The following is a 142,516-nucleotide window of genomic DNA, read 5'->3' on the forward strand; positions in this document are numbered from 1 at the left end:
GAAATGTCCTCACGAAGATGTTCGTCCAAGAAAATGGAGTGCCGCAGGGCGGTGTGCTTCGCTGCACACTTTTTCTTGTTAAGGTGAATTCCTTAGGAACTGCACTGCCTCGCTCCATTTCTTACTATATGTTGATGATGTGCACACTGCCTTTAAATCGTGTAATATGTCCATTTGTGAAATGCAAATACAACTAGCTGAAAAACTTACATAGTGGGCAGATGGGAATGGCTTGTTTCAACCCAGAAAAGAGCACGTGTGTGGTCTTCTCTAGGCAACGTGGTATTCTCCCGGATCCCGTTATTAAACTCCATGAAACACCCATGGAAGTAAAAAAGGAGCGCAAGTTCCTTAGGGTTGGGCTTGATGACTAACTTTCGTTCATTGCACACCTCAAGCGCCTTAATGTGAAATGTTTGGATGCAGTCTGGATCCTGAAAGTCCTCTAACACCGGTCATTGGGTACTGACACAAAGTGCTATTGGCCTTATTCAATAGCCTTGTGAGGTCCCCGCATCGACTACGGGTGCCTTGTTCATCAATCCGCCGCAAGGACAGCGCTAAAGATGTTAGACCCTGTCTACTTCCTTGGCCTTCGTCTGGCTACCGGCGCTGTCCGGACAAGACCTGTTTGAAGCCTGTATGTGGAAGCCAGTCAGTGGTCTCTTGAGATACAGCGGAAGTACACTGGGATGACTTATGTTCTAAAAGTGACATCGTTGACTGGACACCCCAACAGCACTCTAGGCAACCAGGCTATCAAACTTTTTGAAAATCGACCTGCCATGGCTGAGGGCACTGTGAGGTCACTGGCCACAGGCCTGGGAATATCCTTCACTGACGCTCAGAAAACCAGCTTGTTGACTTTGTCCCTCCGTGGGCTCTCTGCCCTATCTCTTGCGATTTGTCTTTTAGGGAGATTTACAAAAGAACCGCTCCAAGGAAATTAATTATGCAGCATTTTTTGCTTTTACAGAACAAGTACAGAGCATCTGAGCTCTACACAGATGCCTCCAAATCAGCTGGGGCAGTATCATGTGCTACACATGGTTCAAACTTTTCTACGCCAAAGACTATGCCTAAAGCCACATGCATATTCACTGCTAAAACACACGGCCTTGTAATGGCTGTAGAATATATCATTCAGAGCAATGTACAAAAGTCAGTGATATTCACTGATTCTCAAAGTGAAGTGCAGTTTTAGCGTCAGGAAAGTTACAAAAAACAATCCAGTCTTTAATCAATTGCTAAAACTGCTGTGCTCAGCACACAAGCAATAACTTGAAATCACAGTCTGTTGGGTCCCAGGTCACTGCGGCATAGCCGGAAGTGAGTAAGCAGACAGGAATGCTCTTCGGAGTGACCTAGATATCCAAAGCGTCCCGTACGAGGATCTTAAAGCGTACGTACGTAAGAGGCTGCGCGACCAATGGCAGGAAGATTGGAATAGGCAAATAGCAAACAAATTGCACATGGTAAAACCCAAGTTAGGTAGATCGATCCCTGAAAAACGGGACAGGATCACAGAGGTTACTCTGTGTAGACTGCGCATAGGCCATACTCGTGCTACACATGCGTACCTATTGAAAGGAACAGGACAGCCACGCTGCTCGAGGTGTGGAGGGTCGTTATTAGTCATTCACGTACTAGTGAAATGCAAACTACTTGAACCACAAAGAAAACGTCATTATCCAAAATTGAACACATTGTTGCGACCGGGCGGGGGCACCCGATCCGAGCTCCGTGGCCTCCGACATACGAGTGGTAGCGTGTATGATGCGAGCGGCCAGCCGCTGTTGCAGCCGTGAAGAAGTCCAGAAGCCGTAGGCTAACGTAACTGTTTACTTCATAGCGAGAGGTGAGCCGAAGCCAAAGAACAATGCCCCGACGGGCGAGGTTACAATACAGGACTCGAGCAGAGCGACAACATCGATTCGCTGCTCTAACAGGAATGAGTTACAACGCTTGGGCAGCTCTATTTATACCCAAAAGCGATAACGGTCAAACGCCAAAAGCGGGAACACGCCATGAACATCCCAGACACACGCACAATGGGAAAGAGCGTTAACGCTCTTTCCCATGCTCTTTCCAGTGTTTGTTAGTCGTCGGCAGCCTCCGCGCACGTTGAGTCCGAGAGAGGGGAGAGAGGAGGACTCCGTTGCGATCGACGGGGCCTCTGTGTCCTTGAAGAGCGTGGAGACGAGCCTCGCCGCCAGCCGCCGAAGTTTTGAAATGCGCCGAGAGCAAAGCGTCTGACGCGGCTTGTCGCAACTTGTTACTGACATGGTGGCGCGTGTTTTCAAAGGTGCACAGTGGCTTCGCCGCACAGCCGAGGAGTGATGCGGGGAAGTACTGCGGCGCTGGCCGATTCGTAACATGCATGATACCACAACACATGGCTGTTTTTATCAGACGAGCCATTTTCTTCTGTTAGCAGTGTTTTTGAGTACCTCTCAGATGCAGATTTTTTAAGGTATGTGTCATATCACCCGTGAGCCCAGCCACCATCGCATGCTTGAACCCGGTAGGTTATCTCCTTACTCCCGCAAGGACGGTAGCATGGGGCACGCGTAAAAATTCATGTCATTGTGACAATTGTTTTTACTTGTCCCTCTACACCCATTTTAATAATGTTGTCCTTTTATAACAGAAATTTTAAATACCTTCTATTATATTCTCTGTACTTCATATTCCCACTCGAATAATCTTCATCATAGTACTGGCGCTCTTTGGCCTTGATGCCCTTGCGCCAAGAAAGCCTAACATCACCATAACATCGGCGGGTAGTTTCGTACTTCCATGGAGCGTGCTAATGAGAATCATCGTCATTCACCGCAACATCAGCGCGCCGCGTGCACGGCTCGCTCCGTCGGCGGCACGCGGTGCGAGGTTCGCTTCCGCGAGAAGCGCTGGGAAGAATCGGCGGCCGTGCTTCGAGCATGCCTACCGGGCCCTCATTGCACTCTGACCGATTGGTGCTGGTCACTCGCGGCAGAAAACGGATCAGCGCAGCGTTGAGCAAGCAAGGCTACTGGGTCGGTGTCTCAGCCTTGACGGCCGTCGCGGTAGCTCTGCTTGGCATCCTCATTTTGCCCCAGCTGGAAGCCTTCTTCGTGCCAACTCGCCTCTACTTGAACGTCACCGACGACCTGGAAGCAGCTGAGGCACTACGTGTCAACGGCTCTATCGGCGAGCAGATGGCGGCGCTGGCTTCTAAATCGCGCCCCCTGCCGTTGCCCTACGTATGTACCACGACTGCCTGCATCAAAGAAGGTAACAGAGTCGCCAAGGCTACCTACAACGCGACAGCGCCGTGCGACGACTTCTACCGGTTTGCATGCGCCAACTGGATGGCCTTCAACCGCCCCGGCGCCAGGGATGCCAAGACGTCCGTAGATGACCGCCTGCTCTACAGCTACGCCGAGATAATGGCCCGCGTCTTGACGCAGAGACACAGCGTCGTGCCCGCAGTCAAAGTGCTCTTCGACAATTGCGTTAACCCGACAGAGGAACTGTTCGAGCACATTCGGGGCGTCTACTTCTACTTGCTGGGATTTCAGGACTGGCCCTACCTGAGAACCAGCTCCTCCCGGATCGGCGCCGACGAGGTGTCCGCCAAGATGGGCGATCTCCACCGACACCTGGGCATCGATAGCCTCTTCCACTTCTCACTCGTCGAAGAATTCGAGGGAAACTTGTCGCCGGTCATTGGCGAGGCCGGCCTCCTCATCGGGAAACTCCAGGGCCCGCTCAGGGACTACGAGTTCCTAAACGACGCCTTCCGGGCCCTGATGCAGTCCGTGGGAAAGCTTGCCGACACCGACATCGCGCAACTGGAGCTGGATCTCGCCCAGCGGAAGACCTCACACACGCACGACTGCATGCTCTTCCCCAAACACTGCGGTGCCATGAGCGTGTCCAACCTGCCCGGCAGCAAGCTGTTCTCCTGGCGCATACTCCTGGAGCGAGCTTTCGGAGACCGCATTCTCGCCCTCGCCAGCCACAAGGTCAAAGTGACCAGCTTCGAGTACCTGTCCAGTTTCGGGTACCAGGGAACATTGCCCCGCAAAGCCGACGTGCTCAACTACATCGTGTTCCGCGTCGCCATGGCGCTCTCCCCGTTCATCAAGGACGGCGAGCTGCGTCACAAACTGGCGTCCATAGCTTACGCCGACCAGCCTGAGTTCGCGAAGCACCTGCCTGCGACCCACTACTGCGTTAGGCTGCTGGATCGCATGGAGCCCTACGTTCCGATGATACTGGCGTACACCGGTTCGGTTAAGTTGCTCGGCTACGAGACACTCCGGGACTTACTGATGAAGCGTCTCAACTCCAGCTTCTACGAGTTCGTACGCAACGACAACCGATTTTTCGGCGCTTTCAAGGACAGTCTGCTAAGGAAGCTGCGTGCGCTCTCGTGGGAACCTCTCGTGCCACGCAGTTTCTTCGACAAGGTGTTCCGCAACAAATACTTCAGTAACATGTACAGCAGCAATCCGACGACGCCTCTAAACGCCTTCTTTTATTACTGGCTGAAAAACGCCATGATGCGCCGGAACTGGCTTTCGTCCGACTGGTACAGACAGTACAAGACTGGCTGGAGAGAGGGCTTCCTGAAGGCGTATCCGACCTTAGAGGCGCCGTACCGAAACCTGGAGATCCCGCTCGCCGTGTTCGACTTCGTTATGCCAAACCACGCTTCGATTCAGCTTCTGCACGTGCCCAGGGTGGCTAGTCGCGTGTATCGCAGCCTGTACCGGTTCATCTACTACTGGGCGTACACGTTTTATTTCCACACGACGGCCACGGACCCAGTGTCGGTCTTGGAGAACATTCGGGGCTGCCTGCAAGTTGACTACGCTTCCTTGAAGTCCCCTTTTTCAAACGCTACGTTAAACACGGAACGAACCTCTTTATCGGACCTATTCGACGCCCTGGCGATTCCTGCGGCGTTCGACGCGTTTCTGGCAGAAGCTGTGAAAGGTTCCAGTGCCTTCCGGCTCAGCGGAGCGCCGTCCTTCACGCACGAGCAGTTGTTCTTTCTTTATTACGCATTTGGACACTGCGAAAATAACAATCCCGACTTTCTAGATAAGTGGATGAGCCAGGGGTCACACAGTCCCGGCTGGTACAGGGTGAATGGACCACTGCGCCACTTTCCAGCATTTGCCGACGCTTTCAAATGCCCTGAGGGGAGTTTCATGAATCCCCCCAAAAAGTGTTTAAGACCTTAATTACTTAATAATTGAACGTTAGTGCGTGTTATCGGTCAATGCAAATGTTAATGAACTGATCTTTAGACCTATCCTTTTTCCGAAAAGAAAAGAATGGGAAACAATGATTTTGAGCCATAACTTGGTATTGCGTGCAGCGTATAACTCCTGTTTGAGGAAAGCTGCGGATACGAATTGTTTTTAGGGAGCCCTTACTTTTACTTCCTGTCCCATGTAGCAGGTTACATTGTCAATAACGGAATGATTTATTTCAGAATTAAAATATTGATTGACCGAGCTTCAACCAGAGCTTGTCATTTGCAGCAGGTGAATGTGATTAAGGGGATAAGATGCGCACGGACTGTAAAGTTACTGAATTGCCGCCTTTACTTGCTTTTGCAAATTTGCGGCTGTATACGACGTATTTTCCACGTTAATCTTCCCCCGGGGGTCAGAACAACAGGAGGCAGGGAAGTGAACCCCGACCGCTCCCTTAGAACATTTTTTTTACATAGAGCTGTTCATCGGAAAGTTTCCGAGATTTCTCGCCGTCGGCGTCGTATACCAGAGACTCCTCCTGCGCGATGAAGCGGCATTCGATTAAGCTCTACTTGTATCGCTTCTTATCTAAAGTAAAGTATCGTTTTGCATTTAGAAGCAGTGCCATAGCTATGCAGAATTCAGTTGAGCTAAAAACGTTACAAGTGCGCGCGTTTTATCGGCAATCTCTCATAATTTGGGGAATAATTCTTGTTTAATGATTACCTCAAGCTTCGTAGCTGGAAATGATACCTATACAATCCTGCAATTCAACATGAGAGCATCAATGGTGAGCATGCAAAACGATGGCAGCATCAACAGTACGACAAGAGTTAAGTTCTCAGCATTTCAGCCAACACGAGCGAGGTTAGGTTGACTGCGCTCAAGACGAAGCCTTACCCTGGAGCCTGCACATCATTCGCATTCGTCTCGTACACGTCTCAGTACTGTGAGCTGCAGTATTGCGTTTGGATTCGCAATATCCGTGACCTCATCCACTGCCTAATCTTGAAGGCGCGGTTGGGGGTGGGGAAGGAGGATCCGTTACACTGTTTCTCTACCAGATCTGTTGCTCTGCACTATCTACTGCAGCCCCCTTCTCCCGTCTCCCGTCCCGTCTTATCAGGTCACTCTGAATCTGGGGCGGAGTCGTATTGCTCGCCTAGACGACGGGAGCAGTCCTTTTCAAATAAAAGCTCTTTCAACAGTAACGTTTTGTTTGCCAGCAAGCCCTCTCGAGATTTTTTTTTTCTTTTATAAAGTACATTTATAAACCACCTGTGTTTCAGTCACCGATATGTCTGTTGGGTCCGCTTCGCTCCTCACGCAATATTCGAGGCAATTCTCATTAGTAGAAAATGACGACTGTGTGACATAAACCGCACCGAAAATTAAGTTCGCGCAGCTTATCGAGGAAAGGCTCAACCGAAGATTCCAACGCAGAGAAACGTCTGGTGTAACTGATGTGTAAGCAAGGTTGTTGGACTAAATCTCTTCTATAAAAATTGGCTGAAAACGTCGTCGAAAGACGATACTCTTCTGCCGCCCCTGCTACGTAAATGTCTCTCTTCTCTTTCCCGCCAACTTCTCGCGCTCTCGCCTGCCCTCTCGCTATTCCCACGATAAACGGGGTGGAGGTTTGCCCAAGTCAATTTATTTTCCCGCGTTCCACGGCTGGCGTTCTGTCTGTTGAGACCCTACGTTCCCAAGGCTCGAGCGGAAGCCCCCCCTTTTTTTTTGCGTATATTGTTTCCAATGCGTTTTATTTGTTTGCAACCGCAAAAATTGCGCCTACGTCTATTTTCAATTAGAAGAACACTGCATGTACCAATTATGTATTCACGTTTTACGTTTTGCCTCAAATATCGTTAATGTTTTATTTTTGGTGAACGATGTCGAAAAGTTTGAACTACGCTTCCATTTTCAGTTCGGAAATGTTTTGACAAGTGCTGCAGGCGCTGCTTTTGTTTAATTGTTTTTTTTTTTTAAATTGCGATAGTATGCCCTTTGGCATAAAGTCCTAAAGGTACAAGTTGGCACCCGTTTCCCGGAGGAAGCCCAGAAGACAGTGGTGGTGGGGCCCCCGCAGACATAACTGCAGATCGGGGGGGGGGGTCTCCCAGGATGCAGGACTGTGCCGCGAAGGTGTCGGGATCTCGCTGCACTCACAGAAGGGCACATCCATAACAAATATTTAGTGGCGGCGTCTTCGGCAGGAGCCGTACAGCAGGGGCAGTTCGTATCACTGATATCAGTATTGGTTGATAATAAATTTATCTTTTCAGACAGACAGACTTACATACAAACAGACAGACCAAAATTTTCGCGCCCAAGTAGCCCAAGAAAGACTGTCGTCTTTGAAATCCCATTGAAACATGTACGCAGTTACAAAAGCAAAATCAAAAAGCCCGCGTAAACCTACGTGCAGCAAAACACCATAACAAGCAGATGAAGAAGAGACAATGTGCTCGCATTAATTTATTATTTGCACTTTAATGGAAGCATAGTCTGCAGGTTGTGTATTGGGTTCAGACAATGTAGGATAAAATAAAAAATAAATTAGATTCCTCACCTGGCGTTTCATTTTACCCAGGTGGCGCCAGCTGTACGGCGATGCGGTGCGTTTGTTTGGTTCGTGCGGTGCGTAGCGTACGAGCGTAGCAGCGCTGGCGACCGCTTACGTCTCCTCATCTGGCCGCTTTTTTGTGCCGTTTGCTTTTTTCCCCTCTCAAAATGTGGGCTGCTTCAAACGCTTCCTCGTTGGCCACGGACGGGCTGTCCCCGCTGTATCAGGTACGGTTGATAAGATTTCGGAACCCTCTTAAATCTCTCGTGTGAGTTGGTTTACGGTTGCGTTCGTCCACGCTCCGCACGGAACACGCGAGCCTCGCAAAAGTGTCTACCTCTGCATTTGGCGAGCCAGGTAAGGATCGTCTTTCGCGATCGCGGTCGGCGTTGCATCCCCACTTGGAATTGCGCATGGAGCCACGGGAAACCTGATCACGCTTCACGAGCTTTCCAGTTCGCCGCGGCGTCGAGCGCGTTAGCATGTCTTCCTGTGGGCGCGGGCGATCTATCTGGCTGCTGGCACACCGCAGGGATGCTATGCACGGCGAAGCATGGGCCTGTAAGCACTTTCGGCGCCGTGTCACGCACTCTGTGTTTTGCCGTCGGCGGCACGTGGACGAGCTGTTGCTGTGAGAGAGGTCGATCGCTGTTGTAGTGGCTTTCTGTTTCTTCGGTTGATTGCGCTGCGCTTACGAGTGTCTCGTTTACGCAGCATGTCCAGAGCCGAGGGCCAACGAGAACACGCTCCTAAATTTCTGACACCACCTGCAACACCTAAAAGGGTGATCGCATATCAAGAAAAGCTCAAGCAGACCTTCAATCCCAGCTTGTTTCTACAAAATTTCAACTTCCCGATCCCGTTTCGGAGAAAACCGAAACCCAAGGTAAGTTCGTTCGGTGGTAACGTGTTCGAAAATGTTTATTGATATCGGAATTCGTAACAGAAGCTCGAAATCTATTGATATCTCTCATTCGACTTTTATTCAGTAACAGTCACCCGGTCGATCTTCAAATTCCAACTACAATTGCCTTTTGTAAACTACGGAGTCGTGTCGTTGTGTTGTAGATTTATTTCTTTGCGATCGAAATTCTGGGAAAAGTGCCAGAATAAATTTCCAGGAGATACTGTACGGGTCTGTCCTTAGTTTTATTTTGCGAGCTTGTTGTGGTTTCTATTGCAACAGTCCCGCCTGAAAGTGCCCAATGTTTTAACTACTTTTGTACTGTTCTGACTCAATGTTTTGGCTTATTCCTGGAACAGTGCATAAATCATCGATGCCATGCCTGTAAAATGCCCCTTTTCAGCCGAGTGAAGAGTCGTCGGTCTTTCCTACACCTTACAAGACACTGTACCACCCAAGAATTGCCAGGCACCAAGTGTTCCGGAGATCGGAGTTCATTGAACTTGCCAACTTTGGGGTGGTTGAAATTGACCCTGCAGAGAGTGGTGTCGGCCACGACTTTGAAGCTGTGGTGTTCAAAAACCCGACCTGGTGTGATCTGTGCGGTGACTTTGTATGGGGAGCCAGCAGCTTGCAGCAAGGACTTCAGTGTCAAAGTGAGTGTAACTTCTGCATACCAGCAGAGTACCGGTTTCGCTATTTGATTCATGGCTGAATGAAAAATCAGTGCAAGAATGGGTTGGGGCGAGTGCTATGTTTTTCCTTTTGCTGTCCACATGTTTGCGTTGCTATTTGATCCATTCTACATTGATCTTTTATCCATTCTACATTACAAGTGGATGAATTGCTTATCTTGACCATTTCTCAATTTTTTAGCCTAGTACCATACCCTTATGCAAGGAGTTTTCTTTATTACAGTCAAATCTCGATATAACGAATCACACTGGACCACCGGAAATCGTTCATTATTTTGAAATATCGTTGTCATGAAAAAATGGCAGTTACAAGCCAGTGCTCAAACCTAGGAATGAAAATGACGTACGCTAGCGGAAGATGCGTGTGCAGACAGGCAAACTCTCAAAAGGTTGCGCTCACTTCAAAGCTACTTTATTTAAAGAAATCAGTTATTTTCTTACGCGTGCAGCACGCATGTCCGATTAGGAATGCCTCTTCATATTCCACCTTGCACAATACTCGTCGAATATGTCATTGCACCGAGCAATGAAAGTGCAGAATTTGTTCATGTGCACTAAAACATCAGTGTTTCACACGATCTCATTTTCTGTGTTTGGTGAACCACAGTCATGCTCCTTCGCGTCGTCATCGTCACTAAACACGATGAATGCTCTCGCTTCTTCTTTACTGTGTCGGTAGCTGCCTTCATCTTTAGATCTTGCGCAAACTTTGCAGAAGAATCGCCCACAACAAATAAATACAGGCCCGCACACGTGATTAGCGTGAAGAACGACCGACTGGCCACCGTTACCCAACACAACAAGGGAGAAAAGAGGCAAACGTGACTAGGCCTGCAGATTAAACCTCAGCTTTGTGGTAGCGCTAGCTGTTGGCCCTTGACGTGGTGATCATGATAGCTACTGCACTAGGGGAATACACAGAGAAACGGCAATTTCTGTTTCACGCAAGAGTTGCGATGCTGTTGCTTTTAGCCGAATTCATAATACTGATGCTCCTCGACTATAATGGGGAAAATAAATTATGTGCGTTATCCTGAAATGTGCGCTATATTGAAATTTGTAGTTCTGAAATATTTTTATATTGAAAATATAGGCAATCTGGAGGGGATTCTTATTCGTAAATTTGAGAAATTCGTTAATGTGGGGTTCGTACTAACGACATTTGACTATTAGTATTTTGTGTTCTTGAAATCGGAAACACCAAATAAGGGCATAGTGCTTTATTGCGGGAAGGGCTTATAGCATGCAGAAAAAATGTTATTGAGAGCAATGGAAGAAACTGCAAAAAAGTGTCGTGCTTAGAATCGCAAAGCATTACTTAGACAGGCATAAAGATGTTGACTGCTTTTAGACAAACGACCGTACGCCACTCAGGGCTCTTGCATAGCAGTACTATCAGCTTCAAAAGGCTACATTGCCAAATATCAGATTTCTCGTTTGAAAAACTTCAAACAAACTCACATGGATTCTTGGGAAAATGAAAATTGTACGATCGAGAAGCGAAAGGCTTTGTATTTTGCTTTTATATGCTTTGCATGTATTCTGAATTCTGACAAGCCCTGTTATGGGAAGCTGTCCCACCAAAATGTTTGCATGTATTTGCATGTTTTGTTCTGGTCATCTGTTTGGCTTCGTCAAATCGGTCTTGTACATGTGCTACACGAGTGTTTGAAAGGACATTTGGGTCAAATGGCCTTCGAAAGTTCAAATTGGAAGGAGTTCCGTTGATCTACACGACAATTCTCAAAGGCAGTTGAACGTTTCTGCGTACGCCTGCCATGTTGTGGTGTCGCCACTGCTGATATGTTTAGTTCTTGACAAAAAATTAATTTTAGAGTTAAAATGGGCAAAAAGACAATTATTAGTGATCAAATTGATAACAATGTACAAGCATGCACTAAAGATGCACAAATAGCCAGTTTCTTTCTTTTTTCTTTTTTTGCACTGCCGGTGTTAAGAGTACCAAGTTATCGTGTAATCGTAGAGTGAGTGATAGAAAACAAAAACAAGTGAAAAATTACATGAACATCATGCACTTTAAACATGAAGTTTTACTCGTAAATAATTGTTATGTAATTACGGCATGCAGAAACTGCACTCGAGTGTTTGACCGTTCACGTTTCAAAGGCCTTCGAGAACCTTAAAGGTCGTTCATCATGCTCCTTTCACTCAAATGGCATTTCAACCAAAGGCCTTTCAAAAACATCGTGTAGCAGCTCAAAGGTGTCATTTGAATCAAATGACATTCAACTCAAAGGCCTTGGAAACACTCGTGTAGCACGCGTACTTCCTTGCAACTCAATGTCACATTTTCACTTGTCGCTTTTCCGACCGGAAAACTAACCAGTTTTAGTGCTGTGTAGGAAGTGTTTCGAATGAGAAGATGCGTTTTCCCTGGATCTGGATGTGTACACGTGATACGTTTTCTTTCCCCCAGACTGCAATTTTACGTGCCACTTGCGGTGCCGAAGCCTCGTTGCCTTGGATTGTAAGTGCCAGGGAGATATGGAGACCACAAGCTTAAGTGGACAGCAGAAAGAGGAGAATGTGAGTGGTCATAGCTATTCAGATCTGCAGCTTCAAATTTTGTTATTGTGACTTGAGCAATCGCTTTTGTTCACTGTGTGGCATGCACTTGACGAGAAAGCTAGTTGGGTGTACCGAACCTCGGTATCTTAGATGTAATAAGCATTACAGTTCATTCACAGTTACAGTTTAATTGATTCACATGAAATTATTAGTATATAAAGAAATGGTGGATATCTAATGAGTGCTGAAAGTAGACATTACATTAGGTTGTTAATTTTTTTAATAAAAAGTATAAATTGTCTAAAAAGTATAAAAAGTATAAAAAGTCTAATTTGGGAGTCATGGTACTAAAACACGGGGAAGCTTGTTTATACCTTGCGCTAGAACATAACACGTATTAAAAAAACACCATGACACTCGTTTGCTTTCCATTGGAGAGCTTCGTGCTTCAATGACAAGAGACTTTATAGCAAAGCTGTATACCTGTACCCCCCAATTGTTTCATCTCCGTTGACAAAAGCGCCAAGGCGCCAAGAATGCACTGCATGCTTTTCCCCTTCCCAGGTTTTATGTTAATGGAGATGGCCCAGGATTTTTATGTATCCATGTTTTGAATACATAAAAAGGGGCATTTTTATTGGTTGTTTCGTCAATATTCAGTCAACTTTTTTATTTGTGTCTTCCTTTCGGGAGCGGGGAAGGTGTACACAGTGAGTATATGTTATTTCGTAAGGTTTCTTTCGTGATTTCCAATTTTTCTATTTTTGTATCTTTTGGTTATAAAAATTCCATTTGCACAATTATATCCACTTATGTTTTTAAAAATTTCTAATGTGAAAGCTGCCAATTATTTGGGAGCATTTTGGGAGTACTAAAAATTTGCACTAAAATTCATGTATTGGAGCACTTAAAGCAGACGTAGTCATAAATCATTGTTATGCATACTTTATTCAAATGCAGGCAACAAATACGAAATGTGCGTAAGATTTCAAACGTGGTTTGAAATGTACTTTTATGCAGATCTTGGAATGGCAAGCACAAACTCGTTACCCAAAGTGATGTTACAAGCAATCGTATTACTTCTGGTGAACTCATTAAACTTTTGTGTTTGAAATGGGCATTCGAAATGGTTTTGCCACTGGTGCCACCAAGGTTTAATGAGCTGTAAAATTAGTTCCAAGCGGTTGATCAAAAAACCGATTCTCTTATTGCAGTCACCAGGGTTCATAGTACTGGAAAATATAAAGATAACAGTTGTATGACCAACACTGCTTTGTCTATTGTTCCTTCGAAAATGGATAATTATCTCTGATTATCTTGGGAGCTAATTGACTTCTTCAAAAAATAATGCCATATCTGAAATCGGTGGAAGAAAAAGCGTCAAGACTGACAAGTTTTACAGAGTTTACCGAACAATTAAAGGAAGCTGTTTTAAGAGCAGTGTCCCCCTTAACTTGCTTTAGGCATCTGAATGAGTAGAACATTTTTGTAGCCTCTAATTCTTGAGTTTTTCAAGGCTGAGAAAGCAAAACTACATACCTCTTGACATAAAGAGTGGGACGCATTCAGTATGACATGCGTTTTAAGAAGCCATATGTAATAGCTGTGATTTGTGTACCTCTTCTTTGCTTACAGGTAAAAAAAAAGACTTGAAGCACTTTTGTCAGGGCTGATCATACTCTGCTCTCTTTGATCACTTGAAGCAGAAATGATGACAGCACTGTCTGTGCTTTTTCTGACGTGCACAGGGCCGGGTATCGCCGCTCTTTCTCGAGGACCTTCCGAAGGATGAACTGTTATCACGAATTGAATCCTACAACCAACAAGAACCGGGTCTTGACATGGTTTTGGTAAGGAGTTGTACTGGCTGTCCACAAGCTACTCCTTCACGGAATCTTGCAAAAGTTTGTGCTACTAGCAGTCAAAACACACAGAAACAAGAAGAGCACACAAAAGGTTCCCACGTGTTGCTGGGGTGCATTTTCTTTTTGCCTGCTCATTTTACACAAACTGTTAATTGGTTTAGCCCTGAAAATTTGTCCTCATTGAAAGTTTTGTAGAGGGTGTTTATAAACTTAAGACCAAGCATCTCGTCTCGTGGTCATCATCTGTGGTGTCAGTAAGTACAGTAAAAGTTTGTTAATTCGAAACCGGTGGGACCGCGAAAAATTTTCGAATTATCAGATTGTCAAAATATCGAATGAACAACAATAACTCAAAATTTACCCAGCATGGTGTGCCTTTATTTGCAAAAGAAGTTTGTAATCTTTTTCTGTTTTTTTGAGCGAGTTTAAGCGGTGACAATAGCTTTTAATAGCTGCCAGATGCTCTGTGGCTCACACACCGTGTGAAATCTGCTCACAAAAGTCCACCAGCACGAACAAGGCTTCTGCGGCTTCTTTTACCATGCATTTCGGTGGTTGGAGCAGTTGGTCACAATCATCACCTTCCGATGAATTGTCATTGTCGGCACCTATCACGTCCTGAATTACTTCTTCCTGACAAAACGATGATACATGCCGAAACAAGATGCTGAAGACAGGGATAGTATCTGCGACACGACTGTGCAAAGGCAACAAAGCACACAGGCTTCGACCACTGCAGCCGCCATGAACCTTGGATAGCTTAACCCTTTATGTGGGGCGGCAGCTTGTGCCACCTAGCCTATACATCTAACCATTTTGGATGATGGCCGATGGCCATGCAGTTGGCCTATGGGGCATTTCTTTTTTTTCCCCAGCTGTACAGCAGCGTTGCTCTTGTAAGTGCTTTTTTTTTTCTTTTTTTGCTATCTTTACATTGACTGAGCAAGCTTGCAGGCTGCAATGCTAGGTCGAATTAACCGATGTGCACTAAAAGTTTGCCAAATTAACAAGAGTTCCACTCCGTGGACTCCTGTATATAATTGTAGGGACCATGTGTGTAGGTCGAATTAACCGGTTTTCTAAATTAACAGGGGTCAAATTTACGAGCTTTAACTGTAGTTGCTAACTGAGGTCTTGCTGGGGGTGCATGAAATTGTAAAAACAAATTGGCAGGTGTTTGGCTTGTTACAGTGCCTTGAATGCAAAGGTGCCTTGTGCAGCTGCAGCAGTTGTGTATTGTAATGAAAAGCCCGAAGGTGTGAAAGTAAGTTTGATCGCCTCATGCATTTTTTCGCTCTCTGATTTGTGACATCAAAGATTGTGAATGGGGAATCGGCATTCGTGTAATTTCACTGGGCCCTGTATACAGAAACCCAACTTTACTTCTGCCCCCAACACTTTTAAGCACATTAACACGTTTCGAGGGGGAAACTTATTCTTAAAGCACTGCTTTCCACAAGATTATCAGTCCAGAAAGTAAGCCCTCGTTAATTGGGGCCATGCAGACAAAACGCAAGTTTGGTTCTTTCGAAAGATTGCTTCATTAGAATTATACTGACACCACCTTCAACGTAAACTTTGCTCAAATTAGCTTTATTATTAGGGGAAAAGGGAATGGCCATGCGATTCACTAGCTCATTTCCCGCAGCAGAATCGATGATGTAATATGCACAGCTGTGCAATTGGTTCAGGCCGGCAAAAGCAAACGCAGGTTAGGCAGGGCTTATAAGCTTGCAGGACAAGATATGTTCGCTTAAATGTAATGCACATTTATGTTATAGCGGTAAGAATAGTGGGGTAAACAATGGAAGTCACGAAAGTACACATAAACATAGAAGCGCCAGTGCGTACTGCTGTTGGTACTCCGCGCACCATGCTTGTTATAGCTGCACAGCAGTGCGGCACTTTCGGGTTGGGGCCGATTGGAGTAAGCGACATTTTCTTATGTGACCCTGTTTGTCGAGCATACCCAATGTTTCACGATACGATTACTTCCAACCGTTGCAAAAACAAAAACAAACCAGGTGCAAATACAGTCAGAAACAAAGCAAGGCTGGACAGCGGTCCTGTGCAGTATGGTGGCACCATCTTGGAGGATTGACAGTAAACAAGGTATTATGAATTCCGCTGAATACTAAACAGCGCACTGACGTTTGCTTGAAGACCTGTCCTTGTTATGTCATCGCAAACATCACGAAACACAATTTGGCGGGAGAATCGATATTTTAACATAAATTGATTAATTTCTCAGTAAATAATGCATCGTTTGCTGCCAGACAACAATGGGGACACTATAAAACACCAAATCTATCGAATAAAACAAACTTGTATTTTGTCTGCGTGGGCCCTTTTAGGTAACTCCCAACCTGCCTTTAGCATTATTTCTCTCCATGAACACTGCAGACTGCAGTGGATGTTGAGTCTGTAGGGAAGTAAAATTTTTTATGTCAGAAAGCACAAAGGAACATGAAGTGACACAATGCACAACCAAAACAGCGTGAAATGGCACCATATCAGCTGCTCTGGTGCCGCTGTCAAGGTTTTCTAAAGCTATCCCTATCGTAGGTGGCTTTCAATTTTCTTTTTTTATGTGCTAAGTTAGCGACCCTACTTTGCTTTAGTCTATTCATGGATTGTTCCATCTAAAGGTGTGGTTGAGTGACTTCAAGTGTCCAGTGTTTTAAGAATTCAGAGGCCTGGTGAATAATGATGGTGAATAAACTTTATTTGAGTCGAGGTGCTGATGTTAACGCACCCGCCTGGTAGGAGGCTTCCTTAGTCCGGGATGCCTTGGACTATGCTTTCCATTTGTGCCCTTTCCATCAAACGTTGCTGTTGTGAGAGTTCAGAGCTGGTCAGCAGCTCCACTCACTGCTCATAAGTAGGGTTGGGGTTAGAGAGGCCTGGGAAAAAAAAAAAGGAAAAAGAAAGAAAAGAACTAAGCATGGTGTGAAACCCTGATGTAGGTGAAAGCAAGGCAGGCATCGCCTTCATTAAACCTTTCTGTTTTTCATACTGTTGACCTTTCTGTCGCATATGACTGCAGCAAGAAGACGGCTCTGTGCGTGGCTTTGTGCGGGTCCGCATGAACCTTATGCGCCCCATCAACGTGGTGGCGGGAACGAGGCCTCCGTCCATCTACAACATCCTCAAGGATGAGGACAGCGACCGGAAGACGCTCACCTCTTTCTACCTGCCCAGGGACACCATCAAGGCCCTGCACATTACTAGGCAAGTCCCTACCATAACATACCACACGAGGCTCCAATACCGTAGTGCTTCCTGAAGCTCCTAAAGAATGCAGGCCTTCAGTCATGTGGAACACTGGGCTGGTGAAGCCTGTAGCGTTGACGGAAAGAGCTGGGTCGACGAAGTTAAAATAGTTTTGTAATTGTATGCAGAGATACTGCTGTGCACTGCGAAATAATAAGGCAATGCATAAGTGCAAGTGTGGAATGGAGCAGCGCCCCTCCTTTTTACACAGTTTGTAATTACAGACTAATCTTTCTACTGTTATGCAAAGGTGCAAAAGTAGTTGGCAGTAGCCTTCTGGCACAAACAGCTCTGTGTTTGTGCCTTCTTTCTTTGTCTCGTGCTGTTTGCACTGTTACTAGGGGTGCAACTTAGTGCGAGAAACCTTCGCACAACATACTGCCTGTGGGCTTTTATGCCAGAAAATGGAAATGTGTACAGCCGTTCCAGTAGCCGCCGTAGGGAAGTGGGGAGAAAGTTTAGGAAGGAGTCCGTGGTGAATCTTGAGCTTGATAACTGAAGGACTCCAGTGACTCTTGATAGTCGTTTTAAGTGCAGAGCACTTTAGGGGCTCGCCTTGGCGTCGTAGCTCGCCCCAAGGCGTAGCATCGTCACGGCGTCCCACACAAGCTTCGAAAAACAAGCGGTTTATATAGTCATAACCGCTCAAAACTCGTGAACCGCTGGCACTTGTCATACGTCTCCCCGTTGTTTAGCGCAAACAAAACTGCAGGTACAATTGAGGCTAAATACATGTAATTAACCGGCAGCTCCTGGGTTAATTTAGTTAGCGATGCTCATTGGGTTGTTTTTTATGATAGTAAGCGGGAAGAAATGAAAAAAGGGGGGAAAAATGAAAAAAGGGGGAAGAAATGAAAAAAAAAAAGATAGACAAACACGAAGTTTTCGTAAAGAATTATTTGATAATTATCGCTAGGCTTTTGCCATCAAAGCATGTGGGCAGACTGGAGTGCCTTGACAAATTTTTTGGTACTATTTGTGTTATTTTATTTGTGTAACCACATTAAGACAATCTCATGTAAATGGTTTTGTTGTCTTTTTTCTTCGTTTTGTATTTTCTTTTTTTTTTATCCTTACCATTTATGCGGTAGTAGTAGTTTTCGCCGGCTTGTTATGTTTCCTACAAATTGATACTTTCTATATCTACCCCCGAACCCACTCTGGTGAATTTGTGGTTTCAAAAATAGAGCAAATGGAACAAAGGGGCAGTAGAGAGGTTCCTATTTTGGGTGTGTTTGTCGCGCTGTTCTTACCAAAGTCATCTGTGCCTGACTTTGCAGTGAATATACCGTGCGGGAGCTGATTGTGGCCCTTCTAAAAAAGTTCAAAGTAGCTGACAATCCTAGGAAATTTGCACTCTATGAGAGCTGTGTCGACGAGAATACCGGCGAAGGTGAGTTTTTTTTATACCATATTTACTCGATTCTAAGCGCCCACTTTTTTCCACGATTGTGATGCGAATCCAAACAGGCGGTTAGATTCGAAAAGCCTAAATTACCCCCTTCTCTCCCTTGCCGCCTTTTTTTTTTTCGTGGCTGTATTTCGACGAAACGGGCGCGAGGAATAATGATTCGTTTGGCAAACATTCAAAAGAAAAATAGGTACAGACACTGAACCCACCGCTTATGTCTGATACTCAGCCACCCTCACCATACCATATGAGTCCATTGTGCCACGTGGGCTGCTGCTCTCAGTATCCCCCAGCAGGTCTTCTTCTGTTCCATTTGAAGTGGCTTGTAATTTAAAACATCATAAATAACTTGGCCACAACGTCAACTCGGCCCCATTCCCACGTGGTCTGAAATCGACCACGCAATGGTTGCTTAGAAAAGGGGGTGCAAACATTTTTCCAAATATTTTTCCCGAAAGTTGGGGAAGGTGCTTAGTATTTGGGGGTGCTTACAAACGCAAAAATAGGTTCCGTCTTTTATTCCTTCTTTTATTATTCTTTTATTCCTTCTTTTGTTTTTGTTTTCTTCTACATGAACTTACAAGAGTAACGGTGTACTAGTTAATGTGAACGGGCAAATGAAGTGACTCCCTTCTTTCATTTATTAAGGTGAAAGCTTTAAGTCCCCCATCCTGAGAAAAAGCGCCGTTGTTGTTGTTGCTGTCCAGTGAAGAAAACAGCCACTGTTGAAAATTAAACTTAACATGATCCGTTGGATTTGAACCTGAGTCCGCACAGTAGCAGCTCCGTGCTGTACCAACTGTGTTGTCAGCGTAGAACAAGAGTTATCATTGTCCTTTTTCCTTTCTTTGTGGCACATGCACGCTTGGGTCATTAGCCCGGATTCGGGAGCTTTGAAAGGCAAATGTGCTCGCTTCACGAAAGTCACAAAATTATGAGTCAGAAATGTAAAAAGTTGTAGAATAGTGCGTGCTGCATCACAAGTGAATGTGATGGCACGCGAGTAGAACAGGCACACACTACGCGCACAGAACTCTGATTCTAGGGTGGCTGGCACGAGCCAGTCTGCTTGCTGATGTAATTTGTCAGAAGACAAAGAAAATGAAAGCAAAGAGAAAGATACAAATACAATGTAGCAGTGAAAAAATTGTTAATAAGTACGATCGCCACGCTTTTGCCTTCAAAGCTCGCAAGGCGACTTAAAAGGACACTGAAGGCAAGCAGCAGGTTGATTTCAAACAAAGTGACCTTCCCATGGCCACTTTAGTGTTGATTTGGTGCCGAAAGATGCCTTAATTGGTGGAAAACCGCTAATAAACCACTTTATCAAACGTGACGCAAATAGCGACTGCAGTTGCTGTTTGCATCATGATAAACTGGAAGTGAGTGAGGCAACGATGATGTATGCAAGTGCAAGTGAGGCAGCGGTGACGTATAGTGGTACAGAATGAACCAAATACAATGCTACCTCCTACCGAGCAGTTTGGTCAGTTTCAGTCAAATCAGTCGTGCTTTCCCAAAATCCCATGCCCTCCGCAGCTCTGCACCTCTTAACAAAATGTTCCTGCATGGTACCCGTGATCAGTATTGACTGTTTGTGCAAGGCTTGAACCATAGCGAAGCTGGAGGATTTCTTTCTATGTAAGCACTGAAGGAAACACTACCACGCATCGCATTAGGTTTTAAATTGTTTATTTACATGTTTCGTCATCGCTTTTCACTGTTAGTGGTAGTCATCATCATATCCATCTATATCATCATCTTCCTCATGCATGACTGGTGGGCCCAGATAGTTTTGTCTGCAGTCTTTCACATTTCTCCCAAAGTGGAACGTGTCAGCACGCGCTACAACTGGTGGCAACCATCTTCGTGAACTGGGTGTCTGTAGTGCGAAGCTGTCTTGTGCTCCCCTCTTGAGGCGTGCACGCACATGAACTGTTTTTTTGGTATGTTTTTGCGAGTGCCACGTGTGAGCCTGGACTATGACTGGCACTGCTCGTAAAACGCGTGCACACAGTCGCGGTAAACGGGGAGAATAACTATGACTGAGTTTTTTGATGGCGCTGCAGACATTACGGCCAACAACAACAGCTCCGCCGTTAACACATATTGTCCTTTTGAGGCCCCGCGAATGTTGACGTCGACTCAACCATTTGTGCATAGCTGGCACACTTCCGCGAAAAGTGGTATCACCGCCCCAAGTATGGACAAGTAGCGCCATCCAGCGGCAGCCACGAAAGGTGTTGTGCACGTCAGATGATTTAAGCACTTCCAGTGCAAGTTGCGTGGTATAGCCAGTGGCGGTGGCACCCATCTTCACATTATCGCTATTTTCTACCTTATTTTAAAAAATGCTACGTGCAAAAGTGTATAGTTTTTTTTTCTCGGTGAGCTAATCTATCGACCTAAAGCAACTTGTATTTTGACCTTAATGTCCTTTTAAGTGCCCTGAGAAGTTTTTCTCGATAAGCATGTGGTCAGCATTAAAGCTATTATTTCTAATTTGTTTATGCTTACTATTGCCGAGTTTAAAGCGATCGAGGTGGCTGCATCGGCAAGCTCATTAAAGCAGAAGTTTTCAGGATCTTATGGAGCTCCAATGAGCTGCTATATATCCTGTGTATTTGTGTTGCAGAAAGTTTGATTCTGTTCTCTTCCTTGCTGTAGTGAATCTTCGGAAGCTCCCAGACACAGACAAACCTCTTTGGCTTGCACTAGACTGGAACAGCCGTACGAGGCAATTTGTACTTCAAGAGAATGACAACAGTGATATAGAGGTGAGAGGTTCTGTGCTGCTTTTGATTTTCTGCCTCTCTCTCTATCTCTATCTATCCATCCCTGACCTTAGCTCCACCACCCTCCTGCTCCTTTGATATACAGCAAATTTATCGCAGCAGTATTAAAGGTGTACTAAATGAACTGAGTCTAATGCTGGCTCAAGAAGTCTGAAAATTTTGGAGATATTCAAATGCGAAGTGCAGTGTTTATAAAGCTACATTGTGATTGCAACATTGACATTCCAGTCGTCCCTTTTGTGAGCCGAACAAAAGAAAGCATCTAGGTATTGCAAAAATAATGAAACTAAATATTTTGTCAGCTCAGATAGTAGCAAGACAGAAAGTTTCATATACTAGTTAATTTCATCTCTGGGTTTGAGAATGTAAATTCGATCCTATTAATATTTGCTTGTCTTAGAAACAGTGTTTAAAAGTACACCAGGAGAGAAGGTGGTACACAAATGGCACAGTGTTTGTGCACAATTCTTCCCTGGGCTGTTTCATAGCGTTAACCTGTGGAAGGAGTATACCAGTGGCACAAAGCTTCATGAAGAGGAGGAGGAGGAGGACTCTGGAAGGAAAATAAGAAAAAGGCAATGCCAATCTCAAAGGCACTGCCTTCTACAGTCCAACCCCGCAATAACAAAACCGCCGGGGAAAGCCGAAAAATTCGCTTTTGCGGGAATTTTATTTCTCTGAGAATGAAACATGAACGACAGGGAAATCGGTCACAAACCGAAAATTTATTTTCTAAAGTTGGTTATATTACTTTGTGACCCTTACCTTGTAGCCAACCCCGCAGCTTAGCTCTCACAGTACAAGTTGTTCATTGCTAGTCGTTGTGTGCACCTAAGAACGGTGGTATCGCGTCAAATGCATCCAAAACATTCCACTGGTTCACCTTCTCGGCATGTTTTTCTCCCTCACCCTCGGCACCGAGTATGTCCAATCATGCAAGCGAAGCCTGCAGCTTCTTCTATTGACGAACTTTGCCAGACAGTGACACCTCGTTGCTCCAATGCTGTTTACAAATCTGTGTCAGCACCGCTTTGTTGGCGTCCAGAAATGCCACAGCTGTCACTGTTTTGTTTTGAGCATGTGCGCAACTAAAAAGTGGCGGGCGTTCTTGCTTTTAAAAATGGTTGAGTGAGCTGCAGGCGGTTCCAAACTCGTCCGTGCTATTTTTTTCCCTTTATACTCCCTTCCTTCACTTGGACCCCTGACTTGGGCAATGATGGCTGCCTTATCTTGTAGCAATAATGGCGCTACAGCCCATTATAGGGAATAACTGCTCTGCACTTCCGAGAGCTTTCACATTGAGTGGAACGGCTTTAATTTTTTTCTTGGATGTCTCGGTTACTTCTATGAAGTTTGTGCTAAACATAGTGCCATTGTTTTGAGGGCAAATCCGTCTTTAATAGACTAAACTTGTATTTTCTCTTCTTGGCCCCCTTAAAAGTCACAAAAACAGAAATACAGTAGACTATTTTGGCCACTTATACACTTTGTTTGTGTTTGCAAGAGGTGAAATTCCGTGTTCATCTATTCCCATTTATTTGCTCATTGTTTCTGTCTGTCGCTTGGGTCGGCAGTGGGAAGACTTTGCACTGCCGGAGCTGCAGAACTTCCTGAAGATCCTGGATCTCGAAGAAGAGGAGTACCTGACCCAGCTGAAGCTCAAGTATGACCTTGTGCGCTCCAAAATTCAGGAGGCGATGGACTCGTTCACGAAACGCGAACCTCAAACTCCCAGCGACGATGGGAGCCCAGCACCCAACACTGGAGCACCACCAGACCAGGCTGAGAGCACCACGTCGGGTTCTTGATCTTCAATTTTGTGGGCACCTGCACAGCGTTCTCATGCGCAGCGGGCCACTGGGCATCTACCACACTCGCACTCTTCCTAAGGCCGAAATATTTTCATCTGAACAGTTTTTGGGCCGTGGACTAGGGCCAGGGTTAATTACTTTGAAGAAATTGAGCTCAGGACCTATGTGCCGAACTTCTTTCATCTTAACAGTTTTTGGGCTGTGGACTAGGGCCGGGATTAGTCACTTTGAAGAAGTTGAGCTCAGGACCTATGTGCCGAACTCATTCGCTCCTAGTCTATGCCTTTTGCTGTGAGCACCCTACATGCTGAAATGTAAGTGCTGATAAGTGCTGTAAGTCTTTGTCAACATTTTCTAGGCCAAACCGGAAACGCGCAGGCCGCAAAAAATACAGTGTACAAGCTTACGTATTGAGCGAGGTTGAAACTTTTTATGCCGGAAAGCTAAAAAAAAAACACCTTTCTTTCTTGCTGTCATAAAATATTTTTGTCGCATTCAAAGGTAAAGCTTAGTCTTTGAATTCTCTGCGGTACAGTAGGCTTAGGATTGGCCTAGAAAATTCTGAGAAAGGGTGTACATCCAATGGAGAACCTGTTAGTGGTTTTCACTCGTGCATTTACCGCATTCACCGGCATTGAAAGTGAAAATCGGACGAAATGTCTGCGCACTTCAAACTAGCGCCACAACTTGTGCATGTGTAGCACCAACCTCAAGAACCAACCTTGCTGTGACTGTTTCATCTCTGCTTTGGTGTTGCTGATTGTTAAACTAGAGCAGAAAGGGGTAGAGCACCAACAGCTTACATACAGGCTGTGCAACACTACCGCTATTGTGATAAAGAAGACAAAATGTGCTTCGGCAGTGCCAAATTCAGCTGTGGTATGCGGAGGGTATGCGCAGTTGCCACCTTATCAAATTCATTTTGTGCCAGCTTTCCTCCCTGTCTTATTTCTTCGTAAAACGCTTGTTAAAAATCATAGCTGATATTGCTCTCCGCTTCTCCTACTATTACACAGGGTGTTATAGGTACACTTTGTTTTATAAACAACAAATCAGCTACTCAAGTATCAGAATGGATACTAAGACAAATGGAGACAAGTGGCACGAATGAGGGCATTTAAAAATCTCTGGGAGAGGCTTTTTTCCTGCAATCAGACAAGGCTAAGGATTATGATGGTGATGGTGGTGTATTATACCGATTATTGCACTGTTATGGTGTGTCATAGAAACACTTGTTTAACAGCCGCTAAAGTGTAAAAAGGAGTTGGCCTGTATTGGTAGAGTACTGCGCTGAAAATACCAGTCCGAGGAGCAGATCTTGTTTGATAATGCAGTGAATTCCAAAACCATACAAGTTGGTAGGGCCCTCTTATTTAAATTTGTCCACACTCGGGATTTGTCACGAATTAATGCTAGAAAGTAGAAAAAGAGTTACTAGAACATAGTGTTTATATGTGTTTCTTTTTAAGTGCAGTTGGATAAGAGCCTGGAATTGTAAAACAGTTGGATCTGGGATTTGTGTTATATGATGCACCTTTTCAAGAAGTCAGGCTGCGGCATGCAAATGTTAACTGAAGGGGTTTTCTCACTGCACCTCTTGGTTTGGTGTGAGTTTCTGTTTAGCACACAGCTACACTCTGTATGATTTGTGGGGGTGGATACGCAAACTACCACTACTTCTTGTTTTTGTGTTGTTAAGGTTTAACGCGCCAACGCAACGCAGGCGATAAGGCGCGCCATAGTGGAGGGCTCCGGATTAATTTTGACCGCCTGGGGATCTTTAAAGTGCGCCGAAATCTTGTACACACGGGCGTTTTTGCTTTTCGCCTTCATTAGAAAAGCGGCTGCCACAGCCGGGAATCGAAAACGCGTCCTCGTGATCAGCAACACAATGCCTTAGCCACTGAGCCACCGCGGCGGGTTCTACTTCTTGTTGCCGATGGCGAAAGTGCAACATTTGTACAGCAGGTTGTTGGCTTTATCTGCACCATGGGAACCAGTTCGTACATCCCAGTTTCTGTGGTTTCTCTTAGGTGGCCCACAAGGTGGCAGAAACTCTTTTGCGTTGTTCTGTTCTTGCCCAATGTGGTCGTGGAGCCCTAAAGGAGTGCTCCAGGAGGTCTCCATTGTTCTATTGCTTAGAAGTCTGCTCCAGCTGCAGCCTGCAATGGTTTAATGCAAGTGCAATAGTGTCAATTTGGCTTGGTGTCTATGTAAGAGTTGATAGACATTGCGGAAAGCCCACCTTCACGTTTTTTGTGCGTCTACCTCCCATGTTGCTTCATTTGAATATCAGGCCATCGTATTTTGAAGTAAAGCTGAGCTTGTGAAAGGGGGAGGACAAAGCAGATGCTCTCTTCAAGAGACTTGTGCCATAGCCTTTTGCACAAACCAGTAATCATATAGGCGACTAGTCTTTTAGATGCCACGCATCTCATTCACCCGCCTTGTCCCTGCATCCGGCGTCGACGTCGTCGGCATCCACCCCTCCCCCATTCTCCTCGCCACGCCAGCTTCGCTCTCCGCCGCTCACCCCCTGTCCTCTCCGATAGCGAACACTCTCTCGCAAGGGGCATTGGATTGGATTCAATTGGATTCGATTGGCTTGGATTTGGATTGGATTGGATTAAAGTGGATTGTGTGGGATTGCGTTGTGTCATAGCCGCGGCAGACGCACTGGCGCCGGCGCGTCCCCTCACCGTTATGCGCGCTATAAAACGCGGTGCCTGCGCCGCTCCATCGTTCCAGCGCCGTTCCTCCGCTGTCCAACGCTGCAACGTGAACCCCCTATGCGCCGCATCTACACAGGGGTTCCCGCGAGGGGAGGTGGGAGTTTTGTTCTTCTAATGAGATCATTGTTTGCGCCAGTCTGTAAACGCGAGTCCAGAACATCGATCAAGAGGACTATTCCCCTTCACATTTGTTTGGTGGAAAAACCGTGCACAACAGTAGTAAGCTCTGAACTGAAGTTTATGCTAGTGCTGTTGCTAGGCTATTGCAGCGCTCTTGCAATTTCAAGTACTCCAGGACTGCCCCAAAGTGAAACAATTTATTTTAGAGGTGAAGCACCTTAGGGGCTCAGGCTGTCGGCGTCTCCTGTCGTCGGCGTCTCATGTCATCACGTTAAATGAAGTTGTCAAATGATGGTCAAATAACAAGTGTATAATGGAAAAAAACCAGTTCAAAATAAACTAACATGATTTAAACTAATTTAAAATCGAGGAATGATCAGGGTTTAATTGCATTAATAACAGAAACTTGTTAAATTTTGTCTTGAAATTGGTTTCAAATGCCAGGTTTTCTCCTGTAAAGCATATTTTGTAGCATGTTGCGGTGTGTGACACGAAGACCAGTTACGGCCAGTCTGTCTTTAATTTAATTGCTTAAATCTGGTTCAACGCAAGAGAGGGCGCCACTACCTCAGCAAGCGTGCGATTGCTCTTCCCACCGGCGCTTCTCCGGTGCCCAATCAGCGCACTCCGTGTGTCAAGAGGGAGACCTACAATCTTTGAATACACTTCTACACTGCATGCTTCGCTCCTCCTCAGGTTCCACGTTAGTGGAGGTGGCCAGGGATTATTTTGCTCTGTGGCAAGGCTTAGCCAGCAGTTTCAATGGCCAAGTGGTAAATGCTGCAATCGTAACAAACTTGCATTCAGTTTTGTGTCGCTTGTTGCACGAAGTGTAGGCTTTGTTGCTTGACTAAGCTCATTTGACACAGGTGGTTTGCACCATTCATGCTCTGTTCAACTTTTTGCCATGTGCATCTCCCCTGTGATTTTCCTGTAGGGCGTTGTGTGAGTGGCTGGTTAGCACTGTTTAAGAACACATGTTTGCCTAGGTTACTGGCAATAACAGTGCCCCTTATCCTGCTCCTGCATGCCTTTTAGAAAAACACAAAGCTTCAGTGCCAGCCCAAGCTTGTCATTGTCGACTGCCAGTGTGGGTGGCCGAATGCACAAAGCTGTGTTATGGGGCAAACAGACCTACATGCCTTCTGGGGAATAACATTGCAGTTGTTTTAGAGCCTAGTGCACTGTAATGGGAGCTTAGCGCATCAGTCACTGCACAGCAGCTTACTCAAAAAAGCACTAAAGTATAAAAATAAGCTGGCTCATATTGGTAGATTACAGTGCTGTGAATACATTGTGATGCTCGCAGCGGCAGCAGTCTAGTAACAGAGAAAATTCTAAAAGCTGCAAAATGGGTATTGTCACCTTATATATATTCTCGCACTATGATTTGTTACATTACGAATCACGAACGGTAAAACAAAGTTGGCAGAGATCATTTAAGTGTAGTTATGATAGCGACGTGGGGACTTGTAAATGTAAAATAACTGCAACTTCCACAGGCAGTAAGCCATGTTTCATTTTCAAGTTTCTTTCTTGGAGGAAAGGTGGTAAAATTTCTAATGCATGCATCGACGTTGCGAAATAATCTACGGGTAACAGGTAAGAGGAATGAGATTTATTTATTAATTTATTGCTAAACAAGGTGCAACCTCTACGAAATATGAACGCACTGCAAAAGGTGTCCCTTTAGATGGCAGGCAAGCATGGTGCATCGAAGATGCATCAACACACAGGGTGGGTGTTTCATGCACTAAAGGAAAAACTGGAATAATTTCTATGGTGTTCTTTGGTGCAGTTATTCACCGGAGAATTTTTAACATGGGGCTGAGGAATAGTTGAACAAGCTGGTTGTATGCTACACTGCGGCCCCCAGTGTCAGGGCTGGGCCTGCAATATCAAGTGCCACATAGCATGGCACCAAAGCATGGGCGGAAGTAAGTTTCAACTTGGTATAGGTCAGCCGCTGTGAGTAAGGCTTACCGAGCATGTGCAATATTGCTTGACCTGCAGAAGTTTTGCGCACTGTTGGCTGCACTTGCACTTCATTATAGCAAAACATTGTTGGCCAACAACTGCATTTCCTTTCCACCTCACTGGCATTTACTTGCACTACTTTCTGTGTCCTTATATTTTAATTTCTTTCATGCATAAGTGCTCTGCATTGAATCCTAGTAATTTACCCCCATATGACATCCGAAATGAATCGTTGTCCTGCATTGTGTTCTTGGTCCGCATTTTACACGAACTGCGCAGTGAACTAGTAGCTCTGGATCTGCACTCTAAGCTTAGTGGCTTCCCAGGTTTCTGTGATGGCATTTGTCCATTCTAGTCAAAATGCTGTATCCCATATTTTCTGTCTTATAACCCTGGTTATTTGTCACTGGCATCTCCTGAAGTCATTTCATCCCTTGTGTGAAAATTTTGTCCAATTATGTTGTTGTTGTTTTTGTTGAAGGGGTTGGGCAGCGTGTATTTTGTGCCTGCACTGTTTAGCATGCTATTTGCGGCATGGTAGGTTTGTATTTTAATGCGGCCACATAGCAGACATGCGACGTTGTGCAGTTGCTCTTACCGGGTGATCTGTTTAGATGAGAAATGTGGCTTGCCTTATACTTGTGGTTCTGGGTAGTATATGTTTATTTTCTGGGTTTGAGGTGCATTTGTGAAGTGGTTTGATTTTTTTTTTCTTCTTTATAAAACATGTACAAATCGTGGTGATAGAGGGGGTCAGAATATTTAGAATTTCAAGTTCGTCGTCTTTTAATATGTGGAAAATATAAGTTAAAGACATTATATGCCTTTCTTTTTTGAAGGGTTGAATTGTTTGTTATATAGTGACGTAAGCAATAAACAATCTCTATGCACTTGTCCCTTGTTTTGTTATAACCAATTAGCATGTTTAGTGAAAATGTTTTACTGAAAACTTGCGCACGTGGTGGTCATTACAATTTTTATTGAACATTATGTGCTTCCTTTAGAAGCTGCAAGTTTTTGGGCTACATGCAAAAGCTTAGTAAAGCACCATAATTTGCAAAATTATTTAGAACTAATTATCAAACTGTGGGCAAAACTTGCTCCCAATGAGGTACTCTCTTCTACATCGTATGGGAACGCTCCCACACACCACACATCCCTCCCAGTCCTTGATTTGATTGATTTATTGTAGGGTTTAATGTGCCGCCGCAGTGCAGGCGATGAGGCGCGCGGTGTGGAGGGCTCTGGATTAGTTTTGACCACCTGGGGATCTTTAACGTGCGCCGAAATCTCGAACACACGGGCGTTTTTGCTTTTAGCCTCCTTCAGAAAAGCGGTCGCTGCGGCCAGGAATCGAACCCGCGTCGTCGTGCTCAGCAGCACAACGCCTTAGCCACTGAGCCACCGCGGCGGCTCCCTCCCAGTCCTCACCCCTCCCATTCACAGTGGGTGACTGAGCTGTCCACCTCTGAACCCTGCTCTTAGCTTTACCTGGTGAGATAGTCCCGCACGGCCCCAGCAACAGCCAGGGACTAAGGACACCCCCACTGCCTACTGGTCCGTCTCTGGACGCAGAGTCGTATTGGGCTTCAACAAAAGTTCCATGCTTTGATACCTCTGTAATTAGTATGCTCGAATTACTCCTGGAGGCCTCAGTACATGTCGTTACACATGTTTCTGGGTCTAAAGTCGCAACAGATTCACTAGGTCCGCCGTTGTGTAGCTATAGTGCTAAAAAACAGCCGTGGAGTAGGCGATCCATGTTCGACTTGCATTCCATTGGCCTTGGGTTTGAATCCCAGACCCAAATTCACCCAGTTTTCTTTAGGCTGTCAGCCATTTTCAGTCTTGCTGACACCAGATTTTGGGAATTTAATGCTGTCGCAATAAAATTTTCAGGGGCCACCCAGGCAATGAGACAGTCAATGAGACCTGGCGCAACAGCTTTCTAATCAGTGTAAAGTAAGGCATTTGGTGCCACAACTGGAATTTCTTAGATACTGAGGGGGATTGGCCAAATGAGGCAAGCAACCACTCCATCCACTCTTTTTCTTAAGAAAAAAAGAAAGGACGAACAAATGATAAGGAGTTGTGTAAACACATGTATAAAAGCCGTGGCTTAATTAAAAACCACGTTTCTTTTCCTCTTTTCTTTTTGTTCGTTTTCTTTTCTAACATTGCAGCCGCTGGGTGATGACGTCAAATCTACTCAGGCAAGTATTTTGGCAAATTTCGCGTAGTACAACTTTCACTGTTTAGTAATGAAACTATTCCGTCGTGTCAGCAATGACCATGTAACCATAGAAATTCTCAATATGCGTAACAGATCAGCGAATGTTAGCGGACTACTAGCGCCGCGTGGAGGTCCTTTGGCTATGAAAAAAGAAGTGTTAGTATGACGTCATACTCGCGTTGCGTCGTTCGCTTGCCCGACAGAGACGTGGCAACGAACGATTTCTGTTAAATCTACCCGCGATTGCCTTACTAATCCCACTGTTAATCGTGTGACGCGCTAACGGTCAGCGGGGACTGAGTATCAGCCATGGGACTTACGTTATCGTCTCTGTTCTCACGCCTTTTCGGAAAAAAGCAGGTCCGGATTCTGATGGGTGAGTATCGCCGGCGCACTAAGCCTAAAAGTTCAATGTTTACTTCGAGCTGCTGCTCTCCAGGAACAGTTTTTTTCAGCGCACGAGCTCTTGAGGTACTAATTGATGACGAGTCGAAGTTGGGAAAAGGCTAAACGTGGGCAAAACATGTTTTTAGGACAATGAACACTGGCACTAGCTTGCGTGTGAACCTTCGGATTGGATGAGGCTACGGGAGGAAGTCTAAACCATCCATTCATTTTACAGCGGCACACGGATTCAAGTAAATGTCTGTCGTGATTGATCTGGTAACGTGCGTGCGGTTCTTTTTGCGTCCTTGTGTTCGCAGTTGGTCTTGATGCTGCGGGGAAGACTACTATCTTGTACAAGCTCAAGCTCGGTGAAATAGTGACCACCATCCCTACCATTGGCTTCAACGTTGAAACTGTGGAGTACAAGAACATATGCTTCACCGTCTGGGATGTCGGTGGCCAAGACAAAATTCGTCCGCTGTGGAGACACTACTTTCAGAACACACAAGTGAGTTGCAATCGTTCTAGTGATTCATTTCGTCATTACGACTTCTTACTACGTTTGCTAATAAGAAACTGTCTGCTGTCGCTACTTCTGTCGGCTAATAGACTGTGCATGTTGGTGACTTTACGTGGTTGAGTAGCATCTAGCCGAGTGGGTGTGTCTAACCCGTGAAATGCGTTTGAGCCATCGGCAACACCGAAATACTGCTGAGGGCGATCTAGAGAAAGTAAACAAACTGAACTTCGTTTCCGTGGCCGTTATAGCTTTCAGTTCTGGCATGTATTGAATAAATTGTGTGCTTCGATTCCTGTTACCGTTGAAAACTTGGACAATTTGGGTGCAAAGAAAATTTACGTTCCATTAAAGGGCAAATAGATTTTTTTGTCTCTCAAAAGTATGCTAGGGCTGAGATTGATTAACCAGTCAAGTCATTCCTCGTGGCTACATACACCTCTTTGCTGGCCTCTAGTAACTGCTTGCTGTCATGTCAAGGGATGAAGTACTATAAGATTCACGCTTGGAGGGAACATGGGTGTGCGTGGCTGCAGCTACTACCGGAGCATCCTAACAGCGTCATGTGGAAATATTTCGCATGCATGCGCTTTGCAGAAGCCGGAAGAGTATACACTCATTGTGCATACGCATCATCTGGGCGGCCACATGTCGTCTGCTACTTGCATGCTCCTGACGCTGAAGAAGCAGTCAACCTTTCTATTGGTAGCGAGCCGGGACAAATATTGTGCTTTTTTTTTCTCTGCTTGAATTTTGCACGGCCCATGCCAGCGCTTAAAACAAAACGAGGCATTTATCCTACTTTTTATTCACAGCACTTATTGACATCGTCAGGCCAAAACATATTGCTATTGAGCAAGTGAGAAGACCATAAGTGATGATCCATTGCTATCAGTATCATGCTCTCAAGAAACTGAACTGCAGTAGGTAGCCACAACTTTAAACCAGGTTGCTCAAGTTACGGCCACAGCTATGCTACTGCGACGTGTCCCGCAGATCATGGTGGCTTGGGCTGCAGAGCGGTGATGCACGTCATAGGAATAACGCGCAGCCGCCCGAATGACGTGATGCGCACAATGAGTGATACTGTCCGGTGCGATGTTTCCGTGCGGTGCTGATGGATGCTCCAGTAGTAGCTGCAGCCATGCACGCTTGTTTCCTTCAAGTGTGAACCCCCTAGAACATTTGGCCGAATATGAAGTGCGATCATGCGAGTGCATGGCTTCGGTATTGGCTGAACCACCTGATGTTGTCTGAAATTTAGAGCATGAAGAGAAAGGTTGCATAACCTAATCGAGTTTTTACTGCGTCTTGGAGCATAAAAAAATTCCCTCGCACTTCCTCGAGGGGGAGAGTGTGTAAGTGCGAATGCACGGTTGTTTATTGCGCGATTACGGTGGATATCGTGATCTTGGAGTGGAGAGGAGGCGCCCAACACCCGCAGTCACTGAGCGGAGAGAGGAGGAGGAGAGTAGCGCCCTCACGCGGCGGAATGCGGAGCGCCCGCTACGCGAGCGAGAGCTCTCCCGCCCGAAGTGGAGAGGAGGCGCCCAACACCCGCAGTCACTGAGCGGAGAGAGGAGGAGGAGAGGAGCGCGCGCCCATCTCCCCCCGTTGCTAGGGAAGACGAGGAGCGCGCGCACCCGCAGCTGTTGCTATGCGGACAACGGCGGTGGACGATTCAGGCTGGCTTAAGAAGTGCATTCGCACTTAATAAAAATGATGCAATAAACACACTTGCAGTGACACAATGCTACCACATGTGCAGGCATTTTCAGCTGGAGCTGCGTGTAGGAAGGTCCCGAGCAGGTTATTCACCGGTAGTTGATTATCGCAGTCCGCTAATATCAGGCACTTAAAATAGAGGAGCATGCATGCTTTTTATGAATTTCAGTTGGTGCACGTGGCTTACCTTAAGAAATCTTGCATGTAACAGGAGTTATTTTCCAGTGGCCGATTGTTATCACAGTGTTAGCTGATATCAGGAGTTTGAAATAAGAGCACCCGTGCTTTGTACACGTTTATTGCTTTTGCAGCATTTCACTTGATGCATGGGAGTTCCACTACAAACTCTTGCTCTTAACAGGGCACTTAAAGGGACACTGAAGTGAATTTGTCAAGCTCCCGTTTTTGCTTGCACTGCGTAGACTGGCTCAAATTAGCCCACTTTTCATCGTTTATCCGGTTGACAAATCGGTAATTATTTTACAAAGCGCGAAAGAAGAAAAACTACCATGCGCGGTTTGCGGCGGCCGCACCAACTAAGGCTGTGACGTTGAGAGGAGGGGCGCCGTGATTGGACGATGCCCAAGGTTAGCAATCACACAAGTTTCGGTTTCGGTTTCGGTTCTGTAAAACATAACCAATGGCTTTGTTGGATGGGCATTCTCAATATCTCAGTAATCATCGTACCGCGCTTCTGCCATGTTGTCGGCTGTAAAATGCACAAGATAAGCCTCCCAGGACGGCTTGTAGTCGTAGCATTCACTAGCCGAGACCTACGCAGTGCATGAACGCCCTCCGCGTACCCGCAGACGCCCAAATGTCATGCGCTTTTCCCCCATATTTGGAGCTTGCCTCCCTCATGCCTGTATCGTAAAAAGCGTGTTCGCACCAGGCCAAGGGTCTGTTCATTCTGGCCTGTGCCCACTGCCTGCAAGCAGTCGGTGCTTATGGCAACAGCACGCCAACGAGAACTCGCTAGCGCGCCAGTGCCAGCCTGCGCGCGTTTTGTGAACTAGTTCGTGTAGCCATGAACGTTGCGGCCCCAAAAAAGGTGAACTCAATATAGAAAACATCGGCGGAAAACAAAAAAGTTAGCTTACAAAAAAAAAAAAAAAAAGCACGTACCCGCGGGGATTCGAACTCCTGACTCGCAAAAACTTTGCGGTGATTTCCTAACGCCCCAGACAGCTAGGCTACGGAGCGAGACGCGAATGTCTTGCTAATATAGGGTATATATTGTACAACCGGTTTACACTTTTATTTAGTTTTGGCATTTCAAGCCGCTTAGGTGACTATTTGTTGTACTGCGATCGTGCAGTAAGCGTCGCCCGAGTTTCCACAGTAGCTCACGTCTAGCAATTGCATTTCGTAGACGGAAAAGCGTTCGCAGATGCGTTCGCAGATGCGTAGTCGTGCTGCTGACCGCTGTGCTTGTTCGCCCAGCGCAAAAATGTGCTTCCCGCGCCCAAGTTTTACGCTGTACGGTAAAAATATCAGTTGATTTTATTTGCTTAGTACCTATATTGACTTCGCTGACTCTTCTCCCGCCTTCAAGAGGCCTTATATTTTCCTACTGGCGTACCAGTCAGCGAAGCGCCGCATGTGCAGCGCTTGTGTGAAGCGACCTTGACTTGGAGCTAGATACAGTGTACAAACAAACCAAGTAAAGAAAGGCACATTCTTCCATTCACAAACGTGTCCTGGCTTCGTTTCAACTAAGCGAACGAATTGCGACCAAGCAATTTTTTTTTAACCTCCTTGATTGCGACGACCCGCCGGCGGCCGGCGGACGAAACGCTGGGCCGACTGACTCTGTCGGCCGGGGAGCCGTGCAGTAGCGCAGCCGTGGCGCAGCCAATTGCCAGCTCATCCCCTCCTGACGTCACACGAAAACGCCACAGAAAATGGGCGAGCGTAAAGAGAGGAGGACAGCGTTTTCGAATTAGTTTTTCTACCAAATAAAATCGCGTAAACGCGCCTAGAGTGGTCGAAACATGGCCTGGGGACTCCGGACTACAATTTGCGCTAGTAATCCCGCAATGTTTACATATCACTTCAGTGTCCCTTTAAAGGGACATTGAAGGCAACTAGCAAATTGGGCTCATGAAAGTTCAGCTGCCCCGTAGCCCTCACAGCGTTTATTCGGCAGCGAAAGATGCTTTAATTGCCGTGGAATGACCAATTGAGAAACGCATTTCATCCTTTGCACCATTTCATGGAATTTTTCACAAACGGGGGCCGGAAGCGAGTGAGACAGCGGTGTGGTCCAGCAGGAAAACTAAAACCTACCAAGTGAATCATCGCGGCCGCAAGAGCCACTAGTTGCACTCTCAGCGCATACGACAAAACAACTTGCCTGCCCTACACGTCCGCTGGCTGCCGCTCTGTGTGTGTCAACCTTGGTGCCGCATGGGACGTGGGATGGGGGTTAAACAATGTCAAAATGCCGCACGGCCTTTTACTTTACCTACAAAACACCTAGCGGACAAGAGAATGTCAGGAGCCCCGATAGTGTAATTTTAGTCTCTTCAATGCACTTGGCTTGGTAAGTGGCGTCGTCGGTTAGTTCCACTTGTAACTGCTCCTAATGCCTAGTGTGAAAACGAGCCTGGGTGCTCCGGTGTACGAGCACCTGAATAGCAGTATGTGAGCATTTGTGTGCTGTGCTATTACTATGCAGGCGTGTGTGTGCACTTTCATCCGAAAACTTGAAATAGACATTCAAACTTACGGCTCGACAGATGGGCTTGTGTAGCACAGCCGTACAGTAGCCGACTGACCTTTTGGACCCGGTTGGGAGCAAAAAATAGTCCGAATAAAAGAGCAGTCCGAAAAATCCGTGAGCCTTTCCCTGGCCCTGCAGCTTTCACTTCTGGCATGTACTGAATAAATTGTATGCTTTGATTCCTGTTCCCTTTGAGAACTTGCACAATTTGCGTAAAAAGAAATTTAAAGGGCAAATCAATTTTTTTGTCTCGCAAAGGTGTGAAAGTAGGAAAGTCCGGATTTTGTGGGGTCCGAAGAAACGGTTAGCTACTGTATATTGTATAGGTGGAGGTAACAGGTATGTGACTATGCCTAACCTGCAATAACCGTCGCAACCGCCACTGTCGCCACAGCTTGGCAGCTTGTGAATGCCGACTTGAATTGTACCTGTACATTTCTAATTGTTCATGACTTAAGACAGTTAACGCGCAGAAAAAGATTTTGTGTTTCTTTGAAAGCTTGTGTGCATGCTTCTCATTCTATTGTTCCTCTCGTGACTCTTGGCACATCCGCTCAGTCGCCGTTTGTCATCTCAGCAAGGTGACTGATAGGTACATTTTTTTTATTACTTATGAGATTATTAGATGCAGAGTACCTTAGGACTGCACAATGTCCGTCTGCGTCCGTGCGCATGGTGTTTACAATGGCAAAAAATCACACAGGTACTGGCAGGATTCGAGCCTGTGTCTGGTAGTCCAGACAGAGTTAGTGTCAGCTGTCTTATCCATTGGGCTACGACTTTGAGTTAGTACCCGAGAGTCAAACGGCTTACTCCCTCGCCTGTAACGGTGCGGAGTACCTTAGGGCCTCCCAATGTCCGTCCGTGTCCGTCCGTCCGCACACCACCATCCAGCAAAAATCAAGCGAAATTCGATTTGAGCCGTGAGTTGCAGTTTCATTTAGGGAATAATCGAGGTGCAACTCCCGGCTCAAATCGAATGACGGCCAGGGCGCAAATCGGATGCCACTCGGGGGCACAACTTGGGTGTCATTTCGAGTCCTTGTACTCCGCACCGTCGCCATCATCCACGGAGTGTAGATGCTGCCATTTTTGAAAGGTTCTGCCCCAGAAATTGGTGTATGCACTTTATGGGGATGCCAGCCTACCTATTTAAACCAACTTCAGTTTTGTTTTCAGCGTCCCTCTAAGTAAATTTTTGCGCCTATTAGTAGCTGCATTGTGCAGCTTAACTTTCTCAATTCATTATTTGACTTCTGTGGGAGTCCCAGAGTTTTGGCTTGTTTATGATGAGCAGTTGTTAGTGGCCACTTGCCACCGGTTTGCAATGTGTTTTAATGCTGTCGCAGCCTTGGCAACTCTTACTTCCATTTCATGGTTAATGTGGGCATTTTGTTCATTTATGTGCAAGCCTTATACAATAAACATGCTAGTGATAAGCAAAATTTCGTTTAATGGGCTTGCCGGAGTGCTATTATGGCTGCGAGCGAATTAGCACCAAGGATGGTGGGATAGGTACAGCTTAGGGTTTCTTGCATAATCTACTGGAGTAGAAACTGACGCTACAACCGCCTGTCACCTTGGCAATTATGGGAAAAGTTGTTTTCGGTTTTGCTTCGTTATTAGCTTGGCTTACAACATTTTGGCGAATGTGTAAATATGTAAAGTGCAGAAAAATCGATGATGAAAGTGTTTATTTACATAGGCAGGGAATAAAAACACACTGATAGTGAAATGAGGCACATTTTCTTCCGTTTTGTTTAGTTTTGTAGCTGAAGGTTTAGGGGAACATCATCGTCTGCGACTCTGACGAGCTAAGCCAGCTGTCACAAAATACTTATAAACCAAGCTGGTGCATTTTAGTCATTTTATTATTTTTTAAAGAATAAATTATCAGCACAGCCATCCAACGCTCCCAGACGATGTGCGTCAGTGTGGTTGGCTGCGTTGCAAATGTTTTGTTGTATGTATACAAAATTTGCAGACTGTTCTGATAATTTATTTTGTTTGCCTTGCGTCATCATCTCTCATTGGTTTTGAGAGGGAGATTTGATTTGCTCTTGATGACATATTTTGGGAATTTGCATTGCAGCAAACTTTAATGTGAAAAATTTTCAATTCTACGCATTGCAAAACAAGCATATGCAAAGCAACATTTGAGCACAACAGTTGGTCTAGTTGGTGTGTACTAAACTATAATGTGATTGCGTGGTTACTAGCGGCACAAGTAAGCAATGGACAATATGAAGCAGATGGGATAAATGCTAGAACACTTTTCTGATGGAAGGGAAAAGCGAAAACGCTCATTGGCTGAGATTTCGGCAAACATTGAAGATGCTCGGGCGGTCCAAATCGGGCGGCCCACGGGTAGCTTTGGCACCTGAAATCCCATACTCTCTCTCTCTCTCTCTCTCTCTCAGAATTGAGCTTGTATTTTCTTGCAGATGCTGCCGATGATTATCCGGTACTAACGCACAATGTCATTCACAAGCTCAGCGCCTAAATGCCACGGTCATATGCTAGAACATTTATGCAAGCAAGCATTTGTGCGTAAAGAAAAAGGTTGCCTCTTTTAAAGAAATCAAAAAGAACCCCAAAATTGGAGGAATTTAGGCATTCGTGTTGTCTTCCAACTTGTTTCGTGGACGTTGTTGCCCTGCAAGTGGGGGTAAGTGCAGGCGGTGCAAATGGTGTGCGTTTGTTGTTTCCTTCCAGGGCCTCATCTTTGTTGTGGACAGCAATGACCGGGAGCGAATCTGCGAGGCGCAGGATGAACTGCAAAAAATGGTGGGTTTCCGATACATTTAGGGCAACGGTGGTTGGGGGCATTCACTTTGACCAATTCAAAACTACAGTTTCACGCTTTTCTTATTCTTTTGCCCGCATTCAGCTGAGTGAGGACGAACTGAGGGATGCTGTCCTGTTGCTATTTGCCAACAAACAAGACCTGCCGAATGCCATGGCTGCCTCTGAACTCACCGAGAAGCTGGGCCTGAACCAGCTACGAAACAGGAAGGTGAGCAGTCTTGTACAACTTGTTAAATTTAGAGCTGTGGAAAGCACCTGAGTTTGTGGCACTGCAGTCACAGGTGCAGCCAGATAAGGTTTCATATGTCGTGCAGCACGTTGGGTGTTCTCTTGAAGAATTGCATTTGAGACTGGCTGTAGGTACACCAAATCACTACCTAAATTGAGTAGATTGAGATGCTTGCCAATCGTCACTAAGTCGCCTCCATGCATCACTGTGGTCCAATTATTGTTGCAACAGAAGTAACATTACATAGTGAAGCACGTAAGCAAGCTGACAGGAAGGAGAAAAGATAGCATACAAGGACGCCCTTGTATCTCATTCCTCTTTTTTTTTTTTTTTTCCAGTCACTGTTTGTGTATGTGCTTAGCTTTACATGGCATGAAATACCAAGTAGGCCTATCCCACACTTTGCTTCACTTGCTTCGAGTGCATGAACGGTGTGCGCACCGGGGTGTTAGTGCGTGCTTTCTGCAACCCAATGCTCCTCCTTGCATTTGACCGTTTTTCGTCGCAATTGACTTCCTGATAAAATGGCTGCTCATTAGCACCTAGCACTGTACTCCTGCATTCATTTCGGTCATTTGCACATGAGTTTGAAAAGTTGTCTAGTGGTGCTGCTGTTTGCGAGGTTGATGGATGTGTGAGTGGGTGTGTCAAAAAGGACTGAGAGAGAGAAGCAGAGAGAGGAATGGGTAAGTGCTTTAACTCTTTCGGGACCGCCGGAAAAAGTGATCAAAAAGGGAGGTCTCGGTACACATTTTTTATTACATAAAGCAACGGCACCATCCTGCCTTAGCAGATACCAAAATGCAGCTAATTATATGTTCTTTGACATACAATACCAAGCTTTACTTCAACACTGACGATAGAACCATGAAAAAATCTGAAAGTAAGAACTTCGTAAAAAAACTACAGAAAAAGATAGAAAAAAGCGTAAATATAAAAATATTAAAAAAGAATAAAATTATTTCAGGATATACAAAATATAACACAATGCTTTGTTTCTTCATCGCGGAAGTTTGATGTGGCTAGGTGTAACTGGTTTTTGTTTTGTGTGTGATCTCTTTGGCACTAGGGCGCGGCTATGTCGTCGCCCAGGTACACACCGGGCTCGGTGAAAACTTGATCCGTTTCTGCGCTGGTGGCAGGAGATCACCACCATAGGCAGTTAACACCCTAGCGAACAAATATAAACCAGCCAGAACATATTTCGAGCGCACATACCTACTCCAGAGCCAATTGAAACTGAAACCAACACCCACCTTTGAGCCCGATTTGATGTTCCAGGCTGATCGACACCCGAATCCTCACTCGAGCTGAAATCCGATCTTTAAAGCCGCATTCCAACTCTTCACTGCCACTCTCATCGTTAAAATCCACAGTAGAAGGTGAAGATATACGAGGCGAGGCGATGCGGATTTCTTATCGCCATGTTTGTTTACATTTGAAACCACTGCCCGTCAGAATAAAATATCTGATGCGTGGCCGCCTGGCGATAAAAAAAGGAACTTCACAAAAGAGAAAACTCCAGTTTTCAAACTATCTCCTAGATGTCGCTAGGTGTTCCATTGAGCGAAAATTTGTATTCTGCAGGCTCGCGAAACCATCGATCATATGTGATCGGTGGCCTATGGAGCGGTCCCAAAGAGTTAATGAACACTTAGCAGGCTAGCAGGGCATGAAGGTGTGAAAGCAAGTTGGTCTGTATTGGTAGACGACAGTGCCGAGAATAGCAATATAGCAGCAGTTCATTGCACAGAAAATGCCAAAAGGGTACAAATGGGTATCGCCACCCGAATTATTTTTGTGCTGTGTATTTTCACATGTGAAGTGTGCATACTGAAACAAAAATAGTAAGTTAGCTTGGAGTTTTAAGGGGACATGCTCCTTGAAACAACTGTTTTTTTTTTTTTTAATAATGAAGTTAGGAGGCTGAAATTTTCACAGCTTGTAAAGATTGAGCTCCTCTGGTCATATATGCAATCAGATTTCGAATAGCTGCTCCGGATAAAATGTTACGCAGCATGACTAGCGGAAAAATGGCTTTTTTGTGCACTTTTTTTATAGTAAAAATTTTTCCTGAAACTTTTAAAATAGCCTAGGTGGTTCCTTATGAACTGCAGAGTGCACAAATCTACCTGAAAAAGCCTCGTGTTCATTTTCCTCTCCACGAAAAAAAAATGACTGGTAGTGTGCCTTTTCTTGTTCTGTATATTTTTGTTGTATGACCGTCAGAAATATCTGACACAAATTGCATAATGAACAAGATTTGTGCGCTCTACGTGTTATAATGAACATCTGTGCAAAATTTCATCGTGATACAACTTTAAGTGGGAAATTAAGTGTGCACAAACTCAGAAAACGGACAAAAACAACAAACTAAGAAAAACGCACTTGAAAGTTTATTTCTTTGGCAGATTCAAAAATTCTTGCTCAAACAACATGAAACTTGGTGGGGATATAGTCTGAAATGTCCACACTGAGGCACTAAAACTAGAACGCTCCTGCTGCATAAGATGCACCCTCACGGTTCTTGCGGGTGGAGTCCTTGGTACAGGCCCGTTTCACCAGGCTGTGGCGATGGGACCTAGCCTCAGCAGTCAGCCTGGCAGACATCTGCCTGATCCTCCGCTGGTCACTTGCACTGCTTAGCCTAACCGGTTCTTCTGAAGGGAAGATTCCCAGTTCTTGGAGAACTTGCTCAAAGCTAGTGTGGCCTCTGTTAAACCACAACACCGTGAGAGCAGTGGCCGTCTCCACTACAGTGAACTGCAGGTTGTACGATACCGTCCTGTGCCAGATGCGCAGTGCTGCTTATGTCTCCATGGCATGGGATGAGTAGTCGATATTTTTTTCACACACAGGGGCATGAAAGGCTTGCCACACTTCCTCCTCTTGCTAATCAAGCATTTGGGGGTCGCTGCAATCTGGAAAGTAGTTTGACAGCACCTCAAAATCCAGGCAGAGGCCAGTGTCGAGAGAAATGGCAGTGCCAACACAGTTGTGGCTGTTGTGTCCTCATTTCTGCCAAGTACCATCGAACATCGCACTGACGTCAGTGTGACCAGTTTGCAACGCAGTTGCTTACCTTGCTTCAGCATGGTTGTCAGAGACGACTTTTGTGGCCGCGGCATCTTTCTTGGCAATGTCGTGGAACGTCTTTTGGTGCAGTGGTTTTGGTAGACCAGCAATGGCACAAAACCTGCACAGCTGATCGTGTCCGATGCCAACCGCGCGTGCAGCGAGTACCGCTTTCACATTGATGGCGAAACTATCACGGGGACTTCCCCTGCAGAGTTCCGGGTTGCGGCCTCCGCGGCCGATGGCAGCAGCGCACTGCGACGAGTAGACAGGAGAAACCACTCCTGCAGGGCACTCCACGTTTTTGCAATTGAGTTCCAGTACTGATGCGAGGCCCTTCTGCTTGTTTGTGACCTCAACTACGACGAGTTCGTACTTCCCGCACATCGCGCACACGGCGCTGCTCACAAGGTCACTCAGACCGTTGACTTTGGGGATAACTGCGCTTGCACCACTTTCGTTGCCGACTGTCTCTTCTTCTCCGATGCGCTTACAAAGCTGATATCGTCACTGATAAAACCAGCCTCGCCTGATTGAGCCGCGCTCACAACGCTTGCAGGCGCGTCGCCGTTAGGCCTCGCCGTGCCGGTCGTGCCCAACCGTGCCGGCGTTGGCCGTAATCGTCGCAATGCCGCGCCGCTTCCGCTTTCCCTTGTACGGGCGTGAGGTCCGGGACTTGCGGCGATGAAAGTCATGCTTTTTCTCACCGTTCATGATTAACAACACACGATAAGGAAATAGAAAAGATAGCGCGAAGTAGCGAACAGAACGACGGAGGCGATGGCAGCTCACAAGCGGCGAGAGCCAATGGCGGTCCCGATTTCGCGTCACGTGATTTAAATACCCAGTGGGAGCAGTGGGAGTTTTCAAAACAAGCGGGAAGAAATATTTTTTTATTTTTTTTGCGGAGATACGAAGCTGGCGAGCGGTTTGATTGAGAGAAAAAGGCTTTGTCTACCTCAAGTGACTGAAATGGCGGCCAGCCACGCTGCCGGGCAGCAAACTCTCAAAGATGGCGGAAATTCGGCTTGATTACGTGATTTCTAGGCTCACCGCGAGTCATTCAGACACGATTTTCACTAAGTTCTCATTCGTATTTCATTTTCATTTTTTTTTTTTCATGAAAGGGGAACAAAAACAAAAAAAAAGACATATTTAGAAAAAAAATGGTGATTTTTCGACCTGCGTGTCCCCTTAAACAGTGAAGTAGGGCAATGTAAATGTAAAATAAATGCATCTGACAGCTTTTCCTGAACACATGGCTTTAAAAAGACAAACTTCACCTGTGGCACCTTTGGCAAAAATGCGCCAGTGGAATGTCTCAATCCGAGGAAGTGGCAGTGTCGTTCGCATTCATGAGGAACTGCCAAAGTGTTTTGTGGCATGGAAAGTGCAGCAGAAACAGCAGTGCGACTAAGGTTACCACTAGTAAACATTACCAAAGAGACTGACTCATAATCTCTGGCCGTGAGTAGCTGTTTCAGTTTTGTTCGAATGCTTTGCTTAGTGCAAGTATCGTCAAGATTCATTCGGGTGAATTGCATGGGCTTGGCACAATCAGCGACTCTGAAGAATATTGCACAATAGGCGACCCAACCAGGCCGGCTGCCAGCCTTATCGCCACTTTCTACATTTTCTAGGTGCCTGAACAGGCCCACTTGACTCCTGAACTTTATATACTGCAGAGATTTTTTTTTGGGGGGGGGGGGGGGGGCTCCAGGAAAGTTCTTTTGATGCAAGACTCTCCAATGTGCAGGGCACGTATAAGTGAAAGTAAATGTGCTAAAGCACATGAAATTTCCGTGTAATGTTTTTTTTTTGCTGTTATGGGTGCCTACCAGCCCAGTTGATTGCGGCATAAATATTTACAGCCTCGTTTATTTGTAGGAAAGTGGCTAGTTGGGCAAGTTTATATGGGTTCATGGTTTGGCACAGCGCAAATGACAGGACACGAAAGAAAGGAACACAGGGAAAGCGCTGTCTCTCAATGGATGTTTATTGGTTAAGTATTAAGTATTCTATTTGTACGAAATGCAATCATCAATCACGGGTTCAGTTAAGAGACAGCGCTTGTCCTCTGTTCCTTTCTTTCGTGCCTTGTCATTTGCGCTGTGCCACACCATGAATCATTTGTGCCAGTTTCGGTTTCAACAGAACGAACACCGAGGCAGTGACTATGACAGGGGGGCGCTTGTGACGTCACTGTCCTTGTCGCACCACTGCCAGTCTGGACGTGCGTGTGTGTGCGTCCAGATCGGCAGTGGTCTTTACCATTCCCACGCACCCAGGCAGCTTTACGTCATCCGCAAAACCGTGACTTGACGCACACGCCGGAGCAGCGTGCACCAACTGCAGCCAGCGTGCGCCAACTGCAGCCATGACCATGTCATGGGGGCCCTTACGTCGGCAGTTTGGGACCAGGTTGAGCGGATGGTGTCAGGCTGATGCCGATTGCAAAACGGTATTCATTCTGAGCTTTCTCGTGATTGCAAAGATAAAGATGGGTTTAAAATACGCTATACTGAACGGTTACTGTTGAAACTTGCTGGGAGATATCTCCATACACAAAGGAAGCCTTTTACGTAGTTATCTCAGCTCTGAAATTTCACGTCGGTACTCCTTTAATGATAATTGTAGAGCCCAGGAAGTAAGGGGTCAGAATGCAAAATTAAATTTGTCAAAGGCAATTTTTTTTAAATAGGTCAAATTTTTTTTCAAAGGTGTGCTTATATCTGAAAAGAAAAATTAGGAACATCTTGGAGCATAGTCTTATTATGTACGTTAGCACTATCCTTACTAAAAGTGGAAGTCCCACCTTTAAAAGTTCTTCAGCTACAAATAGTTGCTCCCAGCCCTTGCCAACCCCGGAAAAGTTCTTGGTTGTTTCCAGTCAGGTTTTTTTTTAAAGGCAAGAATTGGTTTGGCTTAAATATACAAGGCACAAAAAGGTGAGGCTAAATACCTAGAGGTGCTTTTTAATAGTAAAGTTTTTGATATGAAGTAAAGGATTTAGATGCAAAGTAGTTTGTCAGATAAAATTTTTGGCAAACTTAGCGAAAGTTTTTGGAATATAGTCTTCTTTCTTGTATTACCGAAATTCTTAGTGAAATTCAGTCCCAGTTCAAGCGGTTTTCCAGCTGCAAAAGGTTACTTCCAGCCGTTGAGTCGCACACGCCATTTGTAAAGCATCCAACGCCTGGGCATCTGCTCGGGCAAAATGCCAATCTTCCTTGATGAGGAGGCAGCAAGTTCTGACCAACTGATGTCTACATCCTATAGATAAGTAACATTTGTAGCACCCGAACTCAGAACAGATTGGAACAAGAAAGCGAAACCTACCGATTACCGGCTGCGAATGTTCAAGGCAGATTCGTGCGATTACTCCTTTCGGAGCCAAATTCTGATAACACTGCATCATCCACAGACTCACTGCTGCTCATAACGTCGTGGAAATCCACCGAGGGTGCTGCGAAATCGAGAGCTCATCGACATTTCTCAGCACGCGTCCCATTTGCGCATACTGCTAACCTGCTGTGCAACTACAACGTAACCATATTTACTCGCGTAATGAACCCACTTTTTTTTTTTTTTTTTTTCCAAAAAATTCGGCATGAATTGGGGGGGAGGGTTCATTATGCGGGAAAAAGTTGCAACAGATTTTTAGAAGTTGAGATTTCATACAATAAAGATGCTAAGAGAAGCGCTGTTGAAGCCTTGCTTGTCTAGTGGCCCCCCTACTAGCCATGGAGCTGACCTCCTCACTTAAGTCTCTTCCAGCATCGCATTTATCGTCGGCCCACGGCACAACGTCTTCCGTGCCATTTAGGCAAAACAAAACTTCTTTTCCCACTCCGGGAAACTTCCATTCTTTGGGCCCATGAAACACACGGTGATCCCTGTTCATCACTCAAACCTCCCGTTTTTGCCAGTAGCGTACACCGAAGTGCCACCCAGCTGTGCGGTTTCCATGTGCATGAACGCACGCCTCACCACCTTAAGTTTGTCACCGGCTGTGTAGCTTGTGTGTTGGCCGATCATGCGCCGCGCACCAGGAGCACAAGAAAAGGTGGGAACACAGCTGAACCCACAGCGCAGAGCAGGGACGTAGTTCGGAGTGCGCTTGGTGTTTTGTCCGCAGGCCACAGCGCTTTCATGGTGCTATATGCAAGAAGGTTGGTTTTGTGTTGAGCAGGTGGTTCTCCATAACCCTGCAATTTTTAAATTGTGAGCCATGGCATTCGCACTCCAACACCAGCGAAAATGCATTTTTAGCATTTTTGCGTGTATTGTGGCATGATAAGCTACTGCGATTGTCGACGGCATCAGCAACCATGTCAAGATGAAAGCATCTTCCTGCTGCAATTTTTATGCAAGGTGACGAAGTAAATTCTCAAGAAGGAAAGGGGGCTCATTACGCGAGTGGGTTCATTAAAAGAGTAAATACGGTAGTATCCCTCCTTGTGATGGGCTTAAGAATTGCTGCCTGAGAAAACTTGTACTGTACGGAAAACAATGCACTTTTCCCGCAACAAGGCAGATGGCTGCATGCATTTTTATAAACCGAGCACAATTTCTCAATCAATGTTATCACTGCATCGGAAGCCTGTTGATGTTTTATGGGCTGAATAACTTTAAACTGAAAGAGCGTGCATTTCGTATCTCTCTGCTTTCGTTCGATGGCTGTCGATGCCTTGTTTGCAGAGAAATATACCTGGCATTTCTGTCTGCATTCCTCTTCCATTTTTTTCAAGACTTTGAAGAGCTTGTTACAATGCACTCGGAGTAAGCTGCGGCCTATGCCAAACTTGCCATTGAGGTACCGCTGCAAATTCGGCGTAGAGGATAACAGGTGCACCTGGCCGGCAACGTTTCATGGGCGCTGCATCCCAATGTGCAAATGATTGGGCTTTTGTCGCTGGTTGCTGTATATACATGCAGCAACTAATAGCTAGTGGGCTATTAGTTGCACCGTGCACCTTTTGACTGCATTTTTTACTGCGGGGTGAAACATTTCAGTGAATTGGAACTGAAGCGAAACCTTCCGCTTGTCGTGAGGCATCCCATTTGATAGTGCTTGATATCTGAGGTTTATCTGTGCTCATGAACTTATGCTCTGCAATAATTCTCTTATGCATTTATTTTACATTTACATGTCCCTGCCTAAGTGTGTTTCAGAAGAACGCGTCGACAAGCTCCACCGATTCCTTTTCACCATACATTGTTCACTCGAAATGCAGTGTGGGAAAGGGTATGCAGCGTCAGTACCTGTTGTCATGCTTTTGGCATCATCTGAATTACTAAACTGCTGCTGCTGCAAGTGGTATATTGGTATTCACGACAGCAAAAACGCCCGTGTGCTCGAGATTTCGGCGCACGTTAAAGATCCCCATGTGTCAAAATTAATCCGGAGCCCTCCACTACGGCGCGCCTCATCGCCTGCGCTGCGTCGGCATGTTAATTAAACACCACAATCAATTAATCGACACTACAATATAGGCCAGTCTGCTTTTACACTTTAGTGGACTTTCAAGCACTCGTCTATCACTCACCGTTACGTGCTCTTTTGTCGAACATAACAATGGGAATACGCGCTAGTTCATTTGAGAACCACTTTCTTTGTCTCTGGACAGAAACTGAGTCACAAGTGTCGTCCTCCCCGAGGCAAGTCAAACTTGCACCTGCTCGTGGAGTTTCCATATTTGCGGCGGCCGCTTTTCTGATGGAGGCGAAAAGCAAAAACGCCCGTGTGTGCGAGATTTCGGCGCACGTTAAAGATCCCCAGGTGGTCAAAATTAATCCGGAGCCCTCCACTACGGCGCGCCTCATCGCCTGCGTTGCGTCGGCGTGTTAAACCCCGCAATCAATCAATCAATCAAGTTTCCATATTTCTTACAAAAGTGGTTATCTTTCAAAACAGCTGTTCACCCTTAGTGTCTTATCAGCGTACTTCAGCTTAGCATTGCTGCGTGAAGTTAAGCAAGGTGTATGCATTAAAAATCGGATAACCTGCAGCAGGTTATGGCATGCACTAGTGTGTGGCCATGCACTGTGCAATTTCTATGCTTACCTGTTTTCTGCCGAGAGGTGATTTGCCATAAACCTTTCACTGTCTTGCCTTTGCAGTGGTACATCCAGTCGACTTGCGCGACACAGGGACAGGGCCTGTACGAAGGCCTCGACTGGCTCTCCAACGAACTGTCCAAAGCAAAGTAACTCCTGCTGCTCCCCCACGGCAAGCGTGCAGAAGAAGAAGCCGGGGGCATCCACCATCTTTTTTTTTTTTCTCCTGAAGGAAGTGGTTTCAACGGGGGCTGCAGCCATGATGTGAAGTAGGAATGACAGCACACACTCCTCGTGCTTTTACCAACAGGTCCCACACTGTCAGCCCCCACCAGTGCTGCTTGCAAGCAGTTCGTCTTTTTTTTTTTTTTTTTTTAACTTAAGCTTTTGAGAAAGCAGCACTGATGATGGGAGCTGTACTCGAGCATCTCCTCTTCCAAGCATGGCAGCCCCCCCTTCTCTCCTGGGTTCTCTTGTGTGTGAGCAGTAATAAATTGTCCCTTCTTGCTTTGTTGTGCAGAGTTTACAGGTAGTGCGAGGCCTTTTTGAGGCTTCTGTTGGAATGACTCTGACTGTTGCAGCTCTGCCTTGGACGCTGCTGCTTTTAACTGTTGAGAAAGTCCCACCACGTCGTGAACAGTCGCTGTGCGATTTTTGTACGAGGAATGCAAATGGCAATGAAAGCAAACCAAAAATGTTAGTCACGTTGAGAAAATTATAAGTTTACTCTTTCAGGTGCTGTTTTTGATGGCATTGAGTGCTCTGCCTAGACTGTGTGCGTCATCTTTGTGTTCTTGTAAATAATTCTGGCGGGGCACGATGTGTTCTGGGTTGTACTTGATCTGTCGGGCATTTACGGGACCAACCTGACTTGACTATAGCATCAACACGTTGTACGCAGATCTGTGGTGTATCGAAGGCCACGCGACTGTGTAGTTACTGGTTGGAGATTTGCGGCGGCTTGATCTTCGACATGTTTCCAAATTTCTGCCTCTTTGAACACTGAACATCCCTTCCCTCCCCTTTTTTTTCCCGGCACCTGTGATAACTGCACTGTTTATTTCTGCTGTCTTGATTTGATGCAGAGTCATGTTGCCTAAGCCTGACAAGTCATGTAATAAAGTATAGGATGAAATGCTGCTTGTCTGTTTCGCCCAAATGAAGAGCTCGAATGAGCGTTGAAGATTTTTTGCATGACCAGAGCATGTCGTAAAATTTTTTTTTACTTGTGACCACTCTTGGCCATAGAGGCTCACTTCACAAAATAAAGCGTTACACGTGCGAAGTTCTGCTTTTGGAATAGTATCTTCATGGCAGCTTGCAAGGTGCTCGGGACGTATGAAGATCTGTGCAGTCTTCACTTAGCTCACTGGGCCATTGCAAATGTCATTTAAGTTCTGCAACTTCTCGTACACCTGCAAAGAAAACGAATCGTTCTGGAATTTGTTTGCCCAGTGTGCCAGAACAGTCTTAAATGCCTTCAGACTACTTGCTTACAGGCTCCATAGTTGGCCGCTGTGCTCGTTCGAGCCTTGTACACGTTGCCCCAATCTCGTAGATCTTTTGTGCCAGTCCAGTATCCCACACGCCTGCCGATGAGTCCAAGACTGGTGTGATGTCATCGGAATGGCATTCCTTCAAGTATGTTAACTGAAAAAAAAAAGGCACATGCAGGTTGAACAATAACAGGCTCCTCGTAAAATGAATGCCTAGCAGGTCAAAATTTGGCGAGTGAATTGCTCAACTGTCTTAACCTGCTAGCATATGATGAGCAGTCCTATTTAATCAAAATTAGTTGTTGGGCACAATACCACTTCTATATTGCAGCACAGGCTTGAAAGAATCTGGAACACTGGGCATTCGAGTACACAACACAACTCTATTGCAAATGCAACAGGCCTTCCCCATATGCATTGAGGAGGTTCAAACCACTGATCTCCACCAGAGCTGCTGGATGGCGCTTCGAGCTCTCCGGCGCACGGCCGCCGGAAGTTCGAGCGCTCGTCCCGAAGTCTGGCCGTTCCAGCATAGCGCATGCTACGCATGGGCTGGTTTCGCACGCATTCCGCCAAAAATGCGTGCTTGTTGCGCCGTCAACTGCACAAGCAGACCAGAGAAGTCGTCTGGGAAGATGTTCTACTTGGAAGTATTACAATATTCTGAACGACGTGCGTGATACGCAGCGAAACGCAAATGTCATATCAGTGTCGTTTTTAGGCTGGGGCTCTTGTTACACAGATTCCTTCGCTCTAAGCCGGATTTATACCGGCGTTGGGTGGCAAACTTATACCCTAGTTACACGGCGAAAGTAACCGCAGTTTAACCGTGGTTACTAAACTTTAACCGCGGTTATCGCCAACTGCGGTTTTGGATGTTGCACGCGAAATTGCAAGTTTGGTAACCGCAGTCACTTAATTATGAGCGCAACAAAAATAAATTACCACACTTTTAACTTCACGAAAAAAAAGAGAAGCAGTGTAGACAAAAAGAAATATCGTTAAAGCATTTGCTTCTGACACAAACGCAACGCACTCGTGCGCGGCGAGAAGGGGGGCTTCCCCAACAGCTCGCAACCGGCTTGGTTTGCTTAGGTCTGTTCGGTGTTAGGAACTTTCATCATAGCATCGCGGTAGATATTTGACCACCGCTATCTCTACAACTGCGAATTACAATCCATAGCACAATTTTTCACCGCACTAACATCCATTTTCTCGAATGCGGAAGTTCTTTTCCGCGATCAGATTGATTTCGAAGAGCGGCGATGCGATAAGCTGTTGCTGCCGTGGTCTGGGACTGTTCGGGCCGCAAGCAGTGCCGTGCGGGCAGGTGCGCCGGTGTGTTTACAGGCACGGCCGACGCGCGCGCCGATAGTTTCCGTGTGCTGAAAACGCTTCAAGATTACCTGCTATAACCATTTTTGGCGGACGACGCGCGGAATTTACAAATTTAGCACGGCGTTTGTCGTAGTTGATCGGGCGGATCGGGAAACGAGCCGCTGCTGACGGGAAGTCGCGCTGATTGCGAGAGCAATGCAAAAGAACGTAAGCGCGTCTTGGGGACATCTTTTGGGCACCCGCTATTTGAGAACCTTTGTCTCTTCCGAACGCCAGGTGATTTTTTTTTCGCCTCCGCTGATGCGCCGCCACTTGCGTCCGAACTGAATTGTGCGATTTTGAGCACTGCGGCTGCAGAAAGTGCGGTTAGCGTGACCGAACTGAGGTGCCAAGCTCAGTTTGCGCTAACCATGGTTAGCGACGTAACCGCAGTTTCGTCTGTCGTGTAACGCAGCAAACTGCAGTTTTGTCTAACCGCGGTTTGCTTAACCGTGGTTAACTGTGCCCGTGTAACTAGCTCTCCATCCCCAGGCAGCAGGCTCTGCAGTGACCACTTTACTGACAACTGTTTTGACAGAACGGGCGCATGAACTCGGCTACAGCCTGTCGCCGTGCCCACGTTGTTTTCTTTCTAGCATAAATCCCTAGCATAAATTTCTAGCATAAATCCCGTTAGAGCTGCGTCGTCTCTCAAACCAAGACCCAAGTGACATTTTCGTTCTCCTTTGCAATTAAATTCTGCTTCATATTAACGTCGCATATTTCGGTATAGCATATGTTGCGATGTGAACGCAATGTGTATAGCCAAAATGCAATAAAGTGAGAACAAAATGCCAATATCCGCCAATGGGGACGCTTATCAGAGGTTGAAAAGCATAGCAGACGCCCGACTTCCGTGACGAGCCATTGAACTTCCGGTGGCCGTGCGCGCGCTTGGCCGCGACAGCGGCGAAGCCCCATCCAGCAACTAAGTGGAGATCAGTGGTTCAAACTGCCAGAAGTGGTGCAACATCTCGCACCATGCTTGAACGTCTGCAAAGGTTGTAGTACTTCTGGATATATATTTCATTTTTTTCTTTCTCTGCAAGATATGTTTGCAGATACTTGTGAAAATTGTGAATTTTTCCAAGCGTTGAACAGTAAAACATCTATGGCCTAGCAAGATGATGCCCCTCTAACTCCACAAGATGATGCTACAATTCCAGCACAAATAAACGTGAGCAGGCCACAATTAACTGCATTTTGGTGCCAGGAAATACTAGAGAAAATTTGCCAACGAACTACTTGGCAGTGCAACTTCTGTCTCCTTGATTTATTGGCTTTGCTTTGTAAATACCGCCAAGTAATTCACCCTAAGGCTGCACAGCACTGCAATCCCCAGCCCAGCCAAATGAGAGCATAATGCGTCTGAAAATGAATGAAATTGAGCCCTAAAATGCTGCTTTATTTCAAGACCTTGAGCATCCAATTCCCATGTAATAAATAAGTTCAAAAGCAAACTGAGGGCTCCACATAGCAAGCCACTCAACTGCCTGAGAGAAAATAAATCATTTTCACCATTGGTAAAAAAAATCACGGGCCATTTCAACTAACGTAAAGCCTGGGGAGGGCGAAATGCAGTTTATAAGTGTACTCTTGGCGCCTTGGTGTTTTTGCCAACGGAGATGAAACCGTTGGGGGGGTAGAGGTATGCAGCTCTGCTCTAAAGGCGTGTCTTTGAAGCACGAAGCTCTAGTGGAGGCGTTGAGTGTCTCGACGTTTTTTTAGTATGCATTGCGAAGAGCTCCAGCGCGAGGTGTGAATGAGTTTCCTGGTGTTTTAGTACCGTGACTGCATATGACGACGGTTACGACGACGACAGGAGACGCTAACGGCCCCAGCCCTTACGGGGCTTTTCCCCTGAAAGTCTGCCCAATAATTTTGGAGGCCTGAGGAATTCGGAATTATGCTGGTGCTCATGGAACTACTACGGACACAAGGAGAGAGTCCCAGATCGCAAGGGAATGCTTTCGTCTCGCTCCATCTTATTCGTATCTACTGGCCAGAACTACAGCCCAATGCAAGCCATGGCTATATAATGGGACGTAAAAAGGGAATTTCTCCATGATCTAGTCCTTGGAGCCTCCCCCTCGTGGAGCGATAACCTCTCCACACTTCCATGAGAATCTATTTAAAACCCCTGTCACACGGCAGATCTAATGACATTTACAGCAAATGTCATTCGCTCTAAATGCCATTAATTCGGCGCTACACGAGAATACCGAATGACATTCAAGGCGAATGACATTTACCGGCTAACTGAGGTCTCGGACCTCAGTTAGACCTCAGTTGGCGGCCGAATGAGCAGCCTTGACAGCAGTAGCGCGTCCCTAGACAGAAAAATTCAGTAATAAACCAGAGAATATTATTTCTAAAAACTGTCGGTAAACTTATATTTGCTTCTTTGTGTTGTTTTTCAAATGAAAAAAAAGATAAACAAGTACTAACAAAAAAGAAAATCTCGTCCCCAGTGCGCGCGCTAGCCGAATCCGGATTTTTTGCAGACTTGTCTCGGCTTGAAATGTCTACTGATGCCACTTAAATCGATGGTTTTCTTGTTTTTTTTACTTAAAAAATAATCCTTTGTTACGTTTTTTTTTAAATATTACGTGTAAAAACATTCTAGATGCGCTTGAAATGTAATTTTTGCGGTTTTGCGAGCTCGCTAATCGTCACCGCTATCGAAATCGAATGACATTTGTTTCGCCGTGTAGACCCGCACGGCAGAGCCGAATGTCATTAACAGCTAATGTCATTCACTTTGAATGACATTAGATTTGCCGTGTGACAGGGGTATAACTCCGCACCTTGTGAAAGCACAAAGCTCTATGTTATTACTAACACAAATATGGCGTTAACTTGCACCCATTTGTGCTGACTAACATACAGCACTGTTATGGGTAGTGGAGAGGGGGAAATGAAAATACGAAATGGCTACATGACATTGAGATATAACGAAACCTGGAGAAAGGTTTAGCACCACCAGTGGAAGAACTAGATAGGATGGTGGCCATGGCAAATATAGTTTCACGTTTCTCGTGATGATGATAGTTAAGGTCATCTGGGTGGTTTGGGCAAGCAAATGAGTGATTTCTTGGTTCACTGCAGTGGACAATAGCAGTCTTAGCACACCTATGTGTTGTACCATACACCATAAGTCCACAGGTTAGAAAGAAAAAGTGAAAGGAGAAATGGACCTTGCCGGTCGCATGTTTTCATCTCACTTGACACAAAACAGGCAAAGCTCATAAATTACAACCAGACAGAAGAGAACTGCCAAGTAGGCATCTAAACAGTTCTTATCATTTTTCGCTGCCTTGCCATGAAATGTAGTGGCCAAAATTATTTATTGCTGACTTCAAATCTACATACTATGTCCACATTTTTTATCAATGCATTCAAAAACGTGTTCCGGAAGTCCCTGCTGTCTACTCATCGCACATCACTGCCTCTTGTTACACCAGTGCTGATGCTCATCATGAACAAGTTGTCAAGAAAAACGTGTTCTTTATGTTTAAAAGCTTTATTTACATAATTTGGTTATTAATAACACAAATATGAAAAAGACTAGACACTAGGGCACTCCGTAAAAACGAGAGTAGCACTTTTCTTGCTTTTGGTGAAGCAAACTGTTGTATGATGTAATCAAAGTTAGTTTTTTTCCAGTTTCTGCTCTTCCACACTCACCAGAGCAAGATCAGAAAGTCTGTCCTGACCCAATGTGGCCTGCTAATAGGCAAGTATCAATTTCAGCTTGCTGAAGAACTCTCACAGCCAGCAATGGAAACTGCTATGCTTATTAATACTATCTGAATGGTGACATGAATGGTGACATGAAGGTTGAGAAATACATTGTAATCTCTGTACTGTACGACAAATTGCAGAACTTCTTCAGGTTCACCTCACCTTGTAAGAATACCTGCAATCGAAATATAAGGGCGCAAGTTTTAAGTGCACCCCCACTTTCTGCCCACAGCTGGAATACAAACAAGAACAGATACAATGCATGCAGCATGCATGCACGCAGCGTTGGATATCATCGGTGTTGCCCCTTGGAGTCCTTCATCCTGGCGTACTTGAGCATTCATACATAGGTGCCTGCGCTTCATGAGTTGGAGAGCAGTTTAACTGCTTGAACAGCGACATTGTAACAGAAGAGTAGCGCTGAGGAATACAAAGACTAAGGGAGGGGGGGATCACATACGGGACGCTAGCGCCCAGCGCATCTTTTGGCGTAGCAGCCCGTGTGTGTCACCCTCTCTTAGTACTTGTATTCCTCAGCGCTATTTTGCCACAGTGTCGTACCAACAAGCCAAAACTAGTGCCCTCTTCAACAGCGACTTTTGTGGCTGCGTCGCCCCGCTACGGTGGCATAGCCCCACTACTTATTTTTTTCCCTCCGACACATGTTGGATGGACTCCTGCTAGGCGCCCCTTCCCAAAAGCTGCCGGGGAACTTGTACCCCCACCACCACCCCAGTTACGCCACTGAGCACCACGGAGCTTGCCTGACTGCTGGGAACAATATTTATTCGCACTTGATACCCTTGAATGAAATAAACGACACGGGAAACGAGAAGTGCACGTGCCTTTACACTAAATTACCCACGAGGGAAAACAATTGCGGGTGGTAACAATGCTTAACCCACAAAGTGTAGCAACATCAGCTACATGAAAATTGGTTCGCAACTGCAAAGTGTGAATTGTCTAATGTTTAGTTACACTGGAAATGCATTAGAACCTTAACTCGTACGGAGTGAATACAGTAAAAGCTCGTTAATTCGAACTCGAAGGGTACGATAAAATTGTTCGAAATTAAGTGGAGTTCGAATTAGCCGGCGGGAGCTATAATGAATGGACATCACACCACACTGCACGAGCAGAACACAAAGAAGCCACCTCTGGACCTGTTATCGCAAATTAGGCGCTACTACACGTTTGTTACACACGCCACGCGATAGCAGGCCCAGACCAGCGATCGCGGCACAAAGAAAACCTGCAACGGCATGTGCCGGAGCACTGGCACCGGCGGCGCGGCACCTACTGCGGAAGCGAAATGAGCTGTCGCAGCAGTGTAGCGCGTGTGCCACACGGTTGTTTTTCTGTTTCGTGATTTGCACCTCTAGTAAATTTTGTTTCGTTTGGATTCGCAACACATTGTCATCACTCTGGGCAGACTTCTTCTGCAAGGAGCGATGCAAAACCAGGGGATCCCAGTTCGCATTAACCGTTCTGGATGCCAACGTGTTCGCATTAGTATCGGGAGTTTTCCCCCCATTGAAATGTACAGGGCTGTGCCGGGACCACAGCGTCGGTTCGAATTAACCGTAAGTTCAGATTAACGAGCTTTTACTGTGGTATATTTCTTGTTCGGCATCCTGCCGCGTACACCGTTACTTACAAGGTCTCCTCCCACTGCTGTGAATGGTGGCCTGCCTGTCAACACTTCCATGATGACGACACCAAAGCTGTACGCGTCCATCCGAGGCGAGACAATGCCGAGGTAGGCCTCGGGTGCCATGTAGATGTTTGTCCCAACCACAACCTCTGTTCTGGTCGTGCCGTCTCCAGACGACTCTTTGATCAGGCCGAAATCGCCCAGCTTCGCCGTCCAGTTCTTGTCCAGAAGAACGTTTGCACTGCAAGAAGTCACGCGGATATCGTGGCGCAGTCTGCACACTTGCACGACATTGCACTGCACACCATTCCGCTTGTCAGCAGATTCAGGGCGACAGTACTTTACAGGGAAAGCGTTGCTTTCAACTCTGCTATGCAGACATGCCTGCCTTTTCTAGCATTTACGTACGTATGTATGCTATCTGTATGGAGACAGCATACAACTCAGCCCCAATCAAAAAACTGCTTCATTGGAACAACACTCATGTCGGTTTTACTGTGAACTTCAGTCAAACACTGTATTTCCCGGTCTATAAGTCGCGCTTTTGTGAAGTCGCACCCACCTCAAAACGACAGTTTTTGCGAGAAGCAAAAACCGTTTATAAGTTGCACCGCTGTACAAAACGCACTTAATCAGTTCATTAGAAAGTGCGGCGAAAGTACATAGTTGCGTTAGTCGCCGCCTCTGAATGCATCCCCTGGTAAGCAGTGCTAGACAGGCACCTACCATCCAAAGTCTATACAGAACTAACTTCTCAAAAATGGTTTATTGATGCGCACCGATGACATGTACTTACAGACGGCGTTTAGGCAGAACCATCGAAGCCTTCTTCCACCGACTCGCTAACAAATAATTAATTCATTTAGACCATAGAGCTGTGTCTCTTAACGCGCGCTGATATCACGCAGCACACAGGCATCTTACCGAGCGCGGACCACGAGCGGCCGCCACGTACCGAATGTATTCCATAAAATAAGTCGCACCGGTGGGTAAGACGCACCAACAAAAATTTCAGAAAAAAAACTGCAACTTAGGTATACAACAGAAAATGTGTTGAGCTGTGTATTGAGAAAAATGTGGAAAAGGGTAGCAGCTCTACAGCTACTTTCACGCACATAACGTGTGACATGACGGGTCGAACTTATGCGATCTGCTGATGGTAACTAAATTAACTGATTGATGACGCAGTTTTCCAAAATTGCCACTGGAAGTTCGAAAAAAGAAAATGGTAATTTTCTGGCAATCGGGTGATCCCAAACAGTTAACTAGTGTAAGGAAAATCATTGTAAATGGGACGCTACGAGTGGCTTTATTACCAAACAGCTAAAGTAAACTAGTGTAAGGGAAACCACCATAAATGGGACGCCACGGTTCATGAGCTGTGGTAATACTGTGCCATCTTCTGAGTGACTCTAACAACACCTGGAAGCATTTGAAGTAGGAAGTATCACGAAAAAATCGCATCTTGCCATTGTTTCACTCAAGTGAGCTGAAGCTGACTTCAAGTCAACAATAAAAAGCACTTCACAGCTTTTAACCCTTTCTGGTCCGTTGTCGGGCCCTGCCTGAAAATGACCATAGCGGTCCGTTGTGGGTTTCTGCCCGACTTTGGTGTTCAAGGTTAAATTTCGCAGTATTTTCACTGCGATGCGCTCACACTCTGCATATATGATACACCATCTCTTGAGGGATAAGTGAACTTTGTTTGTTGAAGTTTACTTCTTTTTGCACAAGGGTGCAGCACAATGTTCAGCACGGGCTTTCTGGATCCCAGAGCGTTTTCACGTGTGCGCTGTTCGCTGAGAAGCATGGCTGCTTTCTCATCACGTGCGTTTTACGGTGGTGCACTTTGCGAAAGCGATGATGACTTCATTGAGGTATAGAATTACGTGCCTCCATCAGATGTGCTGCTAATCATGACAGAAAAACAAAAGGAGGCAGGAGGGAAACTGTTTTTCTGCAAAGCCTGCAGCAAAAACACTCGCCTGCACCCAGGAGATAGCCTCAAGCAGTTTCACACGCTGCTCAAATATCGTAAAGGAGTTGCAATCAGAATGAAAGAGAAAAAATAAATATCCTGCAAATTTTCTTGCACAGTTTGGGTTTTACTTCACGGTGCCAGAAATTGGCGAAACAGTTTCGGACCAGGACGGTTGGAAAGTTGGTAAATGTTTCGGAAGAGAAAGGGGTTAATGTCCAAAGCAAGAACAAAGTTTATAGCTACGCTGTTACATGGCATAGTGTTACTACACACTGAACGCTTTAGTATGGTTGCTTAGGTTTTACCAGGGACTCCAAAAATTCCAGTTTTTTACCAAGTAAGTGTACTGACAGCCCACTTTTGGCCGCTACCCAAAGTATGTCGAGGGGGTTTTGCCGTGTCGTATACATAGTGGGGCAGCAAGAGGGTAATTTGAAATCTGCCCTTTTAAGCACTAATTTTAGAATGGCTGCAGCAACGTTTGATATCAAACAAAATTGTAACAAGGTCAGAGCTCCCCAATCTTTCGAATAAAAAAAATTGTACGTCGTCTTCATGGTTCCTTTAATGAGTATAGTTACAGTCACAAAAACAAACGCACAAAAAAGTTTCTTATCTACGCTAAGCAATGAGTGTCAAAATGCTTTTCATTGCCTACGCCCAACAATGTGCCCTTAGTGTAGTGGTGCATACTGGGAAAAGACACATTCATTTAAAAGATAGATGGTGGTTCATATTTTGAAGTCTATTCAATGCAAAAAAAGAAAACAACAACAACAACAACAAACAGCCATGCGAGTGAAAATGGTTAATACTCCAATTACCTTTTAACGTCCCTGTGGATCAGGCATGGAGTGCGGGTGTGCAGAAAGTGAAGTGCAGCAGCAACTTCTGTCAGTATGGTTATGCGCCTTTTCCAGTACATTGGGCAGTTCTGCAAGCGACATCACTCTGTCATGCAGCCTGGCATTTGCCACTGATGCCGACCTACCTCGTTTGCAAGGCACGACTGCAGGCATCCCAACTCCATGAATTCGTACACTATGCAGTTGGCAGTTGTATCGCATGCTATGCCAATTAGAGGCAGCAAGTTTTGGTGGGGGTACCTGGGAAGGAAGTGTTGCACCAGTCATGCATGCTCACATTCCATCAACGCAAAAACGACCCTTCCCGCATACTCACCGCTGTAGAGTTCTTACTTCCGCGAGAAACTGCTTCGGGAAGGGCTCTTTCAGGCGCTTCACAGCAACGAATGTTCCGTTCGGTAACGTGCCTCGATACACAACTCCGAAGGCTCCTTCTCCAACCTTGTTGCCTCCCTCAGAGAGCGGCACGTTGCAGAAGTTGCCAGTCGCACGTTCAAGGTAGTCGTACCCGAACCTTGGAGTCTCGTTGAGCAAAGGATCTGCAACTTCACCTAAGACAAAAATTGTGAATAGCATAAGCCGTCTGCCTGCGACAACTGACCGTCTTACTTACTGCTGCAATCTCCAGAAGGCAGGGAAGGCAGAGATTCATCTGTAAGAAGATCCTCATCGACGGCGTCATCATCTTCTGGCACCTCTGGAAGTCCCAAATGAAAAATTGATTTGCGGGTATGATGAAAAATAAAGCATGCGAATCTGTTGTATAGCTTACGCTTAAAAACAACTCTTTCGACGATGGAAGCCGCTCGGTGCAGTTCTGCCTGTTTCAGCAAGTGAACCAAATCTAATATCGTTGGTCTATTGCGTCCCGTTGTGCTCCAAGTCTTCAGTACTTCGTCGCTCCGGCTCCCTCGTGTGTAATTTTCAAGCACTCTAGAAGGTGGCGCATGGTGTCAACAGGATAGTTATGGATAGTAGGTTAGTTAGAACAGCTGGTGTCAACGGGATAGTTACCTCGCGTGATCAGCGTTGAAAAGCATTTTTGCAGGGTGATCAGGGTGTGTGACGAGATGCAGAATCTTCCTCCAGCCATCTCCTGCGTCCAAGACACTTGTCAGCCGCAGACGCGCGTGGTCAGGTAAGAATCGCAGCTCGGTGCTTGGGGTGACATCGCCCGATGGATCACAGAAATCGTTTGCAACTTCTTGCAGCAACATGACGTCCTCTCAACGTTCCCGTTGCATCCGCAGGGAAACCGTTGACGCAGCGAGTTTACGCGCAGAATGTCGTTCGCAACTCCTGCGACGTTTTTAAACTAACCCAAGCGTGCACACACCCGGAGAAAGTTTGCAAGATCGCATTTAAAACACACGCACTCACTGCGCGCCGTACAGCCAACGCCTGCTTCAGCAGTGCTAGAGCACCTAGAGCGCTGAAGTCAGAAGTGTACTTTCGCAACTTTTTTGTTTGAGTTGCAATGCCTGGTACAAAGTGTACTGTTTTAGGACCCTCTAGCCACAGAACAACGACTCCAGCACAGGATACGGAGGAATTTGCAGCCCAGTGGAAAATCGAAGCCCACTAGTTTCCTAACATGCAAGTCTTTTTTTGTACTTCCCAACGAGGAAAACAAGACGTCGCGACGGCGCTGGCAGCGCTAGTTTGCACGTGGCGTGCGAGCAATTTTTTTACAGTTCGCACGCCACGTGAGAACAATTTTTAGTGTTCATTCGCACGCTCTTGCGGCGCCCTTCCGGCTCGTCTAGCTCTTCGCCTGTGGTACAGGGAACTAGAAGGTTCTATTTTACTGTACGTGTGGACACGTCGGTTAATAAGTAGAGTAGTTAAGATATTAATTTACTACGAAGGTGATCTTGAAGGTTACCTTGAAGATGAGAGTGAAGTGTAATTTAAAGTAGATGCTTTTTCGATTGCCTCAGTTGGGCTTGCGGGTGCCTGCAAGCTTATGAATTCGGTTAGATTACGCCACTGGGAAATAGTTTGTGACATAAAAAATTTTGAGAAAGCTTAATTTTTGTTGGGCAGGTGAGATATAAAAAAACTTTAAATGTCCAGTGTACAGTACTTTAGACATTGTATCGTGTCCCTATGTCCATGGCCCTCGCTCATTTAACAGTCCTAAATTTAAGCGACTCCGGAGTAGCCCCTTACTCGGCCAGCAGCGCGATCGACGCCCACAGAAAGAAATTTTTCTGACGTGTCGAATTATTTTACTTCGGAGCTATTACAGACTATCTCCCCCGTTTTTTGGTGTGTTTGTTTGAGTCCGTAGAGCGAGAAAAGCAGCTTCCTCCTCACTTCGGTCATCTGTTCGCCTCCAGCGCTTTGTACGTGGCCCCTACAAAAATGTTTTCCTCGCAATGCATTTGTGTTTACTAGTGGAGCCAACTTTAGGATATCGTCGTAGCTGGCTTTCCCTCACAGTTTGGGGCACACCTAGACTTCGAATAGGCTTCGAAGCCCCCCTATATAAAATCCTGGCTACGCCACTGGTTTTAGAAATCGCAGCGACACTATTTCAGGCCGGCTAGTTGGTGAATAATTGTGACTTGTCGGCATAAAGCTGCAGAAATTCATTGTCTAATAATGCGTAGAATTCTACCGCTTGTCTAGAGTGGTAGTTCTTTACAGCCAAATATGGGTACGAGTAGAGAAAGACGTTAGATAATTTTATTTTTCCGAAGTTTTATTGCCTTGTTTCTTTACCAATGATGTAAATTTATACAATTATAGACATAAAGTGCCTTCATCATTGTTTTTTTTTTCGAATATGTAAGGCATACTACAGAGTTCGTTCGTTTACGCTATTTTTTATTCGTATTTCTAGCGTACTTTTATGGGCTTTTTTTCTTTATTCTTCGGTTTTGGGGAGAGATGTATAAGATTCACGTTTTGATTTTTTTTTTCGTGTCATTTTTGTTAAAATTTTACTTTTTTACTTTTCTTATTTTTGGGGTTTTCCAAAATTTTGTCCGACCAAGTATCTCCATTTATGCTATTATAACGATTAAAGATGAAACTTTGGCGAAATCTGCATTTTTGTAGAACTTCAGGGCGTTACGAACTCGGGTACTCGGCAAAGAATGCTACGCATTAGAGTAAAAATAAAACGGTACTCAAGCAATACGAAGGGAAGAAACGGACGTCGATGAAGTTGCCAGCCCACGCACTGACGGATAATCGTGCCAGCGAGAAGTATGTCAAGACGCGCCGTGACTGGGCGGTTTGAAGGGGGAGGGGGCGGCCCTTAATTCTCAAATAGTAGTGCTAAACGAATAGCGGGTGTCACATATCACTCTCCGCTGTCCCCTTCTATTCCCCTCAGTCGGTCCTTCTAAGCTCGAGCGGTTTATTGCAGATACGGATGAGGTCGCGGCTAAAGGAGCTAGGTGCACACAAAAGCATCCTTGGACGCACTATTTCGTGCGCAGTAACCGAACCACAACTTTACTGAATCGCAAAAATTGCCATGGAGGAATAACCAGCATCTAAGCTTCTTAAAATGTTGATCACTCCACTTTCTATAGGGGCCCACCTATAGTGAACTAGAATGATCTAGTGGCGCGAACGGCGAGGAAGGGGCGTGCTCTTCTGTGTAGAAAACACCAGGTGGCGCTGCTGCGCCATCTTCGAAAGGCGCCGCCGCGGCAGGCTGTCGCTGTTCCGATGTTGGGTAGTAATTAACCCTTAAAAAAAAATGCTACTCCCGTCTGGCATTTCCGTACCTTGCTAGGAACGTTTTGTTGCAAATATGCCCGTTTGAGCTGTAGGGAAACGGCTATAAATCGAGTTGTTTGGTGTCGTCTGCTACCTGCGCAGACGATCGATGCGAGCGTACGCGTTCGATGTGCTGCCGGCGGACAACTGCTATGTTTAATTCTTTACGAATGGATTTACTTTTTATATTTACTGTAATAAAGTCCCGGCATGAACCTACTTGTGAATTTCACTCTACAAAAGCAAATTATACCCAGTATTCACGCGTCCAGTAGCACCCGGCTGATTTTCTCAGCAGCAAAGTTTGCAATAAACAAATTACCTTCAGAGGAAACTTTCCCCAGGCACTTAGTGCTGAAGGCAGCGTCTCCAAATGTGTCGTTTGAGATCGCAGCTTCTGTGTTAGCACGTGTAATACATCACTAAACCTCCTAGTCGTCATGGCCCCTTTGCAGGCCGAACTGCTGTCAGCTTCTTGCAGCACACTGTTCGCAACAGCTAGGGAATATATGTCACCGCTTCCGCATAACACACCACGAAAAGAATGTTTGCGACGACACTTTGTCGTCATGTGGATAGAAGAGCACAGATTTCTCGTGAAAATGTCTAGCTTTTTTTTTTTTTTTTTCGTATCGATGTCGTATAGCGAAACGAACGTTTCGATCGTCGGCACAATTTAGCCGGCACCAGAGCTTTGAAGGAAGCTTGACTTCTTGAAGATGGCTCATTGTGAAAGCATCATTCCACAGAACTTGCGACTTCATTTGATGAGCACTGCGGAGAGAGAGCCTCGTGTTGTGGCTGGTGCACCTCATCTTTTTCGGCTCTTCAGCTTGCTTGCTGGCTGCCGAAACTGAAACTCTTGTCCGCCTTTTCCTTTGCGGCTTCCGCGTGCATGCTCCGCGCAGAATTCGAAGCACAGTCAGGCAGGATGGTAGGTACAGCACCTGGAGCCAGTGACAGCTTCCCGCGTACAAGTCGCACTTTACAGCCGTTTATTACGTGGATGTAATCACGCAATAAGCACTCGGGCTCAAAGTGGCGCTCACCAACGGCTGAAGATATGGTCAAGAGTTTGTCCAGTCTTCCCAAATTTTGTCCCCACTTTTTGCACAGTTCATCGTCCAAAGGAGCGGCGAACAAAGACGCCTTGGGAGCACCTGCAGGGTAACCACTGTGACAACCCGGAGCAAAGCAATAGGTGTCCGTCCTTCGTTTTGACATCGCGTACCCGGCCTGGCCAACCTCTATTCGACAGCACTCGCAATAACTATATTCCTGACGATTGTATACCTCTTGCTTCTGTGGAACATCACGGAAACGTAAAACACGCAGAAAATGAAAGGCCGGCCTCAGCCATAAACAGACGGAGAGTTTGTCCGACCGCGCGCCGCCAACGTATCGCACATCCGCTCGTATCGTCTGCGCCGCTAGCAGACGATTTGTTTGTAGCCGTTGCCCGATGGCTCAAACGGGTCTGATAAGCAACAAAACGTTCTTAGAAAAGTACAGGGACAACAAAAGTGAGCATCTTTCTTCCATAAAGGTTAATTACTGTACCACAGTAAAAAACGGCAGCGGCAATAGCTGGCGAGCGCCCCAAGGAACGGCCCGTGCAACCGCGGTACCGTTTTCGAAGAAGGCGCAGTGGCGCCCCTGGCGGCGGTAGACGCGCTTTGCTTCAGCCCGAACGCTGCAAAGCGCTCCCGTTCGCGCCACTGGATCAAGACATTCTAGTTCACTGTAGGCCCACCTATGAAAACATCGCAAGCGGTAACAAGAGCCTAGCGCTATCGGACAACTTCAATAAAAACCATTGACTGAAATCACTAATAATTAGACACATTTTTTTTCTATTTATATGCATGCAGGTCTAATGCTTACACTTTCAAATAAATTTTTTTATAATCCAGTGCGCAAGGCGCATCTCAATTGTGTAAATCTCGAAAAGGGTAATAACTGCGGAGGGCAGGGGCGTAGCCAGGAGTTTTGTTCGGGGGGGGCTAAGGTTGGTCTCCGCCCCGCCCTCCCCCCCCCCCCCTTCTCCCCTCCCCCCGAAGAAAAAAAAGCGCGGTAGTTTGCAAGCGCCCTTAAAGGCTATGAAGATAAAATACATGTTTGGTTTATTAAAAAGTAGGCCTTGTCCCGATAACAATGATACCAGTTTTATCGGTAACTTCAAGGGAATAATCGATATATTAAATTAAACGTTTGAAGCAATGGCGAATCGCCGCCTACTTTCCGGCGGCGATTTCACTATGACAGTTCAGGAACTTGTTTGTATGATTGGCGCCTAACGACTTAAGTCACCGCCAAGGAACATGATTGCGCGATTGTAGAGAGGCTTCCATTGATCTTATCATTTGAATTCTAACGTGCACTTAACACACTCATAACTACGTTTTAGTGTTAGCCTATATATATACCACTCCTGCCGATATCACTTCTCTGCAGCGCTAAATTTGAAAATTTTTGACATTTGTTGCATTTCTTCGGTTGAAAAAACACCTGTGATTGGAATGGAGCTGTGCGAGTTACCAAAGGCTAGTTGCTATTCAATTGAACAAGGTTGTATTTTGTCTTTAAAAGGCCCTTTAAGGTTCTCTCATACTATTGGTGTTGATTATGATTGTATTTGTGCCAGCTGAAGTTGTAAACTGGGCGGAAATCCGCAGACCGCGTAATACAAATATCTGCCCGTGATACGGGACGCACATTGCACGCACGGGAACCTTGTGCAGGCATTGCATTAAAGGGCCATAGTTTCATGCAATTACTTGCTTTATTTCAACGTATGGAGTATGATGAGTGTGACATCCGCAATAAAATGACGAAGGCCGTAAGAATTAGATTTTTTTATTTAGTTAATCTTGTTCAAAATGCAAAATAAGATGTTTTGCATTCAACGCCCGTACAGTAGCGGCCAGTGCAAGGCAAATGGAGCTCATTCTGTGCAGTATACATCGAATCTATGCACTTGCGTTATGTGTAGCACAGGTCTTATCTTTAAAAAACGAGAGGCTACGAATTATGCATACAAGAAGCGTTATATCTCTAGCAATAATTTTAACAAATATCAACCCTAAACACACAGACATCACGCGCAATAACAGCGAAAATTACACGAACATGGCAGGATTAGTCCACACGCAAAGCGGAATAATTCAGCCATCGGTATTTGTTAAGTCATGCCTGTTTAAATTTGCGCTTCTGTTTTGAGTCTCAACGCAGTCCATTTCGTAGCTTCTATCAGGTCTCCGGGCGGACATGAGAAGCTTGTGCTTTGTAACATAATGAATCTGGTTTACATTTCGGCACAGACCAAATGTAGTCTGCTGTAATGAGCTTGGTGTTCTCAAATAGTTGCATTATTACCTGTCAAATTTTCAATGCTTCGTGCATAAATGCCCTATAGCCTGCCTGAAGGCGTGTACTATCCAGTAACTTTTCTGGAGCAGCCACTCCATTTAGTTACCACTACTAGATGAGGTAGAGCAAGTCACTGCAAAGTTCACCATTCGATGCTGCATCGAACTTTATATTTAGCAAGAAAAAACAATAACGCAAACACGACGACGTCTGACCATACTCTTGCGGTTAGGCATGTTCTGTGCAAGCTGAGCCCAATATTCCTGCGTTTTGAATTATGTCGTGAGATCTGAGGAAAGAGTTATAATGCGGTCCTACCATTTTGGTTTCAAACTTTAATGAAAGGACATACTTTTTTAGCTGACGCGTGCGCTGCCATTTTTCAGCCGAGTACAAACTGCCGTTTTTAAAGCTAAACGATAAAAAAATATCAGTACATGAGCATGGGCGGCTCTGGAATGTATAGGGCGCACAGGAGTTTTGTAGTTTTCGTTAGAGACGCGGGAAATGAAAATTATGTTGGGAATCTTCTTGGTCCACCAGAAAATGAAGGATGGGGCAGCTGTGCAGAGCCAGCATGACCTTCGCGCATGGTGCGATGCCCGAAACAAGTCAGCATTTTGTTTCCCGGAGTGCACCAAGAAAACATGCGTAGTGGCATGGCCCCGCATACAGAAAGACCAAAGTCTACCATGCTTAGCATGAAGCGGACAGTAATGACACAGTTAAACTATTTCCTTGGTTGAAAGCGACCGTGATGTTGAAACTGAAGCATGGTTTTAGGCTACGGCAGGATAGATTGGCTAAAAATTGCAAAGTTGTTTACCGTGATAATTCCTCGGTCATTTTGGTTACTTAAGAAATGCTGACGATTGCTCAAAATGTCCTTCATGCAACATTTTAGAATGTATACGTAGCAGTTGTGGATTCAGGAAGAAAGACAACAGCGCGCACACGTATGTGGGGGGCGAGGGGGGGGGGGGGAAAGAGGGGAGGAGGAGGGCGGAGGTATGCTGGTGTTCTTGAGAGGGCCTGCGGTCTGTAGCCCGTTTATTTAATTAGGAAATTCTGTTGCCTTGCATGACCGATTGAGCCTTGAAAGAACGATACTCCTGCGTCCACAGAACTTCAAAGAAGGCCAGGAAGAGTTAATGAAAATTCTACCAGAAAGGCACGTTCGTTTCTTCGCTACCAGTACGAAGGTCCTTCACTTGCGCTGTGCACGCTGCTATGGGTTTAAAATTGGGTGTAGCAGTGGATGCACGCGTAGATGTATGAAACGCGGTGACAAAAGTCCAGATAACGTACACACAATGCGACAGCGGCTACCTCACATAAAGTTTCGTCCCAGTAAAAGCAAACTACTAAAACTGCAGCCAGTACAAATATATTTTTAACTCTTCATGTACTGATACTAACACTGTTCCGATACACTCTGAGTAACCCTCTCCAACTTCGTCCATAATAAAATATTTAGGCGTTTACAGGAGTTGAATTTACGTTTTCCCTCATTAAAAATCACCTATCCGCTCCACCGTGGGCGCTTTCAACGAACAATTCAAACGCAAATACTGCATTCGAAATAAAACGAGATACACATTTTTAGCTCGCAGACACAATGTACTGTGGCATCGTGTAAATATAAGGAAATGATTATTTAAATATCAAAGAATGCATAACTGATCTGCACTGCACAACTTAACGTGCAATGCAACCTCCATCGCCAAAAGACATCAGTGATCATGCAAGGATTAATCACTGGAAGAAAATGACTTACAATTCGAGGCCTCTTTTGGGTGTTGGAACTTGGAACATGAGCTTCTTAAAACCAGTAGCGCTTCTATCATCGCGGCATATTGCCGTTGTGTTTCAGGCCCCTGCATATACACTGCTCTGGGCAGCCGCCGTCCAGGGAAAAAGCGGCCGTGGATGCAATGGAGGAGCTTTGGTTCTGATCGAGGTAGAATATGCCCATCTGATCGTTGATACTATCGCGACGCCGTCTGCCTGTGGCAGGGCTGGTGACCATCGTGCATTCCATTTAGGGTAAAGTCTGGGACTGGCTCGGGGAGCCGCAGCGCGCCTTTTTTGCGACCCCCTGTTCTCCAGTTTCCTAGGTGAGGGAAGAATACCGCCGAACAAAGCTGCCTAATCGCAGGGGTGAAATTGATTGCCGCAACATCACCGTCGGAAGTGGACACTCAGTGACCGCAATCTGAGCCCACTCCAACAAAACTCTCCCGGGCTCGACAGAGACGTGAAAAAGGAAGAATGAAGGGCTGACGCGAGGAAGAGGGGCGTACCTTGCTGTGTGTCTCATTCGCAAAGGCCCTCTGCCCGCGCACGACATTCATCCAGCTAAACTGCATGTTTCATCCATTACGTAGCCCCATCGCAATCTTCAGTTACCTTGCACGAGTCTTGAATGTGCACGTGCCCACGGCCACTTGATCTCCCCCTTTCTGGAGATGGAGCGGCCATGGTCAGCCACCGCCGCTTGCACGTTGTTCTTCTTAACATACAAAGATCGTCTGTTCCCTTTCGGGCCTGCATCGTACCAGTCTTCAACCATCAATGGCCGGCGGTCCCTCTTTTTTTCCGCCGCGAGTTAGTGCGGACCACTCCTTGCTTCCCCGGTCGAGTCAATCTCTTCTGCTGAGAACGACTCAGCCGGCCAATTATTATCTGTGTTGCCACAAGTCTCCACAAAGGGACACAACGCATGCCTTTGGCGTCCCGTGCGCTGAGCTTACCCGAAGGCGCCATGGCTTTCGGGGCTGCCCCCCTCCGCAATCATCCCTCAGCGGTTCGCACCCTTCAGGCGCTTCGTTTTGTCACGGCCGGACGCGACTCCCTTTCCTCAGCGCGGAAAAAGAGTCGAGTACGGCCGTGGTTTTGTGTAAACACCCTTGCGTAGGGCCGACATTGAATCGTGAATGCTTCTATTAGTGGCACTTTCCAAGGATATGCAGCTTTGTTCACAGGCGACGTACCAGGCATACAGGCAGCACGGCGACGGTCGGAAAAATTTCGGGGGGGGGCTGAAGCCCGGTCAGCCCCCCCCCTGGCTACGCCACTGGCGGAGGGTAACACAGTAAAAGCTCGTTAATTCGAACTCGGTTAATTCGAACGTACAGTTAATTCGAACTGACGCCCCTGGCCCCGGCACAGCCCTATATATTTCAAATGTGGAAAACTCCCGATAATGCGAACACGTCGGTATACAGAACGGTTAATTCGAACTGGGATCCCCTAGTTTCCATCGCTCCTCGCAGAAAAAGTCGGCCCAGTGATTACAATGTGTTGAGAATCGAAACCAAGCCAAATTTGATAGAGATGCAAAACAACGAAAAAAAAAAAAAAGGCTCCAATCCACGCTGTGAAGGTGGTTGGAAAGCAAAGCTTTAAACGACACCCACAACAACTACCCATGAGACGTCACTTGAATTCACACGCGTGGCTCTACAAAGAGTGAAACCAGAGATTCCGCCGGCCGTTACCTGGCATTAGCGGGGGCGGCGTCCCGAACGCAGCAGCAGCGTCGGCCACGGACAGGCTAGAGCGGCGGACGCCGCCGCCGTAGCCCGGCCGTGAGTCGGGAGGTAGGAAACGGAGAGGAGCGTCTTTCGAAGGGTGAGGCAGCGGAACTTAGCCATCCTGATGTGGTAGCCTGGAGCTACATCACCGCGCGACACTAGCGCAGACACCGAAACAATGCGACATGTGAGCTTAGTGATTCCCATTAACACCGATTTAAACTAGTTAGCTTAGTAAGTTTGAGAATTGCGAGAGAAGCTGAGGGAACTTTTATAATTCCTATTTATCAGAACCTGTTGCTACTTTCGCCTTTTGTAATACCTCTTAAAACACAACCGAATTGGTATTCACCGATTTAGAAAACGGAGTCCCATTCGTGGCAAGCAGTGCGCAGAAGTCTGTATGTGGTTTGTACATTTTGTTTTCCCTCCATGCAAACCGATCCTTAACGTATGTTTGCCGTACGACCACTTAATTTCGTCGGGTGCCGGTTACCTTGGAGGCGCTGTCAAACAAGTTAATCAAGCCGTGCGAAGGCAGCACGCAATGGACGCGAAGCTGGGCTGAAACAGGCCCAAAACATCCAACATCCGCCGCTGAAGCAGACAAAGTCGCACCACCGACGCCACCGCCGCTGGCGAGGAGGCACTTCCGCGCGGGGAACGCTGGGCAAAAATTCGTGGCGCCATCTCTAGTGTGATCCGGGAGCAAAACACTCCGCACCCCCCACCCCCCCTCCATCCCCCTGCCGCTGCCTCCGACGCTTTAAGAGTTCGCTGTCGCGCACGCCACGAAAGAACCTTTGGATGGTAGAGCTAGCTTTAAAACAACAGCGACGACAGCTTATTTCGCTTCTGTAGCGGGGGCCGGCAGCGCGGCGCCAGTGCTCCGGCGCATGCCGATGCATGTTTTCTTTCTGCCGTGGTTGGTCGCTGGTCTGGTCTGAACCCGTTAATCGTCTTTTAGCTTGGCGTGGGCAACAAGCTCAGCTGTAACCTGCGCCGCGTGCGGTGATCGTCGTAGTAGTCCTGCTTTTTTTAAACACGAAAGTGTTTTATTGCGGGATTCACGAAGATTTTACTTACGTCATATCCGTCACGGAAGTGGCGCCGGTACAACGAAGCAAGCGGCCTGTAAAGGGTGCACCCCCTGCACAAAGGGTCTTCTTGCTAGAAAGCAACCTTTAGTACTAAAGGTTTATTTATATTTCGAGTTGTTCGTTTGCGGGTTTTGTATTTTAAAACGACAGTGTCCCGGGATACACCAAAATTTCACTGACGTCATATCCGTCATGAAAACGACGCCAGTACACCTTTGCCGAAATGCCCCGCCAGCAGGACGCCGCTCGCCAAGCACACCCACAAGACAGCCGCCGGCCCGCAAATCATGCTTAGCTGCAGATTTCGCTGCACATTTCACTTTCGTGTTTTACCGATTCATATGACAGAGGAATTGAGAGTTTTTTGTGCCGTGGTGGATTTCTGGCGTATAAGTGACCGATAAATTAATTGCGTTGGCCGTTCGAGCTCCATGAACATTATTTACGAAATCACCTGCCACAAACGTGCAGTAGCGCCTGATTCGCGATAGCGATTCCAGAGGTGGCTTCTTCGTGTTCTGCCCGCCCAGTGTGGCGTGATGTCCATTCATTATAGCGCCCGCCCGCTAATTCGAACTCCCTTTGGTTCAAACAATTCCATGGTCCTCTTCGAGTTCGAATTAACGAGCTTTTACTGTATAGTTTTAACAAAAACCATGAACGGGATTCCCACGCATTTGGGATCTAAATTTCTATATTTCTAGATGCAGTGTTTACACTTCTTAAGAAAGTAGTATAATTTGTACACATCGATCCAGCGCACAGAATTTACCTATATTAGGTAAATTTCGAAAAGAGTAGCAACTGCCAAGGCATTGAGCCTGCGACTTCAAAGAGAGAGAGAGAGAGAGAGAGAGAGAGAGAGAGAGAGAGAGAGAGAGAGAGAGAGAGAGAGAGAGAGAGAGAGAGAGAGAGAGCTCTTTATTAAGAAGAAAGCCAGTATCCCTACACTGACATACTACTCGGAGGGGGAATGGGTAGGGGAAGGTAGAAAAGGCCTTATAAATAACAGGGTGGAAGAACGAGGAGAAAAGAAGTAAGAAAAAAAAGCACACATCGTGGAGTTTGTAAGAACAGTTCGATGAACATCACGATCTCCGTAGTGTGTCAAATCAGTTCAGTGACACTGATCTCGTCCAGGTATTCAAATAACGCCACTAGTGCTTTGTGTTGAGCTGAATGAGAGGGCCATGGACCGAGCAGTACGTTTAAGCTGATTGGTCCTGGGCGTAGGTGCTCGATCTCCTGCTCCAAACGGTACCTTGCGACTATGCAAGCGGTGTTCCACGGTTTACGGCGATCCGCAGTTATCACAGTACGGATTCGAGGTTGCACCGAGTCGAAACAGGTATGTTTTCGTGAGCGCTGCATTGAGGTGCAATCGGTGCACGTATAAAGTTTCTAGTCGGCGCGGAAGTTGCTCTGTCAGCTTAATTCTGAGCTCGGGGTCTACGTAGTGCAAGAAGGCATAATGGTGCTCTGGAAGAGACCAGAGACGGTTCCTCTCTATTAAAACAAGTGCCTTCGTCATAGCTGAGGCATCATGCTTGGTGGAGAAGACCTTCCTCCTAATGCATTTGAAGGCCCCTGCGAGCTGCTTCATCTGCCTTCTCGTTCCCTGGAACACCACAGTGGCGTGGAAGCCACTGAAATGTCACTTGGTGCCTAATGTCTTTGGCTAGGTGGTGCAAGAAAGTTATTTCACTAGAGACGTGTTCCTGAATGCCGAAGCAGTCGTTGCACAGTAGACTTTGGAGGGCTTCCTTGGAATCGGTGAAGATGGTCCATTGCCTCGGCGGTTGGCGGAGAATGTACCGGATGGCTTCCTTGATGGCGTGAAGCTCGGCTGACATTGATGACGTTGCCCGCTCAAGACGACGAGAGAACATCTGTCCAGTGGACAAGATAAAGATCCCAGAGGAACTGCGATCAAGCGTACATGAGCCGTCTGTAAAAATTTGGTTTGTGCCTCAGTATAGCCGGCTAATGTGGCCGAGTGTCAACTGCAACAAGCCGCTTTGAGGAATATTCTTTTTACAGCCCATTCCCGGAATGGTGCACCTAACTTGCGATGGGTGGGAAATAAGATGGCAGTGAATTGGGTGCCTGGAAGGGAATGGAAAGATGCAATGTATTCAACGTTCGACCAAATTAAGCTTGAGTTGCCATTTTTTATCAAGCGCGCTGTTGTAGTGGTTTTGGCGTGCATCCGATGCCGCAGATGTATCCGTACGGTTTCTTGGAGCCTAATCACGTCCAAGGGCAGACAGCCAGTTTCAGCGACAGTACCCAAGCTGCGGCTTCAATAAAAATAAGGAGTCCGTTTATCAAAGTGAAATTACGTGTGAACATACTTTTAAAGCAAAGCTTTCTAGCTCTACCAGCCAACGGTACTTTCGTGGCGTGCGGGACAACAAACTCCCAACGCTGCGGAGGCGGCAGCGGGGGTGAGGAGGGTGGAGGATTTCACTCACGGAGCACATTGTAGATAGCGCGGGGAATTTACCCAGCGTTCCACGCGCGGAAATGCCTGCTCGCCGGCGGCGGCGTCAGCGGTACGGCTTTGTCGTCTGCTTTAGCGACGGTTGTTTCGGGCCTGTTTTGGCGCAGCTTCGCGTCTATTGCGCTCTGCCTTCACACGGCTTGATTAACTTGTTCGACAGTACCTCCTGAAAACCCGCACCCGACGGAATTAAGTTGTCGTACGGCAAACATACGTTAAGGATTGGTTTTAAGGCGGGAAAACAAAATGTACAAATTACATAAAGACATCTGGCCGCTAGAGAAACGCTACCTTTTGCGCACTGCTTGCCACGAATGGGACTTCATTTTATAAATTGCTGAATACCGATTCGGTTGTGTTTTAACAGGCATTACAAAAGGCGAAAGTAGCAACTGGATTATGATAAATAGCGATTATAAAAGTTCCCTCAGCTTTCTCGCAATTCTCAAACTTGCTAAGCTAACCAGTTTACATCGGTATAGATAAATGGGAATCACTATGCTCACATGCCGAATTGTTTCGGTGTCTGCGCTAGCGTCGCGCGGTGGTGTAGCCCTTTTCGAGCACATCAGGGTGGCTAGTTTCCGCTGCCTCACCCTTCGAAAGACGCTCCTCTCCACTTTCTTTCTCCCGACTCACGGCCGGGCTACAGCGGCGGCGTCTGCTACTCTAGCGTGGCCGTGGCCGACGCTGCTGCTACGTTCGGGACGTCGCCCCCGCGAATTCCAGGTAACGGCTGGCAGAATCTCTGTTTTCACTGTAGAGCCACGAGCATGAATTCAAGTGACGTCGCGTGGGCAATTATTGTGGGTGTCGTTTAAAGCTTTGCTTTCCAACCACCTTCACAGCGTGGATTGGAGCCAATTTTTTTCCATTTTCTCCTGTAATTGCTTACCTAACTGTTATTATTGTCTTATTCACCTTTTTTATCCGACCTAAAAGCAGCGCAACTGCGTATATTACTAAATGACAGATTTCACATCTCAATGACTAAAGGATCCGCTGCTGTTGATGTTATGTGTTGGTGAGCACGTGAAGGCCAAGGCTTGACGCTTAGCGAAGACTTCGCAATCGCTTGACTGACTCTGTCCTTCACGGATGTTGTTACATCTAAGTCCTTCTGTGCAATATCACTCCGCCTAAGCGACGGACCCGGATGTCAACGAGTGCGCGCGTTTTGAAAGGGGAGTGCTATGAATGCGTGATATTGTCTGCCTTTTCTCACGTAGTTTGTCGTCGCTACAGTAGTTTATAAGCACTTTACGCCTAAAAATCACGGCAACGTCTCGTGCCATGTTCAATATATTCCCAGTAACGCACAACTTGCGTCGCGCGGAGTAACATCCGGCTGCGTTGGTGAGGCTCAGCGGCAACTTCCGTTGACATTCTTAAGGTGTACCATAGTGCAGTACCATCTGTCTCCTTCTCACTTCCGTTCTGTGAAGGCGATGCAGAAGAGGCTGACGCATAGCCTTGTGCTGATACACCATAGCACGATTCCTCAATGTACTGTATACGTTCAGGCGCATGATGAAAAGGAACACGCCAACAAGGACTGAGAGTGCATTCATTTCCATCATGTGAAAGGATCAACTAGCCCTATCGACAACTTTGATGTTCAAGCGTAAAACCATTCTAAGCTACCGCCAAGTGTTCACATGTGGGGACAGGAAAGATGATGTAAAGGCGAAATAAAAAAAGCGTCAGCGCCATCTGCACCTAGAAGTACTTCGAGGGTAACAGTGGATACTTTCAAAACACGCTCTAAATAACTCTGCCTCCGTGCATGCTCATAAGAGTCATGTCATACCATAGAAGAGCGCTTGTCACCGAAGGTGCTCTTTGTCTACAACGCTGTGGCCGAACGATTTTATGGTAAGAAAATGGGAGAATGGTGCCGGGTCGCTTTTCAAGTATTTTTAATATCCAGACATCTGGGATCACCACAAGCCACGAGGAGCGTCAAAGTTAAGAGGCAGGTTAAACACGCACTTAAGTCCCTCGGATAGTTTTCGTCGTCATAGAGGCGCAGTACGAAGGAAGATAGGCTACGGTCACAGAGACTAGCGCCATAAGCACGGCCGTAACGGCAAGCGCAACTTCTTCTCGTTCAATCATCGTGGGTGTGAACGCCAATTCGTCCACGATGTCTGCAATCGTGGAGAGCTGGACACCGACGCACACGCTGAAGCCGCGCACCTCGACTGGGTACAAGCTTTTCGTGACAAAAAACATGAGAACTACGTTAAGAATTGCCGACGCACGCTGTGCAACGAAAAGCACGGCACGGAGGGTTGTTTCGCCTCCCTTAATGCCAACAGCGAAGAGAAGCGCCGATGATGCGCTGAAGATCATACAGGAGATGGTGGCTGCCTTTACGACTCGGCGCAAGCTGCTAAGCAACGGCAGTAGCGTCACGTAGGCAGCGCAAATGCACATGTAGCTGCCTATGACGACGTAGTCGCTGGCAGGAAGGCCCCGGTCCAGAGCATAGTGGCCATGTGCCCAGCCAAGGGTCGTCCATATATACGCCAACATAATAGAGCGCTTGCGGAGCTCGCCCCAGCGCCGGGATTTATCGGCTTGTAGTGGATTTGGCTCCCTCGCCCTTCTGCGCAGTTCTTCCCGAAACAATGCTCTACCGGCGGAAGGGAAAAGGCCGTTCACGGCTGCCACTCTCATTACCACCAGCTCAGCCTCGTCCGTTTTGTGTGCAGCGACGAGCCATACTGGGGACTCTTCTATCACGTAGAAGGATCCGACCAGGGCAAGCGCCATTACTACCAACACGAGGTGCGACGTCAAAGGGTTCAACCGCAGGAGCTTCACGGCGAAGTAGTAGGGGATCTCCAGGAGGGTGCCTAGCGACATTGCCAGCGTGCAGTAGAGTAAGCGCCGGGGTGGCGTCGTCACCTCGTAGAGCAGCACTAGCACGATCACCAGGTTGCAAGACGACGCCAGCGCCACAGATCGGGTTATTGCATACTGCAGGAAGTTGGCTCCCAAGCTACTCGCCACAAGGGTCATGAGGAGACTCGTGAGAGACACAAAGCATACGGTCTTACGACCAATGCGGTCGGCCAGAGCGCCGGCTATGGGAAGTACCACCATCGCAGTTGTGATGTGTAGAGCGATCGATAACGTTTTCAGCCAACGGCGCTCGCACACGAGGTTCCATGCGCTGACCATGTTCTCGCCGTACTCGCTCAGATCGAATTCCCGATGGGTGCAGGGTACCACTCTTGCCCGCGTGCCTCCGTCTGGCGGTTCGCGAACTGTGCACCGGCTGTAGTTTCCGCTGGGGTCAACAGGAATGGCCATAGCCTTCCACTCGGCCGGGCTCATATTGGAGAAACGTTCCGGCCGCCCGCACCAGTGGTCCATGACATGCGTGGCCAGGTAGAAGTTCTTGATCTGGATGAAATATACACCTCCACATAACATTGTAATAAGCAGTACCCTTATCTGGAAAGGACCTTCTACAAATGGGCAAATCTCATGTTGATCGACGCAGGCTTCTTCAGGATTTCCAGGGTTGGTTACCAAGGAAGTTAATGCATTTCTCCGGGGATCTTTCTGCCGGGACATCATCATCTTCTTCTTCTACCTTCTGAGATAGGCGGAGCCTTCAGGGGGCGGTTACGTTCTTATCCTTTTCGTTACCACGCCATCTTATTGCAATGATAATTATTCTCATCTTGTTGACCTGATGGTGCTGCTTATTTATGGAATTTGTTGGGATTAGTGGCAAGGATTGCTCCCCTGGGACACCATTAAGACCAGCTAACTCCAGCCGTGGGCGAAGATAGCATGACAAACATTCATTCCGCAATGGCAAATAACCACCTCTGAGAGGAGGGCGTTAGTTCTTGGTGGATGCATCAAAGCTTAGACATAAGCGACCTCTGCTTCTCGCTCCTTTCGGAATTAACGAAAGTTCCATTAAGTGCACTTCGCCGTGTCCTAGTGACCACTGGCTAAAACGCTGTGCGGCTGACTCCAAGGCGGGGGGTTTGATCCCGGCGTTTTATTTTTTCATAGGAGAGAAATAATGACATATTTCTTATTTTATTTTATTTTAGGACTTATTTTATTTTTTATAAGTTTTTTTATTCGCATAAGGTGCGGCGCAGAGTTTTACGATTCCGTGTAGTGGGCGCCGCAAGGTGGCGCTACGCTCGCGTGCGATTCAACCAATAGGAATCATCATCATCATCATCATCATCATCATCATTCATGTCTACATCGCTCTCGCTGTGTTACCGGAGACGATTTGCTGAATCCTAGTCATATACAGATTTGCTGTAAAACATGCGTGCTGGTTTTATGTGCAACTAAACTGGTAAGGCAACTGTTGTAAAAAAAGTTGATTTAGTCAGAGGATACAAGCATCCGGGAGAGAGAGAGAGAGAGAGAGGAGAGAGAGAGAGAGAGAGAGAGAGAGAGAGAGAGAGAGAGAGAGAGAGAGAGAGAGAGAGAGAGAGAGAGAGAGAGAGAGAGAGAGAGAGAGAGAGAGAGAGAGATCACTTTATTTTCCAAGCAAGTTGGCTAGGAACGCGTGGTGGCTGCCGGCCGAAGGCTGGCGGCGATGATGGCAGCTCGGTCAAACCGAAGTAGGGGCGCTGCCTCCCCTTCAGGAGGCTGGTACCCTTGATTAACTTCTAGCCGGCCAATAAAGATGTTGTTCTCTCTCTCTCTGCACCCCCGGTTGCGAGCTGCCCAGCGCGTCCTCCCACTGCTCGACGCTGGAGATGGGGGGGAGTGGGTTAAGAGGGCAGGCCCACATGGCGTGGGTTAGAGTGTCCAGGGAGTCACAGAGGGGACAGTTGGGTGAAGGGAACGCAGAGGGATATATCTTGTGGAGGAGGGACCGACTGGCGAGGGAGTTTGTCTGAAGGAGTCGCCATAGGCGCTCCTGATCGTTGGTGAGGGATGTGTGGGCAGGGGATAGCGGCGGCGGGAGAGGCGGTAATGCTCCGTGACTTTTTGGTACGAGAGCAGTCGATCGCGGGCCGACCGAGCACTGTGGTAGGGAGCAGGAGCGAGCCCAGAACGGCTGGTGAGTTCTCGTGCTGCTTTGTGGGCCGCCTCGTTGCCTCCCACCCCAGTTTGGGCCGGAGTCCAGACGATGTCGACTGGTTGATTAGGGGGATTTTGGAGGATAATTTTGAGTGCCGTAGCCGAAATGCTACCGCGAATGAAGTTTTGAACGGCCGTCTTCGAATCAGTGATTATAATGTGTGGTTGCGGCCTAGTGATATAAGGGCCAGGGCTATTGCCGCCTCTTCCGCCGTTGCGGGGTGAGGTGTCCGTAAGGTAAGGGAAGTGACTGGGGGAGAGTTGGGGTGAGTTACCACTGCGAAAGCAAATCCTTCCGCGTGTCGGTACTCCGCGGCGTCTACGTGGTAGTGGGGGAGATGGGGTGTTTATCTGTAAGGGCACGGGCGCGCTGGCACCTGCGCTCCGCGTGATGCACTGGGTGCATGTTGCGCGGGAGTGAACGTATGCGGAGGCAGTCTCGGATGTCTCTAGGCAACGAAGCTTCGTTCTCTACCATTGCCGGGATGCCAATTCGTAAGCGGTGAAGAATGTGCCGCACTGTGTAAGTGGTAGAGAGGCGGCGTAACTGATTAATACGATGGGCCTCTAGTAGCTCGTGGGCAGTATTGTATATTCCCAACGAGGCGAGTCTGGCAGTGGACGAGTGGAGGGGGATTTGTAATGCTGCCTTGTATGCCTTTCGGATGAGGCAGTCAATTTTGTCTATGTCGGAGGTGGTAAGCTTAAAGGGGCACTGACACAAAAATTTTGCATCTTGTTTTTTTGGTTGCGATAAGTAGCTAGTGACCTACTTATAACCTGTATCAACCTCATTTGCTTCAGCGTGCGACGGTTGTTTAATTAGAGGCATTTTCAATGCGGCCAGTCGCAGTTTCGGTTTCAGCGAGTGCCGCGAAACGATGGATTTTGTGGATTTTGTGTGAACAAAGCTGACCACGTGACCATCCGAGGGTTATCACAGAGCAGAGCCGCCGTTGCACGGTTGCACTGTCGAATCCGCATCGACGGCAGTTTCTGCGAATGCCCCCACGTACTAATCTCGTGAGGCGCTTAATTAAAAAGCGACCGTGGAGGTGACGCAGGCGGTGCGAGTGCAAATGCTACCGCGGCTAAAGAACGACGCGCGACGCTCGAGACGGTGGGTGGCAAGACGCGCGCTGGGAGCAGCCGGCCGGTCTGCCTACAGGTCCGCCTACAGATGTGTTCGTCTTAGCACTGCGGCGGATATTCGAGTGCCGCTCTCGTAAGCGGTGCAGGTGACAATTTCTAATGCAACCCGTCATCGCATCATTAACTCCTTTCTCATGTAAGCCACCATGGTCGGGACTTGGGGACGATTTCGTGCAGCGGCTATCACTCGAGCTAACTGCGCCGGCCTGGGCCACTTCGCGGCCGTGGCCGCCGCCTGCACAGCGACCGTGCGGCTCGCTCAGTGGGCTTTTCGTGTCTCCGGCGCGTTTTCGCATCCAATGGTAATAAACAGAAATAGAAACAGAGTGCCATGAATCGCTGTAGAACTTTGGTCGCGGCCAGCTGCCCGATGAGCTGACGAAATCACGGCGCCTCCGCCGCCAACGATCGGGTCGTTCGTTCTCGAGAGCAGAAGCTCCGCCCTCCGGCCCTCCGATTGGAGCGTCGAGCTGGGCGAGCCGGCACAAACTCGTGACGTGTTTGTATGTTGTTTATTTACACAATCTCCTCGGGATGTCGATTGCGCGTGGTCCTCTGCTGGCTGCTCGGTTGCGTTTCGCACACTTTAAAATTGATTTTAAATATGTTCTAGGCTGTATTCGCCGCTGATATTTTGCAGATGATGTATATGTGTTCCCACCAATCTATCTCCGAAGTCATCTCGCCTTCAAAATTTTGTGTCAGTGCCCCTTTAAGGCAGGGGAGAGAGTACATGATCCGACTGATGATGAAAGCCTGAACTAGACGGATTCGTTCTTTCTCCTTGAGACCGTAGTGACGGCTAGCTATTCGTCGAATAAGGCCAATTGTTTGATTTACTTGAGAGTTAAGTAGGGAGAGGAATTTAGCGTCACCTCGATTGCGTTGTATAATTAGGCCTAGTACCTTAAGGGTTTGCACCTCTGGGATTACTCGGTTGCTGAGGGAAACTTGTATGTTCGGCGAATCACGACAAGACCGGGCAGGGAGAATGAGCAGGGCAGATTTTTCTGGAGAACAGGATAACCCAGCGAGTTGCATCTCTGTCTCCACGATATGGGCACCCTGTTGAAGGATGGTTTCTATCTGAGCATCGCTACCTCCAGGTACAGTCGCCAGCAAAAGCTTTCGGGATGTGCAGCGCGTGGCCGAGCGGCGCAAAACTGCATTGCTGCGCCATCTGCAGCCAGCGGGCGCCGGGTCGAGGCTCAAGGAACTGGCGTGCTGGGCGCGCTTTGCGCATACCTGTCCTTTATTAGTTACGGAGCATCTATGATCCCTCGCGCGACCGCGACATGCTTTCGATATTCGCGGCAGCCGCTGTGGCGCCGCGTGACCATCGCCGTCGTTCTGCTATCACTGGTGCTACAAAACACGTCGACCGCGGCCGCCGTTTACGGGGTGCGCAACGTTGAATAAATCTTATCTTTCACGAGCCACTGCTGGTTGAGCACGAATTATATTATAATTTTTAATCTAAGCAGCGAAGAACTGTCAGCCGACCCAGAATTGCCGTGCGCTGCTGATCTCTGTAGCTACAACAATTGATGTTGGTGCGGGATCTGGGACCACGCCACCCCGCGTTCCGGAGGACCACAGAAGACATATCGCCCGCCTTACGGGCAGCTCTAAGTAGGCAGTGACGTGAGTGCAAGTGGCGAGTGCAAGTGGCAAATGTCAAGTGTCAATAGTATCAGACTCAGAGGAGTGCGAAGCACTTTTATGGGTCTCCGCTATAACAGAAACAAACTCAGAACTGTTGAGTGCAGAGCAAATACTCCAGTTCGTACGCAAAGTTTTTGCTATGAGTAGGGGTGCACAAGAAAGGCGGTACACACACCTAAGTTTAAGTGAAAAGCAATGGGAAAAACTTTCGAGCCCTCCCAGTCTGTGATCAAGGATGACAAGCCGAGCTGGGCGGAACCCAAGAAGGTCACGAAAGAAGCAGGTTGTGGGTAAGAGTTCCGCTTACTCCCTCGTTATTCAGGTGATGGAAGCAATACGGACTAATGTTTTATTCTATAGGACAAGCACGGGGCTAAAACTGGCTCGCAAGACGTTGTAGTCGTCTGCGCGGCTAATTATCATACAGTTTGGTCTGGGGTAGTCCCGACAAAACGAGAGTTACAGCCGTTTTCTGTAACCATACCTCCTCCTTTGAATGTCATGTATGCAGCATACGGGAATTCCCTATCGTTTACAGCTTCCCTATAAAGTAACCGTGGCAAGTAAATGTGCTTCGGCGCAATGCTAACGCCATCCTCGCGGCCAATTTCAGTATGATGTTTTTACATGATACCTATATTAAACAAGAAAGTTTGCTTTGCCGCAATATTCACCGGAAAGTTTGCTTTGCCACAACATTAAATTTGGCGACGCGAATTTTTCCTATGCAACCCCGTCACCAGACGCAGTTTCCGACAGGTAGCTTAAATAACTCCTGCAAAATAAATTTAGTCATTGACCAATGCATCATTTGGAAATGAAGATTTATTCAACGTTGCGCGCCGCGCAAACGGCAGCCGCGGCCAACGTGTTTTGTTGCACCAGTGATAGCAGAACGACCGCAATGGTCACGCGGCGCCACAGCGGCTGCCGCGAATATCGAAATCATGTCGCGGGCGCGCGAGGGATCAGAGATGCCCGTAACTAATAAAGGACAGGCATGCGCAGAGAGAGAGAGAGAGAGAGAGAGAGAGAGAGAGAGAGAGAGAGAGAGAGAGAGAGAGAGAGAGAGAGAGAGAGAGAGAGAGAGAGAGAGAGAGAGAGAGAGAGAGAGAGAGAGAGAGTTGCTTTATTAGACGAGAAACGTACGAAAGTTGACTCGGCCGATAACTGCCTCTCGGGTTGAGGGCACCTCAATCAAGACTGAGTCTAGGAGGGGGATAGAAAGGAAAGAGGGTGGACAGAAAAAGGTAGAAAAGGAGAATAAGATAAAGGTTCACAAGCCGCGGAGCATGGACAGTACTGACGGCATCACAGCCGGTCCGAGAGTCCCGTGTCTTTTAAAAAGTCCAGCAGGGCTCGGGACCCGACGCTTTTTCGCGATTTGATTTATGACAATCCGGGAACAACAGGTTTGATGAGGTGCATGAAGGCAGTCCCAGTTTCGCATACGACGCTCTCAGCGCTGATCGAGCCTGCGAATGTTGTGGACACTCCCACAGTGCATGCGCGAGTGTCTCTATTGCAGGACAGTGTGGGCAGGCGGGTGAACTGGCGATGCCAAGCCTGTGACTTCTTTCCGCGCAGCGGTGACAGCTGAATCACAGACGAAGGAGAGCACGGTCAGCTCGGGTCAGTCCCCTCGAAGGAAGCGCGTGCGGTGGCTTGCCGAATGCAACTCGGGAGTCAGGATGCATGGCTTGGAGGTCCCTTCGGATAAGGTACCACGCGGCGTCCAGGGGCCTGATTGCCTCACTCATCGAAGTGGATGGATGATGCGCTTCTTTTGCCAGACGATCAGCCTCCTCATTTCCCTTGATGCCTACATGAGCAGGTAGCCATTGCAGATGAATGCTAAGGCCTCTGGTGCTGAGGCTGTGCAGTTTGCTGGCAAGACTTTGCACAGCGAGACAGCTGAGGTGGGCCCGGTCGAGCCTCAGGAGAGCAGCCTTCGAATCTGAGAGGATGGCTACTTTCCGGTAGGTGAGGTTCTGCTCGCACTCCTTAATGATGTCCGCAGCCAAGTGAAGGCCTGCGATTTCTGCCGTTGTGGAGCTGCTGGCCACTGGCAGGCGGCATTGCCTGGCTGAAGCGAAGGCAGGCGCGATGGATGCTGCAGCCGCCGCCCCCTTGTCTGGAAGCACGGACCCATCGGTGAATATCAGCACGTGCCCCTCAAGGTTCTCCAAGCAGGCCGCTGCTTCATGCCTTAATTCACAGAGTGGAGTTATCCTTTTTGAGGTCACGTGCGGTAGAGTTGCACTTATGGTGATCTTACTCGTCACGTGGGGTGGAGGAGGTATGGTGTGATCCGTCGGGGTACGGACAATCTGCGCATGGACGGAGGTACGGACAATCTGCGCAAAGCGTGCCTAGCACGCCAGTTCCTTGAGCCTCGACCCGGCGCCCGCTAGCTGCAGATGGCGCAGCAATGCAGTTTTGCGCCGCTCAGCCACGCGCAGCACATCCGGCAAACTTATGCTGGTGACTGTACCCATATCGTAATGTCGTTGGCATGTAGACTGTATCGGAGGACAGGTACCGAATCTAACTTTTTGGGGATGTTCAGGATTGCCAAATTGAACAAAAGAGGAGACAATACTGAACCCTGGAAGGAAGTCGGATGCGATAAGAATAGAGCTCGCCTACCTGGAGTGCGGCGGTGCGTGCGGTGAGAAAATCACGTACGTAGTTGTAAGTGTGCTCTCCTGGGTGGATAGACTCTAGGCCTCTGAGGATTGCACTATGGGAGACTGTCGAATGCTTTTGTCAAATAGAGCGCAAGGATCGCCGCTGCGTCGCGTTTAGGTGGTTGGGAAACTATCTCTTGGTGTAGCTGCAGGAGGACATCCTGGGTGGACAGTTTAGGTCTAAACCCTAGGACTGTGGGGGGAAAGGCCTCCGTGCTCGTGATGTGAGCGATTAGTCTGTTAAGGATTACATGTTCTAGCACCTTGCCCATACACGAAGTGAGAGATATGGGTCGAAGGTGTTCGATTGTAAGAGGTTTGCCTGGCTTAGGAATTAATGTTATGGAGGCATGTTTCCACGCTGGGGGAAGGGTGCCTTGAGTCCAGTAATAATTAAAGTAAGCAGTTAGAGCCGTAATAGAAGGGTCGTCTAGGTTGCGAAGAAGTTTGTGGTTCACGCCATCTGCATTTGGTGCGGATCCTGGCCGAATCAGTGGGAGGGCGCTTCTCACTTCTGCTTCCGTGATGGGTGCGTCCAGTGTTTCGTTTGGCGAGCCGCGCTATGACGCGAGTGGAATCGAGGGACGGGTGGGGATGTAATGCGTGCTCAATGTGCGTAGGAGTTGTTCGTTATCCCCCGAGAATTTCTGTAATATAATTGTGAGGCGGTTGCGTTGTTCAGTCTTAGAGCCCGTCGGATCAGGTGCCTTAAAAGAGGTACCAGGTGCGTTTCATGCCTAAGGCGCCTCTAATGCCGTCACAGATCTCAAACCATTGGTTACGGGTAACCTCAGCCGAGTATCTGAGAATTTCCGCTTCGAGACGAGCTACCCTAAGCCGAAGTTTCCTATTATGTTTTTGCTTCCGCCATCGGCGCTGTATGCTGCAGTACGCTGCCCAAATATGTTGTAGGTGTGGGTCGACCGTTTGCGCCGGTATGCATGGATCAAGAGAAGCACTGGTTTGTCGGACATAAGCTACCAGTTGCTGGCCCCAGCGCTCGAGACCTAGCGGTTAGACTTCTGGGTCGTCATGACCACGGCGCACCTCTCGGAATTAGTCCCAGTTCGGTAAGTGGGTCCTGCGGAGACGAGTAGGAGAATGTTTGCTTAAGGACAGCGTGGTTTGAATAATGAAATGATCGCTGCCTAGTGTGTGAGTCAGGTTGGCCCAGGCTGTCTCAGTGGCGTTTAACGTGAGCGTGAGGTCCTGGGAGGAGTCCTTCTGAACGCTGTTACCCACACGCGTTGGGGTCAGCGGGTCCGATTCAATCACAAAGCGGAGTGTCTGTATGTGATCCCAGAGGCGCTGTCCTTTGCGTGTGCTGTGGTGATACCCCCAGGCGGTATGTGGCGCATTGAAATCCCCCGTGACAAGGAGTGCGTGGGGACCGGCCTCGCGTTTTGCTAAGGAGAGTAACTGGTCGAATGAGTGGTTGACTGATCTGGGAGAGCTATAAAGGTTTGATTGATGTCACCACGTTGCGGAGGGTATACCACCACTAAATCATGAGGGATCGCGATGCTGTCAAATTGTATACGCTCTGCCGACACGTTGCGATGCGCCAAAACGGCAGTGGTTAGATCGCGCGTTCCTTGATAGGCCTTGTAGCCGCCAAGCGAGACTTTTGTAGCTGCTTCCTGAAGAGTGATTACAATGAGGGGAGTTTCTTGGGCCTGTAAGAAGGTCTGTAAGGCGCATCGCTTGTTACGATACCCCCTACAGTTCCACTGCCAGACCCGGAGAGTATCCGTTTTACATTTCGTCGGTAAGTGCATCGGAATCCGGGAGAGGTGTGGGAGAGGGAGTAAGAGCGTTTACTGCAGCGAATAGTTCGCGGACGGTTGACTGCATTTCCGCGCGCCATGACTCAATGTTGCCTTGAATAGTGCCAAAATGTGCGAGGAGGGTCTGGTGGAGGCAGATGTATTCAGCCTGTTGCGTCGCAAGGGCTTGAGTACATTTGCTCTCTACTTGAGTGGTCTGGTCTCTCAATGCAGCGTCCTGTTGGTGAACGGCCTCGAGGGCGGGTGGGGCATCAGAGACTGCCTTCCGTTTAACGGGAGGAGGGGAAGGAGAGGAGGGGTCATCACGCGAGGGGGAAGCATGCGTAGATTTTTCTAAAAGAACTTTGTTAAATGCGGCACTCTTATCTGTGCGAAATCCAAACTCCTAGTTTTATCGCCCTCCCACCGACTCAGGGTTTTCCACAGCTGGGCCGCACTCTGTTGTGCCATGGGGGCCGGCCCAAATTCGTTGCACGGGGCGACGCGCCGACAGCGGGGCCGATTCACGCCTCGTCCAAACCAGACCAAACCGCCCGCGGCGAACTTGCCCAGACTTGTCCCGCCGCAGAGTCGCCTCTCCTTTTTCGTCGCAGCGGCTCGGCCGAATCCTGCATCGGGTGAACGACCAGCAATGGGCATGTCGCTACTCGCCTATGGAGGCGAGCTCGCGGAGATGGCGTGGGCGTCGCCCTCCCTTTCCCCATCGTTGCGGCTCGGCTGACTGACTTCTTCGCTACCATTCGTCGGATTTCAAACTTCAGCCAGCGAGATTCCTTATTGGAGCGATTCAAACTTCTCGGGGCCACAACGGAATTCCGGGGGTATAAAAACCCGCCCGGATCACGTACCGTCGGCATTCTCCGGCGGCACTCTTCGGCGGCACTTTTCGGAGGCACCGAGTTAAGAGGTGCTGTCGCCTTTGTGCGAGCCAGGTAACATTTGCTTACCCTTGTACATACTGTATATAAATGGTACTTCAACTTTTTGTATACTCGAGAACTTCATCGCTCTGCTCTGTGCCGCGTCGGTAGCGGACGGAGCAAGGCAACGTCGCTACTTCTCCAGTGACTGCACTCGGATGGCCAGTTAACAGTGGTGGCAGAGGTGGGATGCTCATTCCCAACAACACAAGATAGTGGGACAATACACCTATTCCAGCTATAGCAAAGAAATGAATATGCTCTGAACCGCCAACAAAGGAGGCACAGACAATGTAGGGATGGCAAATTGTAAGCAGTGTTTTAAAAAATAATGTTCTGCTAACTGAGTATGATCAATAAGCAGGGCTGCGGCGAAGGGATGGCTGGCGGCGTCGTGTGGGCTCACATACGGGTGGGTCCAGGGGTCCCATAGTTGTGGGCTTCGTGCGGCTACTCAGCGCGGCTGAGTCATCTGTTTGCGCTGCAGGGATCGTCCACCGGCCTCACTACAGTGACTGTGCATGCCCGTAGCATGGCCGAGTGCTGGCAGCTTTTGTCAGCGACCTTCCGGTAGCTGTAGTCCCGCTGGAGTCCTACCAGCGTATCTCAGCTGAGCTCCGATGGCCGTAGTATGGCCGCACACTGGTGGCTGTCAAATACCTGGAGCCCTATGGCTGGAGTCTGGCCGTATGAACGTAAGCCGCTAGACTGGCCGACAGAGACTGGATGCTAGAAGTCGCCGAAAGCGGGTTATACCAGGAGCAGGACGGGTTGTCGCCGTGTCATTGTGTATACACCGGGTCGTTTCCCGTCGATGAGGGTGCACGCACCCGGTTGATGGAAAAGGCTTGGGTGGTCGAATCCGTGAATATCGATTGATTTGATTGATTGTGGGTTTCACGCGCTGACGCAACGCAGGCGATGAGGCGCGCCAGTGGAGGGCTCCGGATTAATTTTGACCACCTGGGGATCTTTAACGTGCGCCGAAATCTCGAACACACGGGCGTTTTTGCTTTTCGCTTCCATCAGAAAAGCGGCCGCCGCGGCCGCTTCGAGGACGGGTTTCGAGGACGGGTTTCGCAACACCGTACACAGATCGTAACAATGGGCATTCCAAGCGCCGGGGTCTCCACAAGTATCGGGAGACTACGAAGAACGGGATTACACACTTTTATTGCCGAAGTAAGGCATGCAAGATTTGTTGCCCTTCGGGTGCTGCATTCAATGTCCACACAGCTCCGTTCCTTTCGCCGAAAGTTGGAATGCCAGACACCCACATGTTTCCGTGTTGGTAAAGTCACAACAGATCTCAGCCAGCGAAATCCTTCTCAACACGTGCGGCTAAACTGATTTCCGTTGACAGGAACGGTAGTGACATCAGGGGTCGTCGGTAAACAAAACGACCAAATTTAATTTGCAGTGGTTCCGCTGGCGCCGCATGATCTTAAGGTCCATTTTAAAAAGTCATCCCCATCCCCAAAATTTGGGGATGACGCGGTCCCACTCTCCCTTCCCCCGCGCACGCCGGTGCTTGAGAGCCTCTGAAAACTGCTCCAAGGAAGGAAACAATCTGTACTCTGAACTCACACACCACAAAGCTGTGGTTGATTCCTCTGTCATAGGAGTCGGTAAAACACGAAAGTGAAATGCGCAGCGAAATCTGCAGCTGAGCATGATTTGCGGGTCGGCGGCTGTCTTATGGGTGTGCTTCGTGAGCGACGCCCTGCTGGCGGGTCGTTTCGGCAAAGGTGTACTGGCGTCATTTCCGTGACAGATATGACGTCAGTGAAACCTTGGTGTATCCCGGCATAGAACACTTTCGTGTTAAAATATAAACCCCCAAAACAAGCAACCCTAAGTATAACCAGAGTCCTTCAATGCTTTACATTGAAGGACTCTGGTATAATGTACACTTTAGTACTAAAGGTTGCTTCCCCGCAAGAGGACCCTGTGTTCAGGGGGGCACCCTTTACGGGCCGCTTGCTTCGTTGTACTGGCGTCACTTCCGTGACGGATATGACGTCATTCAAACCTTTGTGTATTCGGGAATAGAACACGTTCGTGTTAAAACAAGCCCTGAAAAAAAGAGAAGGGCCAGCAGCGTGGAGAAACTGCTTTTGTGCGACATACCTTTTCCTTGTCGTTTTTTTTGCCCGATTTGAAAATTGCAATCGCAGTTTGTTCTTCCTTTCTGTTTGTTGTGTTTTCGTAATCGTATGAAACATCTATGAACTGCAAAGCTCAGGGTTAGCTGGCAAGTTTGGTTAAACCTTTAATAAAGTAATGTATTCCATTCCGGTTTAATAGTTACGTCGTAAATGCAGTGTACCATGCCCTTTGTCGCATTGATTTATGTCGTACGGTTAAGCAAAGTCTGTTTCCTTTGTCTTTTTTTTACTTTGTTATGTGGTGAGATGTTCCGCTACATGCAGCATGGGGTCATATCAGTTTGGTGTGCTCATATCAGTTTGGTTTTATATCCACCTATGCCACGTTTATTGTAGTGCTTCTACAATGTGTATTGGATGTGTGCGAACAATACTTTGCGAATTTGATCCAATTCGCAGAGCAGTTTTAAATTTCGAAGTCGTGAAGTTCTCAAATACTCGAAATTTACCAATACAAGATCAATAAAAGTTGGCTCTGCCGCGCGAAATATGTGTTTCCAAATGACTATGGGCACTTTTTTTCTTCAATGTATGTGTTTTCGAAAAGCCTGGTGGTGGCGGTGGTGGTTGTTGTGGGATATCAGGCGTGATTAGCCTGGCTGGATATACCGGTAGTTGCTCCGCCTAAGCTCCGAATTAGTCAATGGCAGCGTCCTTTCACCACGAGTTTGACAGTTCCGTCTTCTGAAGGAAGCTTAGTAGAAGGCGCGACACGTCTCTGCGCAGCATCCAATGCCCCCTTGATAAGACGATGTGGTCCAGGGTGTTGTGTGGCGCTGCCAGAGCATTGTATTCCGCTCGACGTCATGCTCTGGGCAACACATTACGTAGTGGTGTACAGCCGGTAAAACGCTTGTCTATAACAGCGATTTCAACTTCAACCAGCTACATCCGAAAACTGCCGAAACATACTCGTTCCAAACATGTCGGAGGCAAAAGCGAAGGGCTAAGACTTCATAATTCCGCAGAATTTTTATTGAAATCCCGCTCCGGTGGGGCAGGACAGGGCTGAGAGTACGAACGCTGTGTTATAGACAAGCCTTTTACCGGCTGTACATCCCCTATCACTGCACATGACGAACACAGAGGCTATCGCACGAGGCCCACCTTGAATAACCACGCTGTGGTCTTCGCTGAGCCCGTTAGGATGCGGTACAGCAATGTTGCCTCCGATCTTGTAAGCCCCTTCGTGACGCAAGGCTGGTGATAGGGATTTTCCAAGGACGTGAAATGTTAGACTACTGTTCGCCTGAAGTCGTTCCAGTGATGGGCGGAAACTTTAACAGTCGGTTCCAATTGCAGCTCATTCCGTGCCATCTGATCAGCGGATTCATTGCCCTTGACTGCGACATGAGATAGAATCCATTGAAACCGCACATGAAAACCCTTGCTGCTGAGTTCTTGCACAAGCCGTAAGGAACGCTGACAGTCCCTTGTCATGGGGATGCCACGCTGCAAAAGTTGTAGTGCTGATTTTGAGCCAGTCAGACTTACAATTTCCTGCTGCTTATACGACTTATGCTTCCTCAAAGCAGCCACGGTGGCAATGCAGTCGGATTCGGTAAAAGCCTGTTTCTGAAGTGTTACCGATTTTTTTGTCAGCTGCCTATCCCAGTGTTGTCTATTTTTTCCCTTCCTTTATGGGCCCTCAGTGGCTAACAGTATAAATAAATAAATAAATAAATAAATAAATAAATAAATAAATAAATAAATTTATAGCTTCACGCATGACATGCCTTTTTTGGGATGGCTTTTTTGCAGAATTTCGAATTTATGCGAAAAAATTGGCTACCGGCTGTGCCGTGCAGTGCATACGAACGGCCTCGGGGGGCCGGCGTTCGGCGCCGTTGCTAGGACACCCGACGAGCGTGATACCCAATCAGCGCGAACCATGTGACTTCCTCCACAATTCTCCCAATCAGTGTTGCCGGTAACGGGTTACAAGTAATGGCGTTACCGGTAACGCGTTACTTTTTTTTTTGGTAACGTAGTAACGTACTCGTTACTTTTCCAAAAAAAGTAACAGATAACGTACTTCCGTTACTTATTTTGAGTAACATGTAACGAAATTACGTTGCGTTACTTTACTTCCTACTAAAAAAATAAGCTTTCGCGGATGATAAGCTTTCTCGGTACTTCCTGGTGCCGCACAGCTTTGCACTGACAGATCTAAAAAACAGCTTCCCTCTGGTGCACAAGCTGTTTCTCAAAGTAAACACGGCATTACCATCGAGCGCATCCGTTGAACGCCTATTTAGCGTAGGCGCGGGTGTGTTTACCAAGAAGCGAGGTAGAATGTCAGATGACAACTTCGAAATTCAGCTGTTGCTGAAGTACAACAGCGCAGTGTGCTTCCGGTAACGGAGGAACTTGTTCACAGCAACTATCTGTAGTTCGACATGTTGTGAATGAAATATATTCAAAGTTTCAATATCGGCTGGTCTTAATTTCTGTGCTAATGAGTGAGGCCGGTTATTCTGTTAAGTTCCGTGCCAACATGTTATAAATCAGCTTCATATATACTTCCGCGTTTTTTCTTGTAACTATTCGGGTGAAACCCTAAAAAAGAGAGGGTAAATACGTTTCCGCATGGACATATTTTAGCTACGACGCTTACGCACATATCAAATGTCGAAACAGGAAACAAGAAATGTTTTAGTTCGTGAATGAAAAGTAACGCAACAGTAACGTGCGTTACTTCTTATCAGTAACGGTAGTGGTAACGCGTTCTTTTTATTTTGAGGTAATGTAGGTGGGTAACGCGTTACTTTTATTTGCAAGTAACGAGTAACGTATTTAGTTACTTTTTTTTCTGTAACGCCTACAACACTGCTCCCAATGCACTGGTGGCCCCCCGAGACCTCTCCTAAGCTTATTTCCTCAATAGACGGCCGTAGCCGTTCTGCGCCGGTTTCCAGAATGGTTTTCGATTGAGATGAGGGTGCTGTCGAGGAAGTTCTGGAGAATTTGGTGATCTGCTGCGCCTTCTGGTAGTGCCGAGTTTGACTCTGGCACTGTGATTGGCTGGTCCCGACTAAAGCATTTGCCAAGAAACATAACTTTGTAATTGTGTCCCTAGCTTCATTTGATTGTATACCAGTTGGAGCTTACATGTGATTGGCTGGTGCCGACCAAAGCCTTTGCCAAGAAACATAACTGCGATTGTAATTGTGTCCCTAGCTTCATTTGATTATATACCAGTTGGAGTTTACATGTGATTGGCTGGTGCCGACTAAAGCCATTGCCAAGAAACATAACTTTGATCGGAATTGTGTCCCTAGCTTCATTTGATTGTATACCACTTGGAGCTTACACAGAGTCAGCACAACGATAAATGTTTGAAGTATTGTTCCTGTTATATCGCTTGTGATGTTGTGTAGTGTGAAACATTTTTGAAAAGTTTATGAAAAGTTTTTTTAGGTGGAAACATCTTGATGCAATGAGTTTTTTTACCGTTGATGAAGGTATAATTGATTCACACGCTGCACCTCGGTGTCCTATGTTTTGGAGGACAAGCTTCATCGCCCTCTGTGTTGGAATGAGTAATACTTGTAGCATGGGCAATTTATGGGATTGTTGGTGCTGTGGTCTTTGGTACTGATATAGTGCTCAGACCACCGCCTGCTAATGTAGGTCGTTTGCTGAAATGAATAAACTTCTTTTGGGATTTTCATACCAGTTTATCATTAGAAGGAGCAGTTCCTCTTGAGACATACGTGTTTTGTCACATCCATACCAGTTTTTTTATCACAAGGGGACACTGCTCTTGGAGCACCGATTAGAATTGTTCAGCAACTGGGTTCAACAACAATGATATCCCAAAAGTGGTACTTAACATCATTCGTGAAGCATTAAGCGGCACTTAGATAGTGCACGTAGGTGACTTGGTGCTAGAAAATAACTAAGAAACCTACCAGTGTACAAGGCAATGTTATTTGTTGTATGTACTTTGAAGCCACTCTAAATAAATTTATTTGTAAGTTAAGTGTTCCAGAGAATAAACCAAGATATAAACAAAATTTCGGGTTGTTTATAGTTTTGTGGGAAGGTTTCTGGTCGTTTTTATGGCGCTTAGTGTATCTTTCCGTTGCATATTTCCGTTGATCGCAACTGTTCACGCATCCACCGTTGCCTTGAGCGTGAAATTGAAGCTTGCGTCTTTGGGGCCAAAATAATCGATGAGGAAATCTTTCCCTCTTGCGTAGAGAGGTACATCCAACGGCACCTCATACCAACAGTACCTGTAAAGAAGAAAACTTCTTTTTATATCATGAATTCATCGTTCTTGGTAGAGCTTGTTAAATACCGTCATAAATCGCAAGAAATAATGACAAGACAGTATTTATTTTTGTGAAAACTCTGCCGTGATCGGAAAGCCATGGGAGAAAGCCGACGCACGAATTGTTACCATTCCCTTCGACGTGTTCCGCAGCGTGTGCGTCGAAATTAAAACACAAAAAAATGAAGCACGCGCTGTTACCCACAGCTCCAATGCCTGCGCATGAGCAGGACCATCTTAAAAAGCGAAGACGGAGAAGGTGGTGACGGCAGCTGTGCCGCTGAGCCAGTTCTACTCTAGTTCTCGCAAAGCATGCAATGTGGGACAAGCGACCTGCTGTAGTGAAGCAGTGTTCATCCCCCATGCCGCAGCACTATACACAGTGAGCTGCTAGTAATGCTTTTTCATTTACCCTCAATTACATAACTGCACCTTTAGTGTTTGCCTAAGTAGAACTTCGGTAACCTAAAACTAAACCATAACCTAGACAAGGGGTAAGACGTGGGAATTGCCGGATAAGTTTCGATTTTACTCTTGTCCTACTTTAGGTTAGACAAGAGGTTTTCCTACATAAGGTTGTCCTACCTGCGTTTCTATTGAACACAAAATTCGAATTTCAATGTTGGAGCTGTCATCCTGCAAATGACCAAGCTGTATTACGGCACATCAGCACCCGCCGGGACACGATATAGATTATGGTCCCGGGAAACGCTTCCAAGTTGTCGTCTAACGCCCATATTCCAAGACTAATTACACGTTTTTTTTCGCCATTAAGAAGACTGTATAATCGTATTCTACGTATTTCTTGTGGATAGTTGGCTGCTGCTTTTCCAGCGTGGTTCTCGCACTGCGTGAAATGACCGTCATTGTGTTTGCAAATGGCCCGAACATGAGATCTCGTGTCGCCGGGTCGTTGTCCTCTCTTAGGTCCAGTTCTTCTGCGCTGTTAGCCTAAGTTTAAAATGAACCAACTCATCAGACGGAATACGCCAGAAAGGGCTCCAAGGAGGCTGGTAGGGAGAGGTCTGGTGGCTGCAACTGAAAACTGGCGAAAGCTTCAAAAACAAAGCAAGAGCCAGAGGGAAAAAAATCATGCACCCCACCCTCTAACGACGACGATGCTTGGATTATTTGGTTCGCCAATCCCACACTGCGAGTATGTGCTACTCTGGAGGTACTCACCACTTTTCTAGAGAGAGAGAGAGAGAGAGAGAGAGAGAGAGAGAGAGTAAACTTTGTTTTGAAAAAAAAAAAAAAGGAGCACGTGGTCGGATTCCTCATTTCAGGATCCCGTTGGAGCTTGCTGCCTTCTCCGCACGTTCCACCAGCCCAAGCTGCGTTTCGCTGCTGGAATACCCGCAGCAACTCTCGGGTGAGCACTCCGTAGGCCTAACGTTTGGTTTCGGGGTGTACGGCTGGAATTAGTACCTACCGCATTGCGTTCGCTTTGACCATGTTGGAATGGAGCAATAGGATAGACGCCGGTTTCATAAAGCGAGGTATCGAGGTTCGATTGCGGCCACGGGAAGCGTTTTTTTATTTCACTGCACCCACGGTCATTCATCATCATCGTCAAAAAAGGTTGGCTTTCCTGCAGGCCGTATTGTCGTACAACGGAATCAGTGAGGACACTAAAGCTTTTATTTAATAGACTTCAGGCAATCGTTTGAACAGGCAATCGCTTGATCAGGCAATCGCTGATTAAACTGATTTAATTTAATCAGGCAATGGCTGCTCAGCAGTGGGATCATCATGTCGTGAAAAAAGACTGCCCATGGCGCAAAACACTCACTACTGTGGCGTCGACAACCGGCTGGAACGCGTATTGTACGAACAAATTGCTTACGGGAGGAAGCTGGTCTTAAACTAAAAAAAACCCCTATATTACAGTTATGCTGACGAAAATTGGGGGGAATATGTATGTTCTCGTTCTGGTTGTAGGTATAGCGTAGGGGATGCGTATCATTATAAGTCCCCCTGAACTTTCTTTTCTTTGCTTTTCTTTGCCCTGATGGCCAATTTTCAGACCATATTTACGTTGCACCGACGCGTGACGCCACATTTTATCGTAACGGGGCATTTAGTGCTTTCGAATTAACACCTAGAGCTAATTCTGCAGCTTCAGAGGAGTACATGCTGCTTTGAAGGGTTTGCAACACTCACGGGTTTTCCTCTAATTGCAAACCAACATTAGGTCCCGCTGTAGGCTCACCTCTCGCCCTTGTAGAGATCTCGAGTCCTTAGCTCGAAATAAAGCTCGCAGCTGCCGACGCCGTGCGTGGTGTTGTCGACGGAGAAACCGGTGAAGGTTACGCTGGCGCGCGCTTTTTCTTCGGGTGCCTGGTGACGAACAAAGGAATAGCACCAGAAAAATCAGTGGTATCTCGTACACATGCATAGCACGTGCCTAGCAGACATTTGAGCGATTTGAGAGGTTTTTTTATCGAAGTCAATACGTGAATGCACCACAGGCAAAAGCTATGACAGCTTTGTATAAGCAGCTGATAAAATCTTGGTGCCGGCAAGGAAGAAGGACACGTATTCCAGTTACCACATTTCATGGATGAGTGTGCGTGCGAATGAATATATACTGTATTCAACTTCGAGTGTGTGTATGTATGTATGTGTGTGTGTGTGTGCGTGCGTGCGTGCGTGTGTGTGTGTGTGTGTGTGTGTGTGTGTGTGCGTGTGCGTGTGCGTGTGTGTGTGCCTGAGCGTGTGTGTGTGTGTTCATGTGCGCTTGTGTGTGTGCGAGTGTGCGTGCGCGTGCGCCGCGTGAATTGCAATGGAAAATTTGTTTTTTTACCCTAATCCACCAGGTGCAATGCTCGGCCGATGGTCCAGAGAAGACGTTGATGGTTTTGTTGGTTTGAACCACCTCGCCGCAAATATCTGCAAGAAACCAGCACAGGCGTCAATTGTATCACGCCGGTGCGTTCCTTTAGTGGTGGGAGGTGTTCACCCTCGTTAAAACCAGGGTGTCGAACAGAAAAAATATATATATATATTGGTTCAGTTGCGGGTTTTCTTCCCCGGGTGACCTACCCATTAGCGGGCCACAGGTGAAACACAAATCTTTATTCATTCGTTGGGCTGCAGATAGCTCGTCACCGTTTCTTAACAACCAGTGACCAACCAATTGCCAGTGAGTCAATGACCCAGCAACGATTTGATCTAACAGAAACCTTTCTGGCTGACACACGCAGATAAATAGATCTGCTAGAATTTTTCCAAATCGTGCACATGAGAGATGAAAGCAAGGAAAAAAAAGAAATGGACTCCTGCGCGTGCTGTTCAAGTCAGAACAACAAAGAAGAGATAAAGAGGAGGAGGCCAGCTGTCCCAGGAGAGGGCGCGCGAGCACTGCAAAGGCGGGAAATTGGAATTGCATTGAACAAACCTCTGCTCAATTCATCGAAACAGGAGTGAGACAGGGAGGGGAATAGCGCGAGGGGGAGTGGCAAAGAGCCAAGAACGGTGCCACAGCCCCCATGGCGAGTCACTGCTCGGCACTTCCGACAGCTGTCACGTTCAGTGGAACTGTCTTAATTTTGAGGGGCAGAGCCCTTTTGGGGCTCGTGCTGTCGGCATCTCATGACGTCGTCGTCGTAACCGTCGTCTCATGTAGTCACGGTGCTAAAACACCGGGACACTCATTTACGCCTCGCACTGGAACGCTTCGTAACGGGAAACAAAAAAACACCGGGACTCGTTTACGTCTCGCGCTAGAACGCTTCGTGCTTCAAAGACACGAGACTTTTTTTACAGCAAAGCTCTATACCTCTACCCTCCAACGGTTGCATCTCCGTTGGCAAAAACACCAAGGTGCCAAGAATACACTTATACACCGAGCACTTCTTGTGAATCTGCCGGCGATTTGCCGCTCCGCGAGCAACAGCGGCTTGCTACCTGTCTCGTGTACGACGGGGAGCAAGGTTTCAGTTGCGTCACTGTCTTGGACCTTGAGCCAACAACAATGGCTCATCTTGAGGGACAAAAATTCTGATGCGTTTTTTGCGGGATTCTGGACTAGAGAAAACTTACTAATTCTTGCATTGTGCGCATGGCTACATTTGTACGCGTTTGCATCGTCATGAACGCGTTTTCTCCTTTCTGTTGTTAGGCGGTCTCTGATACCTGGGAATCATTCGCTCTACTTTTTTACTTAACTTTATTTGAACTTTTTTACTTGCATTTCTTTGCGTATCATTTTTATTTAACTTTTGTTTTCTCTCTAATATTTGCGTTCCCAATCTCTCACGTTCACTTCACGGCATTGTAATCATCCGCATCTGGCGTAGCAAGCACTGCAACCAGCAGAGCTGACCTCACCAGTCCGCATTAAAAAGTTCTCTCTCTCTCTCTCTCTCTGCATGCTTCGCCCCTTCGCCCCTCCACAGGTTTCACGTTGTCGGAGATGGCCCTGGATTTTTATCACGTCGTAGTCGTATCACCAACTGCAGTCCGAACCTCTGCGCTTTTAATTACGATAGTGCTTACAGACCTAGGTAAGCGCGAAAATACCTCGGGCACTTAAGTCTTTTTAAATTGCTTGAAGGCGAAAGTCTAGCGATTATCAAACACTTATTCAGCGCTACATCGTGTTTGTGTCCCTTTCTTCATTTTGTTGGTCTTTTGACGAGAATTACACTGACAGGCAAAGTGGTTGCACTTCCCGCTGCGGCTTCCCGCTGCGTGACCTGTCACGACGCATGCGTCAAGTTGGTTCTCGTTCTATTCAGCCAGGTTGACGGGTTATCGCAATGGTTAGAGCACTTGGCTGCAGCTCTGGGGACCTTGGCTTAAATCCTGCTGGAACGCAAATTATTAACACGAAAGTGTTTTATTCCGGGATACACGATTTCACCGACGTCATATCCTTCACGGAAGTGACGCCAGTACAACGAAGCAAGCGGCCTGTAAAAGGTGCACCCTTGCACACAGGGTCTTCTTGCGGGGAAGTAATGTTTATTACTTTAGGGTTGTTCGTTTTCGGGTTTTATATTTTATACACCAAGATTACACTAACGTCATATCCGTCCCGAAAATGACGCCAGTACACCTTTGCCGCAGTGACCCGCCAGCAGGACGTCGCTCGCCAAGCACACCCACAAGACAGCCGCTGGCGCGGAAATCATGCTCAGCTGCAGATTTCGCTGCACATTTAACTATCGTGTTTTAACGATTCCTATGGCAGACGATTCAACCAGTTTTTTTTTTTTTTTTACAGCGGCGACCATTTTGGTGCCGTTCGTGTTGTCGTCGCCGACAACTAGTACGGCCACTTTTCTTGTTCGACAAGACACATATTAAGATTTCGCCTTAATATTATCTGGATGCTGCAATCCGGGAACGCGTGATATGGCATTGTGGTCTGGACGCGGACGCTACACGCCACGTTTCCGCCAAACTATGGATGAAACCATGATAATGTAAAGAAGAAAGGGCACACTAAAAGTGCGTGCATGCAGGAGAAAGCCGACTGTACAAACTGCGTTAACTCCCACAGGCTCAGGTTCGGCGGCAATTTCCCTCCAGTTGTTTCCGTTTTTCCCTTTCGAAAAAAGAAGAACAGCTTTTCACGATACGGGAACTCCGCGATACCTTTTACGCAGACAATCTAATCCGTGTGAACAAAGGCTCAGCAGAACTGCGGAACTTCGTGCTGGGCTATAGTTGGTGAGTGGTTGTTGTGGCTTGAAGAGCAACAAAGCGGACGGTGAATACAAAGCAGACAGGACAGGTGCTATTCCCGCCATGTCTACTTTGTGTTGGCTGTCCGCGTTATTCGTTATGCTTCAGTGCATTAAGAACAAGGGCTCGCCAGGCACCAACAATATGCCTGCAACAAGCCATTGACTACACCCACTACCTCTGCACTTCGAAACCCTACCCTAGCGCTCCCCACATGTCAACCCATTTCGTCCTCGACGTTCGATCATGCAGTCGACCCCAGCGCCCACAGCTGATCCTCAAGTGGCCATCCAGGATGAGCTGGGCCAGAAAGTTTAAGAGTTCTGCTTTTTACTTTTCACGCGGGTAGTTCACCCAGCAGGTCAGCATGTTACAACACATCCACAAAATTTGGACAATCCGTACGCGCAAGCATGACAGGAGAGAATAAAGCACCTGCTGCGTCGTCCACCCCGCTTACGGCACCCCCTGCATCTGACTGAAACCTCAAGAACGGTCCAAGCTAGACGGACTCATCCGTCGGGCGTACAAGATCGCACCGGGTTGGTCACCCGGTTCGATCTTGTACCTCCCCTCACCCAGAAACAGCTTCGAATGGGACCCCACAACACGTTCCCCGAGCTTCTCGAGGCCCAACTCACCAGACAAATGGCACGTCCGCAACTTACCGACACCCGCCTAGCCGTCCTGAGGGCGTTGAGAGTGCCTCACGCCCGACTCCAATAGCAAGCCGACCATCCCCCCCCCCCAGCCCCCATCCGGACCGTCAATAACGGCGATTATCGGATAGTTCTTACCACTGTATTGTATCCGCTGTTCCTTCTGCCCTATCGAGTATTCGAATTTTGGCGGGACTTACTCCAACCGTCAGACTGGCCGCTCGTCACGCGGCAGCTTGCCCCCAGACAGGGCTCTCCTCAGCGTGCAGTTTTTCTGCTCCAGTTTTTCTGCTCCAGTTTTTCTGTTACATTCTGTCAAGGTGCCGGGTTAGCACAGGGGTGAGCGCCCTGGGCTCCCGTGTCGTCGACCCAGGTTCATCCCCCACCGTACCCCCACCCGACCCTCGCATTCACCGTTCACCGACACCGGGGACACCATCCTCAATGCAGCTGCATACCCATCTCTTCAACTGCGACCGAAACCATCGCCATTCTCTCGCGGCGTCTCCTCATACACCTACCCCTTACCGAACTATACATTTTTTTGCGGAGTGTGCCCCTACATGAACATGGGTGAGTGAGAACGGGTGGTATACTGCATGCACAGCCTTCCGTGATACCCAATGCAACAGAACGGAAAGTTTGACTGTTGGTACGAATTCACCTAAGCAGGAAAAGTGCCCAAAACAAATAGCGCCATGTTGTCGCTGTTTTCCTCGTCCCAGTTGATTTGGCGCTTTTCCCACCAAGATATGCGCAATGTAGCCACGTAGATACGACCACGTTTATTATGGCGTCAGCCCACCGACGCCTCGGGGACCTTTCAACGTCGAACGCGCGAGAAAAGGAGTGATTCGCATGCGCGGAAGTGAAGGCGCCAATTTCATACCAAATCGAGCGCGAAGTGCCGCCTGACCAGACTTGACATATCGCCGCCGAGAACCGCGTTGAGTTCAGGCATAGCCTCCTCTATAACTTCTGTGCCCGCGCATTGGCGCGGAATACAGAGGCGGCGTCGGTCCCTCATAGTTCTGGAGCATGCCGCCAGAAGCCGCGCCTATCCCATAATAGCAGCAGACGACGCAGCCTATGCACGCTTGCGGGGATGAGGGTTTAAAACGTCTCCGTTTCATAAAGGGTCATCCGTCGACAGTAAAAAGTAATCTTACACAAGATTTTGAACATAAAAACTTTAATCAGAAGGTGACACGAGCTTTCTATTTGATTTTGCGCTTACAGCTTCAGCACTTTCCGAGACAGTGGTTTCGCATGCAACACTTTTGCAATGTCGTGTCTGTCAGTCACACTCGTCGCGAAGTTCACAAAAAGTGGCCGGAAAAACTTGACGAGCACAAGGTTCACGAGTTTTTCATGGTGGCCTTGGGTTGAGCACTTCAGTTGCTCACGTTTCTGAAGTACTTCCGCGGCGTTGTCAACGGCAGCCTTTAGTGGTTGGTTCATCTTCCTAGCTTTCGCGAGGAAAACCTCAACGTACTTCTTTAGTGAATGGAGAACCATCACAAGCTCAGCAGACGGGTAGAGGCGTCCACCTCTGTTCTGGTGCCTCTGTTCTGGTGCCATCGGATGGCATCCGATGGCGCTGAACTGTTGGGTTTCGTCACTAGGGCGAAGCATTCATCACAGCAAATGGTTTCGTCTTCGCGTCGAGCACCGTTCTTTATAGTCGGACGGGACGAAGTGTCGGCTACAAACAGTGGAATAACAAGATGTGCTATTCGGGGTCCAGTTGTCTCTCGAGATCACCTTAAGCCACTTTTCGCGAAGTTCTTGGTCACTGGGAATTTCGTGGAACGACACTCCAGTTTCTTTCCGGCCGCTCCATGATTTACAGAGCGGTACGCAGCAGTACGGCATTGTGCAGCGTTCGGGGCCTAGACAGCCGCCTTTCTTCTGGTAGTGCTACAGAGAACAAAAATACCACGTTTAAGTATTATGCCTTGAAGCAAGCGCCGTTTCTTAACGATATGTTTAACTAAGAACTTACCCGGGTCGACGAAAAGTTTGAAGAACATGCGCATGGCACTGGCCCGGCTGTCTCGACAAACGCTGCAGTTAGCAAAGCACTTGGACAGCAAGCATCGACAATATTTGTGTCGCAGACGACAATAAATGCGTATCGCTGCGTCCGTAATGGGCAGCAACTGCCAAGCTTTTTTTTGGCTTGGGCTCGCCCGCTTATGTATTCAGTGCTGTGCAACAAAGATTATTATTATTATTATTATTATTATTATCACGCTAGAAATAATATCACAACTAAGCAAAGCTTTCGAACGAATACGGTAAACAAATTTCGCGCGCGGCGGGAAAACCGCGGCGTAGCGGATCGTCTGCTGTTGCAGCGAGCACTGCGGGAGCTATTATGGGATGCGAGCGCCCCTAGCGGTGCGCCGCGGCGTACAACGAGAGAAGCGGGGACGGCGTTGAGGGACCGATTGCGCGGGCACAGAAGTTATAGAGGAGGCTATGGTTCAGGATGGGCTCTCGCATACAAGCGCGCTCAGCTAAAACAGTTTCCGCCGCATTTTGTATTTCTGTTCTTTCTCACACTATTACGTCTAGTTACTGCTCGTGGAGTGGAGATAAAAATTAGTTTCTTATTCAAGCGTAACGCGTATCTATGCTGCTGGCTAAAACGAAGAAAAATTCCACTGCGTTTTCTTGTTTTCTGGAGGTGTGCATGTCTTGTTCTTCTTGTGGTGAGCAGGCTTCTCAATAGAACATGGGAGCTCCAGCCGGCTGGTAGGTGAATAGTGCGAGTTGTCGAGAAAAAAAATTAATTGAAATTACGCTCAAGCAATATAGCGAGAAGAAACTGACGTCGACAGAGTTATTGGCACCCCTTGCAGTGTCGGATAATCGTACTTTAGAAGAGAGGTATGACACTCAAACGGGTCTTGCCTGAGTGGCTTCAAGGGCAGGGATTGGCCTTTCTCAAATAGAAGTGCTGAACTAATAGTGGGTGTCATACCTGCTTATCCTCTGTCCCCTTCCCTTCCCGCAAATCGGTCTTTCTAAGGTTTATTTTGAGGTACAGATGGGGTTTCGGTATCCTTGAATGAAATATTTTGTGCACAGTAAGGAAACTACAACGGAAGCGTGCATACGGTTTTTATAAATTGGAAAAATTGCCATGTAGGACGCTGCATCCGCTGCGTTGGGAGTTTGTTGTCCCGCACCCCACAAAAGAACCGTTGGCTGGTAGAGCTAGACAGCTTTTCTTAAAAAGTGCTAGCGCCAGCTGCGTTTTACAGAAATTTGCGGGTAACAATCGAAGCTTGCAAAACGGATGGTAAATAACACTACCTCCAGGCATCTCTTTCAAGAATCTAGACATATTTATAAAATACGCTTGTTACAGATGGTGCTTTTTGTCTACAGTGCTGTGGCCGAACGACGTTATGGTCAGTAAATGGGAGACTTATGCGGGGTTGTTCTTTAAGCATTTTTATATCCAGACATATGGGATCACCCCAAGCCACCAGGAGTGTCGAAGTTCAAGGCTCTAAGGAGGCAGGTTAAACACGCACTCAAGTCCCTTGCAAATTTTTCGTCTCCATAGAGGCGCAGTCTGAAGGAAGATAGTGTAAGGCCAATGAGACTAGCGCAGTTAGCACGGTCGTCACGGGAAGCGCAACTTCTTCTCGTTCAATCATCGTAGGCGTGAACGCAAATTCATCTACGAAGTCTGCAATCATGGAGAGCTGGGCACCCACGCACACGCTGAAGCTGCGCACTTCGACTGGGTACAAGCTTACTGTGACAAAGAGCACGAAAACTATGTTAAGGGTTGCCGACGCACGCTGTACGACGATGAGCGCGGCACGAAGGACAGTCTCGGCTCCCTCAATGCCCACAACGAAGAGGAGGGCCGACGATGCGGTGAAGACGACACAAGAGGTGGTGGTTGCGTTTACGACTCGGCGCCAGCTTCGAAGGAACGGCAGTAGCGTCACGTAGGCAGCGAAAATGCATATGTAGCTGCCTATGACGACGTAGTCGCTGGCAGGAAGGCCCCGGTCCAGAGCATAGTGGCCATATGCCCAGCCAAGGGTCGTCCATATATAGGCCAACATAAAGGAGCGCTTGCAGAGCTCACCCCAGCGATGGGATTTATCGGCCTGCAGCGAAGCTGGCTCCCTCGCCCTTCTGCGCAGTTCTTCCCGGAACAATGCTCTACCGGAGGAAGGGGAAATGCCGTTTACGGCTGCCACTCTCAGCACGACCAGCTCAGCCTCGTCCTCTTTGTGTGCAGCGACGAGCCATAGCGGGGACTCTTCCAGCACGTAGAAGGATCCGACCAGGGCAAGCGCCAGCACTGCCAACACGAGGTGCGACGTCAAGGGGTTCAACCGTAGGAGCTTCACGGCGAAGAAGAAGGGGAGCTCCAGGACGGCGGCTAGCGACGCGGCCAGCGTGCAGTAGAGTAAGCGCCGGGGTGGCGTCGTCACCTCGTAGAGCAGCACCAGCAGGATCACCAGGTTGTAAGACGACGCCAGCGCCACGGAGCGGGTTACGGCGTACTGCAGGAAGTTGGCTACAAAGCTACTCGCCACGAGGGTCATGAGGAGACTCGTGAGAGACACAAAGCAGACGACATAACGGCCAATGCGGTCGGCCAGAGCGCCGGCTAGGGGAAGCACCACCATCGCGGTTGCGATGTGTACGGCGTCCGATAACGTTTTCAGCCAACGGCGCTCGCACACGAGGTTCCACGCGCTGACCATGTTCTCGCCGTACTCGCTCAGATCGAATTCCCGATGGGTGCAGGGTACCACTCTTGCCCGCGTGCCTCCGTCTGGCGGTTCTCGAACTGTGCACCGGCTGTAGTTTCCGCTGGGGTCAAGAGGAATGGCCAGAGCCTTCCACTCGGCCGGGCTCATATTGTAGAAAGGTTCCGGCCGCCGGCACCAGTGGTCCATGACATGCGTGGTCAGGTGGAAGTTCTTCATCTCGATTGAATATACACCTCCACATAACATTGTAATCAGCAGTACCCTTATCTGGAAAGGACCTTCTACAAATGGGCAAATCTCACGTTCATCGATGTGGTGTTCTTCAGGCTTCTCAGGATTGATTTTCAAGGGAGATGCTGGATTTTGGTGTTCGTCTTCCTGCCGGGACATCATCATCTTCTTCCTCTTAGCTAGGTCGGTGCCCTCTGGTGCTGATTACGTTGTTTTCATCCTTCTCGTTACCCTGTCGTCTTATTCTAATGATAATTATTCTCTGTATTGTGGACATGATAGTAGTGCTGATTTATTGAATTTGTTTGGATTAGTGCCCAAGGATTTCTCCCTTGGGACACACCAATTGCAAAGAACCCCCCATTCTGTGGAGGGCGCAAATTATTGATGCATGCATTTCAACCTAGCCATAAGCGACCTCTGCCTCTTGCTCCTCTCGAATTCAACGAGAGTTTCATTAATAAAGATTTGTTTCATTCATTCATTACGTGCACTTCACATTGGCCTAGTGGCGACTGGCTAAAACGCTATGCGGCTGACCCTGGCTGAGGTGGGGATTTTATTTTTTGGTGGGCGAGAAATAATGACTAAGTTCGTGTGTTAAGATCCCGGTGTGCTTTAGGAATCTCTAGTCTAATCCTACAGCACAAAAAGGAAAGGTGGTGACTCGCCAGGGGCTTTTCCGCATTTTATCCATGATGCACCCCTCTTAAATGGCTTCCACGGTCAAACCAAGGTGTGGAAAGAAATGCGTGCCATCTCTATATAGCTTCGCTAACAGCACCACAATTTTTTAGCTATAGAATACAATAATTCTGCCTTCATGCTTTTTGAGGGCGTTGAGTGTTCAGCAGTCTATTAGCAATAATCGGTGATCTATGGAAACCATTATCAAAGATTAAGTGAGTGGAAGTGGCTCAGAGGCTAGAACTGAACTTCTGGCTGCAGGCTAATCGCTCTACTACGTTTTTTCTGCAGGTTTAAGGAGGGATAAGCCAATGGTCGAGGTAATATACAGGCGTCTGCATATGGCCCACGTCTTTGGGCAAGGGATCTGAAAACTTTCTGCACGGGTTTGGTTGCTCAAGCCTCAAGTAAACGCCATATGACAGTGAATGAAGTGGGCCATTGTACATCCTCCCGCTTAAAAGTAAATTTCTTGGGGAAATGGCAGCATCGGCCGAACAAGTTAGTAGCAAAGTACGAACCACATAATCTCTAAATCATTACGGCACTGCGCCAGGCCAAAATGTGCGAAAGCGCGTCAAAATAATGGAGGTACACCCTTGAGTGAAGACGTTTTTCTTCAAATTACGCACAGGAACTTTGTCTGTCGGAACCTGGATGCAGAATAGAATTTTAAGCCAAGGAGAACTCAGTACCCAATTTGTAAACAGCCAGAAACGATAGAGCACGTTTTCCTGCATTGTTGGGCTGCGGTATTTTTGTGGGATGTTCTCCAGAAGACCCTTCATAAAGACTTCCCGAGAAGCCCTCATGGAATACGCTTTTTATCTGTTGAAACCTTGAGGGTGCACCCTTGGACCTCGTTATGTTGTTGGCATAGAATATGGCGCTCGCGCATGGCCTGGCTCCACTATGATGTGGACGCCCGCCCTACTCGGCAATGTTTTCGTGAGTCCATATCACAGTGCCTAGAAGTGCAGAAGCGCAAGGCATGCACTCCTGAGTGGCTGTCATGGAAAGAACCCTCGACTGCGCTTAGGAAATTTTAGAGAGACATTAGCCCTCGTAGGTTGGTGGCTTGTCGCCCGAGTTGCTTATGTGAATAATTTTATGCTGTGCCTTTGTATTGTGTCGACGACCGGCATTAAAGAAAAAAATCGAAGCAATGTTGTAAGTTGTCGACAAAGTCTATTCAAAGAGATCCGACAAGGGGCGCCTCACAGGCTCCTTATAACTTCGACACGACAAAACTTCCCAAAAGTGATACGGTATAGCACCCAGAGGGTTGCCGAGTGCGCCGCCTGCAGTCCGTAATTTTGTATAAAGGCTTTGTTTTTGCTGCTGCCACGCACGCGAGGTCATAATTCTTCTACGTGACCCCGGATGGACGGCAAGTCGCACTGAAGTTACTACCTGATAGCGGCTCACCCGCCGTACATACCTTTTTTTCCATACCCAACTCTCGTGTTCGCAAGAACACACATGCCATCTGTTCCAGACAACCACCTTCTCTAATACCGCAAAATTCAATCTTTCCGCCCCTCACTATACCCCTTCCCTCAATGCTCTGCATGCGGTGCCCGCTCCACCATTTTTCAGATCGTTCGGGGATGCCCTAAAGACCACTTTCCTCCAATTTCCTGTTAAGAACGGTGGGAGGCGGTGGCCTCAAGCTTGTGGCCTCAAGCTTGTGCCAGGGCTCGGGTGGCGAAGTCGGTAGCTCTGTTTACCAGTTTACCAGGGCGGTTTCCATCTCTAGGTATGAGCCCCTCGCACTTCCTTCCATTTCCCTTCACAAACAACTGAGGAAAGTTCTCTTTAAGACATCGCCAAACGATGTGAGGAAGGGTAGCTTGGGCGCCGCATGCAGGGCATTTCGGGGAGGGTTATAGTTAGGGGCAGATAAGGTGAACGTTCTGTGGTATATGGGCCTGTGCACAGCACCTTAGACCACAGAACGCTCAATAAAGTCTTTATCTCTCTCTCTTTCAAATCATGTGTTCAGACTGCCTCCACGTATACTCCCGCACTCGCACGTGTAACCCGCACTAGGAAGCCGAGGACGATGTGAAATACGCCTATGCCAACCCTGAGTGACCGCTTGTTCATGGTGCCTCAACCGATCGCGCGCAGAGGAAAGCAGGATAGGAATGACGGGCATTGGAGAAGAAGCTACGCACCGGTCATGGCAGTTGTCGCTCTGTGCTCGCACTGGTCGCCTACCGTACCTGGCGGGCAGTCGCAGCTGCACCGGGGTCCCAGGTAACCACCGTGCTGACACCGTCTCGCGTTCGCGTTCGGGCATCCACCTGCATGAGTTAGACGGGTCATGTGTCACACTGACGTGGGATCTTTGTCGAAAAGCCAGACTCCAAAGCTGCAAAAACAGATAGGTCACCAACCGGCCACAGCTTTTATAAAACCTAACCGTGACCACGACTTTTCATTTCAAAAGTTTTACTATGTTGTTGGATTAGGTTCCTTCATGGCTTTATTTCAGGGAGAACAGCAACGAAGTCACTTGGGAACGATCGGAAGCAAAAAAAAAAAAAACAAAAAAAAAAACTTTTTGTCCCCTAGCATCACTCGGACTGTGATGATGTACCTCACGGTGGTACCGCAGAGTTCCGTCGGCTTTTTTAAAAAGACAGGATGCACCTGACGCATTGTGCTACCAGGAAAATAGCTTACGAACCTACAGCTCATGGTAATGGAATCTTGTGATGCCGTTAGAAAGTGAACTGCAGTGATTTGCAAACATTGTAGGATTACTTGCGCAAATTGTATTCTCTGGAGCCTCTAGGCCATGTTTCGACCACTTTCGCTACGTTTACGCGACTTTATTTTGTAGAAAAATCAATTCGAAAGGGATGTCCTCCCCTCTGCATACTCCTTGCCGATTTCCTATGACGTTTCGTATGACGCTCAATCAAGATGGCTTGGCTTGACGGCGCTACTGCACGGCTCGCCGACCCTCACACAGAATCAGTCGGCCCAGCGGTTATTCGGCCTGCCGCCGGCGGGTCGTCGCTATTCGTTCGCCATTCGTTCGCTCGCAATTTTTTCGCCTAGCAGTGGGCGTAAGGGGGCTGATGATGATGACAATAATAATGATGATGATGATGATGACGATGACAATATATACTTTATATTTCCGTTCTTGACAGCGCCGGCTTATGGCTGAGTGGTCTGGAGCGTTGGGTGCATTGCTTTGAAATTCGCAAGTTCAAATCCCGCACTTTTTTAAAGTTGGTTTATTTGTTTTTGGGTAAAGTTTTCTATACTGAATTCCCCACTCTTGCTTTAACGTTCATTACCCCTCGAGAGAGTATTCAGAACACCTGCAGGCTGGCACTGAGGCGCTGGCGAGTTCTCGTTGGCGTGGTGGTGCCATAAGCACCGACTGCTTGCGGGCACAGTCCCGGATCAGCAGACCGTTGGCCTAGTGCGAACACGCCTGTACAGGCACGAACCAGGCAAGCTTTAAAGACGGGGGAAAAGCGCATCGCATTTGAACGTCTGCGGTGACGCGGAGGGCGTACGCGTCGGCTAGGCCTATCTGACGCATTTTAGAGCCGACATGACAGAAGCGCGGCATGTCGATTACTCAGATATTGAGAATGTCCAGCTAACGATAACGTCTGATGCCAGGCATATTGTCCACAAAACCAAAACAAAAACTGGTTCGAAGTTTAATCTTGGACATCGTCCAATCGTATTGGCGTCACTGCCGTTGTTGCGGCTGCCGGAAATGTTGATTGTATTATTTCTTCTTTCAGGCTTTATAAATTAAATACTGCTTGGTTCACCGAATAAACGATGAAAAAAGTGTTTATTTGAGCCAGTCTATGCAATGCAAATAAAAACAGAAGTTTGGCAAATTCACTTCACTGTCCCTTTAAGGATTACATGGCGGCCAATGTACTATCACATTGGGCGCCAATGTACTATTTACAATGGCGGCCAATGTACTATTTACAAAAAACGGTGTTAAAGGATTCGTTATAGATACAGAGAAAAGTTGGGTTTCCTTAGCTTTACATTGACTTAAAAAGTAAACAATAAATGTTGAAATATAGCTCCCCTTTCTGGAACAAAGTTGGTTGAAACGCGAAGCTTTCTCCGAAAGAAGTGCAAAGCCCACAATCCAGTCAGGCAAAGTCGCAATATGCAACAACGTTGAGCTAACAGAATGTGATGCTATGATTTTGTACCTACAAGTTTGTAATTGGGTCATCTTAATGTTCTGATTCGGTTAGCACAGATTCGGTTAGCACAGCATCCCATCGCGGTCAGGCGGGGGAGTGATCAACGTGCTATCTGTGTGCCTGTTAGAGAATGCTTTGAACATCATCATCGCCCAGCTGTATGGCGCTAAACTTCATTCGTCTGCCTCAATGGAATCCGTTATGCATGCAAAGGCTTATGCAAAACCGTACTTTCCTGCAGTATGGTTCTGACCACGTGGTTCTAACGAAACTGCCTTAAGTGCGACACAGAAACCTTTGCTTTAATGAAAATTGTTGGAGCGTTTGCACGTCGTCCAGCAGAAAATCGCTCGCCGCGGGAGAGCGGACTGAGCAAAGTGATTGCTGGCTCGAAGCGTGCGAATGCAGCGGATTCATAGGTCGGCGTACTCACTCGTGAGTACACTCATTTGTACTCATTTGTACTCAAACTCACGAGTGAGTATGATGATGAGTGAGTACACACCCAGATGAAAAAAGTGAGTGCGATGACGAGTGAGTACAGGGGTAAGTCCACTACTCGTGAGTACAGTACTCATGAGTACACTACTCATCAGAATGAGTACTCATGAGTACAGTATTCATGAGTATGAGTGCTCATGAGTATGATTACTCATGAGTACACAGTACTTATGAGTAGTACTCGTGAGTACCCAGTACTCATGAGTACTACTCGTGAGTATACAGTACTCGAGAGTAAAATACTCATGAATACTGTATTTTCGAGTGCATGCACTCGTGAGTACAGTAGTGCAAAAAAGTTCTATCGCGAACTCGAGGACGGACGCGCATCTACGAGTCGCAAACATTTAGCGGTGCCGCTGTGCAGCTTAACTCGTGCAGCTTAACTGTGCAACTTACAACTGTGCAACTTAACTGTGCAGCTTAACTGTGCAACTACTCACTCGCTGTGCAGCGAGTGAGTAGTTGCGTATTTGTGAGTAGTATTCGTGAATACAGATTGAGTACTCATGAGTACAGATTGAGTACTCATGAGTATTGTGAGTAGTACTCATGAATACAGATTGAGTACTCATGAGTATAGATTGAGTACTCATGAGTATAGAAGATTGAGTACTCGTGAGTACTGATTGAGTACTCTTGAGTACTAATTGAGTACTCATGATTACAGATGGAGTACTCATGAGTACAGATTGAGTATGAATACTCTTGAGGACAAATGAGTTTGAGTACAAGTGAGTACGATTTTAAATGAGTATTCGATGAGTGAGTATGATTGATTTTGAGAACAGACGAGCTTTTTGAGTCTGAGTTTGATTGAGTACAGCGTTAATGAAAAAAATTGTGATTGAGTTTGAGTGAGTTTTTTCTGTTCTGCCGACCTATGCAGGGGATGCCACCGATGCAACGTCAGCAAATCTGCGCGGTTATGGTTCGGTGGCGACTTGGCTTTGCTCGCTGCTCCGTTAATTAGGTGGTCTTGCCATAGTGCGGACTTTATCGCTCTTTATTGCTGATGCTTTGTTGTAGAAGCCGATGGCGCGACGAACGAATGAAAGTAGAAGCGATGGGCACCCATGTGCGGCGTTGGTGACACCAGAGTCCTTCAATGCCTTTCTGGTCATGAAACTTCACCATCACGCTATGGGAGAGCTTCGTACGCTGCCACGCCGCGGCGCTCGTGTTGATCGGAGGGCAGCCGGGGGCGCGGTCAGAGCGCGCTTGGCAGGGAACCGACCACAGAGTAAGATAAAACGGACGCTCGCCGCCTTATCAGCAGTGCGCTTTCGCTTTACGTGTCGTGGGCCGCTCAAATGGACTTATCATTTTGTGAGTGGCGAAAAAGTTTGGTGCGAACGGGCATGCTGCTACTGCGTTTCTGCCTGCCGGTCTGGCTACAGAGCAGCGGCGGCCGCCCGATGCCCTCCGATCTGCGGTGGCGGTACTCGCGGCCTTTGTCCCCGTACGAAACTTGGCCGGGAGTTTCATGACCAAAGAAGCATTGAAGGACTCTGGTGACACTTAGGAATGCGCGGAGAAGAAAAGAACAGGTGGCATTGCCGCTGCGTCGCCGTTTTGAGCTTTTAGTGCGTCGTGGCCGGGTGCCTACCGTATGCGAGACTGCACTTTTGCGGCTATCGGCAATGTTGGTAATGCGTACGTTTGCCACGCCTTTCTTCGAAAAAACCCTGTTCTTTCTGCCTGTTTGTGCGTGTATGTGCGGCAAACTTCGGAACTGGACGACCGTCTGGTGCCACGGGAACTGTTAACAATACCTCATCACAACCTTGCGCCCCGTCCGCGGAGACGCGTTGAATCGGTGAGTTCTGTGGCAAAGCTGCGGGTTGAGTAGTTGCGTGCGAAGAAGGTGCAGGGCTAAGACATAATTTCTGTGTGCTTGGACTACGTTGTTTAAAACGGAGCGGCACACGCTCGTGAGCCCAATGCTGCTTGGCCCGAAATTATTGGGACTTCGGTCGTCGTGCAATACTCGCGACGGGTGGTAGGCGCAGCTTTAGAGGCAGCGCCGCACTGATAGTGAACTCTGCGGTGCTGCTTCTAGGTCGGCTAGTTTCCGGGACGCCAATTCAGTGTTCCTCATAGGACTTATGCGATGCGTTGCTGCCTCGATAGGGGTAGCTAATACGCTGGCGCAAGGTTTATTCGACGCTGACGGTCCCGTTCCGAACGCCGTTTGGACGGAAAAGACGCGTGAAATCTTAGACGAAAGGCTTCTTTGCGCCTTACAAGTGAAGTACAGTAGCGTGCCGACTGGTCTACGCTAAAGGAGTTCGCAATTCTCGCCACAATCTTCTAGCACCACTGAATCTCTGATCGCTGCTCGGTGGTTTGCGTTCCTGGGCGGTGCACACCGGGTCTGCGGCTAATGCGAGTGCCAAATGTTTTTGTCCGCGCTTTGAATCCAGTCATTCCGGCGGTTATCAGGTCCGGGGAGCGTTCCCTCCCATTTTGCAGTGTGTCATTTGGTTCTCTTCACACAAATGCTCACTAAGGACGTCTAGCCAAGCAGGTAGACGTCTGAAATGTGTCCTTTCTCTATAGCTCGCTGGTCCTTGTAGCAGGTATTGTGCCAATAAATCTGCTCCCGTGCATTCCCCTCCCTTTTGTATCCGGTGGCGCATTCCCTTCCAGCCTGCCCTCCCGAATGGCCACCTGCATGAGCCACCTTCATTCAGGCTCCGGCCTACCACGCGGGAGACGTTCTCGGGTTACCATACAGGAATTAACTTCCCGCCGCGTGTCCGAACTCATGGGCCTGAAGCTGCTGTCGGCCCGATCACATTTTGATATCATATGCGTTGCTGTGATTTTTTTCATTTCGAGCCAAATTTGTTAAACACTTGTCCCTGTTTAATTCCTGTGCTCGCTGGCTCTGTCGGCTTGATCACGTGGAATTACTGGTGCTCGTTGAAATAACATACGGTTAACTGCAATGTATTCCCTTCTGTGGTCCTCCATTAGAAAAAGTTTAAAGCACTTCTTATTGAGACTTGTTCAACTTGCCTTCTGGCAGCGCCATTTTTTTATATAATTCCAGAGAAAGTTTTCTCGTGCAAGTTTAGTGATTATGCTGCAGTGGAAATGAAATTGATGCTGTAAACGGGGCGCTTGCGTTAAATTGCTGTTGCTTCTTGCTTTCTTTACCGGCAATGTGGGAAGGTGGTTTTTACGTTGCCTGCAACTAGTTGAAGAGGTAACGAGCGCGCCAAGTTACACAAAATGTGACGCGTTACAGATAGCTGTTCGTTTCATCGCATTCCCGCCAACACTGCAGGCGCATCTTCTACAAGCACCCTTCAGTGGACAAAGGCCGCTGTGAGCGCAGAACTTTTCCTAATAAAGTTTCCCGTAGCACACGCTGGGGCATTGATGAATTAGTGGCGATATCTCTGCCAGTTATCACCCACTTCATGCAGTTTGCCGTGTCACCCATCTACAGTATTGGCACTGAGAAGGCGTAAAGAATGCCATCCGGGATGGATGCATCGGTTCCTACTTGCATTTTTCATTATCTACGACCTGTTCGGCCGGCCACAATATCAGATACCAACATCGTGTCATCTGCTCGAACTTAGCTATCCATTCGTCCCGGCTTTCATTGAAGTGGCGTTCTGCTACATGCCTTCTTTGTGTGGGCGCCCGTCCCTGGACTCGTGATAATCATGGCTGTTGGAACGTCGGGCATGGCGTCGACACGCACGTAAATTGAATATAAGGGACGCAGGTCGCAATGTGCATGACATCTTTTACAGTAGAAATGATGCCCCAACCTTAACGATATCTAAAATGGCGCTGCTGCTTAGGCGGCAAACATGAGCGGAATGTGCCGTGGGCACTGGAATGTTAGTGTAGCGTAAAGTGGCCTTGAAGACAAAATGCAAGTTTGAATCATTAAAAAAAATCACCTCGTTAGAATAACAGTGGCACCACTTTTAACGCAAAATTCTCTACAATAAGCTACACAATGAGGAAAACGGAGAATAGGCATGCGATACCATAGTTATTTTTCTGCAATGAACTTGTGACGTATTATGGGCAGTTTGTTGCGAGTGGCTGTGGCCGACAAAATTCGATGCAAATTAACAGGGAATATAAGCTTACGGAACGAGCTATTTGGGCTTAAATTTAGTGCACATCCTTTTATAACAGTGCACTCCAGGATAGTCCGGTGGCTGACGCTACCGTAGGCCTTGTGGATGTCTATGGCAAGTACTGTGGTCTGCCACGGCAGAGACTCACACATGGCGGCCGTTCACACAAAGTGCGGACGCGTCCGAACTTTGTGTGAACGCGTCCTAGTAACACAACCTAGTCCTAGTAACGCGTCCTAGTAATGTGTGAACGCGCCTAGTAACACAAATGACGACATATGGCCAAGCACATCCTCTGTACTCAGACGGCGTCTAAACCCAATCTGGGCTCGGTGGTACCGTAGGAAGGTGTCTAACCACCATTGAAGGTGGCCTGCCAGCATGCGCCAGCATGTAGTCGAGGAGATGGCTAAGCGCTGGTTCGTAGAGTTTCTTGAACACCTCACATGTAACGCCGTCCGGTCCCGGAGTCATTCGAAGCTAGGAACATAGCCATGATAGCCGATTAAATTCCATGAGCCGCATCGTCAGAGGGCGGTGAACCAATCTGGTGTGACAGAGGAAACGGGCACGGGCTACTGGCTGGAAGGATGTCATAGGCAGGGTACAAGGCGCGGGCAACAGCGGCGGCAAATTTTTTCGGGATTTTTGCCCTCTGGGAAACATGCTCTGGCTGCTGCGTCTGGAGTGCGTCCACCAGTTTCCATCCCCCGAAATGTGCGCCGGATGTATGCTGTGGTGCACGATGGGCCACCACAGCATCCATCTATCTGTCGATCTAGATCAATTTGTATTTTATCTTCAGTGTCCATTTAAGAGAAGCGGGTATTATTTCCTCTGCACTACGTCACTCATTGTGTCACTAATCGTGACACGTTAAAGATCCCCAGGGGGTCAGACTTAATCCGGAGCCCTCCACTACGGCGCGCCTCATCGCCTACGTTGCGTCGGCGCGTTAAACCCTCCAACCAATGTCAATAATCGTGTCTCTGGTTGCTTTAACAGCTGCTGGAGAAGAACCTAAAGTCAACAACAAAATAGCCTTCACAAATTGCAGTTTGACCCTATCCACATCGATTGAGGTTGTGGTCATTCGATGTCGCTGAAGAAATAGCCATTGCCCTGGCCGCTACTTTCCGCCCTGAACCAGTCAATAGTCTCACCAACTTGCAGACAGCCGGCCGAAAGTACTAGCTAAGTACCACTGCAGGCCGCATCTCTCTATCAGCCCATCTCATCCTCAAAAACTGCTCGACGACTACTGACATCCACATCGTCTGGGCTCCTGTACATGCTGCCATCCCTGACAATGAAGCTCACGCCGCGGCTCGCTATTTTCATACACCGAGCCCTTGCCGAAAGTGGCGAATTTTTACCCCTCCCCCCCCCCCCCCTGGACCAACCCCACCCACTGACTGGCTACACAGAAACTCTCGCCCACTATAGGCAAACTTGCCGCAGCCTCCCACCACCACACTGGCGCCTCTCCCGAGACGAAGGTACAACTTTGCGGCGGCTACAAACGAATACCACACCCCCCCGCTTACACCTCGTCTTCTCCACCCAACAACCTTCCCTCTGTGCTTACTGTCCTCTGCCTGGCACCCTATACCATATAGTATGGGCGTGCCAACGTACTCCAGATTTGCTTCCACTTCCCACCTTCGAGCAGTGGAGGGCTTCCCTGGCCAGCCCAGACCCGTATACCCAGCTCAACCTGGTGACCCGAGCAGGACAGTCAGCCGAAGCCAAAGAATCCTGGAGTAGGGATGCCTTCCACGGGACGAGGCCCACACATCAGCCTCTGATCGAAAAATAAGCCTTTATAAAAGTAAAAAAAAAAAACACGCTTTGTACCAGCAAAGTCATTTTCAAAGTACGTGATGAGCCTTGGAATTATTTCGCTATCTGTGTAGCCCGATATCTATTTTACAAGCTCTGCTGCAGAAACTTCACGTTTGCAGGAACGGAAGTGAGCCGATAAAATAGCTCGGCGCAGTTTCTCCGGAAGTCGTTAGAGAGACATTAACGTACCACTACAGTTGTAGAGCTGGTTCACCCTCTTGTATTCCAAGAAAGACGCGTGCTCCGTGGCTGTCGTCCGGTAGAGGTAGAACGGATCCGCCGGATACAATACCCGTCTGTCCTCTTCCATGTGGTCCACTGCGTTTTCCACCGCCTGGCCAACAAAGGTTACAACCTCTGGGATCACTCCGCCATGATGCTTGTCCGAGCTTGCACCCTAACAAAAATGTACTGTTTCGGTTGAAAACCCCGTTTCCTTCACCTACAATTACAACTGCTTAGAGTTTGGTTAGCATAACCGTTGAAACTTGAAACAAAGAAGGTAAGCAAAACGAAGAAAAGAGGCTAAAGAGAACAGCATTTGGACGTAATACGGCATCGCCTGCGAAGTTTGCCTAGTGACCCAAGCTTAACCCCTCCCAACTTTCCCTTTCCGAACAGGCTTCACATCATCTGGTCTAATAAATTATACTACTGCCGCGTAATACGGACAGGTCCTTGCACATAAGGTAAGCATGACAAACACACCTCACTCTCATCAGCCATGACGGAGCTCCAGTCGAACCCGAACTCGGACTCCAGGGCGTCGATCTTGGTGGTCGGTCCGTAAGCGGGGCTTTCGCGATCAAAGTTGTACCGGTACCTCTCGGGGACTGAGTTCCAGGCGACGTGGTAAAGCGCGTCGCGGTCGCCGGCGGCGTGCGTGTGCCGCAGCCCCAGGGTGTGGCCGAGCAGGTGGACGTAGTGCTGTGCGGAGATAGTTTGCAATCAATCAATCAATCAATCAATCAATCAATCAATCAATCAATCAATCAATCAATCAGACAATCAATCAGACAATAAAGCAATCAGACAATAAATCAGACAATAAATCAATCAGACAATCAGACCATCAATCAATCAATGAATCAATACATCAGTGAATCAATACATCAATCAATGCATCAATCAATCAATAGGATAATCAATCAATTTAACAATCAATTGGACAATCAATCAATAAATTGGACAATTAATCAATGAATCGATTATACAACCAAATCAATAAATTGGACAATTAATCAATTAATCGATTATACAACCAAATCAATAAATTTGTCAATTAATCAATTAATCGATTATACAACCAAATCAATCAATTGGACAATTATTAAATCAATCGATTATACCACCAAATCAATCAATTAGACAATTAATCAATCAATCAATCAATTAGTTAACATGGTTTATGGCGGAGCTGAGGCGCGGTGTGTATTCTTAATAATGTGCAAAGAAGCAGCGAAAATAAAGCAAACGGGCACCCGCCACACACACACACCACCACCGCCTTCCCACAAACCCTCTAAATATCACATCACGCGTTAGCAGTCGTCGCATACCAATTTTATCAATTTTCGGCAGTTTAAAGGGGACTCACCTGATCACATTTTTAGGGGACTGAACACTTCATGCCAAATGGATTTAAAAACCATCGTCTACCAATTCGAATAGGTTCGCCAATAAATAGACACGTTCCTAATGGCCTAGTTTGGTTCTTTCAGAAACATATCACTCTATTATTGCAATAAAAAATAAACAAACACATTTTAGTTTAGTTTATCTAGGTTTCACTAGATGGTGCTAGCTGTCTAGCAAGTGAGAGTTTTCTGTATTGATTTCAGTACAGAAGTCACAAATGTCTAAACTAAGTGAACTAGGTCGTTGCGAATGTTTGTATGCGCTCGTAAAACATTTCGCATTCGTGCACGATGATTTTTAAGCCCGTGGGTCATGAAGTAGTGGGTCCCACAGGAATGTTAAGTGGTAGCTTTTATAAGTGGTAGCTTTTATACTTTTTTATTTATCATCTAACTTTTAGTCCAACATAACGGTTTTTGGCCAAAAACGCCCTGACACGTGTGATCGCTGTTGCATCACAGACGCCGCTTAAATGACGTCACTGGGCGCAGTCGTCGCCTCATTGTTGCCAATATGGCCTTTGAGGGCTCCAAGCGTGAGAACCTTATATTCCAGAAACTCAGGGCAAATTCGGCACCTGCTCCTCACCGTGTGCGGAAAGTAGATGCTGGGTATTCCGACCTTCTGGACACCGCCCTGCTTTCCTAGATACGAATATGCCCTGGAGAGAAAGAACAAACAAATGGAAAAAGTTAGCCGTTTGTGTCGCCGAACATTGTAGGACCACGTAACAGTGATGGCAGGAAGCTTACTTCAGGAGCGTGAAGCAACACCTCGCGACAAACTAGCAACCAGTTATCATGAAGCAATTAGAGAGTTTATAAACTTTGTTCGACATTGATAACCATTTTGTTTCCTCCACACAGGTTCTCCAAACCCTCTCTCTAAGTTCTAAGCCTTCCACAAATGTTTAGTTCTGAGCACAGAGCAGTAAGTCTAATTTTTCGGTTTCGGATGTCATAAAAAAGTTAATTGTTTTACTTTTTAATCTTAGCAAGGGTATAAAAACCTTTATTCATTAGCCACCATTAAAAAAGAACGGTCTTCGTCATCTTCTGGTGATTATTTATTGCTGTTGGCGCTTTTTGCTTACTACTTTAAACGTATCCGATCTTGAAGGTGTGGCGTTCGCGGTTTTTGCCTTTTTTTGGGTCGCCGGAAGCACACTGAAGTCGACCTGTAAACGGCCCACCCGTGGCAACAATTAAGTTTTATTTGATCTAATCTGGGAATCGGCGTATACACTTCTTGGTTGCTATTTAAGCCACATGTTTTAAATGTATACCGGCGTATTTATTGCAAGTATTTTTTTCTTATTTGGGCATACGTATTGACGTAAGGTATTGGCGTAAAGAGTGCGTATTGGTGCTCTAAACTTGGACAGCATTGGAGAAGCGAGGGAGGGCACATTTAAAGTTCAGTCAAGTCATGAATATAATGCAGGTATATATATATATATGCATTAACCCAACTTTTAGTCGTTTATGAGTGCTTTTTCTCTTTTGTCTATCACTCTAAGGTTGCAGAATGCCCTGATAAAGTTTACACTTAAAATAGGCAAACTAAGAAGGTAAACCCTTTGTATTTAACGTTACACAATAAATGAAAGGGCATCGCAGAAAAAACAACTAGCAACGCACACTTTAGCATAACACAATGAAAATATTCACACAGCTATAGTTGCAGGGTTTGATACCAACAGTGCCTCTAACAGCAAGTTTGGATCTTTTCTCGTAGCAAGAACTCACAGAGAACATCAGATTTTACATCTGGGTCACTAGGCACGTTAAACCACAATGTCGTTGCAACGTTAAACCACAACGTTGAACCTTCCATGCGACCTGAAAAGTTCCTAACGACACACTCATTTAATTTTGGTGACACTCTGTACGATTGAAATGTCTTGGTCAGCTGAGACCATTTCGCTTCGTTCACAAGGCCTAGCTTGTTGGCGGCATCGGTCTGGCCTCCCCGAAACTCCTCTGTTCACTTCTCCAAGATCCCTTTTAGCTGTGTGTGCCACGAGCATTGCGCACAAGGGTGTCCTTCAATGGCAGATTTTTCAAGACTGTAAAAATTGAGGTAGACCTTTATCCCACCAATTTCATCTTAATTACGAGGTCATGTATTGCTTCATTGCTCCCAATCATAGCCAAAAGCTTCACGCATTTTTGCGTTTTCCATAACCACTGCTTACGAAAGAAGGACTGGGGCACCAGTGGCACCCAATGACACCCTTGCAGACTTCAGTTAAAGGAACTGATATTTCTTGCTTAAAAGACCAAACTCGTTGAAATAAATCCGCCAGGCAGTCACCGGTGGTTTTCGCTTTAAGCCCAAAAATTGTACCATTATCTATTTTATCTTTCACCCTTAAGACTTGTGGCTGCATTACATATATAATGATATTTAATGCAAGCTGGATTGCATGCTTTTGTGTTGGGGAGCGGAGCAGCAATCTATTGACGTCTTATTAGGCTGCACTTGTCCCTTTGCATGCACGCAACCCAAAAAAGCCATTCTGTCCTGTTATCTGCTGAGTACCTTTTTCAACAGAGAAGCTGTTCAGGAAATCATAATTTTTTGTGTCCGTATAAAAATACCAAGGCAGTGCCGAGCGCGCGAGCGAGCGGGGGCCTCACGGCGACCGCCCGACAGTTAACAAAAGCAAGAAAATTACGAGCGTTCGTGTGTGCGTGCCTCGCGACGACCGCCCAGCGTCCCCTGCGCACGTTTGTCAAGCCAAGAATACCAACTTAGCGAGATTGGCGAAGATCGCGGCGACCGCCCGGCAGTTAAAAAAATCAAGAAAATGCGAGCCCTCAAGTGTGCGTTTCCCGCGGCGACCGCCCAGAGTAACCGGCGCACGTTTGTGAAGCCTAGCATGCCCACTTAGAGAAGTTGGCCAAGATTGACAAAAAAAAAAAAAAAACATCAGTGTTCGGCGTAATCATGGCAAGACGTTTTTTAATTGCGATAGTATGCCCTTTGGTATAAGGTCCTAAAGGTACAAGTTGGCACCCGTTTCCCGGAGAAAGTCCAGAAGACAGTGGTAGTGGGGCTCCCACAGCCATCACTGGAGATCGGGGGGACTCCCAGGATGCAGGCCTGTTCTGCGAAGGTGTCGGAATCTCGCTGCACTCAGGGAAGGGCACGTCCATAACAGGCGACTGGTGTCGGCGTCTCCGGCAGGAGCTGTACAGAAGGGGCAGTTGTTGGTAAACGTGTCATGGTATCGCGGTGGCCACGCCCGGGTTACCGCAGGAGAGAAGGCCACCCCAACTCGAAGTCTACGCAGCAGGACCTCCTCCCAGCGAGTGAGCCCACTGGGAAGGTCTGTTCCACACAGTGGCATAAGAGCGCGTGTGGCGCGACGCAGATCTTCCTTTAGTTGGACAAATTGTTCTTGTGGGTCAGTCGTCAGCAAGGGCAGCGGTCGTGGAACCGACGTAAGGGGACAGGAACTATCCGTCGCAATATGAGCTGGGAGGGTATTACGCCGGATCCACGACAGTCGGAGAGGGCAGGGGTAGGTCTCTTGAGACAGACGAGTTCTAGGCTCCGCTGCACAAATCCTGTATGGCCGCCGTTGAATCCGTGTAAATTTGTACAGTAGAACTTCCAGGGGCTTGAAGAAGTGCCGGTAGTCGCGCCTGCAGTCCGTCCCGGATGGCTGTAAGCTTCGCCAGCATAGAAGGCGAGGTGCGGAGTGTTTAATAAACTCAGTTTTGGACCGCTTCATAATGAGAGGGACATTGCATCGCCGTAGTTAAAATGCCGCCTTGGGCCTCAGCGTCCACGAATGCCTCTACAACCTGGGGCTGGTTCAAAGCCGCCAGTAATGGTATGCCCGCGGAATGCGCCTCTGCGTTTCCGGTCGACCTACTGAGGAGTCTAATGAGCGGCCGGTTGTCACTCACTTGATGGTACAGCCAGAGCGGCCTAATTACAGGGTGGGCTGCTAAGGCGGGTAGTGAACGGCCCATGCAGATCGCCAACGGCGCTGCCTCAGCAATAAAATTAACTTTGTGCTTACGGGCGGACTGACGTTGATATACAAGCTCATCCAAAGTGTTAAGTTGAGGTTCTGCTTGAAGAGATGGTCTAGGCGTTATGTTAGGGAGGTAGGTGATCGTCCTTGATTGCGTCTCCATTGATTGCTTCAAGTCGGGCCCACTCCGCTTTGGTCATGTGCTGGAATTGAGCCTGATAAACAAGTCGTGGCTGAAGTATTGACCGCACCAAGAGTCGGGCCATTTTTGAAGCAGGAGCCTCCAGATTTTGCTCGGAACGAGAAAGACTTCATAGCGTACGCCCCTCCAAGGTGATGTCCAATGATTATCCCTTCCTAAAAAATGAACGAAGCTCACGCTTATTGCAACAATGATGGAGTAAAGGTCGTTGCGGGAGCAGCGAAGATGCAAATTGGATGCAATCGTGGATTTGAAGTTTACGTAGAGCTTCGCTACCTTCAAATCTTACGCGTTAGTGAACGCTTCCTTCATTGTTTTCGCATTAGCTGCTGTAAACGCTCAAGAAATCCTATGGTACTCACCAGTAGGACTGTACGAACCGGACGTGGTCTGTGGTCGCGTTAGGTTTCTGCTTCAGTTCGACGAAGCGAACGCAGGTGCGTTTCTCCCATTGGCGCATCGCATGCCTAATATCCTTCGCATAGTTTACCACTGGGAAAGAAAAGTGGTCCCCAACTGCAGATTATTATTATTTTTTGGGGGGAGAGTTCGCCTTACGGCATCAGTTTTATGCACAACATCACATCACAACATCACAACATCACAAGATCACACTGCAGGACCAGCGCCGTGGTCCTGTGTCCTTTCTTGTCCTGTCTTTTTAGCGCTGTTTTTTTCACTCGTAATCACATTGGTTTCACGCAGAAACGTCAGTAGAGACCGGTACTGAGGGCTCCATATCCACCGCGGCAGATCAGGGGTTCTCCCAGGATGGAGCCCTGTGCCCCGGAGGTGTTGCAGGCGAGAGGTTTGAAGGGCAGGGCAAGATACAAAGATTGAGTTCGCACTGTGACAGCGCAGTCATCAAGATGCACACTCCGGCGACGTTTCGCTACCGTGCATGAAGACAGGATCGCAATCCAATCAATCAATCAATCAATCAATCAATCAATCAATCAATCAATCAATCAATCAATCAATCAATCAATCAATCAATCAATCAATCAATCAATCAATCAATCAATCAATCAATCAATCAATCAATCAATAAATCAATCAATAAATCAATCAATCAATCGATCGATCGATCGATCAATTGTCCACTCGATAAATTAATTAATCGATCGACCAGTCGAATTATTAATTAATTAATTAATTAATTAATTAATTAATTAATTAATTAATTACTAGATTAATCAATTAATCAATCTATAAATTCATCGATCAATCGATCGATAAATGGATTGATTGATATATCTATCGATAAATTGATGGATCGATAACTAAATAAATCACTCAATCTACAAATAAATCGATGAATCGACAAATAGATAAATAGATCAATCGATAAATAGATAAATAGATCAATATAAGCAAATAAATTGATAAATACATCAAGAAGTTTGCTATACCGCAGAGACGTTATTCTCTCAATAAAAAGTAAAACCTGACTTGTTTAGATTTTATGGGTCATGTCAAATCTCGAATTACGAAGTCGCTGAAAGGACAGGTTGTTGCGGAACGTTTGTGGCGACTCTATCTTGAGGCACGCCGTGCGTGTTCAGCGCGGTTAGTGCCACTACCAAAGCCGGTGTTTACCTTTTCTTCCTACGAAAAAAGGCACAGTGGCATTGGGCCATGTGTAGGACGTCTCGTCTTTTGTGCGGTCTACGCCGTACAGGTGTGCCAGTTGCGCTTTGCTTATTCGGATGTCTCTTTGGTAAGCGTAGTCGCCGTTCCATTTTTTCCTCGCGCTCTTGATTGCCTCTAAAAACTGCGCCAAGGAGGTAAACAATATGTAGGCAGAGCTCACACATGACCAAGCAAGCGTTGAAAACGAGGGCCCAGCAGTAAGGAGAAGGAAGGAAGAACAGTACAGGAAAAGCAGGGAGGTTAACCAGGATACTGTCCGGTTGCCTACTCAGGGGGGAGGGGATACGGGAAATGAAAGGGAAAGAAATGACAGCGGTACATATTAAAGGAGAAAATGAGAGGAAGAAAATGAGGAAAAACACAAGGCGTGCACATGGCAACTACAAAGGCATAACAAAGAACGTACACAAAACCAGAAAATGCACAAAACTAAGGCGGTGCACTGATAAAACTGGCGAGCTAAGGGCACTGCACAGTAGTAATGAGAAAGTGCGCTTTGTGCGACATACCTTTTCTTTGTCGCTTCTTTTGTCCGCTTGGAAAATTGTAATCTCAGGCGGTTCTTCTGTGCTGTTTGTTACGTCGTCGAAATCGTACGAAACATCTGTGAACTGTAAAGCGCCGCATTAGCTGGGAAGTTTGGTTAAGCCTTCAGTAAAATAGTGTCAAATCGCTGGTTTAACCCTTTCAGTAACCGTGTCTCCATATGGAGACACGACTTTCTTCGTCATTTTCCTCGTGAAAACGAAAAGAGTTCATGCTACAGAGCGGTGCAGCTGATGTTCGAAACCTACGGAAGTGAAAGGTAGCACCATGTGATGTGGAATGGCGGAACCGCACTTATAAACATCGTATCGAAATGGACGCCACCAAGTTTTGTGGGAGCTCCGGTGTGTTGCCGTCCTAAGTTCTCTTTTACTGTTGCGTAAATCATTTATAAAGGCTAAAAACACCTCTTTCATGTGCAGAAATTATTTTCTCCCTCCTTGTTTGTGAACTGCCTCACTATATTTATTATTTTTATAGGGAACAGCAGGATTGGGTAATGGTGTCTCCGTATGAGGAAACGACGCCATTTGCGTAATAAGTATTCTAGAGAGACTGAATTTTTATGCAGTGAATATAATAATTCGTGACTGAAAGGGTTAATAGTTAGGTTACAAATGCAGTGTATAATTTCTTTTATCGCACTGCTTTAAGTATAGTTTACGGTTAACAAAATCCCGCTTATTTTTTTTTTTTACTTTGTTACCTGGTGCGACGTGCCGCTACCTGCAGCATGAGGTCGTTCGTATCTGTTCTGGTATTATACTTACCTATGCTACGCTAATTGTACTGGTTCTACTATGTGTATTGGATATGTGCGATCATAAGAAACGTCGAATACGTTGCGAATAGTGTTCGCTACTTGATTAAATTCGCAGCGCAGTTTTACAGTTCTAATTATTGAAGTTCTCTACTACCCACAATTCACAAATAACAGAGCGACGAAAGCTGGCTCTGCCGCATGACATGCAAACTCGTAAGCTTCACCACGTGGCATACCTTCTTTTTTTTTTAGTGGGTGGGGGGTTGGCTTTTCTGCACAGATGTAGAGTTCGGCAAAAACCCTAACACGTGCAAGGCTTTCGTGAAACAAATGTTCGCAAACCAAACTATGGTGTAGTTAGCTGAGGTGGAGCGATACACTTGTGTAAAACTTAGACGTCAAAAATTTCTTTTAACTGGGTGGCATGAGTGAAGAACCAAGATGTATTATATGTTGGTTCTCATAAGGTCATCCGAGCAAGTGGCATGCCTAGCAAGGCCATCTCTTTAATGACCGGACGGAACGAGCGAGTTAAACATACTTTCTCTATTGACAGTATGTTGAGGAATGTCTGACATTTCTTTTATCAAAACGTATACCAAATTTTTATTCCACCGTTTTGCCATCCACCCTCAACGTATTATTTTATTTTTGTTTCATTTTATTATTAAGCATGAACACTGAAATACACGTGTTAAGTCCCGACTGCTTAGTTACCATTTTTATAGCTGTTTTAGAAGCACTGTACAAACAGAAGCCAAAATATTTGTATTTAAAAATATCCGATTTTATTTGCAGTCGCTTTTTACTTTCCACGTTCGCTGCGTAGTCCCAAATTTGATAGTCACTCACTCTTACGTTCATTTAGTTGATGTTGCCGCATATGATATTTCGTCATTTTGAGTATTGCTTGGGTGTTACACTTTTTTGTGGTTGGACTTTTCAAGAATTTGCTTTACGTTTACGTGCAGGGATTATTTATTTTTGGAATCATTTTAGTGTATTGCAAAACAGGAATAATAGAGTAAAAAAGAAAAAAAAAACACTAAATAATGCTTCTTGAACCAGACCTTTTTGCTCCTTTCCAGACCAAAACCAGCACAACCGATCAAGTAAACCATTTCTCTTTTGCGCAATGGTGCGTTGCATATCAGTCATTTTTGTTGACAATAGTCATTTTGTTGATCGGCAACTACTGATTAAATATCTTATGCTCTCTGACAATTGTTGATGTCTTATTTAAGACATTTCGAGGCAGAAATTATTGGTCTAGAAAGGCGACGTGAAATCTTAGTGTTTATTGTTTCTCTAACCTGTAATCAGTAATTTTTGTTGCCAATAGTTATTTTGTTGTTAGGCAGCTACTGATTAAATACTTTACGCTATCGGACAGGTGTTGATGTCTTATTTAAGACATTTTGAGGCAGAAATTACTGGTCTAGAAAGGCGACGTGAAATCTTAGTGTTTATTTTTTTTCTCTCGCCTGAAATCGACTGTACTGCTGATGTTCGCTGTGGTTAAGCGTACGTCACGTCTCATGATGACATCCCGAGGAACGTCGCTCAAAACTCAGACTTTTTGAAAAAGTATGGCCATTGCGGAAAAGTGATGTTTTGCATACCGCAAGGATTGACAACGCAGGCGGGCACGCATTTTGCAGAACTCTCAATGATTTCTGTGTAAATAAGAGTAACGGCTCGTAGCTTCCATGCCTCTCGCACGTGGGAAACCAATCACCTACTTGAAACTGCCCTCAAAGCAAACAGACACCTTCAGTAATGGCAGCGCGAAAATGCTTTGCTTAACACTGAACAACTTCAAAGTAGAACCAGTCCTTTAAGAACTGTGATAAGCCGGAAAGCTGCACTTGAAAAAATAAAATTCACGTATCTCCTCGAAGTGAATCATGACAAGTAGGCGAAGCACTGGGGATCGTTCTTACCGTAAATCACCCGTGGGAGTGCTTACTGCTGCTAAAACGATTTCCAATGCAATCCAATCCAATGCAATCCAATCCAAATCCAATTCAGTGCAATCCTATTCAATGCTCCTTGCTCATGCGCGGCATGGCTCTCCAGGAGCACTCACTCACTCACTCACTCACTCACTCACTCACTCACTCACTCACTCACTCACTCACTCACTCACTCACTCACTCACTCACTCACTCACTCACTCACTCTCTCTCTCTCTCTCTCTCTCTCTCTCTCTCTCTCTCTCTCTCTCTCTCTCTCTCTCTCTCTCTCTCTCTCTCTCTCTCTCTCTCTCTCTCTAACCGTTTGTGAACCTTTTATTTTGTTCGTGTTAACGTTTTGAGAACCTTTTGTTCACAGATTCTTCGATTTACACGGTGCTGTGCCGTGAGCACGGACGCCGGAGAAGCCTCGGCCTTAAGGGACTTCACCCCTAAAAACTGATGGTCCTCTTGAAAAGCAGCGGAGAACAAAATCGTATGGTGAAATTGTTTCCATAGGACAACTTACGTTGTTTTCGGAAATTGTTGCTGGAATAAAGGCCAGGGCCAGGGCAAGGGAAAGTGCTACGACGATGGCCATGTCACCACTGCTTCGGAGACTCTGGGGAAAGGAAAAAAATGTGGAGGTGAAAGGAGACTAAAGGTACGGGGCGAACAAGCCGGCTGGCCCGTACTAGTCGTGCTGAAATCTCAATGCTTGCGTTGTCTAATGACGAATAGCGTGCAAGTGATTTCGTTGTGAACGCAAGCACTGGACAGCCTCACAACGGTGGAAGGATTAATGCGTGGTTCAATTCTGAAGGGCGTGATTTTACAGAATTCACGCCACTAGAATAGTTCTGGTAGAAACGTGTCACCTGTGACAAATTGTTCAGAAGAACGTTTGTACCCTCACGTGAAATAGCTTTTTTTTTCTTTTTTGAATGCGTGCCGAAATATCGGTAAGAATTCAAATTGTTGCTTAAAGTTCTTCAGCTACATTTGGGAATGCACGAAAAAGAGAATGCACGACACTTTTTAGTACTACGGGAAGACGATTTAGTTTTCTATAGGTCTATATGTCTACATTAATTCTCAAGCCTCATCGAGAGTTTTTTTCTCTAAAGCGAAATACAAAAATTTGGAAATGAAACCCCACCTAAAGAAGAGGAGAATTGTTGAGCGAAGCGCCACCGTTTCTGTGATTTGTCTGCTTCATCGCTCACGAGGACGCGAGTTCAATTCCTGGCCGCGGTGGTCGCTTTTCTGACGGAGGCGAAAAGCAAAAACGCCCGTGTGTGCGAGGTTTAGGCGCACGTTAAAGATCCCCAGGTTGTCAACATTAATCCGGAGCCCTCCAGTACGGTGCGCCTCATCGCCTGCGCTGCGTCTGCGCGTTAAACCCTGCAATCAATCAATATGTTCTATTACTGGTGATGAAGCATTGGAGGTTTCCTCCGCGCACTTTTATTCTAATACTCAGTTCGGCAAGGACAACAAATTTGGTACGGCACATCCGTTAATACAGCGGGAGTCGTGAAACTGGTTCAGGCAAATTAAACGAGAACATTCACTTACTTTCTTTCTGTGTTCAGTAGTCTTCCTTGCTCAAAAATTCTCTCCTTCCCCGGCCCGAAGTGCTGCGCTTCTGCTTCGAGGTCACCATTGACTTCAGCTACAATCGAACGGAAACTGCGCAGTGTATGCGCGCTTCCTGTGCGGATGAGGAACTGGGAGAAAGTCGTCGCCGGACGACGTCACTCTTCGGGTTTCACTGCTTAAGCTTGTTGTGATCAGGCAGCTCCGCTATTGCACACCTCGCAGAAAACTGTGATTGAGATATAGGTGGCATTTCTTTCTTTTTGCGTGACAGGATGAGTACCCGTGGCTGACTAAACAGGATGCTCGCGTAGACGTCCCCTGCCTCGTAGAAGCACTTTTTCATTGCAATCTTGTCTTCAAACGCGCATTTCTGCCCGAACGAAACTGCGGGGCTGTGTTCTTTAAATCCTGCGAATTTATTCTCTATAGACTTGTGGGAATTAGTCTTTCCCCCAGACATTGGAGGGGCAAAACGTCTACCAGATTCAGGCTGGTGGAGACCACTCGCATCGGACTATACCACGCTTAACGGAGAAACAATGCAGTAAGAAAATTGTCTTCGCTCCACACCGGCTGCTGCGTTGTTTTTTAAACCCGTTTTCTTCTACCTTAGTGCTGAAAAAAAAAAAAAAAACTTCCGCACGGAAGCGGCTGCGTAAAAAGTCGCTCCACGACCGAAATCAGTCTTTCTTACGGAGAGGCGTCAAAAAGCATGCATGCGAAAAACCAGCACGCCACAAAAGAGCACGACGAAAAAAGAGCACAGCGAAAACAGGGCAAAACGTCAAAACATCATTGCGTCAAAACAGCGCGCTTTTATGGAATGCCTAAATGGGCAATTATTTATATTTTTAGCGTGTGTACAAACAGTAGGAGGGTGCAAAATGGTCTCTAAGATTTATTTCGTTCCGTTACTGTTTATCAGGCCACGATTGTGGCAAGGCAAGTAACGGCATTGAAAATGACGAGCGTATAGCTTTACCTTTGGTGGTGAGTTATGGCTGCGGAAATGGCAAGGTATTTATACCATTCCAGCGGCGGCGAGTTATGGCTGTGAAAATTGCAAATGTTTAGCATTAGCCTCGGCGGGGAGTTATGGCTGTGAAAATGACAACGGTATAGCCTTATCTTCGGCGGCGACTTATGTCAATGAAAAATGTCAAGGGTATATATAGATTTACCATCGGCGGCCAGTTATGACGATGAAAATGTCAATGTTATAGCCCCGCCTTCAGCGGCAATTTACGACTGCGAAAATGGCAAAGGTATAGGCTTGCCTTCGGCAGCAAGTTATGCCGGTGAAAATGACGAGGGTATAGCTTCAGCGGCGAGTTATGGCCGTGATAGTGGCAGGGATATTTTTTTTAATTTATTGTTTGAGGAATGTGTTATTTCTTCACCCATTTGTTATGTAACGCATGAAGCTTGTACACCTGCGTAATTTTGTTTCTAGCTGTAATTAACCGCTTCGCTGTTCATTGCTACTGCTGCTGCTTGTCTGAACGGGGGCTGCGGCCTAGTCAAGCCATAATGACGGCTTTTTCTGCAGCTCCTCTGTCTCTCTTTGTATGTTTTTGAGGCAGAAATAAACATTATTATATTATTATTATATTATTATATAGCCTTTCCTTCGGTGGCGAGTTATGGGTGTGAAAATAGATAAGGTAGAGCCTTACCTTCAGGTGCGAGTTATGGCAGTATTAGCGGCCTCATCATCGGCGACGAGTTATGGCTGTGAAAACAGCAAGAGCCCTACAGCGGCCGCGCGTGCCGCAAGCAGGGGTTTATGCAGAATTTCGATTTTGGGGGGGGGGGGGGGGGGGGGGTGTCGGTGGGATGTTTGGGGGGGGGGGGGGGTGTTGCATAAATCCCTAGGCAGGGTGCTTGTGGTTGTGGAATCTTTTTGGGGGGGTGTCGAAGTCCTTCTGGGGGGGTGTGGGGGGGGGGTGTTAGGGGGGTGTGTATAAATCCCTGGCCGCAAGCAGCTATGATGTTTGCCCGGTCTCGGCATGCGAGTGGTCAGTGCGTTTCGTCGTCTCGCTCTGATTTAGCTGAATTTTTTAAAGCAAAGCTTTACTAATCTCGTCGAGCGTTTTCGCCGTCGCGGTAAATTTGACCTTCCTTTCACTGCAGCTACGCCGTAGCCTTGGCGAAGCATCACGTGACTCGCCAGGCCGAGCTCCGCCGACGGCCGCGTTCGCCGCTGCTGACTTGGCGCATGCGCTCTCCCTAGCTGGTTCGCACCTGACCACGTGACAAGCCGCGTACATGCGAGCTTGGTCATGAATGAGAGTGCGGTCGTGCCGTCTTTGAGAGTTACTGGGGAGTTGGAGCTTTGAGCTGCCGTTGGCAAGCGGCGTCTGGCCACCCCGCGGATATCGCCCAGCGAGCCGTTCGGCTCGGGATGCGCCGGAAGCGCAACCACAACCGTAGACAAAGGCAGGCTTTGGAGGAATTGTACAATAATTACAGCTAAATGAAAGGTTAACCAAGTGAAACCAAGACTTAGCCAGGCTAAGCCAAGCTTTCTCTATGAATATCCAGGGTTTTGCTGACATAAGCAGCAGCCATTTTCTCTTTTCGTCCAATCTTTGTAAGCCTACACCGCCTGCCTTTCGTAGGCGGATTTTTCGTTCCCAATTTACCCCTTACTCACTCGTGCCGCGGCTGACAACTGCATCCGCGTTCTCGGGATTTAGCGCATCATTATGTTTACGGATAATTTAAACAAAATGTTGTTGGTCCCTCTTCATAGGAACCGGTAAAACACGAAAGTGAAATGTGCCTTCACAGGAGCAGTTGAATGTCTATTGTGCATCGATATGAACTTGCACATCGCTATTTATATTTCGTCGGTATGGCACCGTTATACCCATCAATGTTAGACACTGGATTGCACGCGCCGGAGCATTGCGTAAATTCGACTGAAACCACAGGCGCTCGCAAATCGTCCCTGCGAACGAAACCAAACGGGTTGTGAGCGAATCGTTTGGCGAACGTCACGAGCGCGACATCCGCAAGTCGGCTTCTCCGCAGCTTACGCGCGCGTCCCCCGTACACGTAGGCGCTTAGGGTGCCTCGATGCGCGCCCGCTCTGCGGAGGGTGGCGCCACTCTTTGAAGGGGTCGCCGCCGCCAAGACCGGTTCTCGGGAGGCGCCGCCGCCATTTTCTTGCATCCCGCCCCCGCCGACTCCCGCGATAGGCGCGCGAAAAGCGGCGCTCTTCACAAAATCTCTTTGCAGAATGTCTGGGTGCTGCGTTCTCTTGTGTTCTAGCAGCGCTAAAAATCTCTGGAGCATGTTTCGTTTCCTAGAGACCCAAAAAGGCGGCTTCTGTGGACGGTGAAGATCAAGCGGGACAAATGGCAGCCGGCGAAGCATTCCTGCATATGCAGTGCAAGTACCCAGCTTCCAAGCAGTGCAAAATCTATTTGGGGCTATTGTAAGCTTGTCTGTGTGGCTGTTTCTCGATACCAGACGCACGGTTTTACGTGTTTATGTTGGAGGTTTCATCATGCTTTTGCGGCCTTTTTATATTTCGATCGATGCAAACGGACGTGGCCTCTTAAAGCGGGGGGCCGATATAAAACGTGTGGCGCTTTGCATCTTTAGTCATTTCACTTTGTATCACGAAATAAGGCACTCGTTGTAAAAAGGTGTGCGACCTTTCTCAGTCCCGAAGCGTCACCCCGGCGCATCACGCTTACTTCCCCAAAAGCCCATTTTTTGGCAGTGTGAATAATATATCCCAAAGCGTAAAACTGCATGCGACGCGTTATGCTCGTGTTTCTCCGTGTTGTCTCAACTTAAGGTCTCTTATAAATCTTGTTGTGCGCAAAACTTATAATATTTAAGACAGTTATTGTCGCTTATCATGCCATAAAAGTAGCGCATGGAGGTGAAAAGAAATGTGTTAATTACACCTCTATTATGTGAATCATGTGGGGATGTGAGCCGATACGCGTGGATGCTGGTTTGTTTGATTGGCTTGATTTCAAGTCATTTATTCTTATTTCTCGGGAGCAAAAGGCACCTATATTGACAATTTAGCGTGCAGGCTCACTTTGAAGGATCCTGTTTTGAACAAATCCGTGCAGATGGATGGAAGGAGCTGAAGCCAAATGCTGTGCTAACGCCTTTCCCAATCAGAGGTCGGCATTTACCATTTCATTTACTGCGTGTTTTCGTATAAGGGCGTACATTACTTTAAAAATCGGTCCAAAGCTGCGAAAGCCACCCGGAGACAGAACGCAGCCTGAGCCCACATCCAACAATGAAGAGGTGGACAACCCCGCTGAAAAACTTCACGCATCATCAGACAGCGCAAATCCTCCCCGAGTCAACTCACAAGAGACGCCATCGGTATCACAAGAGACGGTATCACAAGAGACGTCATCGGAAAACCTCCAACTCAACAGCCCAGGTGTCGAAGCTTTGAATGTCGAAATTCCAAACTCGACAAATAAAACTCTCACAGCTAGTGAGACACAAAGGGATTGAGCTGAGTTGAAAAAGCAGTTGGCAGACCTGGAAAGAAGATACACCGCACTTCAAGAACATCACACACATGCTGAGAACGCAATTCAAAACCTCAAAGAGCAAGTTCGAAAACATTCGAGCGTAATCGTCATTACCTGTATTATAACTGCAGTGAAGTGTGTTTGTATCATTTTGTACATAATGTATTATGTATCAGCAGTGGAGGATGTCGTTCATCACTTTGTGCATAGTGTATTTTAGCTTCAAGGTATTAAATGATTTTCCTACATCCGTGTAAGCCTTTATGTTTAGATTGCAGCCCAAGGTCGCTGGTTCGATTCTCGACCGCGGCGGCCGCTTTTCTGATGGAGACGAAAATACAAAACGCCCGTTTGTTCGAGATTTCGGCGCATGTTAAAGATTCCTAGGTGGTCAAAATTAATCCGTACCCCTCCACTACGGCGCCTCATCACCTATGTAGCGTAGGCGCTTTAAACCTCACCAATCAATCAATCACGTTCAGATTGCACAGTGCATGCATGACACACTTTGCCGCCAGGCAATCCTATATACGTAAGTACCGAATAATAGTTTCAGTGGCTGTAAGCGTGCCGGACATTCGCACTTGAATATGCAGCAGTTCCCTTCCTTCGTGTACTCCGCCTACTTTCTGCTATGTTTATATATAAACGCAACGACAGCAAGTTCACGGCGCCGGTATGACACGACGGCGTGAAGTTTTCCGCCGTGTCACCTATCGTAAAAAAAGAAAGGCATTCACCATACCTTCGCTTATCACCTCAAAATAGAGAATCCTTCACCAAAACCTTACTCTTCTGTTCATCTACACTAGAAAAAGAATGTATATCAAAAGTAAATCCAAATCAAGCCCACACAGTTAGCGAGACCAGCACTATCAAGGCGCGTCACGCAGCAAACGCGCGCCCCGCGCCTAGCGGATGCAAGAAAATGGCGGTCGCGCTAGCAGACGACGCGGTTGTCCTCACCCTCAGCGGAGCGGGCGCGCATCGAGGCACCCTATAGGCGCTGGCATGGATGCGCCAACTGTCGGCGCTGATTAGTGTCATGATGCACTACTTCGCTTCGCCTCTCCTAGATGGCAGCGCCATCTGAAAAGAAAGCTAAGACGCGTTAGTCGTCCTATTCACGCTTCTGTTCATAGCGCGTTCTGGAGCGCATTTCGTACCTCCCATTGCGACAGAAGAGTTCTTGGCTCGAATCCAGGTGCAGCCGCGTCAATCGAAGTTTTTCTGGCGATTTCATTTCCGTGACGGATATGACCTCAGTTAGATCTTGGTGGACCCCGGCATAAAACACTTTCATGTGAAAATGTACGGTTTTATTGCGAAGAAATTAAAACCACTATATAGGCTAGAGCTCTGTAGTCAGAGGTGCTACTTGTTAATACAATTAAAAAGCAAATACACATCATAAAAATTGGGGAATTAGTATTTTAATTGCGCTGCGATGCGGAGATCCCGCCTTATAAAGAATAGTTCTGAAAGTGAAAGCCCAGTACATACTTGCAAGGTTTTAAGACCACCTCAGAAAGACAAGGGACCGAAACACAGAAAAACAGGCAGCACCGTGTCTTTCCGCAGCAACGCTTTTAACCGTATATGTGAAGTAAATATGAAGGCGTAAATATGGAGATCGTAAATATATATGGAGGTGCAGCAAGAACATTAAAACTGATTTTCTCACAGGCTGGGAGGAGGAGGAGGAATAACCTTGATTTCTACATTAATTCAGGAGTAGCGGCAATGGGGGGTCTTCTCAGTCCAGAAGTCCCTACGCAAGTCTACAAAGGGAGCCAAACAGTGAGATCCAGAGTTAACGCAATGAATTTGTTGTTTATGTTATAACGTGTGGTACGTAGTCCACCCAATGGCGGAAATTTTGGGGCAACCAAAGTAATAAGGCAGTGCACCCTTCGGCGGGAATTGCAGGGCAGCCAAAGTGCCGTTGGCGAAAATTTTGGGGCCGTGAACGTACCAGGGCTATACACCATATTCCTTGCTGGAGGTGGGCGCGGCCATTTGCTTTTTTTGACTAGAGTTCCTGTATACACTATACAGGAACTCTATTTCTGACCGGACGCTAGCGCCGTCTATGAAGCGACCGCCGAAACCGCCGCACTGGGCCAACTAGGCTGTCAAGTGCTCCGTTCTTTCCGTGCGTCTGCTCGGTACCCGTGCATTACAGAGTGAACCATAGTGGTTTGGCGTCAAGTTAGCGGTTGCAGGGCTTGTGTGTGTTCTGTTTTGTTTTCACCATTTGTGGACGGATTTTAGGTCCTAATTTGCTGCCAGAGAGGAAGATGCCGACTCCGGCTGTTGCGAGTAGCAGTAGCACTAGCGGTAATGGTGCCGGTGGTGCTCCGCCGTTCCGCAATGCAAACGTACCGGTATGGCACCGACTGACATAAAAATCGATATCGGGGAGTAAATACTTTTCAATGCCACCATGCTTGTTATGTTCACCGATTAGTCATGTTTACGGAAGCGCGGACTACGAATGCGGAGCGCGCACAGCATGTGGGTCACGCTGATCAGCGCTCCCGATGGACTTTCGACGAGGCGATTGCTACGCTGTTGACATTGCAATGCAATATGATATTTCTTAACTAGGCTTATGACGGTTACTGACGAAACGAAATTACCTGGGTGGAAAAATAACCCGACCGCACAACCAGTCAAATTACTATTCGAAGGTTGTGCAGAATGATCGGCATTTGGGCGAGTTGGTATTGGTTCATCATGATCGTGATCATGATTGGCCTCACTATGCGCAGCGCATGTGACCTGTCACTTGGAGCCCACCTTTGTTGAACCTCTACTTGCACCACAAATGCTTTACGCGATCAACAGTAACTGCTTTGTTATTGTAGTACTTTAGATTCCGTGACAACACAAAAGGATTAGAAGCTTTTCCTTTTGATCGCGTTGTGAACAGGTTGAGCTATTTTCTAAATGAAGCGTTCACGTATCTCGAGCTGCGTTTCCACATTGGGCTGCCTGCTTATCCTGCTATCAACCAGCAGTGTGCGATGGAGAAAGTTGTCCTTTCATATCGTTTGGTAGTGTATTGCGTTCGCCTGAAAAAAAAAAGTAAACAAAACGCAGTGATTTAAAAGGTAAGATTAGATGAAAAGGGGATTGTTAATGGCACTCGGCTATAATGACCAAACAATATATGGTATTTTAAATTGACCACAAGGAACCAGAAGTTATTGTAATGTTGTATTGTATCGGCGCTCGTGAAAGATCCTCAGGTGGTGAAAATTAATCCGGAGCCCTCCATTACGGTGCGCATCACCTATGAAGCGTCGGCGCATTAAACCCAATCAATCAATTCATCAATAAACCAATCAATCAATGCTGTATTGCAAAGGATAAAGTTACTTCTAACACTTCAGGGGGTTCCATTCCCTGTCACAGCTTTGCGTGTGATAAATGGATTTTGCTCCGTCTGCTTGCCGTCCAAGTGCACCCAACAAACCCTAGAGTTGGTCGTTGGTACAAAGTCGTTGCGATTTATCGACGGCGTCCACCGATATCTCAACTCGGTGTCCGTTGGGAAGCGATGCAGCAAAAACACGTCGCAACCGCAGAGGATTTCCTGCAGGCAGTGTCGTGCAGATGCGTGCTGTCGCCGATTTTTTCTCGCTTTCTCTGGTTCGATAAATTACCACCGCACAGTGCTGACCAAGCGACGTTTGCACCTTGAACGGTATCACAGCAGTGGCTAAAACAGTTGAAACTTCTGCAAAATAATATTTGCAAAACAAAAGTTGTGCAGGGTGGTGACCGGAAAGACCATCCGTGAAGCGTTTTCTTCGAACCGGCGGTTTCACTCCCGTTCCTTGGCCTGCGAGCGTGTTTGCATCCCGCAGGGTGATGACGAGGAGAGACCTTCCGGAACCGGCGGTTTCCCTCCGGTTCCGCGGCCTGCGGGCGTGTGTGCATCCCGCAGGGTGGTGACCGGAGAGACCTTCCGGAATCGGCGGTCTCTCTCCGGTTCCGCGGCCTGCGGGCGTGTGTGCATCCCGCAGGGTGGTGTCCGGAGAGACCGTCCGTGACGCATTTCCTTCGAACCGGCGGTTTCCCTCTGGTTCCGCGGCCTGCGGGCAAGTGTGCATCCCGCAGGGTGGTGACCGGAGAGACCCTCCGTGGAGCGTTTCCTTCGAACCGGCGGTTTCTCTCTGGTTCCGCGGCCTGTAGGCGTGTTTGCATCCCACAGGGTGGTGACCGGAGAGACCTTCCGGAATCGGCGGTTTCTCTCCGGTTCCGCAGCCTGCGGGCGTGTTTGCATCCCGCAGGGTGGTGACCGGAGAGACCCTCCGTGGAGCATTTCCTTCGAACCGGTGGTTTCCCTCCGGTTCCGTGGCCTGCGGGCGTGTGTGCATCCCGCAGGGTGGTGTCCGGAGAGACCCTCCGTGACGCATTTCCTTTGAACCGGCGGTTTCCCTCCGGTTCCGCGGCCTGCGGGCAAGTGTGCATCCCGCAGGGTGGTGACCGGAGAGACCCTCCGTGAAGCATTACCCCTGAACTGGCAGTTTCATGGTGACCAATCTCGTTTCTGCGCAAATGCTTCATTCAATCGACGCAAGGTATCTCAGAATGGAAATGCAATAAGCATTCTTATAAATTTTTTTGTATTATTGTGGTAGAGAGACATACCCATGGCATTGAGGGTGGGGGGGGGGGCGAAGCTAAGGGAAAAAATGGGGTTGCGAGGGAGACGCAAGAAAGGTACTTCACAGGTTTCCCGAATCAAGTTCAGCCCACGAAGAAGCAGTTATTGTGAGGGAAGTCTGGTGAAAGCAACAACACATCGTATTGTGCGGCAGCCCGTGTGTGTGCCTCCTCACATTTTTTCCTTCCGAGCTCAATACATCCCTAGTGCACTCCCTTTCCTTTTCCTCAAACCTGAAGCAGCAATCGCTGCGAGCATGGCATGACTTTGGCACGTAGCTCCGTGGTCTTCCTCTTTATTAAACAAACAATCACCAAGCTGCGTGCTGCATATACCCTGATTTTATTTTCCTCGTCGCTTGTAACCGAACTCTTATGTTGTTACCTCCGGCCGGAAAAGCATGGTTGCCGGGATAAGCAGCAGGAGAAGCGCTTGGGGCGCTCTAAGTCGCAGAGGACCCATGTGGATATTTTCCTTTTAGCAGCGACTCAATGATGCCCAAGAAGGGGTGGAAAAAGGTTAGGTCACATCTGTGACCTGGCGCAGTACACTCTACGGGCCAGTGTAACATGAAAGATGCCTTTTCGATGGACCTGGTGGGCGACAAGGACATAATAGGAGGATAAGGTCTCTAGGAGGGTAGCTGACGCCGCTTTGGGCGCCAGCAGCCCTAGATAGCAAAAGTTACGACGGCACATTTCACCATCCTGCAGGAATGCGGTGAGGTATCGGGAGTAGCGGAGTCAATACTCTCAATTGTCGTTTGAAGGAGCCGTCGTGGCGTTGCCCGTAGCCTATGTGCCTTAGATCAGAAAAGGAGAAAGCACATGTGGTGCAGTCAGGAGCAAACAGCAGAAGAGCACTGTCTCTCTCGCAACCTAGTTGGTCGACCAGATTGCGAGAGAGACACTGCGGAAACGATCTTTCTTGTGTTTGTCCCGTTCTTCTGTCGATTCTTCCCATAAATAAATATAGCTTTGTGCGTGGTGACCTGCTGCAATGGAGAAAGGCCGAGCATATAAAACTAAGGTTTCAACATAGAAATTGGCCACACTAAGGTAGGGTGGTCCAGCTACATGATAGAATAATTGCATTCGGGTATGACAACCAATGGACTCGCACATGCAATCGCACGCTCATGGGAGTCTTGTTGATGAGCCAAAACAGCAGCTATGCCATGATCACTGGCATACGTACGGGCTTGTATTGGGAAGATTGGTCTAAGTATCCTGAAAGAGGAGATGCTGTTAAAAAAAATGGCTGCGTATCTGCTCCTTTCGTTGCAAATGTCGACGAAAGACGGCAGTCGAGTGCGACCCTGCCATTTAAACGCCTCCCGTCTCTTTCCCGCTCACCTCTCATGCTGTTCGTCTCCCGTCCCTTTCCTCCCAAGTTAACACGCTAGAGGTTTGCTCAACTCAATTTAAATGTACCGCGTTCCACTGCTCCAGGCCTTGTGCTTCGATGCCAGCGCTGCCGTACGGCGGAGACGCGCGTGAATCGAGGTACCCTACTACAACGCTTGATAGAACTGCGTTGCCCTACTCCACGAGCGTTCCAAGCGGAACGTGGAAACTATATAGTGGAACCTTTCATTATATTGTTGCCGTTTGACATTTCAAATGCCACCTGGTAGCGCGGGTAACAGAAGGCGAGGGTTTTCTGCAGTTGATGTAGTATTTCATCTTCCAGCGCAAAAACCAAGCACCCATGAATTCATTAATAAAGGAACACTGCAAATATCACTGATGTATTGATCTTCAGTCTTATATTTCCGTAATGTCTGGTTCTTCTTCAACAATGTTGACAAGTATGAATATTGACACCGGACTTTGACGTTTAGATTTGGCTATGAGTAGATCAGACTATTGCGCAGATTTCTTTACTTTGGCCAGCAGTCTGAGCTGAGTGACAGGTAGACAGACAGACAGACAGACAGACAGACAGACAGACAGACAGACAGACAGACAGACAGACAGACAGACAGACAGACAGACAGACAGACAGACAGACAGACCAAAATTTCTGAGTTTCAGTAGCCCAAGAAAGATAAAAGTTGACAGAGGTTAACTGCGGTACTGCGTCGGGGCCCCGAAGTGGCAGGTTGTCGTGGCTTGCGGAGAAGTCCCCACAGCCGCGCAATCGTGTTGGTGGTGACGACTTTTCATTCACGGTGGCGAGCCGGCGAGAAAGGAAGGCACCGGAGAATGAGAAATGAAAGTAGAGTCAGGAAGAAACGGCTTACTTGCACGAATGCTTTGCTCTGTGGACAGCCAATGCACTCGCCATTTGTACAAGTGCGGCACGCACACACACAGCTGGCTGGCGCCGCATCGTTTCAAAGTGCTACGAGTTGTGCCGCGCCTCCGCCAGATGGCGCCACGGGTCCCGCGACCAAGAGAAGACGAAGTGAAACATCCCCCTCGTGAGGGGCACGATCAAATGCAGAGCATTTCCGGGGGCGCATGACGTTAAGTAGTTTGCGTTACGTTAATGCTGTTGCACTTGTGGCAACTGCTGACGAGAGAGCGCTCGTCAGCAGTAATTTGAATGAGTCAACGATATAAGGCGCGTTCGTAGCGTTTCATTCTGTGTCGGCTTTGTGGCGCAGTGGGTAGAGCACCATGTACATTGCGTTCCGCCCGCAGGGTCGAGGAAACGAAACCGGGCGCCAGATAGTATTTTTTTTTATATAGTAGGGACAACGACGGTGCGACGGACGTCAACGCGGGTGAGATCGTGAGTTACTGAAATGCTCCGCATTTAAAAACTCCCACCTCCCCTCGTAGGAACCCCTGTGTAGATGCTACGCATAGGCGGAGCGGCGAAGGGATCGCGTTTTATAGCGCGCATAACGTTGAGGGGACTGCGTAAGCCGGTCCCAGTCGATGACGACGTTGGCGTACTTGTAAAGCGGCGTGGACTCTAGGTGTTTGAGCCAAACGTGGATATTGCTTCGCCGGAGAACGGCACACCGGTTATATGCGCAGCGCGCCCGAAGGAGAGGAAACCGCGGAAGAGAGAGTACTGCACATGCGCCGGCCCCAGCGCGTCTGCCGTGGCTATGATGCAACGTGCCGCGGCTATGACACAACACAATCCACTTTAATCCAATCCAATCCAATCCAATTCAAGCCAAGCCAAGCCAAGCCAAGCCAAGCCAAGCCAATCCAATCCAATGCCCCTCGCGAGAGAGTTCGCTATCGGAGAGGAAAGGGGGTGAGCGGCAGAGAGCGCAGCTGGCGCGGCGAGGAGAATAGGGGAGGGGTGGACAACGCCGCCGCCGACGACGACGACAACGACGACGACGCCGGAGGGACAAGGCGAGTGAATCAGATGCTCTGCATCTAAAACTAAGCACATGGTGCGAAACACTCCTGAACTACGCAGCGGAGCACACCGCGCTGAGCGATGTTAGCAGCCCAGCGCGCACAGGCAACGCTGGTCCGCCGGAAGCGGAAGGCGAGCGAGCCGCCGAGAGAACTTGTTTTCGAGTATTTTCCTCCTTTCCCGGCTGCTTATGGAAAATGGTGTGCAGTCTAGCCGATGGTGGAAGTTTTGGGGAAGCCAAATTGCCAAGGCTGTTGTCCAGCGGGTGGTTAATATTTTGGGGCAGTGAAAGTACGAATGCTATGTCCAGTCGATGGTCCAAATTTCTGGCGAAGCCAAAGTGGCAAGGCCGATGCCGAAAATTTTGGGGGAGTGAAAGTACTAGAGCTAAAGTTTAGTCGATGGGGGGAATAGTAGGGCAGTTAAAGCTATGAGGCTATAGTCCGGATGATGGGCGAAATTTCGGAGGCAGCCAAAAAACCATGGCTATAGTTCAACTGATGGCGGAAAGTTTTGGACAGTCAGAGTGTCAAGTTTGTAGGTCAGCCGATTGCGGAAAGTTTGGAGCAGTGAAAATTGCGGGCCTGTATTCAAGCTGATGGCGGACATTTTGGGGCTGTGCAACTACCCGAGCGTATTCTGGGACCAATGTCATTACAACGGAAATATATGGCACGGAAATCACACTGCCCCGCCGAACTGCTGTTTACATGAAGTGTCATTTATAAAGCGGTATAAAGAGTGGACACAAGGTGTAGATCAATAATAAAGTCGCATTCCTACGCACGCTTTGGAGTGGAAAATGACTTCGACTGTACAATAGGACCGAAGGGGGAAGATTGGGTGGAATCAATAATTCGTTTATGCAAATTTTTTGATGTCCAAAATTTGAACTTAGACCGCAATATGGAGGAAACCTGAGCTTTTTTGTTATCTAAGCAGCAGTTAAGAAACCGAGCTGAGATTGCACGGTAAGAAATACACCCTGCGAAAAAACTGCCTTTTTTTTCAGTGACCTGCTTTTGCAGGGTGCTGTTCTGTCGTGAGGTCTGCTCTTGCCGGGTGTTGTTCTCTCGTGAGGTATTTTGAGACTGCTCTTTTGTCGCTGTCTGGTTTTGTCGCGTGTTATATTGCTCGTGTTGTTTTGCCGCGTGCTCTTTTGTTGAGTTATTTTTTGTCATCGTGAACTCTTTCTTACATCTAACCGGTTTTTAAAAGAACGGAACCCACTTCGCTGGCACCCGTCTTAGCAGCACAGAGGGAGTAGAAAACAGTATTCATGTTGACTGCGGGATTGCTGGAAGGAAATGCGCCAGCCAAGAAGCGGATCGTGCCCTCACATTCCCAACTACTCTACGAGAGATGGTTTGAAGTACGTCTTCGTGTGTACCCAGGGTCATTTCACGGTATACGGCAGGGGCTCCTTTTGGCTGTATTCGAAAATCCCGCTTTTAAACACTGAGCTTACTCTTGAAATAACGTTCTGGACTGAGTGCATCCCAGTACGACCCGACCACACATTACCCCACGAATCCACGCACGTACGGGTACTTGTGGTTGCAGGTGATGGCCAACACATCCAGTAGATCAAATTGGCAACATTTAAACTGAGAAATGTACGCTCTCACAGCAGCAGTTGTGTAAGCGCGTTGTCCGGGGAATAATTGCGTCGTTATGCTTTTGCCTGGGCACGTTTGTGAGTCCGCTATCGAGGACGCATCGTGTCACGTATGTTGATTTGCGTGACTAAGGTTACCCTTAAATAAAAGCCCACGGCGGAACTTCCGCTTAGAAACACTCGGGTAACCCATTCCAATTCCGGTACGGAAAAAGTAAAGCTTATTTTTGACTTATGCGTTGCTGATGTCCATGCAGACAGCGAACTTTGAAGATGAGTTTGCATAAAGGCGCATCACGCATAAAGTTCACGCTTAGGCTCGACGTTACGCCGAGTGATGCCCACGGTGCACTGTCGAGGGGGTCGCCATTGCTACGATCATAATCCTGCCATGAATCAAGGGATTTTGGAGCATCATTTCTAGGCGAACCATTCCCCGAATTCGCGTATGTTTCGTCGCCGACACGCCGCGACGTCTCAAAAGGCGCACTGGTGTAAGGACCTAAACAAATGAGCACCCGCAAAGCCTTCCCCTG

The 142,516-nt window shown here is 47.4% G+C and overlaps 5 protein-coding genes across 8 annotated transcripts; 2 read left to right on the forward strand and 3 right to left on the reverse strand.

Moving 5' to 3' along the window:
• Window positions 1-7,865: 7,865 nt before the first annotated feature.
• On the forward strand, window positions 7,866-28,824 carry LOC144152797 (ras association domain-containing protein 1-like). Of its 3 annotated transcripts, none has more exons than XM_077684261.1 (9): window positions 7,866-8,175; window positions 8,533-8,704; window positions 9,126-9,378; window positions 11,855-11,964; window positions 13,695-13,796; window positions 16,858-17,042; window positions 18,365-18,477; window positions 21,163-21,272; window positions 22,865-28,824. In XM_077684261.1, the coding sequence occupies exons 2-9, from the start codon at window positions 8,534-8,536 to the stop codon at window positions 23,096-23,098; spliced, it is 1,278 nt and encodes a 425-aa protein (XP_077540387.1). In that variant the 5' UTR covers window positions 7,866-8,175; window position 8,533; the 3' UTR covers window positions 23,099-28,824. The 3 variants fall into 3 exon arrangements, with proteins under 3 accessions (XP_077540387.1, XP_077540388.1, XP_077540386.1); XM_077684262.1 differs by having other exon boundaries at window positions 7,866-8,045; XM_077684260.1 differs by lacking the exon at window positions 7,866-8,175 and adding an exon at window positions 8,182-8,379.
• A 1,500-nt stretch (window positions 28,825-30,324) lies between these two features.
• Arf4 (ADP-ribosylation factor 2) lies at window positions 30,325-48,824 on the forward strand. The gene is made up of 5 exons (XM_077683500.1): window positions 30,325-30,539; window positions 30,868-31,058; window positions 38,233-38,304; window positions 38,408-38,533; window positions 47,753-48,824. The coding sequence occupies exons 1-5, from the start codon at window positions 30,473-30,475 to the stop codon at window positions 47,840-47,842; spliced, it is 546 nt and encodes a 181-aa protein (XP_077539626.1). The 5' UTR covers window positions 30,325-30,472; the 3' UTR covers window positions 47,843-48,824.
• A 77-nt stretch (window positions 48,825-48,901) lies between these two features.
• LOC144152267 (interleukin-1 receptor-associated kinase 4-like) lies at window positions 48,902-60,450 on the reverse strand. Of its 2 annotated transcripts, XM_077683498.1 has the most exons (9): window positions 59,822-60,445; window positions 59,580-59,740; window positions 59,421-59,504; window positions 59,124-59,358; window positions 58,933-59,047; window positions 58,766-58,875; window positions 55,964-56,201; window positions 49,187-49,339; window positions 48,902-49,104 (listed from the first exon to the last, which is right to left on the reverse strand). In XM_077683498.1, exons 1-9 carry the CDS (start codon window positions 60,022-60,024, stop codon window positions 49,051-49,053), a joined length of 1,353 nt encoding a protein of 450 aa, XP_077539624.1. In that variant the 5' UTR covers window positions 60,025-60,445; the 3' UTR covers window positions 48,902-49,050. The 2 variants fall into 2 exon arrangements, with proteins under 2 accessions (XP_077539624.1, XP_077539625.1); XM_077683499.1 differs by lacking the exons at window positions 58,766-58,875; window positions 58,933-59,047 and having other exon boundaries at window positions 59,822-60,450.
• Window positions 60,451-74,972: 14,522 nt separating this feature from the next.
• On the reverse strand, window positions 74,973-76,497 carry LOC144153161 (beta-alanine transporter-like). The gene is made up of 2 exons (XM_077684812.1): window positions 75,739-76,497; window positions 74,973-74,987 (listed from the first exon to the last, which is right to left on the reverse strand). The coding sequence occupies exons 1-2, from the start codon at window positions 76,495-76,497 to the stop codon at window positions 74,973-74,975; spliced, it is 774 nt and encodes a 257-aa protein (XP_077540938.1).
• A 16,027-nt stretch (window positions 76,498-92,524) lies between these two features.
• LOC144152677 (zinc metalloproteinase nas-27-like) lies at window positions 92,525-127,953 on the reverse strand. Its single transcript, XM_077684061.1, has 12 exons — window positions 127,811-127,953; window positions 126,762-126,854; window positions 123,478-123,579; window positions 122,915-123,089; window positions 121,678-121,807; window positions 117,711-117,783; window positions 116,193-116,411; window positions 115,674-115,818; window positions 106,999-107,127; window positions 95,600-95,685; window positions 95,006-95,133; window positions 92,525-92,755 (listed from the first exon to the last, which is right to left on the reverse strand). Exons 2-12 carry the CDS (start codon window positions 126,831-126,833, stop codon window positions 92,629-92,631), a joined length of 1,386 nt encoding a protein of 461 aa, XP_077540187.1. The 5' UTR covers window positions 126,834-126,854; window positions 127,811-127,953; the 3' UTR covers window positions 92,525-92,628.
• Window positions 127,954-142,516: the final 14,563 nt, after the last annotated feature.

Source organism: Haemaphysalis longicornis, unplaced genomic scaffold, assembly GCF_048455015.1.
Source record: "Haemaphysalis longicornis isolate Haplotype H1 unplaced genomic scaffold, Haemaphysalis longicornis Haplotype H1 scaffold_9, whole genome shotgun sequence".
Classification (NCBI taxonomy): domain Eukaryota; kingdom Metazoa; phylum Arthropoda; class Arachnida; order Ixodida; family Ixodidae; genus Haemaphysalis; species Haemaphysalis longicornis.

Excerpts from the sequence above, each read along its gene's own strand:
- LOC144152797 (XM_077684260.1), top strand. Across the intron at positions 11,965-13,694 it reads GACAGCAGAAAGAGGAGAAT|GGCCGGGTATCGCCGCTCTT; the intron begins GTGAGTGGTCAT and ends TGACGTGCACAG. Across the intron at positions 13,797-16,857 it reads CGGGTCTTGACATGGTTTTG|CAAGAAGACGGCTCTGTGCG; the intron begins GTAAGGAGTTGT and ends ATATGACTGCAG.
- Arf4 (XM_077683500.1), top strand. The coding sequence starts at position 30,473 with ATGGGACTTACGTTATCGTCTCTGTTCTCACGCCTTTTCGGAAAAAAG. Across the intron at positions 38,305-38,407 it reads AGGATGAACTGCAAAAAATG|CTGAGTGAGGACGAACTGAG; the intron begins GTGGGTTTCCGA and ends GCCCGCATTCAG. Across the intron at positions 38,534-47,752 it reads ACCAGCTACGAAACAGGAAG|TGGTACATCCAGTCGACTTG; the intron begins GTGAGCAGTCTT and ends TTGCCTTTGCAG.
- LOC144152267 (XM_077683498.1), bottom strand. The coding sequence starts at position 60,024 with ATGTTGCTGCAAGAAGTTGCAAACGATTTCTGTGATCCATCGGGCGAT. Across the intron at positions 59,359-59,420 it reads GCCTTCTGGAGATTGCAGCA|GTGAAGTTGCAGATCCTTTG; the intron begins GTAAGTAAGACG and ends TTTTTGTCTTAG. Across the intron at positions 56,202-58,765 it reads ATCCACAGGGACGTTAAAAG|TGCAAACGTTCTTCTGGACA; the intron begins GTAATTGGAGTA and ends GACTTCTTGCAG.
- LOC144153161 (XM_077684812.1), bottom strand. The coding sequence starts at position 76,497 with ATGTTATGTGGAGGTGTATATTTCATCCAGATCAAGAACTTCTACCTG.
- LOC144152677 (XM_077684061.1), bottom strand. The coding sequence starts at position 126,833 with ATGGCCATCGTCGTAGCACTTTCCCTTGCCCTGGCCCTGGCCTTTATT. Across the intron at positions 116,412-117,710 it reads GCATCTACTTTCCGCACACG|CACTACGTCCACCTGCTCGG; the intron begins GTGAGGAGCAGG and ends ATCTCCGCACAG. Across the intron at positions 107,128-115,673 it reads CCAGCTCTACAACTGTAGTG|GTGGATGCCCGAACGCGAAC; the intron begins GTACGTTAATGT and ends TAACTCATGCAG.